Below are 121,896 nucleotides of genomic sequence, written 5' to 3' on the forward strand. Positions count from 1 at the left end.
GTGTCCTGAAAATGAGAAATAAAGGCAAAGCTGCAACTTTTCCAGGTAGGCCTACTGCTGGGAGTCTTAGCATGTTGTCTTCTTTCTTTTCTTTTTTTGCGGTATATCAGAGCCTGATACACTGTTGGAAAAACTCAGAGCACCTGGAGAAAACCCATTCATGAAGACAACATAAACTTGTTAAATTAAAGGTAGAGAGGATAAGGTGGAAGTATAGCGGGAATTAAGAGGAGTTAGTTGGGCAGTAGGGTAGAAGAATGCAGCATGATGTTCTCCTGATGCTGTAATTGTCCTGAAAATTTGAAATATAGGAAGAGCTGCAACTTTTCCAGCGGGAATGTCAAGGAGTGAGCTTTGGGATGTTGCAGTTTTGCGCTGTTACTGTCCTGAAAATGAGAAATGAAGTAAAACCAAAATAAAGACAGAGGGGTGAGAGGGAACTAGAGAGGGAGTGTAGAACAGGTGTTTTTTATTTGCAGTGTATCATAACCTGACAAAAACCACAACACCTGGAAAAAACCCATTCATGAAGACAATATGAGAATTGGGAATTTAGAGGCAATTATAACAAAGTGATGGTCTGCTGCATTCTCCTAATCTGTTTTGTTTGCGCAGTGGCTAATCTGGGCAATCGTTCGCCTGCCACTGAGGTATGGTCCCCCAACACCATCCGAGAGGAGGGGAATTTTACTGCAGGTGCGTTTTTTGTTGTGATTGGCGGGAGGGTTGGAGTTGGGGGCGAGCGTCGTCCTGCAGGTCCTACTCCCGATGTTTTGATTGTTGGGAAGTGGGTTGGCTGCAGATCAACAGTAGGCCTACTGCTCTCTTTGTTGGTGAGCTTGAACTTGTCCTTTTCTCGGTATTGTTTGATTTTCTCCTCCACGGCAGGGTTGCACCGCGCTCCAGCATTTACCTTCGTGGCCAACGGTTCACCTGCGTCTTTTGAACTATAGTTGGGATACTGAACGGCAAAACCAGTTCTGGGAAGTGGTGGTAGACAGAACGTCTTCACATCTACCATGGCTTGCTGCAGGCTGTCGCATTCCCGATACCGTTTCGTAAATCGGGTCGGTTCATTTGTAAGTTTGGGCAATGATTCATCAGTTTCTTGACAGAAGTAATCTGGCACCCCCTCCCCATTTAAAAGGATGCGATGCCGTGCTTTTTGAGCTGCTGAAAGATGCTTGCCCTTCCACTGCATGTATTGCTGGAATTGTTCCTCTTCCTCAGCAATTTCTTCCTCCATTTTTCTAGCAGCATATATTTCCTCTCTTTCCTGCTGTTTAGAAAGGGCTTGCTCTTCAGCAATTCTGGATAATAAACCCTCTGTATATTTGATGTTTTTCTGTCTTATTCTATTGACCTCTTGTTTCTTTTCCTCTAGAGACAACCTGTCAGACTGTTTCAACTTTTGTAACCAGTCCAGGCTTTCCTCTTTCTCCACTCTGTCCTTCTGTTTATTTTCATGTTTTTTTTCTGCTCTCTGAGTAGCAATGCTCTTCTCAGCAGCAGCCCTCTTCTCCTGGTTATCCTTCTGCCGTTTTGCCACTTTAGCATCTTCCTCAGCGACTTCCCTGGACAATTTTTCCTTCTCTCGCTGGACTTCCTTGGCAGCCTGCTGTTTTTTAACAGATGCCAGTTTTCCGTTAAGTATTTCCTTAGGGACCTGCTTCTTCATGAATTTCTCTGACTTCTCCTTTTCTCTCTGCTGCAGCACTCTCTCTCTGTCAATCTGAACACGTTTGGTTTCTGTTTCCTCTTTGTTCAGTTTTTCGATTTCCTTTTCTTTTAGGGAGTTTTTTTCAAGGATTTCCACTTTGCGAAATTTGAGTTGTTTGGCCTTTGCCTTAAGTTCTTTTTCTTTCTCATGTTTTAGCTCCTGTTGGTGCTGTACATCGAGGGCCCTTAGTTTGTCTCTTTCTTCCTTCTCCTGCTGTTTTTTTGTTTCTCCAAACAGTTTCCTCTCCCTGGTCTCCTTAACATGCTCGTTTCTCAGAGCCAACCTTTCGCGGCGGCGTTCCTGAATAGCCTCCTCCTCATCCCATCTCATTTCATCCTTTAATTTCTGACGCGTCTCCTTTTCCCTCTGTCTTCTCTGTTGGTCAGCCTTCCTTTCTTTCTCTCTCTTATCCGCAGCCAGGGCTTCATTATCTTTTCTTATTTTTTCTTTTAAGAGGTGACAATTGAAATTTCTGACACCTCCATTCTGGAGGAACCTCTTCTCCTTGGCTATTTCAAGCGCTTGCTCTCTCTTGAAATCGGACTGTGTTGCCTTCTCAGACCTATATTCCTGCTCTACCTGTTTCCGAATTTTGTTTAGTTCCCGATTCTTCATTATATCAGGCATTTCTGTTTGTTCTGTGTTGTTGTGTTGGAAAAATACTGTGTACTGCCACTTGTTTTGTGTTTTCAACAAAGTGCTGAATTCACAGTAAGACTCCGAACTAAGCAACTTTATCTCCGATTAGCCGAGATGTATTTTTCTACATCCAGTCACACAAGGATATGATCTGTATTGATTAATCTTTCTATATTTCTCAAAGCAAGTGATTTGGCTTTGAAGACTCACATCAAAGCCACTTCATCATTGATCATCATTGATGTCACAGAATGTGACATCAGAATGTGACATCAGAATGTGACATCAGAATGTGACATGTGAAGTCATGTTCAAATGCTCACTTGTTTGCATTCCAAGTGGCCTGGTTACTGTTGCTACCAAGTAAAGGCAACCAAGTTTAGTAAAGTATTTCAGTATTATGACATGTAATTATAATACTTTGAATTTGTGTTACCCTTTATTTTTTGTGAGGGGTAAATGAGGCAAACCTGCTGCTTTGAGGGGGCAGCCAACGAGAAAGCAATGCATTCAAATGAGATATTATTGAATACAGGCAGTTGTTTTACATAGATGTCTGCTCTATGGATGATTGCTCTGATATAATAATTCATATCGGTTTCATGGTTTATTTATTAGGGATCCACTTTTTGAATTTGATCTAAACTGGATTGTATGAATTTTCAGGTTTTTCCTGTGTCAATGTGGGTTTTTCTACCACTAATTGCACTAGTTGAGAATAAAAGGCAGCGTTAGTAGCAGGTCAAATACATGAAAACCACAAGAGAGTGACATATTACTTTATAAAACATTTTCAAATTACATGTATTTTGTATGCATCTTTGCATTTTTTACCCGTAATGTGCAGTTAATCAAATATAACAAACACATTTTCACACAATAAACATGAGGCCAATTTGCCGCGTTGGTAATTTAGCCTTTTTGTGTCAGTCTTTCCGACACAAAAGGAAATTGTAAATGGCTTTAATCTAAAAATCATGAAATTAATTTAGGTAGGGTAAAAACGTGCAGGAAGTCGGCCGTTTTGAATTTTCCCTCGTACTTTAGCAAACTCCTTCTAAGGATTTTATCTGATCGACTCCAAATTTGGAAAGTGATATCTCGAGACCTGGGAGATGAAAAGTTATATAATGTTGGAGTGCGGCATGCAGGAGCAGGACAGACGGGCTCTGCAGAGAAACACTGCTGTCCACTGCAAACAGCTGGTGGTGGACAAGCTGCTCATTCAGCTCTTACAGACAGACAGCATCCTGACTGAGAGCATGACAGAGGGCATCATGGTATGTCGACTCTGATATATGGTTATTATTCATGTAGGCAATAAGCAGTCTAACTGTCAACAGGTGTATTTATCTACCAAAATTTAATTTTTAGCCAAATTCATATGACTTCGAGCCTGATTTATTTACCCTTTGATAGCCCTGGGTATTTAAAATGTAATCTCGTATTTATTTATCTACAGATTGTGTTATTTTCAATTTTCTAACTGTGCTCACTTACATACAGTAAGAGGGCATTTTTGATAGCTTTAGTCTTTAGACAATACATGGTAGGTTAACAGTCATTTAAAAAAAGGAACGTTGCACTAATTACAGCAAATTTCACATCTCTGCTTGATTTTTGGTAAGGCCTTCCCCTGGGGTAAGATGCATCAGTCACCTTTGGTTTATATGTAACTTGATTTTAAGATACATGTAAAGGCCTGAGGTTCGTAACCTCATCTAAAAAAGAGAAATGCGTGTAGATTTGCAGAAAACTTTATTCTTAATTTAAGTTTTATAATAGGTTGTTGTCACATGGGTAAATGTACAAAAAGGTAAAAATAAAAGATTTCTGAACATGAAGCCTTCAGATTTGAAACAATTTAATGTAAATACATTGGTTTATACCTGGCTTGTTATAGTGGTTACCACCTTGATCCACCTACAACAATATGCTGAAGTTAAATGGTCTTCTGCAGAAGTCCTAAGGAGACAGAGAAGAGGAGAAAGAGGTGAGCAGCAGCTCATCAAGCCCAGTGCGAGCCTCAGATAGCTGCCTGCCCTAAAGAGTCCCCAGTCAGAGGATTGGTTCCAGTCAGGGAGGAAGACAGGAGCACAGAGAGACAGAGGACAAGGAAGAAAAGAGGAAGAGAGGAGCAGACAGATGTGAGACTCTATCAAACATAACAATATTCTTAAATACATCAATATAGCGAAGATATTGTACGTTTGACAATCAGTGCTTTCATAAAATGTTTACACAATGATATTTTACATAAATAATCATCATTAATGTGGATATAATGACTCAGTGGTGAAACAAATAACAGTTAGGAATCTTTTTTTTTAAATTCCTCTTTATTAGGAAATAATGGAGTATAATCTATGTATTCGGTGATAATAAATGTAATGTTAAGATGTGTACAGTGTCAGCCCAGGTGCTGCAGCAGATGTGTGTGTAAGAACTAGTTCACAGTGGGTTGAACAAGAAAGTGTGTGTGTGTGTGTGTGTGTGTGTGTGTGTGTGTGTGTGTGTGTGTGTGTGTGTGTGTGTGTGTGTGTGTGTGTGTGTGTGTGTGTGTGTGTGTAGGGACAGCAGTGTTTGCAGTGTTCATATTCCAGCCCAAACATGGATTTAAACCAGGAAAAGACACACATTAATCCCTATTATGATTCTAGAATATCCCAAATCTAAAATGATATCAAGTCTTATCTTATGAAAGGGATATAATAATAAAATATTGGACAGCCCTGCTTCATTGTCTTCTTGTGTTGGTGTTTATCACCTCATGTACTGTCCTGATTTGTTTAGTTTCAGAGGTCTTTGGCCTCCTCCCTTCCACTTCCCACCCAGGAAGAAATTAATGCCAGGAGAGCAAGGACACAGGGTGAGTGCGGCCTGCATTCAGGTTAAAATACTTCTCACTGTGTTCAATGTTGCTGTTAATATTTTTCTGTTGTCTTGGAGACCAGGGGTGGAGTCGGAAGAAACTGCTTTATCTGTTATGTTTTTAAGACAATATTATTTCCAATATGAGTAGGTGTGTTATTAATATTCAGCTGCTGTCTACACCTACAAGTGACACACCCTAAGAGTGACTCATTCACAGGAGAGTAGCACAGAGTTACTTCTTGTAATAACTGCTGGCGGGAGCACACAGTGATGTGAGAACCTGGCATCATTAGTTATCTTGTTACACACAGAGTTTCACTTTCTGACATATTTTATATCCTATCGTCCTGCTACATATTGGTATTGAGTATACGTGTGTGTGTGTGTGTGTGTGTGTGTGTGTGTGTGTGTGTGTGTGTGTGTGTGTGTGTGTGTGTGTGTGTGTGTGTGTGTGTGTGTGTGTGTGTGTGTGTGCGTGCGTGCGTGCGTGCGTGCGTGCGTGCGTGCGTGCGTGTGTGTGTTTGTGTTTGCAGAGTCCATGGAGTTCAGTCTGGATGCAAACTTACCCATCAACACTCCTGTGCTCCCGTGCACTCACACTTTTATTTCTCTCACTGCCAGCAGGTAAAACACTTCTCTGCACCTGGTCGGCAGAAACTTGCTCTGCTATTGTTCTGTTTATTACATTATATAAGAGAAGATACAATAAATTATATTGATCGCAAATTAGAAATGTGTTTTGTTACAGTAACCCTTAAACATAGCATTGCACATGATTTCAGTAAATGTGTATACGTACAGTGGGGCAAAAAAGTATTTAGTCAGCCACCAATTGTGCAAGTTCTCCCATTTAAAAAGATGAGAGAGGCCTGTAATTTTCATCATAGGTACACTTCAACTATGAGAGACAGAATGGGGGAAACAATCCAGGAAATCACATTGTAGGATTTTTAATGAATTAATTGGTAAATTCCTCTGTAAAATAAGTATTTGGTCACCTACAAACAAGCAAGATTTCTGGCTCTCACAGACCTGTAACTTCTTCTTTAAGAGACTCCTCTGTCCTCCACTCGTTACCTGTATTAATGGTACCTGGTATTAATGGACACCTGTCCACAACCTCAAACAGTCATACTCCAAACTCCACTATGGCCAAGCCCAAAGAGCTGTCAAAGGAGACCAGAGACTAAATTGTAGACCTGCACCAGGCTGGGAAAACTGAATCTGCAATAGGTAAGCAGCTTGGTGTGAAGAAATCAACTGTGGGAGCAATTATTAGAAAATGGAAGACATACAAGACCACTGCTAATCTCCCTCGATCTGGGGCTCCACGCAAGATCTCACCCCGTGGGGTCAAAATGATCACAAGAACGGTGAGCAAAAATCCCAGAACCACACGGGGGGACCTAGTGAATGACCTGCAGAGAGCTGGGACCAAAGTAACAGAGGCTACCATCAGTAACACACTACGCCGCCAGGGACTTAAATCCTGCAGTTCCAGACGTGTCCCCCTGCTTAAGCCAGTACATGTCCAGGCCCGTCTGAAGTTTGCTAGAGGGCATTTGGATGATCCAGAAGAGGATTGGGAGAATGTCATATGGTCAGATGAAACCAAAATAGAACTTTTTGGTAAAAACTCAACTCGTCGTGTTTGGAGGAGAAAGAATGCAGAGTTGCATCCAAAGAACACCATACCTACTGTGAAGCATGGGGGTGGAAACATCATGCTTTGGGGCTGTTTTTCTGCAAAGGGACCAGGACGACTGATCCGTGTAAAGGAAAGAATGAATGGGGCCATGTATCGTTAGATTTTGAGTGAAAACCTCCTTCCATCAGCAAGGGCACTGAAGATGAAGCGTGGCTGGGTCTTTCAGCATGACAATGATCCCAAACACACCGCCAGGGCAACGAAGGAGTGGCTTCGTAAGAAGCATTTCAAGGTCCTGGAGTGGCCTAGCCAGTCTCCAGATCTCAACCCCATAGAAAATCTTTGGAGGGAGTTGAAAGTCTGTGTTGCCCAGCGACAGCCCCAAAACATCACTGCTTTAGAGGAGATCTGCATGGAGGAATGGGCAAAAATACCAGCAACAGTGTGTGAAAACCTTGTGAAGACTTACAGAAAACGTTTGACCTCTGTCATTGCCAACAAAGGGTATATAACAAAGTATTGAGATGAACTTTTGTTATTGACCAAATACTTATTTTCCACAATCATTTGAAAATAAATTCTTTAAAAATCCTACAATGTGATTTTCTGGATTTTCTTTTCTCATTCTGTCTCTCATAGTTGAGGTATACCTATGATAAAAATCACAGGCCTCTCTCATCTTTTTAAATGGGAGAACTTGCACAATTGGTGGCTGACTAAATACTTTTTTGCCCCACTGTATATATATATCATTTCATCAAACTTTATTTATTGGCACAGTTCATTGAGCAAAGTGCTTGCACTAACAATAATAAAAACAATCCAACCCCCCTCCCAGTTTGTAGACAGAGTAACACGTAGCCTAACTTTGTTTAACAATTATCTTTACAATATCAAGTCAATAAACACCGGACTGAATAAAACGAGAAAAAATACGTCTCATTGACCATAATTTATTCCAATTTAAGGCTCGTTGGACACAGCTGTTTGTTTGAGTGAAATGGGGGCTGTGAATCCACACGAAAGCCCAAACAATCAAAGCCAGCCCCGCTAGTCCTCAAAACATAAAGTGAGAGCTTCGAAAAACAACAAAAACAACACCCCAAAAAAGATAATTTGTTGAAAATTCCTGTCGTTTTTTTATTTTAAATGTTTCATCCAATATCGTGCAGCCTTACATGACGCACAAATATATAAAAAGAATCAGGGTTTTGTCTTAACCGGCAACTCTCCGTGCGCCCTCAAACCAAAATGCAGATTTTCCCCGTCAAATGTTAAAGTGCTGCCAGAAAACAATATCTCTGTTGGTCAGAAAGGGTATAATGAATCCAGAAATATGAAGATTGTGTCAAATGTCTGGTCAGACAGCAGAGACAGCTTTGTTTTTACGGAGAATAAATAGGGGATGGATGTCTGGTGGGTCTGCCGGTGGGTCTGCCGGTGGACTAGTGGCAGGCAGCAGGCTTACACTGAAACTAAGATTTCTTAATTACATCCTTTCTTTAACTCTCCTTCTTTCTGGAGAGGAAGTAAAGAAACCAGAACTCTGGATTTATTTGTTGTTTGAGATACAATATATGACTCAGCAGCTTTAAGACATGAAGGACCTATTATTTTCAGTTCCCATTCTTTACAAAGGTTATGCGCGCTCTCGCAAAGCTCGTGCATATCTAGAAAGGCCGGAAGTGGGAAGTGACGTAACATACATTTAAAATAAATCCATTAGATTAATTTGTATTTGTTTTAGAAACAATTATATATTGATAACAGTATGTTTGATTACCGTTGAGTGATAGATATATAAAAAAAATATCGAAAAAAAAGTGTTTGTTGTCATTTTTACGCGGGAGTTCAAAGGTTACTAACAAAATGGCTGCATACGCTGCAGCCGCGAACCCAATTCTATCAGTGGCAGGATAATGAGGATTTATCTGGATGTTTTGATCTACGGCTACCGCAGGAAACATTTTATGGATTTATTCAATACTGACTGGTGGACATACCCGGCTTTTATTTATGAATACGTCCACTGAGGTTGCAATAAAAACACTACAGCAGTCTCAGGGCGACACAACACGAATATAAAGCATTCATTAAAGAGTCAGTGACATTACAGTGCTGCGTTCATCTGATTCAGAGCCTCGGTATATCGTTACATATAGCAAACGTTTTGTAAGTTTTCTTTTTACATCCAAAGGGGCATATTTTTCTTCTACTCTCTGCAGTCTGCATGCATGTGGAAGTAGCCCCTCACGGCTGGTGAAACGAAGCACCTAGGAGCAGAGTGCGGGCATGTGGAAACTTTAGTCAACACAACAGAGACAAGAGGATGAACAAGAAGAAGGACAAGGGCTTTGAGAGCCCGCGCCCCTTTAAATTATAAGTATTTTCCTTTATTACTATACATGCATGACATTATTTGCACTAATGTTCCATAAAGAATCAAATGTAACGGTAGCTTAACTTTTTCATAGGGTAACTCACAGGCAGTAGTGCTGCTTAAAGTACAAATACCGTTATCTGCTGACTGAATAAGTACCTAGTTTAGTTCACATTGAATACTGACATTGTTTTTTGTCATTGCCTTTACGACCCACCAGGTGGTGTGCATCAACAACATCAACTTCCAGAGAAAGTCTGTCATTGTGAGTACACAAGTTACAGTCCAACGTTCGTTCTTAAGCCATTCTGCTGTTGTTAGACTGAAAGCCTGTGGTGTAAAGTAACTCAACCCTTTATTACTGTCCCTCAGTACAATTTGGAGATGTTTGTACTTTACTTTAGTATTTCCATTTTATGCTACTTTGTATTTCTACTCCACTACCATTCAGCGGTAAATGGTGTACTTTTACTCCACTACATGTATCTAATCCCTTTAGTTACTTTACAGATTTGGATTAATGATGGTAAATATAATCAGCCCTTAAATCAGACTTTAGTTCACCTGGAGTAAATTCAGCAGCTACCCTGCAGTATACAAAGCCATTCAAACTAGCTGCACCTTTACCAGCTCTGAGAACACTTTAATGATCAATAATTATAAAACATATCAGAGATATTATTCTGAAATGGACCAATCAAACAATGACTACTTCATTGTGATGCTAATACTTTTCTAATTTTACTTTAGGAACATTTGGAATGCAGGACTTTTAATTGTAACAGAGTATTCCTACACTCTGGTGTCTTATCACAATACACTCAAAGACTTTGCTGCTGTGATAAACCCGCATAGATGATTGTGTTTGGAACATTTCTAGATGAACAAATGGTCCCATGCAGGTTGTCTGATACAGACAGTGAACAATACCTCAGTAAATGTGGACAATTGTTGTCCGTCATTACTGTAACTAACTACACCACTACTCTGTTTGCATTCCTCAGGGCTTTGTTGAGTTGACCATTTTCCCTACGGTGGTCAACCTGAACCGGATCAAGCTAAACAGCAAACAGTGCCGCATCTACAGGGTCCGAGTCAATGAACTGGAAGCACCATTCATTTACAATGACCCTACACTGGAGGTGTGCCACCATGAGTCCAAGCAGTGAGTATGGCTTTCCACATTTCATTGGAATACAGATTCTATAGTGAATAGTGAAATCAGAGCTTGTAATTTGTACCATTGGGTTCAAATTCCTACAAATAAAAAAAGATGTTTCACAACATTTTTTTTCCTAATTTATCAAATAAACATTGTGGACTTAGTTAATAAATAGACAATGTTAAAAACATCCATAATCCTTGATAAAAAGGTAGTTTAATTTGTCAGGAGCATTAACTTGAAAACACAAAAAAGGGTCCGGGAGCAGTAACGCCGTCCAGAAAATCCCCCAGTGCAGAGAGTGCGAAGCATTAGCAGTTTCACCTTTCTTACTGACAGACAGTCACACCAAACATCAGGCTGTTTCAGCAGAGATAAAACACACATGAGAGACCAACCTGGACCTAAGGAGGGGCGAAAAGCACCATCTATTTCAGAAACAGGTTTTCTTTGTTCATCTTTGACCTGAACTTCTGTAAGCCACTACTCCACCTTATTTCTGACAGAGCTGAGGCTGCTTGCTCTTAATCCAGTCTTCCATACTCAAACCGTTTCCTCACTACCCAATTAATGAGTGGCTTCTTCACAGAGAGATATGCTGGTCCATTTAAATGTTGCATCAATTCCAAATGTAGTCTCTCCACCTTACTTTCCAGTAAACACACTATGTGGCATATTTAAGAAATGTATAACCAAAACCTGTTTACTGTTTGATAGAGCAGCAATTGATGTATTAAAAAACCTGTACCACAGCCATGACAACATGCATCTGAATTTCTCTTTTAATAATGACTAATGTCTTTTACTGAATAACTTTGTACCACAGACCATTTGATGGTGTTGCAAAATCTTTTTGCTAACTCCATTATAAGAGACACATCTAGGGTTTCTAGAACTATAAATGAATATTTAATTTACAAAAGAATTGGGATAGCTATTTGGTTATTCTATCTGTAAACAATGTATTAATGGGATTGAGTATTTAAGATTTTGACTCCTGTAACTGTCATGTTACTGTCCGCCTACTTTAAAAGAACCTGTTTGGTGGTGATTTGATCATTTTCTGGAAATGTTTTGTGTGTCTGTTAGGAGGAACCTCAACTATTTCTCCAGTGCCTACACTGCTGCAGTGAGTGCTGTGGATCCTGATGCAGGACATGGGGAGCTCGTCATCAAAGTCCCCTCTGAGCTCTGGAAACAAGGCGACGGTAAGACCATAGCATAAAGGCCACTGAAAATCACAAATAGGTATATATAGGTGTATATGTATCATAATCGTCGGTTCTTTTTAAAATCCATCATCTTCATCTGATTGATTTCTTGCCTGACTTGAGGTGTATTACGAATTTCCCTGCAATACAAAAGATGTTGTTACTGGCCTTCCACACCAGATAATGGACAGAAATGTTACTATGAATTAGTGACTCATACAGCATCAAACAGAAACAGGTTTATTGCCATGTAGGTTTACACATACAAGGTATTCCCTCTGCATACATAAACACAGTTAAAGAACATAAATAGTAAGAAAAGGACCAAATCTAAAAATGTAATAGAACAAATTAAGTAACATACGTGCAGTTTGGTAAGTGGAAAGCCGTGCAGATATAAGATGTAGCTTGTGTTTGGAAGGTTGTGCAGGACTGACAGAATTTGTGTCATGTTTCTCCAGACTTGAAAGTTTTGAAGGTGTACATAGAGTTTTCTCTGGATCAGCCAAAAGGAGGTCTTCACTTCGTAGTTCCGGATGTGGAAGGCAGCATGGCGGAGAGAGGAGCTCACGTGTTCTCCTTCGGATACCAGAACTCCACCAGGTCTGCAAACAAGGCGAACCATTATTTACCCTGCAGGGCTGGGCCATATGGAGACAATCAAATGTTACCATATAGAGCGGTGCAGGGATGACGTATTTTTGTAGGCCGAACCGGAAGTAAGCTGTTGCATGGGTTCCATCGACAAAAAAAGGAATATGATTTCTCCATAGGATTTTGGAATATTGTAAAAAATAAGATCTGTGGAAAACAAACCTGTTTGATAAATGCACGTTTTGTTCAGCCGGATAATCTCCACGTCTAACCTACTTTTATCATTTTCAAATCATAAATCTAATCGCCAGAAGCAAAATGATAACGTTATGCTATAAACAAACTACAGAAGAGTACAGCAGGGTTGCACTACTTCAGCGTCACGCCAAATTAAGATCCTTTCAACTGACTTTTGAGCGCTTGCATATTTTAACAAAGCTTTTCCTTTTAGCCACACTGAGTTTAACTGAAGTCAGAACAGGGGAAAACAAATTTACGTCCTCAACAACGTCTGTAGTCCTATTCAGCCACTTGTTAACAACCATCGTTTTTCAGACACGTAAAATTAATGTCGTAGAACCAAATGTGATCCGTCTCTTAAATTTGTGTTAACCACAGACCTTATTTCGAGCTATTTTCCAAAATCCTACGGAGAAGTCCCACTGACTCTGAGACGAGGGAACCAGAAGTGGTCAAATGCTAACTTACTTCCGGGTTGTAGGACTCATTCCTGCCCCACTCTATTGTATGGTTGACTTTGTAATTACAAATATATAGATTATGTTGATATAAAGGCTAAGTGGGGAAAGACATATGATAGAAGACCTAGAACCGTGTGGCATCACTTGTTGGCAATTATTATAATTTTTTTGATAAATGACAAACAGTGATTCAATTGTCAACATTATTGTAGGGCTAGGCAATATAGAGAAGATTGAAGATCACAATCATTTTGACCAAATACCTGGATACCAAAATAGTGACAATATTGTAGTGTCGATCTTTGATGCTTTCACAATATATTTTCACCAAGAGAGTTTTGATAAATGATCATAAATAGTGTAGCTGATGACTAAGCTAAGTCTTTTAAATGTAGAAAATGACATCACTTTACTTTAAGGCAGCCTTAAAAGACACTTGTGTGATATTACTTTATCTGAGACGATATCTAGTTTTATATCCAGATACAGATATAACATTGATATGTTGCCCAAACCTAGTTCAGTCAGAAAGCAAGATTAGATTAGAGATTAGACCATGTTTGGAGCTTTCACATGCATTTGTCCATCTACTAAATGCACTGCCATTCAAGCTACAAGTGACATTTCCTCAATTTCCCTCGGGATAAATAAAGCTTCTTGAATCTTGAATCTTGAATCTTGAATCTTGAATCTTGAATCTTGAATCTTGAAACCATAATTCAACCACTACATGCTCAAAATATGTCCTGGATGTAATAATGCCAGCAGGAAGAGCCTCTCCGTCCAAATGTCTGTCATGTGTCTTGGTGTAAATGAGGGGAGAAGGTCAGGTGTTTTCTGCCTCTAACAACTATTACATCTTTTTAGAATTTCTCTTCCAATTCCCATGCTCTAATGCAAAACCCACACTTGGCTCCATGGTGGTCTTTGCATTAACTCATCATATTGTCCCCACCACCTCCCAGATTCTGGTTCCCCTGTGTAGATTCATACTCAGAGCTGTGCACATGGAAGCTGGAGTTCACCGTGGACGCTTCCATGGTGGCGGTGTCCTGTGGAGATCTGGTGGAGACCATCTACACCAATGACATGAGGAAGAAGACTTACCATTACATCCTCCCCATCCCCACTGCGGCCCCCAACATCTCCCTGGCTGTGGGGCCCTTTGAGATCCTTGTAGATCCCTACATGCATGAGGTGGGTTTGCAGAGACCAGTTACAAATGATTATGTTTCTGCATGCAGTTTGCCCTAAATCACTGCCTTTTTTTCTTTGAAGTTTTTTTTTTAACTTATATTTTTACTTTAACTTCAGCTAAAAAACATATTTACACTTTGTGTTACTGTTTTTTTGTTTACATTTCACTTCAGCTGATTCCACGTAGTTTATACAAAATATGGAAGAAGTTAATAGTGAATAATTAAATAAATGTATGTAGGTTTGGAAGATATAGATCTTCAGTTTAATTCAGGAGGTGTGGGAAAATGGGAATTGCTTCATTGTATTCATTCAGTTATGGCAGGACTCCACTTTGATGTCTACATTAATTATTTTTGAATTAATGAGAGGTACATTGTGGTTATTTTCCAAAACATCAGCTTTTATTTAACCTTTTAAAATCTAGAATGAAGTTACAAGTATTATATGGAACTAGAAAATAACCTAAAGAATTAAGTGGTTCACGTCATGTCAGGAACAAGGCTCAGTAAGGCTCCAAAGTCAGAATACATTTTGGGTAACCAGAAGTCTCCCTTCCACAGACATGCCCACTGTATGATAATAACATCCAGTTTTGTGCATAAATCATTCACTGTTTGGCATGCAGTTACTTTCCCTTATTGCCTAGGGTTAGAAGGGAAGTTACAAAATATAAAATAACTGGAGAACATTTTGAAAGAGGAAACTGAAAAGATATTGTTTAATGACTCAAAAGACAAAAACACTGTACTAGCTGCACTGGCACCCACTGCCATCCATGCAGCTCACAGGAGAAGGGGAGGGCGGGGTGCTACATCCTTCCTCAGGCCTTTATGCAGGCCCTGATTGGGGATTGGAAGCACCTGAGGGAGAGGCTGCATCTTGAGGGAGACAATAACACATGCCGGATAAAAAAACTGTGTGTGTGAAGACAAGCATACTGGACTTTAAAGCTAAGACTCTCGTGGACTCAATAAGCCTACTTGTCTTCTTGCGTGATGATGTTGCTCTGCATAGTCACCATTTTTATCAAGTTTTATGTGTCAAGTACACAGTGAAAAAGACTGCAGAGCATTTCATTATTTTCTGTAATGTGACCCATTTCTGAGAGAAGCAGAAAGGTAGATAGGGTTAAGTTACGATCACCAGCAGGGAGAGATGATGGTGCTCTTCTGGTCCTGTAACGCAACACACACCACTCACTAAGATTTTGCTTGGCTATCTACCAATGAGCTGCTTGTCAAGTGTGGTGTCTGTAGAAGGTGGGTTCCAGGTATCGGTCGACCCAGATCACATAAGATTGCACTAATCTTTGTAACCGCTATATCTTTTTTACAGGAAGAGGAAAGATTTCATGTTAAGCGTGTAAAGAGATGAAAAACAATTAACATAGAGACACAGGATAAGATCTTTAAAATGTTTGTTTATATATATATTTCATTTCATTGCATCTGTGTAATGCAGTAATATGTTATCCGTCTTTGTGTGTTCTACTGAAGACCACTAGATGTCCCTAAACACGTCGTAGCTGTAGTGAAGATGTGAAGTGATCAGAGGTAGAAGAATTACTCAGATTTTATACATAAAAGTAATACAACCGTAGTGCAGAAATACTGCGTTTAAATTACTTAAGTACAGAAGTATTGACAGAAAAGTGTACTTAAATACTAAATCTCAAAGTACTCCTTATCAAAGTGGCCATTCTTAGAACACTGTATATTATATTATTGGATTATAATTAGTGATCCATTAACGTGTTTAACATTTAGATTTTGCAGCTGGTGAAGTTGGAGAGAAGCTTAATTATTTTTTTAGACTAACACAAAAAAGAATGAAAAAAAAACATGAACCTGCAAAAGTAACTAGTAGCTAATGCTGTGATGTAAATGTGGTGAGTGAAAAGTAGACTATTTGCTTTCAGAATATAGTGGAGTAGAAGTACAAAGTAGCATAAAAAGGAAATACTCAATTAAAGTACATGTATCTTAAAAGTCTACTTAAGTACGGTACAGGAGTAAATGTACTTAGTAACTTTCCACCTCTGGTAGTGATGCAGTAAAGGAAAACCACACAGAATATAACAGATTTTAGAAACGTAAATCAATGTCCTTGGGTTTGAACATTGAGTCTTTTTCATTGGACGTTTTTCACAATTTGTTGTGCAATATTCCGAAGAAATAACTATAACATTATCCTGCCCTCCCCCAGGTGACCCACTTCTGCCTGCCACAGCTGCTGCCGCTGCTCAAACACTCCATGTCTTACCTGCATGAGATTTTCGAGTTCTATGAGGAGATTCTGACATGCCGCTACCCGTACGCCTGCTTCAAGACTGTGTTTGTGGATGAGGCCTACGTACAAGTGTCCTCCTATGCGTCCATGAGTATCTTCAGGTAGGCTTGAGACTCTCTGTGATCTCAGGTAGGATCTGTATATGTGTAAACATGTCCCTGCTGAGAAGTGGCAGTATTTTGTTTAAATACGGAGGTCCACTGACAGATTATAGTCATAGGCAAGGCAAGTTTATTTATATAGCCCCTTTCTACACAAGGCAGTTCGAAGTGCTTTACAAAATTGAAAGACTTTAAGAGCATTAAGAAACACATCATAAACGGCATTTTAAAACAGTCATTAAACAGCAAATAAAATAAAATAAACATAACACAAGCTCATATAACATTTACATGAATAAAAGTTACAGTGAAGTGTAAGATATTAATAGATTTAAACGTAGTAAGAGTTGCAGCGGACCTGCAGGATTCTGGGAGTTTGTTCCAGATATTTGGAGCATAATAACTGAACGCTGCTTCTCCATGTTTAGTTCTGACTCAGAAAACAGACCCGTCCCTGAAGACCTAAGAGTTCTGAGTGGTTCATAGTTTAGCAGGAGATCAGATATGTATTTTGGCCCTAAACCATTCAGTGCTTTATAAACTAGCAGCGGTATTTTTGTCATACTATATTAATTTACTCTATCTGATTCTGTCTCACCCGGAGTTGTTGGTTTGGTTTTCAGCACCAACCTGCTCCACAGCTCTATGATCATAGACCAGACCCCGCTGACACGTCGCTGTCTGGCCCAGGCCCTGGCTCAGCAGTTCTTCGGCTGTTTTATCTCCAGGATGTCATGGTGAGTCTGCACAGTTAGCCCGTCAGCCAGGAGACAGGAAGTCTGAGCCACACAGGCAGATGTGCCCTGCTGAGACCTCAGATACCGAAGACTCATTTCTCACCGGCTAATCGCTGCGTCAATCAACAGACTATCGAAGCCCTATGTGGGGGCTTTCTTCTGGTTCTACCACAGAACAAACTTAAAGATACGATTAATGGAAAAAGATGACAGCATTAACCCTTAGAAAACACATTTTTGTCTTATATTGCTAAATAGTTTCTTAAAAATACTTCTTTTTACAACCTTTATATTTTTGACCTACTTTTAACTCCTTCATTTATTGACTTCGCACCACCAGACACCAAATCAAATTCCTTATGAAATAAAATTGATTCTGATTCTGATAATGATAATGGGGGCGGGACAGGGGATCTCTAAGGGGAGATTGCATGTCAAAAGGACGTGCCAAATATAAGTGGTATATATCATCTAAAAGTTGATACCCTGAAGATGGAAGGTTTTATAGTCATACATCTGTAATAAAAATGTTGATGTGATTTAGTCTTTCAAATCTAAAAGACTTACTGAAACATGTCAAAAACCCTTGAGTAACACCAGAGAAAAATCCATGCAGCGATTTGTTTCAGAAACTTTGGACATTGGGAGATTTGCAAGAATTCCTTGGGGGTCACTGCTGATGTATTTAATTTCGTAGAACAAAACGTGATCCGCCTCTTAAATTTGTGTCAACCACACACCTTATTTCAAGCTTTTTTCCCAAAATCCTACGGAGAAATCCCACTGACGAGGGAACTGGGAGTGGTCAAATGCTAACTTCCGGGTTTTAGGAGTCATTCCTGCACAACTCTATAAGGAAAGCTTCTAAGAGCCCTCAGTCTCTAGTTTTTTTTGTAAAGGTTCATGAGGCTCTGATTATCCTAGAGCTCAAAACAGCTTATTTTATTAAGTGAGGTTATGTCTTAAAAAAAATAGTCACACCACAATGAAGTGGCTCGACTAACATTTAGACATGTGTCTACAGCTGAACTCATTTCATCCTCCAGAGTCTCAGCTTTCCATATAAAATGTATGAAATTCCATGACTGTAGGGACCCCATTATGAAGAAATATATTTAAAAAAACACACATGCAGTGCACATGCACTGCATCATTTTGCCCAAAATGCAGTAGGCTTGTGTTAAGATAAGAGGCCCATCGATAGGACTTGAATCCTGCTAGTATTGTGTAGAGAAATGCTTATCCCCCCCCCCCCCCTCTCTGACCTTTAAACACACATCAGATGTGTGTCCTTGGTTTGCTTATGTTGTTGAGCTGGCGGGTGCTGTAAGAAAAGATCTCGGGAGACTCGGATCTCTTTGATTCTAGCAAAGCACGGTGCTGCCTGCTAGCAATTAATCAGAGTGGGGGTTAACTAGGGCAGTAATTGAAAGCAGCCGTGCTCGGTAGCCTGTCAGACATAAAAGAAAAGGCACGCGGAAAAAAGAAAAACTGCTCTTTTTACAAATCTATGACACCGTGATAACAAATACTGAAGTTCGTTAGGAGCTTTAGTAAAAAACACATGGATTTGTGTTTTATCTCTGCCTTGTGTAATAATCTTAATGAGAGTCTGCTGATGTAAAGATGGAATTGACCAATCACATCTGAAGGTGTTAATTTTAGAAAGTGTTTTTTTCAGTGTTACAAGACTTAATTGGGGCTTTTAAGAAGGGTTTCTCAAAAAAAGGAAGGATCTCTCAAAGCTTCAGAGTTTGACCCTTTTTTTAAAATAATAAATCATAACATTCTCGATAGACAATATTAGGATGAAAAATGTCAGGGAAATACTTCCATAGTGTCCATAATGCTGATTATAGCTAATGCACAGATCAAATTATCTTTTCTATGCGCCAGAATGGATTCAGTTCAGCATGACGCTGTGAAACCACCCAGGTTGAATCGTAGTATTGTGTTCCTTTCTTTTACAAGCTAATAATACAGGCTGATACATTTACAGAACTGTGTCTGCCATGCCAAGTTTATCCCTAGGAATACCACAAGGGCAACTTACACAATAACATAGTAGAGCAACACAAGATTGGCCTTTTTCTTTAAAAGTCACTCTTTTTGAGCTTGAAAAAGGGAAGTAAACAGGGTTAGCTCTCAGTTTCCAGGTTTTAATATGTATATCCTGTTTATTCTGGATCCCAGGAAGAGGTGAAAGTGTGAAGCATTGAAGGTCTGGAGTTAATCTTCTTGATATGGAGTTAACCTGCACTTCATCTGTTACAATTCCTTGAATAATGTCTGAACATTAGCGGATACCTCAAACCATGAGGGGAACTAACTGTGATATTTTCTGATTATTGGTATTCTGTGAACTTGCAGTGACTTGATATGTTGTTCCTCCTGCAGGGCTGATGAGTGGGTGCTGAAGGGGATCTCAGGCTACATCTATGGGCTCTACCTAAAGAAGACCTTTGGAGTGAATGAGTACCGGCACTGGATCAAAGAGGTAACAGACCTTCTAGAAAACTCTTTATCCTGTCTGAACTCTGGGGAGGTTTCTCCAGGACATTTGTGATAATTGTAGCCCAACACCTGCAGTGTAGCTCAAACCGGTCATGTTTCATGACATTGTGATGAATAATTACCCTGAAGGTATCCTCATTCAATGTGATAGGTAAAGGTAGTGATCATGTTGGTTGAGACATTTTCCCCACTCAAACCTTGTCACTTTTGCTGTGCCATGTAGTGGGGAGGCTGTGGCGCAGTGGACTAGTTTGTTGGTGTGCCCTCCATTGGACTCCTTTGTTTACTTCTGTAACTTAGTGACGTCACTATGTAACACGTGCGCTTCAAATGGCTAGCACATTGCACGCTAAGTCACGGGACATCTCTAAGCGGTTGACCAATCACAACAGAGCCAGCCAGCTAACCAATCAGAGCCGACTTGACTCTGGTTTCAGACAGAGGGTGGAAAGAGGTGCTGCAGCACAGGCAGTCTGAGAAACATAAAGAGCTTTTTGAACTTTTTTTTTTTTTTTGAGCCTTTCACTTTTCTCTGAAATGTAAAAGACAATCTGAGAAAATAATCAGTAGATTTATCTTTAACAAATATAACCACGCAGCCCTTTACTCAGAGACTTAACTACTCATCAATTGATTTGAGTTTATTTACAACTGAATTTAAAAACTTGATTATTTTATGAATGTTATTCTTTTCTGTTTAGGAGTTGGACAAGATTGTGGAGTATGAACTGAAGAACGGGGGGGTTCTGCTGCACCCGACCTTCAGTGGAGGAAAAGAGAAAGACAAGTAGGCTTCCAACCAATCACAGTCATCTGGTCCTGGCTCAGCACTGCATGACACACTGACCTATCTGTTTCTCTCTTCAGTCCAACCCCCCACCTCCACTTCTCCATCAAGCACCCCCACACTTTATCCTGGGAGTACTACAAGATGTTCCAGTGTAAGGCCCACCTGGTGATGAGGCTGATAGAGAACCGGATCAGCATGGAGTTCATGTTGCAGGTGAGACACTGCCAGCCTTTCCTTCTTCTCTGCCTCTCTAAACGTCTAAGTCAGTCAATGGTTTTGTCTTCATTTGATTTCTTTGTTTTCTGCTCCCTTACTAAAGGTTTTCAACAAGCTTCTGAGCCTGGCGAGTACGGCCTCATCCCAGAAGTACCAGAGTCACATGTGGAGCCAGATGCTTCTGTCCACTCACGCCTTCCTAAAGTCCATCTCCAACGTCTCAGGCAAAGACATCGGCCCCCTCATCAAACAGTGGGTGTATCCTTCAGTCTGATATGGATGGTTTGCAAACACACACAGTGATGATTGATTAACTGACCTTACACAGAGGGGGAATATAGAGGTCAAATGTTTGATCATGTCAGACTTTAAATCGTTTTTGTTCATTAATGGTTTACCGTTTTCTCTGCAGGCTCAGTCCACTGCCTGGACTCACGTTAATTCAAAACATTTCACCGGTTCCTCGTTTGCTCTTGAATTGAAAAGAAGAAAAACCCGTTATAACCTTAATTTTTGTTACTCAGAGACCAAAGTGCTGTGGTGAAATTCTTTGGCAGTTTTGCTTTCAATAGGAAAAGGAACGTGCTGGAGCTGGAGATCCGTCAGGACTACACATCCTCTGGAACCCAGAAATATGTGGTGAGCGTCTACATACAGTTAGGTCCATAAATATTTGGACAGAGACAAAGTTTTTCTAATTTTGGCTCTGTACATTACCACAATGAATTTTAGATGAAACAATTCAGATGGAGTTGAAGTGCAGACTTTCAGCTTTAATTCAGTGGGTGGAACAAAAAGATTGCATAAAGATGTGAGGAACTAAAGCATTTTTTATCCCTTAATTTTGAGGGGCTCAAAAGTAATTGGACAAATTACATAACTGAAAATAAAATGTTCATTTCTAATACTTGGTTGACAAGCCTTTGCTGGCAATAACTGCCTGAGGTCTTGAACTCATGGACATCACCAGACGCTGGGTTTCCTCCTTTTTAATGCTCTGCCAGGCCTTTACTGCAGCGGGTTTCAGTTGCTGTTTGTTTGTGGGCCTTTCTGTCTGAAGTTTAGTCCTTAACAAGTGAAATGCATGCTCAATTGGGTTGAGATCAGGTGACTGACTTGACCGTTCAACAATATTCCACTTCTTTGCTTTAATAAACTCCTGGGTTGCTTTGGCTGTATGTTTTGGGTCATTGTCCATCTGTATTATGAAACGCTGCCCAATCAATTGGGCTGGATTTGGCTGGATTTGAGCAGACATTATGTCTCTGAACACCTCAGAACTCATCCGACTGCTTCTGTCCTGTGTCACATCAATAAACACTAGTGACCCGGTGCCACTGGCAGCCATGCATGCCCAAGCCATCACACTGCCTCCGCGGTGTTTCACAGATGAAATGGTATGCTTTGGATCATGAGCTGTACCACGCCTGCTCCATACTTTTTCCTTGCCATCATTCTGGTAGAGGTTGATCTTGGTTTCATCTGTCCAAACAATGTTCTTCCAGAACTGTGCTGGCTTTTTGAGATGTTTTTTAGCAAAGCCCAATCTAACCTTTCTATTCTTGAGGCTTATGAGTGGCTTGCACCGTACAGTGAAGCCTCTGTATTTACTTTCATGCAGCCTTCTCTTTATGGTAGACTTGGACATTGATACGCCTACCTCCTGGAGAGTGTTGTTCACTTGGTTGTGAAGGGGTTTCTCTTCACCATGGAAACGATTCTGCGATCATTCACCACTGTTGTCTTCCGTGGACGTCCAGGTCTTTTTGCGTTGCTGAGTTCACCAGTGGTTTCTTACTTTCTAAAGATGTACCAAACTGTACATTTTGCCACTCCTAACATTGTAGCAATTTCTCGGATGGGTTTGTCCTGTTTTCGCAGCTTACGGATGGCTTGTTTCACCTGCATGGAGAGCTCCTCTGACCGCATGTTGTCTTCACAGCAAAATCTCCCAAATGCAAGCACCACACCTCAAATCAACTCCAGGACTTTTATCTGCTTAATTGATAATGACATAAGGAAGCAATTGCCCACACCTGCCTATGAAACAGCTTTTGAGTCAATCGTCCAATTACTTTTGGTCCCATTAAAAAGAGGGTGTCACATGTTAGGGAGCTGAAACTACTAAACCCTTCATCCAATTTGAATGTGGATACCCTCAAATGAAAGCTGAGAGTCTGCACTTTATGTCCATTTCTATTATATAACTATAATTGGAATATGTTTCAGTTCCAGTGTACAAATATATATGGACCTAACTGTACACTGTTTGGAATAAATGAATTGTCATTGTCCATAGCGATCCATTCGTAGGAGCACATTGTTTTTTCTCTTTTATAGCAGCTGTGATTTTCTAAAAAACTCAAAAGTGTAGTGTAGTAGGCAACGATCCTAGGGTACGGTCGAATTGTCCAAAAATCAGCTCCTATCGTCTTCTCCTATGCTCTATTCCCTGACCTCTGTGTGAAACATCACGGGGTTAAGGAATAGTGGATAGGAGAATTCAAAAGGAATTAGGAAAAGACAACCGGGGTTCAAGAGAATCCGACTGCACTTCTACTATCTCACGTAATCTTGATGCACCAGCGGACATTATAAATGTGCGTCTGCTGTGGGGGAACTACAGTTTTCTCTACAGGACTACTGAAAGCATATCTACTCTGCACCGTGCTCTCTTAGGGTGTTGTTTATGCTTTATGAATGAGGACAACAGACATATATTCTTCATTAGGTTGGAATTGTACGAAAATAAAAAAGGAAATTGAAAGTTATGCTTTTCCCCCTGTGACAAACACTGAAATGTGGACTTTATTTGATCATTTCAATAAAAAAGTAACGTTCATATTTCTCCTTTTGATTAATATAGAGCTGAACATTCAAACAAAGCACTTTAGCAGGTTACTGCATACGTTTTAAACTGCTTAATAAGCACCATAACTTTTATGAAACGCATTTCTACGTCACGGTCGGCTGTTTCCGTGAATGGCCGAATGTTGTGTCATGTCAAATGTTGCGGCTGCAAGGCATTGTGGGACAGCATTTTCTCCTTTCCTTTGGTAAAGGAAGGTCCAGTGTTTCCTAAGATAAAGTAAGCTGTAAAGGAAGTTTCAGAGCTCCTTTCCTATCATTAGAGAATTCAAACAGCTCTTATCATGGCTGCCACTGAGGGACTTCCGGGTCATTTCACTCCGCTAGGAACCTTCCTAAGATATACTGACTATTCGACCGCAACCACTGTCTACATGCCAACATTTACTGATATTAAAAGAGAGGATTAGTTATTCTTTTACAGTGAAAAACACCAGGTACCAAGTATGGCACAAACATGACTGTCCTTCTGAGACAGTCCTAGCAGTTTTGCACAGTGGATCTTTCCCTTCTAAGAAGACCTGTTCTAAAACCAAATTCCATGACTTAAAAGTGATAAACCAACCTAGTAACGTTACAGGCTTAGCATTTCATTAAGTGATCCCATGTTTATTTCCCGGCAGGGCCCTATCAAAGTGACCGTGCAGGAGCTGGACGGATCCTTCAACCACACGCTGCAGATTGAGGAGAACAGCCTGAAACACGACATCCCCTGTCACTCCAAGAGCCGCCGGTACACACACTGCACTACACACACTCTCAGGATAAGTCAACACATTAATGCTGAGAGCTGGTTATATTTGTTATGTTTCATATACAGCCGTGGAAAAAAATAAGAGACCACTTCAAAATGGTCATTTTCTCTTGTTTTATTATTTATAGGTATGTCTTTGAGTTGAATTATTATTATTATTATTATTATTAATTGTTTTTCTATAAACTACTGACCAGTTGAAATTCAACAGACACTGGAATGGCTGCCATACATGTAGAGATAAAGCTTTAAGAAACATTTGGAGTGGTCTCTTCTTTTTTTCTGGAGCTGTATGACTCTTTTCTATTGTAAGCTGTTAAAGGACTTTAAATCATATGAATGCTAATGCATCATTCATCATGTATTTAATATAAAAGGTGTGACACTCATCATGCTTTGTTTCTTGTTGGCTCCTGATAGGTTGATTGTGTTGTTCTAATCTTTGTTTCTCTCCTTTGTCCTCTCGTATCTGTTTCTAGTCAGGCAGAAATGTGAACAACAAAGATCATTTATAAAGGAAATTATTGGCCTTGTTGTGTTTACTGTCTGTTCGTTGTTTATTTCCCAGAAACAAGAAAAAGAAGATCCCTCTGATGAATGGAGAGGAAGTTGACATGGATTTATCGGCCATGGAGTAAGACATCACTGCTGTCGCCATTTGTTTATTATTTTTGGATATTGTATCATTTTATTTATATATAAATTCTATGTATTTATTTGAACAAGGACCGTGCAAATATTACATTAATCTCAGAAAAGAGAAGAGATGATTTATGCCAGATTTGAGCTTATACAGTAGCTCTTTTCATCTGAGTCTTTTTCTGTTGTTTAAGGCAAGCTTCTTTGCATTTAAGAAAAACATTTTTCATAACATGCTTGACTCTTCTAGCTGGAACTAACAGTGCGTCTACTTCTAAGCCGTCACATCGATATGACTGCTTTGGAAAGCTCTTTAGGATGAAATGTTTCGTTAAAGATGGATCTGTGATGAGCAGCTCATTTTAGCTCCCTGTGTGAGTTGACGTTCCTTACTTTTGCCTTGAACTCCCCCTCAATGTGTCTGTCTCTTGTAACGTCTGCAGTGCTGACTCTCCTCTCCTGTGGATCCGGATCGACCCGGACATGTCCATCCTGAGGAAGGTGGAGTTTGAGCAGGCTGACTTTATGTGGCAGTATCAGCTGCGCTACGAGAGGGATGTCGTTGCACAGGTGGGTTTCATACGGGTTCACCCTGTCACCCTGCACTTAGATCTTTGTCTTCTTTTATTTATTTCTTTTGTTATAGTTTAAAAGTTAGATTAGCTTAACCAGGCATATTGATTTTAAATATATGATTTATTTGTGAAATTTTCAAACACAGCATACATACGTAGACCCTCACATGCACGACTAATTAAAAGGGGGTGAAAGAGACCATTCTACCAGAGTCAACAATTCCAAAAAGCAATTGGCAATTCCTCAAGGCTGCTTCCGTTAGTGATAGCTTCTGAAAGTAGGTTCCATTTTGGATCAGCACTCATCAGTCCCTTTCATCTCTCGTCACTGTTTTATTAGCCTTAGAAACCAACAGCATGTTGGTTGCAGCTTCTCACGTTCAGCCCACTGTGACTGACGGAGCATGTTCCTTTTCTCTTTCTTAGGAGGAGGCCATCTCAGCTCTTGAGAAGTTCCCAACTCCCGCCTCCAGACTGGCTCTGACGGACATCCTGGAGCAAGACCAGTGCTTCTACAAAGTCCGCATGCAGGCCTGCTTCTGTTTGGCTAAGGTATGTGTCTGCCAGTGTGTGCGTGAAGTATAGTTTGAGCAGTGATTTTGACAAAACACAGCATCTGGGCATCGCCTAGGTAGAAAACTCTTGAATGAAAGCTTGACCCTTCCACAATAACTACCTTTACCTAACAATTAAGATCCAGATTGTATCGTGCATACCAGGCTTGGAATTTCATCATTTTATGGGTAAAGCCATTTGGCCTTTTGTGTCACACATTTTTTTAGGGCACAAAGGCCACATGCCAGGGCACAAAGGCCATTTAGGGAAAAATTAGGATTTGGAGCTTACAAATAAACAACTTAACTTTCTGATCATAAAAACACATGAATGACAAGGAAAACAAATTACTTTTTTACTACACTGCGCATTGAATAGAGTAGTTTTTCATTCAATGTGTGCGGCAAAAAATAAATCACCAGTGGAGCAAAACGCTTGCAGCCCCACTGAAACATCATCTCATAAGTCAGAGCTGATGACTGTAAGTGTGTGTGCGAAAAGTGTAGTTATGCAGAGGAGACGTCACGGTTGTTGTTATTGTTAAGTTTTGCTTTGTGATAGCGCTCTTTACTCCATGTATTAAGGTACAAAAAGCCTTTATAGATCTAAGTTGTTCGTGCCCCACCAGTTTTATACATATAAAAACGCCACTGGGTGAGGAGAAGGGAGGTTCCTAGAGAGAGAGATACGGGGAATGCTACGGGAGAGCTAACGGTATATATGTGTGCGAATGATGATTAACGTTCTTCTTTGTTGTTTTGGCGTGGTTCCGGACGACAGTAACCTGTCTCAGAAGTGAATAAACTCACGGACAAAAGGAGACACGAGGCCTCCTCGTATTCTTATAGCGAGACGCTACAATGATGATTGAATAATGCGATGATGACATGTGAGGTGCACGCAACCAATCCAAACTACAAGCACTAATGCAGTTCAGAGCCCAGACCACCGCTCTGACACTTTAAAAAAAAAAAAAATGTAAGATTTTTTTTGGGGGCTTTTTGCCTTTAATTGGATAGGACAGTGGAGAGAGAGTCGGGATGGGATCCGGAAAGGACCACGGGTTGGGAATCGAACCTGGGTCGCAGGCGTACGGTGCAGGTGCCCCAGCCAGTTGCGCCACGGCCGGGGCCGCTCGGACACTTTTAAAGCAACTTCGAGATTTTAACAGTATCAGGGCACAACGGCCATTGTGGCCGTAGTGACGTACAATTATTTTCGGGGCATCATGGCCAGACCGAGGGGCAATGAAGGCCATGGCTGTCATGGCTGCTGTGAATTCCCACCGTGGTGCATACACATTTATTAGGAGTAATTATTTATTAGCAGTCAGCTGTCACTCGGACCTGCAAATTAGTTACTCCCATATGATGTAAAGAGTAAAGTGTTCAGGCAGATCCATCAAGGGACATGCTTCAACCATTCTGAAGGGTGTAAAGCACGACTGACAGGGTTTAGGATTTTTCACTGACTTGCTGTGTGTTGAGTTTGTGGTTCATTGACAACTCGGAGAAACAGCATAAGAGGGGGCCCATCTGATGAACCTGTAGACTACAGCCTGATACATAGCTTGCCCCTGCATGCTCTCTGTCCCCACTCCCACTCTGTTTCATGTTTGTTTGGAGGGTCCAACACATTAGGTGCTGTTTCTAGCAAACTAGTGGGGAGAGGATGTTATCAAACCCTTCAACAGGAAGTCTGTCCTGAGTGCCCTACCTGACAGTGTTTGTGCCCCTCATGAAACACACTGTGTACAAACATTTACTCCTAAGCGTCACAAAATAACAGAGGTACTGGGAACTTGATGACCCATAATAGGTCACAAGGTAATTTAACACAGATACTGGGCTTTCATAATAATGCTCACCCATCTGAACATTTTACTGTGTAAACTGAGCAAAAGATAGAAGCTGTAACTTTGAAAGTATGGAGTGAGAGGGGATGAGGAGATATAGACAGAAGGGAGACTCAAAGTTCAGTTTATAGCTCCAGAAAGACTCTGAAACATCAAGCTCTGTTAGTTTGCTTTTCTTTTCACCAACTTTTCCAATAAAGGGGACACTGATTTAACCACATCCACCCACCTCATCAGTCCCTCACTTGTTATTTGGATGAAAATATTTTAGCAGCACCCACTAGTTTAACCCTCCCTGCTCTGTTGGCTCTATAATCCTGTTCTGAGACCGCAGGAAATTCTCTATTCTCTGGATTTAGTCTTTTCCAACTTTAACCCCACTGGACATCCGCCTCTCAGGTTCCACCTGAACCAATATTTTTGCAACTTGATAAACTGCGTGGAGGTTGAAATGGCGCTTCACTACCTTCATTAATGTGCTGTGATTGACCACAGAACCCCCAACAGACTCCATCGTAATGGCCTCTGGTATATACTTCACACACTGACTGACATACAAGCTCAGACACACACATTCACATACCCACACTGACCACAGCGTGAAATGTGACTGACCTCAGATGGACTTTGCTGCGCTATGATTGGTGGGATGGTGTACTTGCTTGTTATTGATATAATTTGTGGGGAGAAAAAAGGAACAGCCTGGGGGTGAACATTTTGGGGGACATAAAACAAAGAATGCATGCACGTGTTAAATATTCACACAAACAGTGTGTTCGTGAATGCATGCACACACACATACAACAACACGCCGGTGAGCACGCCCGCCTTTATTTACTTTACCAAATGACAACATCCTGTGTCAGTGACCCTTGGTCCTATATTACCACATTAACATAAATTCCCCAATATCCTGTTGGAACCTAAAGACCACTGGAGCCGCTGGTCTTCATGCCTGTGGAAACCCTCACTGTGGGGTACTGTTCCCACCACAGCAATCATAACGGACAGAAAGGACATTGTTAGAAGAGTAAAACATTCCTAAATGAGTTATTTGTCTGCCCACAGCGCCTGAGAGTTAAGAATATACATGTGTGTACATTTGATGATCCACATGCTTTGCAGAACTCCGGTATGTTTAAGTTGGCGGTTATTTCAACGTGGTGACAGCAGACAAATGCTTTGAACTAGAACTGTCTTCTCTTCCTCTTGTGTGTGCGTGTAAACCTTGCAGATAGCCAATGCCATGGTGAGCACGTGGCAGGGCCCCCCAGCTATGAAGTCCCTGTTTACCAGAATGTTCTGCTGTAAGAGCTGCCCCAACATCGTCAAGACCAATAACTTCATCAACTTTCAGACGTACTTCCTGCAAAAGGTAAAACACACAATGCATGTTGCTTATAGCTCCAGCAACTGTGTAGCCACTCTACTATTCCAGGCATAGCTCCAGCTGATTTCAACTCATCAAAGATATATCATAATTGGAGAACGTGGCAGTTCATAACAAATCATTTCAATACAGAAATGCCATAAATGTTATAAAATTAGAAACTCAGTTTTTTGTGTCTAATTTGTTGTTGTATTGTCCACCAGAGCCCTGACACATTGATGTTTCAGCAGCACTGAAAGAAAGTTTAACTAAAAAATATTAGGTTCAACTTAATATTATTTCTTTCAACTAACCTAATGACAGTTCTTAAAGTCGACTTTTGAGTTTTTTCAGTGCACTTATTTTGGTGCAATTACAAAACATTGAACAAAATTCCAGTATTAGGCTCTGCTTACAATGCCATGTGCTATTTTAAAGCACAGCTAAGTTTTACAGCAGTAAAATATAGCTATAAAAAACTGTTTCTCCATCTTTTTTGTGGCAAAAATTATCATGATTGTACTGTTGCTTTTTTTCCCGATCACAGACGATGCCTGTTGCCATGGCGTTACTCAGAGATGTCCAGAACCTCTGTCCCAAAGATGTGCTCAACTTCATCCTGGACCTGATCAAGTACAACGACAACAGAAAGAACAAAGTAAAGATGCACACACTCACTGTTTCATTTGTAGTTTCCCCCCCAAAACCCTGGACTCCCATTGACTGACTCTTTGGAAATGAGTCATATTTACTTATTTTATTTGAACAACTGTCCTTACTGGTTACAGCTTCTATAGTGTATTCATAGCCTTTGTTCAAAGTGTCTCTACTGGTCCAAAGTGTATACATATTCATTCTACTGTCTATAGTGTCTTTATTATGCTGTCTATATTTCATATATTCATAGTGTTTATAATTATTAATACTCTTCATACTACATATACTTTGAATATCTGTGGTATTGATATAGTTAACCTCTACATTTACATTACACTGCACTGCTTCTCTTGTGGTTAGATGCTGAATATATTTGGTGGTCCCAGTACTATGCAATGACAGTAAAGTCGAATATAATCCAGTGTTTCCCCCCCCGCTCTTGCGTGTCTTCAGTTCTCAGATAACTACTACCGCGCTGAGCTGATTGAAGCGCTGACCAACTCCCTGACCCCGGCCATCAGCATCAGCAACGAGGTGCGCACCGTGGACAATCTGAATGGTGACGTGCGTCTCATCTTGGAGGAGATCACACGCTTCCTGAACATGGAGAAGCTGCTGCCAAGCTTCAGGAACACCATCACTGTCAGGTCAGCAGCGACGATTTGTATCTGTATGTTTCACTGATGATTTCCTGAAGCCTGCAGGACGTGTGCCCATTAACGTCACTGCACAGGGACTTTTTCTCCAGCCACAAGCCAATAACTTTTCTTTAAGAAATCAGGCTCAAGTGTAGTTGACAAGGATTCTGCCACAATAACTGGTCACTCAGAGATTCTAAAATCAACGTTAATATAATGCTGCATGCAGTAATGTGTGGAAGACCCATGTTGTTGACCAGAAAACAGAATATCACAACCATAATTAGAGAAAATGCTTGTTTTTTTCATCTTTGTTAAGATTGTATATATGGTAAAAAACATTGATTTGTCTAAAGTTGACAGTGATAGTCAACAAGTTTACATGCCTTTGAAGTAGGGCTGTCAGTGTAACCGCTAAATGTGTTCACACTCACGATTAGTCTGGAAACTTTAAAACATGTAAAAAAAAAAAAAAAAATGCTAAAGTGCTAACTAATCACTAAGTCACCAAGATTGACCTAATGATGCTGTTTTTACCATGTGCAGTGAGGCCAAGCTATATATTCATCACACATTATTACTGGGATTAACACACTTATAGTTGAGGCCAAAATGTTTAGCCCTCCTTATGAAATTAGACAAAACTCTGGATTTCTCCATGGAAATGACCATTAACAACAAGTGTTTATAGTGTATTGTTTCCAAAATAACAAAGACAAATGTCCACTAAGTTTGATTTAAGATATTTTATTCATACACTGAGTTGAAACAAGAAAGGGCAAAAATGAGACATCCAAAATGATTAGCCCCCTGGCCATTAGTAGTCAATAGTGTACCCTTTCTGAGCCACAACTGACTACAACTTCTAAGAATAGTTCTTTACTAGGTTGGCACAGGTCTCCTGAGGGATTTTGGCCCATTCTTCCATTGCAAATTATTCCAGCAGATCCAAATTGCGTAGTTTCCGAGCATGGACAATCACTTTGAGCACCCGCCACAGATTCTCAATAGGATTGAGGTCTGGGCTCTGAGCGGGCCACTCCAGGACCTTGGTTTTGGTATCCTTTAGGAACTGTTGGACCAATTTCGGTGTATGCTTTGGGTCATTGTCTTGTTGGAAGACTCAGCGACGATGTTAGGGTTGAAGGCCTTTCCCTTTCTTCGCCAAACATAAGCAACATCCATGTGCCCAAACAGTTCCAGTTTAGTCTCATCAGACCAAAGCACAGACTTCCAAAACTCATCTTTACTTTAGTCTGGCTTTGTTGTGCCGCTCTTTGAGTAAAGGGGTTCTTCTGGGACGATGGCCCTGAAGCCCACCACGATGGAGAGCCCTCACAACTGTGTCCCTTGAAACATCAACTCCAGAAGAGGCCAGGTCAGCAACAATCATCTTGGCAGATGTCCGGGGCTTCTTGCTGACATCTCTGACTATTTTCCTCTCTAGAGTTCTTGAAATCTTGCGCTTACGACCATGCCCAGGTTTGTTTCTTCCAGAATTTGTCTCCTTGTACTTGGCAATGACACAACGTACAGCGGTACTAGACACTGTGAAGCACTTGGAAATGGCAGTATAGCCTTCCCCCTTATCATGAGCCTCCACTGTGTTCTTTCTGAGCTTAAGACTGATTTCCTTTGTCTTTGGCATGGTGAGTGAAAGTAGTGCCTCTCAATAATGTGTTCAAGTGCCCTGTTCTTGGAGTCCTTTTATGCTGATTGAATGTTCAGGTGTTGTTAGGAAGTCCCTTGACTGCACAGGTGTGGTTTGAAAGCTGATTGGTTAATTAGGTGTGTTTTGAAAGCAAAAATTCACATGGGGGGGTAATATTAATGACCACCCCATCATGGGGGCTAATATTTTTGAACACCCCATTTTTTACTTTATTTGATATAAAGCAAGCCTAAAAAATTATTTTATATTCCAAAATGTACCAAAAGCTACTAAATAGCACTGGTGAATGTTTGGTTATATCAAGTTTTATCAATGCTGCAAACATTGGGAAGAATTTTAGGAAAATATTCCATACTTCCTGGGGGGCTAATCATTTTGGCCTCAACTGTGCATTCTTTAATCATTTGACAGCACTCCACAAACACTACCGGGATTCAAAATAATAATTTACATATCTCACATATTTAGAGCCTTACTCGTATTACAGTGGTATGCAAAAGTTTGGGCACCCCTCTGAGATTTCATGACAATTTGCTTTTCCTTTATAATAGAAGATCACAGCAACAACATTTGTTTTCCTACAAAGATGTAGACGTTTTAGTGTTTTCCAGACCAAAATTCTTAGGGTAGCATTACATAGTTTTATTATAATAAAATAAAATGCAAAAAATGGGATGTGCAAAAGTTTGGGCACCCTTATAAATAGCATTCATTTCAACACCTGTACGGATTTATAGCTGACAGGTTGCTGCACAAAATTGCTTTGATTAGCTCATTAGACCTTCAATTACAAAGACAGGTGGAACCAATCATGAAAAAGGCTATTTAACATAGGTAATAGCTGGCTGTGCCTGGCCTAGGTTCTTTCTTAGGGAGTGGCAAGATGGGGACCTCAAAACAACTCTCCACTGACCTGAAAGCTAAGATAATCCAACATTATAAATTAGGAGAAGGGTACAAAAAATTATCTGACAGGTTTAAACTGTCTGTCTCCACAGTCAGAAGCGTAGTTGTGAAATGGAAGGCCACAGGAACAGTCCGTGTGAAGGAAAGATGTGGTAGGCCGACAAAAATAGGGGAAAGGCACAGGCGAAGGATGGTGAAAATGGTCACAGAGAAGCCACAGACCACCTCCAGAGAACTACAACAACATCTGGCTGCTGATGGTGTAGTTGTTCACCGTTCCACAATCCAGCGTACTTTGCACCAGGAAGAGCTCATTGGAAGGGTGATGTGCAAAAAGCCTTTCCTGAGTGTTAATCACAAGAAGAGTCGCATGAGGTATGCAAAAGCACATCTGGACAAGCCAGAAGCATTTTGGAACAAAATACTGTGGTCAGATGAGACCAAGATTGAGTTATTTGGTCATAACATGAACAGGTATGCATGGCGAAAAAAACACACTGCATTCAATGAAAAGAACTTGTTGCCCACTGTAAAATTTGGTGGAGGATCTATCATGTTATGGGGCTGTGTGGCTAGCACAGGTACTGGAAAACTTGTTAAAGTTGAGGGCCACATGAATTCCTTACAGTACCAGGAGATTCTTGACAAGAATGTTCTAGAGTCAGTCACAAAGTTGAAGCTACGCCGGGGTTGGATTTTTCAGCAGGACAATGATCCTAAGCACCGATCAAAATCCACCAAGGAATTCATGCAGAAGCACAGGTACAATGTTCTGGAATGGCCATCCCAGTCCCCAGACCTTAACATCATTGAAAATGTATGGATTTATTTGAAGAAGGCTGTCCATGCACGGAGGCCAAGAAACCTGACTGAACTGGAGACGTTTTGTGTGGAAGAATGGGCCAAAATACCACCTGCCAGGCTTAAGGGACTTGTCTGTGGCTACAGGAGGCGTCTACAGGCCGTTATTGCAGCAAAAGGAGGCAATACTAAATATTAATGGAATTATTTCTTAGGGGTGCCCAAATTTATGCACATGCCTATTTTTGTTTGAATGCACATAAACATGTTTCTGTTTGACCAATAAAAGTTATTTCACTACTGAGATGTTTCTGTTACCATAAGGTATAACATATGTTAAAATGAAGTTGCTGCTTCAAAAGCTCAGCAAGTGACAAACTGATGCAGTGGTTTTCCTAAGGGGTGCCCAAACTTTTGCATACCACTGTATATGACCAGTCAGTTCAGCTTGAGTTATTTTGACAGGCACCTGAAGGCAGCAAGAGTGCATTGCTGCATTCTTGTTTATTTGTGGAAAAAAACAAAAAAGGAGAGACTCACTTCTACATTACATTTCATTTAGCTGACGTTTTTATCCAAAGCGACTCACAATAAGTGCAATAAACATAGAGAATCGAACTCTGAACAACAAGGAAAGTGCAGATATATTCACTTAAAGCAAATAATACCATCGTTAGTGCTTCTCTGTTCTCTGAATCTGTTACAAGGCCTAAGCTAAGTGCTTTTATTTTTATTTTTTATTTTCTTAGCAAGAACTTTCCACATAAGCATATCAAAGTTTAACATTTAACATTAACAAGATTCGATAGGTGTATATTTTCATCATAAAAATACCATCCATCCATCCATCTTCTCCCGCTTTTCCGTCAGGGTAGCGCAGGTAACAGCTCCAGCAGAGAGCCCCAAACTTCTCTTTCCCTGGTCACATCAACCAGCTCTGACTGGGGGATTCCAAGGCGCTCCCAGGCCAGTGAAGAGATATAATCCCTCCACCTGGTCCTAGGTCTACCCCTCGGTCTCTTCCCAGCTGGACGTGCCTGGAACACCTCCCTAGGGAGGCGCCCAGGTGGCATCCTCACTAGGTGCCCGAACCACCTCAACTGGCTCCTTTCAACGCGAAGGAGCAGCGGTTCTACTCCGAGTCCCTCCCGGATGACTGAACTTCTCACCTTATCCCTAAGGGAGATGCCAGCCACCCTGCGGAGAAATCCCATTTCGGCTGCTTTTATCCGCAATCTCGTTCTTTTGGTCATGACCCATCCTTCATGACCATAGGAACGAAGATGGCCCGGTAGACAGAGAGGTTCTCCTTCTGGCTCAGCTCTCTTTTCGTCACAACGATGCGGTAAAGCCACTGCAGTTCCGCTCCCGCTGCTCCGATTCTCCGACCAATCTCACGCTCCATTGTTCCTTCACTCGATCACAAGACCCCGAGATACTTGAACTCCTTCACTTGGGGTAAGGCCTCATTCCCTACCTGGAGTGGACAGTCCATCGGTTTCCTGCTGAGAACCATGGCCTCAGATTTGGAGGTGCTGATCCTCATCCAAGCTGCTTCACACTCGGCCGCGAACCGATCCAGTGAGTGCTGAAGGTCACAGACCGATGAAGCCATTAGGACCACATCATCTGCAAAAAGCAGTGGTGCAATCCTTAGCCCACTGAACTGCAGACCCCCTTCCCCACGACTACGCATCGAAATCCTGTCCATGAATATTACAAACAGGATTAGTAACAAAGCGCAGCCCTGGCGGAGGCCAACCCTCACCGGAAATCGGTCCGACGTGCTACCGAGGACCCGGACAGAGCTCTCGGTTTGGGAGTACAGAGATTGGATGGCCCTGAGTCACCCCATACTCCCGCAGCACCTCCCACAGTATCTCCCTGGGAACCCGGTCATACGCCTTCTCCAAATCCACAAAGCACATGTAGACCGGATGAGCGTACTCCCAGGCCCCCTCCAGGATCCTTGCTAGAGTAAAAAGCTGGTCCGTCGTTCCACGACCAGGACGAAAACCGCATTGTTCCTCTTCAATCTGAGGTTCGACAATCGGCCGGACCCTCCTTTCCAGCACCTTAGAGTAAACTTTCCCGGGGAGGCTGAGTAATGTGAAATGCATAAAATAAAATAAAATATATAAAAATACCATAATATAATAGTATGTTTTTAATATGTAATATTAAATATAATATAAAAAAGCAACAACAAACTGTGTAATGTTTTGGAGAAAAAAAGGCGTATTTCCTTCTATTAGTTATCTTTTAGCAGTAATTTCTCACACAACTGGAATACCCCTCATGTTTCATCTCACCCCCCCCCCTATTCAGCTGTCTGAATGCGATCCGAGAGCTTCAGAAGAATGGACACATTCCAAGTGACGCGTCGCTCTTCAAGTCCTACGCCGAGTATGGACACTTTGTGGACGTTCGCGTCGCAGCTCTGGAGGCTCTGGTGGACTACACTAGAGGTTGGACTTTATTATACGTACTTCTTTTGCTTTGTTGTTGGTCTAGTTCACAGGTCTCTGGAGATCAGCGTTTATATATATATAGATCTGTCTGTCTGTTTATTTATAGGATCTGTATGACACAAATACTACCTGATTTTACTGTGAATCATCCAGATTCTGTTCAATACACGATTAATCCGATTTTAGCTGAGAAATAGGATTGACACACGTGTTATACTTAGAAAAACTAAATTGTGTTCTAATGTATGCAGCACTGATGGATGGATGTTTGTTTGTTGACACGAATCCCCAACTTAGATGCCATCAAGCATATAATATGTCAAATATCATGTCTTCAAACATCATGTCTTGTATATAATGAGGCATGATGTTTGAATGTCTTTGTCAAATATTTTATCTGACACATTTTCAGGATCTTATGAGTTATTTTATTGCAACATGTCCATGGGTTCAGCCTCAGTTTGTTTTTCTGTCCTGCAGTGGAGAGGAGCTCAGCAGAGCTGCAGTGGCTGCTCAACATGGTGCAGAGTGAGCCGGCTCATTACGTCAGGTACATTTTTACACACACAATTTGCGCTTTGAGAACATTATCCTTGCCTCAATGTTTTTTTGTCATTATTAAATACAATAAACATTTTTATAGAATAAAAACAGTCACCTTCAGAGGCCCTTGATGATAGGTTCACATTTTGCCAAACCCATACCATACAATATTTTCATACCCAAATGAACATTGAAACAGTGTTTGCTTCTGTAATAACTCCTCCTGTCCATATTAGACAAGATCTCTTCCTGAAGTGATTTATTGTAAATATCAGCTGACATGATATGAGGCTTATGCAGTCTGAGTAAGACAAAGCAAGTGTGGACACAGAGAGGGAAATTCCACTTTGTGTTACGCCCCTTCTGTTGCGGCCCAGCGTTGATGGAAGCACAGAGAGACAACCTTATACTCATAATCTTTAAAGATTACCTGTAGATTTCTCTCAAACCTCTGAAGCTTCATGTCAGAACATAGAGCAGGGCTGAAATCGCTTTAGGAAGGAATGTCTTCACAACCAAAAACCCTTCCAATGTCCATATGGGTGTCAGGAATGTTTAAAGATTGGCATGGAAACATGCAAACCTATCCTTTAATAAAGGGAAAAGGAAAGGCTCTGCTGCTGTCGTTACAAAGATATGCAACCACTTTCTGAAGCAGACACATGTCTCACATTTACCCGCCTGTAGTTTATTCTACCAACCGCATAAGTAACCATGCATGACCAGCCTCCCGTACTGTTAAAGAAAGGATGTATCTCCTGCTAAATGACTGGAGAGCCTGCAGAACAACTACATGAAAGTTTATCTTCCTGTTTTGTGTATGTCCAATCAGACATAAGATCCTGGGGATGCTCTGCAAGAATCCACCGTTCACCAAGTCAACGGACTCTGCTCTGTGTAACGAAGCGCTGGTCGACCAGCTCTGGAAACTTATGAACTCAGGTGTGACACACACAGACACACACAGACACAGACACACACACACACACACAGACACACAGACACACACACAGACACACACACACACACACACACACACACACACACACACACACACACACACACAGACACACACACACACACACACACACACACACACACACACACACACACACACACACACACACACACACACACACACACACACACACTTACACTCAATACCAATATGTAGCAGGACGATAGGATATAAAATCTGTATCACATCTTGTCATTGAGTCTGTTAAAACACAAGTTTTGTGACCCTAGCACGACATGGCAGTTTATGTGTTTTTCCTGCCAGAAGAGTCTTTCCGATGTGACATACTCAAATGATTTAAGTAAAGAGGTGATTAGGTATGAGGATATTGTTTTACTTGCAACAATGCTCAATAGATTTGAGTCACTGCACTGTTGAGAGTTGAATTCATGCATGTTCCCTTTTACTTGTAAGAGCTGCTCTCGCATTACTAAAAGCACCATGCAACAGCACCAAGTATAACATTTTATTCGCCACATATGTTCATTGGTTTCTTCTGTCACATATTTCCAGTAATTGCATTTGAGCTAGAACACTTCCTCCCTGTAGAGGAGGCCGTGTTTAGGTGACCTTAAAATACACTATTTCTTTGTGTTCCTTACTGTTTCTCACTTTACCAGTTTACTAATGATTTCACTTCATACAACTCCGGAGATATTTCAGAACCTACTGCTGCTGTCTGAACCAATGAAAAATCACCCCTTCCTGATTAAGTTGTCATGTAAAGCACATTCTCTTAAACATTGCTAGGAAGCACAGTCTACTTTATTACTGAAATATACGTTGGGCTCTAGAAGATATGGTCAGTAGCTCTCTGAGAATAGGTCATAGGAATAAATCCTCCCTAGAAAAGGCAGACCCCCCTTTGGACATACACAGCCAATGGGATATTTCCATTGAACTCTGAATTTTGCAGAAAATAAGGTTTTTGGCAACCACGTTTATGATACTTACAAGTCTTTCAATTAAATAAATGTATCTCAACACCCTATAAGAAAGGAACTGACATTGAGTATTTAATGTTGGAGAATAAAAATCTCTTCAGCTTGGATAACCTTGTTTCAGGCATCCAACCAAAACACGAAAACAGTTAACTTTGTGACAAGGGAACCGGATGTGGTCACATTCTGACTCATTTCAGGGTGCTAAGACTCATGCTCCACTCTATAAATACGAGAAATTAGTTGTGTTATTTATTTTGTTATTATCTTGTGTATCTGCCAATATACTGCTCCACCCTACAGTCCAAAAGGTGGCAGTACCGCAGCGAACTGTTGTTTACCTACATCTTAAAAAAGCAGGCAGGTTGAACTTTTGAATCCTTCAAAATGGAGTATAAAACCTCGAGCAGGTTTTGCACTCGATGCATGGATGTAGCTTCTCTACAGTAAACTCATTCAGACTCCAAAACCCGACAAACAGCAGCACTAGCAACTACTGAGGGGTGTGTGTTTCATATGAAATGTTTCCCTTCCTGTCTTTGTTCCATTAATATCGAGTAGTTTCCAGCACTGAAGTGAACAATGTTAGGGTCTGCTTGTTGCGGTGCCCCCACCATGTACGCACACGGCTCTGCCCCCTATTGTGTCCTCAGGTTTCATTATTTCTCTTCCAGGGGGTCCTAGTGTGTTTCAGTCAGGCCATAACGCTTCTGTCTGCCAATCCAAATACACACCGTTTCAAAACCCAAATACAGTTATCTGTTAGCAATCCCATATTTATGAAACCCATTGAGCTCGTGTTGCAGCGTGTTATTTGCCTTACAAGCGTGAGGGATGAATGAAAACACCGTGGTAATTATTTCCAGTGAACTCTTGTTTGCCGGTCAGTCGGTGTGTGGCTGTTGGAGAGCCTGAGTGGTCACTATGTGTTTACCCTGGCAGCACACAGAGTGGTTACCTTAAATACTATGTTATGTTGGTTGTTTTATTCCTCGCTCCCGCAAAACCCACAGCCCCCCACATGTTAAACACACACACACACACAGGATAATGTTTCAGCAGCTGAAGGTCAGTGCTGTAAGAACACAAACTCCTTTTAACCTCTTCTGAAGCCACAGTGCCGCCCCCCCCCCATCTCCCATTATAGGAGCCTGGCTTTAGGATTGTCAGATTCAGCAATATTTTGTGTTAGATCCATCCATCCATCCATCCATCTTTTCCCGCTTATCCGTCAGGGTCGCGGAGGTAACAGCTCCAGCAGAGAGCCCCAAACTTCTCTTTCCCTGGCCACATCAAGTATTTACTGCATGTTTCTATCTTTATTTGATATAATAATAGAAATAACTTTATTTATACAGCACTTTTCAAAACAGGCCGTTCAGGCGGCAACCCAACCCCAACCCGTCCAATAAAATATAGAGCGTTTCAACAATAGCAGCAGTAATACAAAAATCGCTAGTAAGAAAAACATGGATGTCAAGTGAAAACAGAGTGGTGTCATCATAAGTTGAAAGCTTTAATAAGAATGTGAGTTTAAAAGATGTCAAAAGATAAAACCTTTGTGTTTTGTTGTCTGTCTCTCCCCCCCTCCTCAGGTACGTCCCATGACTGGCGGCTGCGGTGTGATGCAGTGAACCTCTACTACACGCTGTTTGGTCTGACCCGCCCCTCCTGCCTGCCCCTGCCCGAGCTAGGCCTCGTGCTCAACCTGAAGGAGAAAAAAGCCGTACTGAACCCCAACATCAAGCCTGAGCTCGGGGGGGGCCCCTGTGATGGACACCGCGGCCAGTATAGGCATCCATGGTGTTGGCATGAGCTACACAGCTGTGAGTGGGCTCATCTAGTTCGGTGTTATGGAAAATGCACTTTATGAAATACTGACTGAACTCAATTTTACATTTCTTGACAGGACAAATTTATATTACTAGTTAAAGACATCATGCAGCTAATGGTGATGTAATCTGCAACTGCATGGTGGTCTTTACCTCCCTCCAGTTTGATTTACTAATGCAGCATAAAGCATTTTAGGTGGCACTCAGATAGTTAGCAAAGCCCTTAATAAATCTGTTCACTTAGGTTGAATCTATGTAATTATGGTTACTATAGTGCTGCCAACAGTATTTGGCTGTACAGCATTCCCATTGCGTCACCGTTGTAGGGCCTACCCAGAATCCCAGTGAAGAGCACTTCTGACGGCGAGAGAGTTAGCACCACAAATCTGACATGGAGGCATTATCCGTTCATTATTCTGCTTAGTGGTTTCATATAAATGGATTGTATTGTGTTGTCAAAAGTTAGATTTCGATATATGTTGACAAAAAGCAATGGGATTATTCCATTGCTTTTTGGTATATTGCAGAAAACAGGATCTTAGGCATGGGTGTTTTTTTTACAATTTTATTCAGATTCACATACTAACACCACTCTATTATTTCTGATGCAGGTGAATGAAGTTAAAAACTTAGGATATAAAGGAACTCCATCATCCTCACATGGCTGTGCATCAGCACCACTAAGCTAAAGGCGGCTAATGTTCAGCCACCGCTAAGCTAAAGGGGGCTAATGTTCAACCACAACTAAGCTAAAAGCGGCTAATGTTCAGCCACCGCTAAGCTAAAGGGGGCTAATGTTCAGCCACCGCTAAGCTAAAGGGGGCTAATGTTCAGCCACCGCTAAGCTAAAGGCGACTAATGTTCAGCCACCGCTAAGCTAAAGGCGACTAATGTTCAGCCACCGCTAAGCTAAAGGGGGCTAATGTTCAGCCACCGCTAAGCTAAAGGCGACTAATGTTCAGCCACCGCTAAGCTAAAGGGGGCTAATGTTCAGCCACCGCTAAGCTAAAGGCGACTAATGTTCAGCCACCGCTAAGCTAAAGGGGGCTAATGTTCAGCCACCGCTAAGCTAAAGGTGGCTAATGTTCAGCCACTGCTAAGCTAAAGGTGGCTAATGTTCAGCTCGATGACATTAAGGAGTGCCATTTAGTCACTTCAGCCATGGGGTATTTACTGACACATTTAATGTTGCAGAACAAGATCTCGTAAAGTTGTTTTACCACAGATTTTATTTTAGGCACCAATTAAAAAAAACACTTGACTTCAAGAAGAGGGAACCATGAGTGGTAAAATGCTGACTAATGTTAGGTCTCTTTGCTGCTCCACTCTATTGAAGTCTGTTTGTGTCTGCCAGGTGGATGAAGAGCCTGACCCCATTTCATTAGGGGTGTGTGGGGTGGGCCAGCCCCCCCAGGGCCTGAAGAGGAAGGCTGAGACCCCGTTGGGCTCGCCTCCAGAGCCAGGACAGATCCTGCAGCAGCAGGAGGATGACGCGAGGGGGGGACGCTTCAAGATCAGGGTAACATCGCTCTGCCATGATGCCTGAGTCTATACTTTGTAAACTCTTGTCAAGTATTTCTTCTCTCTCTGCTTTATTCAGGTCATTAGTTCAGAAGTTCTGTTGCTAACATTCAGTCTGCTTGTTGTAGTTCAACACCATGGAAGATGAGGATATTGATATGGAGACGGTTCATGACAGTCAGGCCTTCATTCACCATCATCTCAACCTGTTAGAGAGACCCTCTACACCAGGTGAGTGTGCGCGCACACACACACACACACACACACACACACACACACACACACACACACACACACACACACACACACACACACACACACACACACATACTATATCTCAGAACTGTTACAGGATGTGTATTTTGGGTATTTTGTAAAATGTGTAATATTTTCCTTTTTTTTATGTATGCTGCTTAGGTAATTTTTATTTTATTTTATTTAATTTAACCAGGAGAAGATCTCATTGAGATTAAAAAGTCCGGCAAAGATATGTAACAGCACAGTTACAATTTAAATGTTTAGGAATATTAACAAATGCAAATTTCCCCTCTGTGGGATGAATAAAGGTATTCTGATTCTGACACACACACACACACACACACACACACACACACACACACACACACACACACACACACACACACACACACATACACACATACACACACATTCTCAAAAGCAAATGAATTTCCCATCCACCGTTGACACACACCTCTCCTCCTGTCTTTAGGGAAAGAGCCTCCGTCAGTGGAGCAGTCCATGCTCTCCATGCCTGCCACGCCCGTGCCCTCCTTCTCCAAGGAGACCATCTCTTTGTCCTCCAAACACGGCGGGGAGCACGGCCACCACCATCACCACCACCACCATGAGCACAAGAAGAAGAAAAAGAAGCACAAACACAAACACAAGCACAAGCACAAACACGACAGCAAGGACAAGGAGAAGGACAGGGAGAGGGACGGGGGCCACGCCTACAGCAACAGCCCGGCCAGCGGCAGGTCGCTGCGCTCGCCCTCGCTCTCCGACTGAGGGCAACTGCACACATCTGAGACAACATGCGCAGTTTGTTAGAATTTGTTCAATACTCCGTGGTGTTACTGCACAGGAAGACTCTTTAGGACAATGCATAGAAGGAGAGGATGATGTAGTCCTCAAATCAGTGGCACCACAGAATCTCTCAGCAGTCTGTTTGAGAGAGGAAAAACCTCCAAAGCCACACACACACACACACACACACACACACACACACACACACACACACACACACACACACACACACACACACACACACACACACACACACACACACACACACACACACACACACACACCCTGCAGGGGTTTGTGGACTTTTGACACCGCTTCCAATCGGTCTGAGGCATGCAACCACATACACCTCTCTCCACAAACAGGCAACAACCCCCCTCCCATCCCACAGAGAGACCACTCTGGTGTGCCTCATCCCACAGCTCGGCCCCGGCGTTCAGCGAGGCTCTTGAGGGGAGGATCATTTCGAGGGTGTGGAGTACAGCGTCTGAGTGACACCTGTTTGCCCTGAACGTCTCCTGTCCTTTTTTTTTTACTGAAACTCGAGTTTCATAGTGTGTTTTTTCAAATATGTTTGGTTTCCCAGCTGTCATCATTGATAATGAAAGACACTTTTGTAATCAGGAATGTTTGAACTTGATTCCATGTATGAGTACATTTACTCTAGCTCTGTTTCTTAGCTTTGATTTAGTGGAACACTGAGAAGATTTCAATGTTTAGAACATTTGGATTGTTATTGAATCAGACTTGCCTAAAAAAACAATAAAAGAAAGAGACTTAACATGGTCTAAAGACTCCTGAGATTTGTTAAAAGTCACTTTCAGAAGTCATTGTAAACACAATAATCTACTGAAGGCTGTGAGACTTGGTTTCACACACAAACAGACATGAAAACAAACTAGAGATTACAAGTCAAATCAGAATGTAAAGCTTTACTAAAAATGGATGATGTGTAAGCTTAGTTGATTTTATTATTTTAAAATTAATTAAAGGATTTAAAAAAATATTTTTGACCAAGGCAAAATGCATTTAGTCAAAGCACATTTACAAGTCAGCATTCACACACATTCATACAGAGGCAGGGCTGCCATCATGAGACTCACACACTCTCACTCATCGCTGGCCATCAGGAGCAATTAGGAGTCTGTTAGTATCTTGCCCAAAGACATACCAACATGCTGACCACTGGAGCTGGGGATCATCATTTAACAGACCAATAATGCTGCTGCCAAATAATGTGAATTGTAACAAGCGTTCAACTCCCTGTTGGGGCGCCGCTTGCCAACAGGCAAGGCAGGCAACTGCTTGCCCCAGACCAGAAGGGGGCCCTCTGAGGGCCGACAGCAGTGTCAATGAGCAACATTTTTGTTTTTTGAATTGATGCAAAGTTCAGAACACCAAATGATACAAAAAATACATTTAAACAGACATCATACATTGCCTTTATCCTAAATCAAATTCAGTTCATCTACAATAGTGGGGCCATGCACAATGTTTGCAATGACAGTAAGAGACCTCCCTGAGGGGGTCCCCCCTGATCGGAGTGAGACGATCAGGTGGGCTCTCACTGTAATAGAGCCACACATCAAAGGTGTCCAATGATCCACCCCAGTGAATTTCTGCCTAGGGCCCCGACAGACTCTAGAATCGCCACTGTGTGTTGCTAGTCGTCCCTTAACCTCTTCAAACCCTTTTCTTTGTTTATTTAAAAGCAACAGCAGGATCAGTTTAACCTTAATCAACCAGAACACACAGAAAGGTGGCTAACTAATACACACCACAGTAGAATATTTGCCCCCCCCCCCCCCCTGGGACTCTCTATAAACAGTAATTCAGCCGGGGACGGGGCTTTAGGTCCTGAATCAAACAGTGTGTGTGATCTAAAATGCTGTTTATGAACTATTAGTTGCAGACAGCCAGATTAAACCCACAGATCTCACTCAGTAACTTCCAGCAGAGAGGATTTCTTATTTTGGTGATCACTCATTTACAAAACACACCTTAGATGTTTGATATTCTGCAGATAAATAGACTTCCCTGTAGACTTAATTTATTACTTTTATTGTTTTTCAAATATTTTTATTGAATTTACGTTGTGTTAATGGCAGAAAACTCAAACCAAAAATAGGACAGAAATTGTTGCCAGACCTTATAATGCTTCTGGATATAACCCCTGGCAGTGTGCTTTAGCTGCTCAGGTTTAAGATGAGACATTACTTCCTCTACCCAGCGCTTTTGGGGCGGTGGTGCAGCCTTCTTCCAACTAAGGAGTATCAGACGTCTAACAGGTAGAGAATGCCACTGCCTCAGCCTGATCCTTTGTTATTCGTGTCTCCTGTGGGACCACGGGTTAGCATCTACAGCCGTATTAAACATGATTGAAAAGCTTTTTGACCTGCCAAAAAGAGTTACATGTTGGACAGAGCCATAATGTACCTGAGGCTGGCTGCATCCCGACTGCCCCTGATGCAGGTTTGTTCTAAGTCTGGGTAAAACAAATTCATTTATCACTTCTAACTAAATTTTGATTCATTTTTTATTTGACCATTGTACTGTTATCCTGGAATATTCAAGGTATATACAATTATAGAGCTGAAATGTATCGACATGGATAAAATGGTGTCCATCAACAATCATTTCCTAAAATGATAATCTGTTGAGTTTAAAATATATTACCAAACTGTCATCATTAATAATGAAAGAAAGACACATTTATTCATCAAGGTTTAAACTAGATTGATTCCATGAATTTAAACTGATAGATCAGAATCAGAATCCCTTTATTGGTCCCACAGAGGGGAAATTAAAATTTGCTACAGGAGCAAAAGAGCCAAAGACAGCTTTACAAAAGAAAATATGCATTTAAAAAATATATATATTAAGATAAAGAAAAACACACAATTTACAAAATACACATCCTGAAGGAGATAGAGCAGCCAGGTAAATGTTGCACAATTATTAATAATGGCATATTTATGTTTATATATTGCACATAAATTGTTATTTTGATACTAGTCAGTATCTTTTTTTGTTGTTGTATGTATGGGGGGTCTACCGGGGGCCATGATGGTTATAGAGTCTTACCGCAGCAGGAAGGAAGGACATGCGGTATCTCTCCGTGAGACAACGCGGGTGCAGCAGCCTGTCACTGATGGAGCTGCACAGAGCGGACAGTGTGTCCTGGAGGGGGTCGGACACATTGTCCAGCAGGGGGGACAGCTTGGCTGCCATTCTCCTATCTCCCAGCACTTCCACAGTGTCCGGAGGACTCCCCAGGACAGAGCTGGCCTTCCTTATCAGTCTGTTCAGTCGTTTCCTGTCAGCAGCCGAGATGCTGCAGCCCCAGCAGGCCACACCATAAAAGTGCCCCCTGCACCCCAAAAGACCTCAGTCTCCTCAGCAGAAAGAGTCTGCTCTGTCCCTTCTTGTAGATAGCAGCAGAGTTGTCAGACCAGTCTAGTTTATTGTTCAGATGAACACCCAGGTACTTGTAAGATTTCACAATCTCTATGTCCACTCCCTGGATGTTCACTGGTGTGTTCTTCCCTGCGTTGAGCTGGAGGTGGTTCCTCTGGCACCAGAGTATGAAGTCCTGCGTCAGCTCCCTGTACTCCCTGTCGTCCTGACCCTTCTTCCAAGACCTTAACCTGTTACGCTCAGGACTCTGCTTTTCCATGTCCGCCCTCGTTAAATGAGGAAAGTCTTGCATTGATTGATGGACTCTGCTCCACTAACACCAAAGTTTTGATTCGTCAGCCTCTCTATCTCCAGCAGCACAAACCCCTCTCCACCCCCCAGTGGTGCTTCTTGTCCCGCAGCTGTCTGATCTCATTGTACAGCTCCATGCTGAGATCTTGAGAAACTTGTTATGTGCTGTGGGATCCTTTCTGTGCTGTTGAATGGCTTGTGGTCCTTTTCTTAAAATTCATCTCTAACTGTGTGTCTGTACGCACCATACACACCAAAGCAAACCCCTGTCTGTGTAAAGCTGCTCAGTAACAAACCTGGCTCTGGTTTTTGATAACCTCCAGTCCCCTCTTGGGGCCCCTTGTCAACTCAAAGACACTTCACAGGGTAACAGTCCATAAAAACAGTACATTTAATATACATTAATTTCAGATCAAATATGAATATAATAAAATTGTAGAGCAATTACTGAATTGGTCAAAACAAATATATGCTTGTACATATTAGTGACTATTGAAACCGGTTCAATAGTCACTAATATGTACAAGCATTCATTTTTTTTTAAGGTCTCAATACTTTAATATGCTATTTATGTAACTTTTGTTTTGTTACTGTACCCTTTATTAATAATTTTTAAAAAACACCATTAGTTAAAAACAAATAGCAGGTAAGTACACCATGGTAAAAAAACAAAACTAAGTAGCAGTTTGTTTTTCAATAAAGTAACCAAATAAATGAAAGAGCCGGTGCTGTTGGCAGATTGTGTGAATTGCACACAGGTTGGTACCGTTTATTTCTCTTGCCTATCCTGGGTTGACCTGCAATCCTTTGGTGTGGCACACAAACAAGCGCACACAGACGGGGGCCCCCCACACACGAGATGAAATTGTGTCTGCAGACTGCCGCCCCCCATTTAATATGTTTTCCCCTGGATCTCTGAATCCCTCCTCCAGGCCAACACCAATAAGAAGTGGGTCCGCTGCCTCCCCTCACCTCCCCCCTATTCTCACTTCCTCCTCCCTCTGCTCGCGCCTCGGTGGTCCTGCGGTGCCGGAGTCAGCATCACAGCCTGGACCCGCTCAGCAGACACAGGAACATGTTGCTTCACAAACTGGTACGGTAGGAGTTCATAACCTTCCCTTTTTACTGCAGGTCACTCCTGGACGGAGACATTTCTGTGCGTAAATCCGTGCGCTTTTACGCATTTCCCCGTGTGTTCTGGTACTTGTGTTTTTCATTGTGAGCAAAGGGCATGTTCCTGGTTTTCTTAGCTCTTTCAGAATACACACTCTATCATTCCTGCTTAGCATTTACAGATCGATTCTAGATCCGTCAACCGACCAGAGGTGATTGTTATTCAGCCGCAGGAGGTCCCTATTCACTTTGAACTACACACGGCAGCAGTGTTGACATGTCATCGTGAAACGCAGCCAGCAGGAGCTGTGTTAGACCACATCCAATAAAAGAAGAGCTGTATAATTCAGTGTTTTCGCTGTGTTCATTTTTAGCCATAATGCTTCACAAACTTTCACATTTTTATGAAGTTTATTGTGGAGCCGACTGTGTTCTCTGTGACTCATATTTCCTTCAGTAGGCACAGCATTATGAAATAAACACACCAAAAGAAAGCCAAACAAGAGAAACAATTCTAACCTTACATATGAACATTTCAGAAAGAGCTCACAGGCTTTGGATACGAATTAAAAATGTTTTTATTCTAATTAAAACCTTCCCTACAGAGATATTTGTTGTTGAGGTACATAACTACCAGTGATAGTCCTACTGGTGGTTTATTTTATAAGATGTGATGGAAGCACCCATCAGAAGATATATGGAGAACACTACTGGTGGCTCTCATTAAAAATAGTCTTACTAAAAAATAAAAGTCGTATTATGAAACCTGTTTACCTATGAGCAGCACAGGACTTCACTGAAGATGCTCACACATAATGCTCAGAATCAGACTTCCTTTATTTGTCCCACAGAGGGGAAATGTACATCATTACAGCTAAGTAGCTAGATAGAGACAGAAAATAGACCACTATTAGATAAAGGGCATGCACATAATATTTGAAATACAAATGAAAAGTTATTACAATTTACCAAGTACACATTCGGGTAGAAAGTAGCAGCAGCAGCAGTATTTATATAATAAATGTGTAACATGTAAGATGTGATGCAAGCTCGATAGCAGAGGTAAAGAGTTATTTACAGATCCCTGTCTGTGTATACATTTGTCAAACTGAGAAGGCAGCAGTAGTAATAAGAATTTTAAACTAGGAACATATTGCACATCAGTGTTATTGCACAATGGTTTAAGCATATTTTGTAAAGTAAGAGGTATCACATGTTATATCCCTTCATCACACACATCCACAAACGTGTATGATGAAAAACATCTGACCTGAGTGAGATCTTGTGTTGGTCATCTGCCTTTGCAGCTGCTCTAATTTGTGTGTGTGTGTGTGTGTGTGTGTGTGTGTGTGTGTGTGTGTGTGTGTGTGTGTGTGTGTGTGTGTGTGTGTGTGTGTGTCTCTGTGTCTCAGTGTGTTTGGATCCTGTCCGTCCTCGGTGGCTCCCCCCTGGGTTCTGGATTTGTGTACGACCGGCCCAAACGTTCAGGAGAGGATGGGACCTCAGCCAGGACCGAGTGTGAGTACGCTGCTATGCAGTGGTGTAAAGTAACTAAGTACATTTACTCAAGTACAATTTTGAGGTACTTTATGCTTCTACTCCACTGCAATTCAGAGGTAAATGGTGTTCTTTTACTCCTCTACATGTATTTAATCCCTTTAGTTTCTTTACAGATCTGGATTAATGATGGTAAATATAATCAGCCCTTAAATCAGACTTTAGTTCACCTGCAGTAAATCCAGCAGCTACCCTGCAGTATACAAAGCCATTCAAACTAGCTGCACCTTTACCAGCTCTGAGAACACTTTAATGATCAATAATTATAAAACATATCAGAGATATTATTCTGAAATGGACCAATCAAACAATGACTACTTTTACTGTCGCTACTTTAAGTACATTTAGATGAGAGTACTTTCTACTTTCACTGGAGGAACATTTAGAATGCAGGACTTTTACTGTGACAGAGTATTCACATTGTACTTACTTACTAAGACGACCTAGTACTTCTACTGTTACTCAAGTACAAGACCTGAGTGCTTCTACTTTTACTCAAATACAAGATCTGAATACTTCTACTTTTACTCAAGTACAAGATCTGAGTACTTCTACCTTTACTCAAGTACAAGATCTGAGTACTTCTCCCACCTCTGCTGCTGATTTAGAGAACATGTTTGAACTGCCTGAGTCCCTCCCACCTTCAGGGGGGGTTTCTGTATCTTTCCTGTACTGCTGACCTCCTGGTGGATAGTAAGAAACAGAAACATTTCCTGAAGAATCAGCAAACTATCAAATCCAGTGGGACCCTGGGAATCAGAGTTTTTAGTTGGTTTGATATCAGTACAGTACATTATCAGTGTGGAGCTGTGGGGGGGGTGACCTAAACACTGACTTATACATTGTTAACATCTCAGAGGTCTGGAGAGGTTCAAGAAAAAGCAGTCTGAATAATAAACAGAATTTTGTGCAACCCTGTTTATTATCTCCTGCCTCTGAGGGTCCTTTAAGGGCTGCACCTACAGATTACTTTCATCATATATTGATCTTCAATTCATTTTCTTGATTTATCAATCAATCATTGCTCTAGTTTCCAAAAATCTAACATCAAAATACTTGTTGAATGTGGCAGGCAGTGAGACACTCCGGCTGTCATGTCTTTAGGTTCTGACTGTTGTTTGGACAGAATGAGCACTTTTAGGCCGACCTCCATAGATGATGATGGACATGTTCTACAATTGTCTGACAATTTATGTGTCAAAGAATGAATTGAAACAAACACTGAATTGAACCATCAATGATGACAGTAACTGTTAGTCTCAGCCCGACGTCCCCACCGTGTTCTCTGCTGCAGAGCTGCCTTCAGCTAATGTTAAAGCTTCTCAGAACTCTACAGTAAAGCTGAGGAAAAGTCACACACTTTAATTTATTTGCCAGAGTGGCTCAGCACAGAGATGTGAAGTGTGTTTTGGACCAGCTCTAATGTAACAAATGTAACCTTGTTCCCTGTGTGAGCTTCAAGTGCAATCAGTCACCCCAACGTCAGCTGCAGAGACACATGTCCACCTGGCTGTCTCTGAACTTGTATTAGATGAGAGCTCCATAGGAATGTCTCCTACTCTGTTTATTTGCTAGATTTTTTTTTTATATGGAGTGTCTCCCAGTGTAGGGGGGGGGGGGTTGTTACAACGGATCACTGTGACCCTGCGAGGCTGTGATTGGGCAGCCGATGTGTTTTTTTGAGGAGAGACAGAGTGTTTGTGTTGCTCTACCTTGGGTCAACAGTGAGAGAGCGGTGAGGCTCATTTCTACCTCAGCCTCTCAGAGACCAGAGACGTCTGCTCCACTGTGCCATGGATTGTCATGCCGACCGCTGCAGGCTTCAGTCAAAGTCAATTGGAAAAAGTCTTTTGAGCCAAATGATGTCACGTGACTGACAAAGTAAATGTAGTACCACCGTTAGGTCACAAAAAAATGCCTGGTGTACTTCATGGAGGCTTGGTCCAGTAGGCTGAGACAGAATACAGTGTTGACCTTTGACCTGCAATCCCCACTCTCACAGCTGAGAGGGAGCTGATGCTGCTTCCCTCTGACTGCTATGCCAACTCGCTGGGCAGGATAAATCCTTCACAGTGTAACACCTCAGTCCCTTCACATTGAGTCCATATGCACATTCACGTGTCTTTGCAAAAACACACACACACGCACACCCCAAAACATAAGTATGTCCACACAGGAACTCACAAACTCCCTTTGGCATCCTCAGGTTTTCTCTGCGTCTGAGGCTGTTTTTTCAAAAGTGAGTGAACAAGGAGCATGTTGTTAGAAATGTAGCCATACGCTGAGTGTGTCTCACGCTCAGATCTCCAGGATGTCTTCAGTTTAGCCCGGGGGTTCACACTGTGGGTCGGGTTCCGCCGTCCTGTGGGACCTTTTTGGAAAGAGAGCATTATTGTGCGATAGAATTACACAGATTGGTCCCCGGAGAGCATTTCAAGTTCAGTAACTGTTGAGTTTGGCACATTGCTAACAGTCTTTTGTGACTGCAATGTGAATTGTTAGTTTGATATTGTTGTTTTTGACATGGTAGTATGTTGAAATGATTTGACTGCAGGTCAGTACAGGTTAATATATTTAGTTGACTTTAATGACATTTGAACAGTGCAGCTATTTATACATGTCTTGGACAGTATACAGTGTTATGTTATTGGTACCATAATGTCCTCCCAGTTCCTGCTCATGTTTCTGAAATGTGAAAGGAGTTGAGTTGAATGATGTTGAAGTTTGTTGGCACCACTGGTGGCCAAACCAACATCTGTCATTCAAAATCAAGTCTTTCAGAGTCATACAACACACTGATGAATAAAACAGGATATGAGGGGGTACATTCTTGCCAGTTGATATTCAAACACAAAGTTTGTGACAAGTGAATTAATAATAAAAACAATACAATTACAGTATAAAGAGAACCTGTTCACTGGAATCTATGCAGCTTCTCCTTTTAAGAGCAGCGCTAGGAAGAAATTAATTTAGTAATGACATCATAATCCTTTTATTACATCGTATACACCACTGTCTATAATTGAATATAAATGTTATGTATTCCAGTGTGATGTGCACATTTGAACTAAAACATCTTAGGTTTGTATTACAAAACATATTCTATTTTATTTAGTTTGATCTTTTATTAGACATTTTACTTTAACTTCTTGTGTTTTTAAACATTTTTGTTCTATCTTTTATTATATTTCATTCTAAAATGGATCAACTGCTCTAAGAAACTAACTTTCATACACTCTCACACACCGATGGCCATGCCATTGGGAGCAAATCGGGGTTAAGTATTTTGCCCAAGGATACATCGACATGTTGATTGGGATCAAACCCACAGCCTTCTGGTTGAAAGACGGCCGCACTTCCTCGCAGCCACAGTTGCCCGCTTTAAACTAAAGTATTCTGAGAGTTATTTTATGATAATCACATTCAATTGTATCATCATATCCTCATATAAGTAATAGGTAAATGAACATGACACTTGTTCAATAGAGTATCAATTCACCTTGAATCAGCTGCATTACACTGTTTCAGGAAGCCTTGTATGACCATGACAAGTCAAAACCATTTAGAATTATTCATCACACATCATACAAATAGCAGAATTATCCTCAGATTTAATCATTGGTTGGTTGGTTGCCTCAAAAAGCATTTTACTGTCAAAATCTATTAACTGTATACTCTGCTGAGTTACCAGGTATTTATTAACATTGCACATGAACAACAAATCTGAGGGATTTAAATTGTTTTAATATTTTAAGCATCTGTTTTTGGATGATGCTAAGAATCGTTTCTTCATATTGATGTTAAAAGAGTTCCAGCAGTGTTTGGAGATAACGCTGACTGTGTTTCTCTGCAGCTCGCTCGGCACCTCAGTACGTGGCGTCCTCCGGCTCCTGCAGGAACAGGTGCTTCGAGCTGCTGGAGCTGGACCCCCCCAGCTGCCGCTGTGACAACCTGTGCAAGACCTACAACAGCTGCTGCTGGGACTTTGACCAGCTGTGCCTCCGGACAGGTACTCATTCTGCTCTCTCCTTCTGTGTAGCTTTGACTTAAGTATTATGACTGAAACTTACCTGCATCTTTTAGGTCTAATACATCTTCAGTCATAACCCACTCTGCAGTTTGCTGGCTGCTTTTGAGACATTTAGCCCTGAGCTGGGAGCTTTCTTGAATGAGCGCTGCAACTGGATTACAGTTTAATTTCATATAAAGTGCATTTTATATAATATAATGGCATTTAATGTTTACAAAAGACTGATTTTATCAAGTTTTCAGTAAAGGAATTTTTGTTTTAATAAGTTTCAATTTGAAATCTCCAGGCAACTCCTAAATTATTTTGCAAAGCCTTTAAATAAGACCTTTGCTCTAAGATCAGAGCCAAGAAATCACATCTGAGGTATGATTTTAAGCCTGGTGTTCCATATGTACAATTCAGTTTGAACAGCTTTCTTACCTGTGATGTAAGCTGTAGTTTGTTTCTAATTCTCACTGTTAATGTGTAGCTTTCTCTCTGTCACCCTCCCTCTACTTCAGTGTTGGTGGTTTGACTTTAAATTCTCTCCTGCAGCCTGGTGGTCTTAAGCTTACCACGGCCTTGCTACTGTAATCCTCCCTGGGTCTAAACCTGATGATATATCGGGTTCACTACCCAGAGCCTTTGAGCTACCACTCTCATCTGCTATTCTCATCTTGAGACTTTGGCCAGAATATATGCGATATTGTCAATGTTCATCCCAAACTGCTGAGTGTTCATCTGAATGAACGCAGCCAAACCACTGCTTCATTAATATATCATCTTTCATTTCTCTGTGGTTTCAACTGTAATGTATCAGATTCATTGTGTATATCAACGTTTTTGGAGCTACTGTTGAAATTCCCTGCTAGTTTTTCTGTGAACATCTATGCTCCTGTACACAGAGGGGGGTTATGAGTGCAGTAAGGATCGATGTGGGGAGACTCGGAATGAGCAACACGCCTGCCACTGCTCTGAGGACTGTCTGGCCCGAGGAGACTGTTGTACCAACTACAGGAAGCTCTGTAAAGGTCTGCCACTTTACCTGTCCTAAACACTAATTAAAGTACATTTAATTTGGGGCAAATAAAGGCAATCTGAATTTGTACAGAAGGGTGACTGTATGTCTTGCACCCAGTGGTTGAAAAAGAACTCCTCCTCTTAGTTAAAATACTAATACCACAGTCTAAACATAGTCCATTACAAGTAAGTCCTGAGTTCCCCATGGTACTTAGGTAAAAGTACAGAAGTATTATCATGAAAATAAAGTGTTTTATTATTAAAGAATATTATATTATTCTGTATTTATCATTAGAAAGTACAAACAGGACTTGTTTAATGTTGTTCTTCAATATCAATATGGAGCAAGTTTTGGATAGTATATTTGTAGTAAATATGTACAGTATCATATCAACACGTGTGTTTTAGTAAAATGTAACTATAAGTGTCAAATAAGTGTAGTGCAGTAAAAGTAATGGAATGGAATAGAATTAAAAAGTAGCAGAAAATGGAGAAAAAAAGAGAGTACCCCAAAATTATACTTAAGTACATTCCTTGAGTATGTACTTGGTTACTTTCCAGAGCTGCTTGCACCTCACTGAGCAAACTGTTGATGGGGAAGTTCAACAAGACAAAGGGCTCTGATAATTCCAGTCTGCAGTCATATGTTAGATACTGTATGTTTACCTGTTGCTAACCTTTATCTAGCTGGGTAGACTTTAGAGGAACTTGCCTGTTAGATTTCTCCTGGAGAATGTGTAACCTGTTTTACAACAGCGCATGGACATTATTATTAAAAAGGTCAGCTACTTTCAAAAAGACATTTGACTAAGAATTTCAGTAGAATTCAGACACATTGCATTGTGCTGTGAGGAAGAGTACTCTCTGTGTCTCTTCTGTCAGGCTGTTCAGACACAGCTTTGTGTTCTACACTACAGTTAAAGTAAGTTTAGGGTATAAGTGAATCATAGTAGATATTCTGCCTTAGGTTTGGAGGCTTTTCTGATAAAGTCTTATTCAAATAACCTTTCTATAATACAGAAACACTGTTTAGCCAGTCATTCCGTCACTTGTGTTGTTGTCGCATCACTTTCTCTCTGTGTTCTTCCTGTTCTTCCAGGAGACTCTTCGTGGCTGCAGGACGAGTGTGAGGAGATCAAGACACCTGAATGTCCAGCTGGGTATGCTCACATCTTCAGGGGGGTTAAAGGGTTCAATCATAGTTCATATAAACACTGTTTCATATTTCGTTTGCTGGGAATGGAAGTACACTAACCATGTTTGTCTTTACAAAACATCATTTTTGTTCTTCTTCTGATATGTGTGTGCAGGTTCGGGCGGCCGCCGCTCATCATGCTGTCTGTGGACGGATTTAGAGCTTCTTTTGTGAAGAGAGGAAACACTGTCATACCCAACATCGAGAAACTGAGTAAGACCTGCAGGGGGACTATGAGAAGATTTCTAGGTTTTGTCATTGGCGGGGGGGATTCTGTTGATGTGGTGATTTATGAAGCCAAGAACATTCACAGATAACTGATTTGGTGATATCCATAGGTGTATATATGGTAATGTAAGGCTTTCCTTTTCAGGAACATGTGGAACCCATGCTCCATACATGAGGCCTGTTTACCCGTCAAAGACCTTCCCCAACCTCTACTCTCTTGCTACCGTAAGTGCTGTCATCAATAGTTAAGTAGTCCAATTTTTTTCCCAGATGTTAACCTCAGCTGTAGGCTATCATCAAATGTTCTGCTAACATTAGCATCTAGCTCAAAGTACAGCTGAGGCTAACTAATTGTGGCTTTAGCCGAATTAGCTAGCATGTTTTACTGAGTATGCTGTAAGTATGATGTAATGTTGACATTTAAGTAGTGCTTTTTTATGGCAAGCATTTGATAGTAGCTGTAACAATCTGTACAGTTACATCATTAACTGTAATCTTATGCTATATAATAAGCAGGTGCGACGTGCTAACATTCACATAAGGTTCAAAGTAACTGAAGCTAAACATATGCTAATGGATTCTGTATTTAACGACTCGTCCACACGGTTCTGTTGCGTTGACGCTTGACGCTGCATTGTGGTTCCGTTGCTCCGCTCGCGGTGAAAGTTGAGAAAAGTTCAACTTTTCAAGCATCGACGGAAGCGCCAGCCAATCAAATCCCGTGTATGCAAAAATGCCAGTACAAGCGCTAGACAATCAAACCGCGTGTGTCCGGGGCGGGAGATTAATGTGATTGTTTTTTTGGTTGCGTTTGTCAGTGCCCGATCCGTCCCCCCCCCCCCTCCGGCTGCAAATGCGCGAAAATAACAAACTGTTTCCGATCGCCAATATCAAGAAATAAACTCTATATACAGACAGTTTCTGTGAACTACCAGCTGTTTCCGGTTAGGTAAACTAACTGGCTGCCGTCAAGTACCGTAAAATGTAGACATGCGTGGTACAAATCGGGCAGGAAAACGTTGAGTTTCCGCCTACGTCATTATGCGCATGTGCAGCCGGGGGGGAACGGATCAGGTACTGACAGCGTTAACCCTAAACGCCAGACACGCCCACTGGCAAGCGTCAACGCAACGGAACCGTGTGTTCGCTGTCACTGGAAAGGTCCATTACTACACTGAAAAAACTGAAACGTTGACTTTAATTAAATGTATTGTGACAACTAATAACAACAAGTTTCACATAACTGTATTAGGTTAGTTGAAAGCAATACTATCAAGTAAAAAAATATATATTAAAAGTATTGCTTTCGACTAACCTAAGACAGTCATATGAAATTTGAGTCCATTTTTTTTCAGTGTAGCATTGGGACAGCAACAGTGAAAAGAAGACCAGTGACGTATAGTATATTGGCGTAATCCTAATGTCAGTTTTCTTGGTTTTCAGGGTCTCTACCCAGAGTCTCATGGTATCATTGGTAACTCCATGCATGACCCTGTTTTTGATGCCACCTTCACCCTGAGGAGCCGAGAGAAACTCAACCATCGCTGGTGGGGAGGACAGCCAGTGAGTACTGCCTCTCCTCCTCTCTCTTCCTCTCTTATCCTCTCCTTGTATTCTTACTTATTTTCTTTTACCTTCATCTCCTCTCCCCTCTCTCTGTTTTCAGTGAGCTTGAGAGGTGGTGGTGAAGGTGGAGTTTGAAGGATTTTGTGTTCGTGCTAATCGGGTTCACCTGTACATTCCTTGACCCCTATGTGCATGGACAGTTACGATTTTTTGACTGTTTGCTGAGTAATTTTGCCATCTCAGTCTATGTCGCAGCAGTTGAGGAAATAGAAGCCAGAATTTAATACTTGGAACAGGGTTTACAGAGAGAATCCCTCTGCTGGTCAACAGCTGCAGATGAAGAAGACAGAGTTAAAATCTTTCCTGCAAAATAATATGACATAGATCTTGAAAAACAGATGCCAGAAGCTCTTTCTTATTTAACCTGGAGAGATGGTACAGTCACCCCAGTCTGGGCGATATGAGTACCCATGCAATGCATTTCAGTGTTGAAATGCACCTCTTAGGAGCAAAACAGCGCAGTCCTCAGCTCAGCTCAGGAGAGAAAGCTGCTCTGACAATGGAGAAGCTGACAGGCGCAGAAAACCAGTTGGCATTTGGACGGGCATGGAAGCAGGTTGGAAATATCTATAGTGCTGCTGAGGAGAGCTGGGACATTGGCTCACCACACACTGCTTTCCCTTTAGCACCAGAGGATGTGGATCTTACTGCCTGACACTATTTTATACTTCAGGACTGCTGGCATGGCAGATTTTTTGGATCTCCTGTGCCACCAACAACATCCAGGATGTGTGGTTATTTAAGGAACCCTCGTTTGCAATTCCCAAACAAGGACTAGAACATTATCGTGTGCAAGCTGCAGGCATGTCCCAGAGAGGGGAAAAAGCAGTCTGCCAAATCTGCCTGAAGGTACTGAACCTAAGCTCCTAAGACCTAAAGGGGACAGCATAGCTCCTGTGGAGGGTTGTACACTGGGCGATAGTTGCACAGGTACAGAGCACATCTTGATCTGAAGCTGGTGGAGGGGTGTGTCTGTTCAAAAGATGGGACTGTGGACAATTTTTTGTTGACTGCCCTCACTTTCAACTCTATTTCAGCTTTTAAAAAGTGGTTTCTGGGTCTTCAATTTAGTCTAGTACAAACAATAAGATGTGCACACATGATTTCACTTTTATCTGGGACTGAGAAATTGGCCATCTGGCTGACTGAGGTTTGGAATTGGTCCACCAGCGTTGACATTAAGTCATCTGGAACTAGCATGATTTCATTTGATGTTTGACAAATTGGACCAAGAGAATAGAATATAGAGCCAGTCTTTGCAAGTGCCTTTCCAAATGTTTGAGGAACACCAAGTTCATGGATGGATGGAAACTAGCTTTGAGCTACAATCTGGCATACCGCATCGCTTCCCTTTTTGAGACTAATTTATTTTTATGCAAGGTCATTACTCCCACTCACAGAGAGATATCCTTCTTGGTGTTCTATAGCTACTCTACATGACCTTGGTTTTCCAGCAGTCTCCTTCTAACAGAGCGATACAACAATGATACTGCCCTGTTTCTCTCACAGATCTGGATCACCGCGCTCAAACAGGGAGTAAAGGCTGCCACCTTCTTCTGGCCTGTGTGAGTATAAATTTCAGTCACACATCTTCTTTCTGAATAAACTTCCCATACTTGGATGTCCAAAAAGATGTAAATAAATGTCTTCCTTTCTTTCCATTAGTTTTGTAGTGCAATTTAATCTTTTTAATACTTCATTCAGTATCACTGCGGAGTGGATACTCTGCAGTGACAGCCTGTTTTTGCTTTACTTGAAAAGTTGTCTTTGGCATTTTTATATTTGTTCAAATGAGTCAGGGATTGTAAACAGCACTTACAGGGAGTCTAATGTGGGTGGTTTTTAAAACTGACTGCACTGTTTGTTGATATTTAATTATTTCAATTAAAATGTTTTAATATTAGGTATTAGGCACATCTCAGCAGAGGCCTGTTTTTACAGTAATTTGTGCAAATGGGTCTGTTTACACCGTGAACGACTCCTCTGTGAACCAGGGTCATAGACTTGCCACTCTATGGAAGCATGGGGGCCACAGTGTGGTTTACTGCTTTCCTTACACTTGGCACTGACAGAGGTGGGGTGGAGAAGAAAGGGAGGAGAGGAGAAGGAGAAGGGACGGTGCAGAGTACCGAGAGGCAGAGACAGGAAGCCTTTGAACAGCACAGTACATTGCCACAGGGGGACTGGCATGGTGATAGGGAGCAGGGAATTTTTGCTGACTGGTTGAAGGTCTGTGCTGGGTTCAGCTTTCTGGGAGGTCCCCCTTATCACAGGAAGAGCAGAGATAGAAGCATTAAAGTAACTAAGTACATGTACTCAAGTAGTGCACTTGAATACAATTTTGAGGTACTAGTACTTTACTTGAGTATTTCTTTTTTTTACCCCTTTAAAAACGGGGGTACAAACGAACTGATCCAGATTTGCTGCCGATATGAGATCATAACCGAAATGTGGGCTGGCTTTAAATTGAACTCCTGGCAACATCCCCCCATGTGACACGTCCCAACATATCGTCCCCCATATACAGTCAGTGAGCTGAATCCCCTCTGCAGCACCTCTGTGTGTGTGTCTGTGTGTTCAGCAGGATGTCTGCAGGAGGGACTTAGAGTTGTTGTTTATATAATACATATAATGTCTCTGTTCTAGTGGTAAACTCTGAGAAGTGTTTCAGAGATAATGCTGGATGTGGTTTGGAACATAATATGGCGTTTAATCACGGCAGCGTTTAGCTGAGTTTCTCCCGGTAGAAAACTCTCTTCAGAGGAGAGATCATGACGCTCCAAAGAGGCGTGGCCAGCAGCAGCTCCAAAAGGGCGTGGCCAGCAGCAGCTCCAAAGGGGCGTGGCCAGCAGCAGCTAGTTCATTTAAAGCTACAGTCACAGAATCAGCACTTCAGGAACAGGGCTGAGATAGAGGGGGGTGAGGCATGCTACAATGGGGGATCTGTTTGGTATTTTGAGCAAAACACTTCAGAGACATGTTTGGATAGATATGGCTCTACAATATATTGTTCAATTATAGCATAATAGGAGACCTATAAGATAAGATAAGATAAGATAATATGGACCTATATTTATCCCTGTAGGGAAATAGCAGCAACAGATTAAGGCAGAAACACAGATAGTACAGATGGGATAATAAGAAATTAAAATCAAATAATTAAAATGTAAGATAATATAAGAATGTAGTAATAGTATGAATCAAAAATAACAAAAAAGACACAAGTTAAAGTCTGAATTTTAACAGGTGAAAACTACAAATATGTATGAAGATTAAATATATATAAATGTAAATGTGATTGTAGCAGAGCAGCAAAAGTCTTGTGCACATACAGTGCAAATATTATTGATATTAATCATGTACTTTGACTCCACCATAGTTATGTAATACCTGTAGTTACTTTACAGATCTGGATTAATGATGGTAAATATAATCTCCCTTAAATCAGACTTTAGTTCACCTGCAGTAAATCCAGCAGCTACCCTGCAGTATACAAAGCCATTCAAACTAGCTGCACCTTTACCAGCTCTGAGAACACTTTAATGATCAATCATTATAAAACATATCAGAGATATTATTCTGAAATGGTCCAATCAAACAATGACTACTTTTACTGTCGCTACTTTGAGTACATTTTGGTGCTTACACTTTTGTACATTTACTTGAGTAACATTTTGAATGCGTGACTTTTTGTTACGAAGAGCAAAGGAACTCTCTTCCTGGATAACACATCCAAAATCAACCGAGGATCTAACAACAAGTGAGGGGCAAACAGAACTTAAATACAACAACAGTGATCACAAAGACAAGACACAGGTGGGGAGGGAGGAAAAGCAGAGGAGCACTAGGTCAAGACAATCAGGTAATCAAACAAGAGGGGAACACAGAGACAGGAAGTAGAACCGGAATTAAGTAGGGGAGTGCACACTCTTCAAAATTAAACCCAGACAAACAGACAAATCGTGACACTTTTACTGTAACAGAATATTCCTACACTCTGGTACTTCTACTTTTACTCAAGTACAAGATCGAGGAGAGCTTCTGTCAGTGTAACCCAACCTCTTATTTCTCCATGCTGCCCCCCACTGATTCATACAAAAAGTCCTCCATCCTGGGCTTGATGTCTGACAGCGGTGGCCTGTGTGACAGCCACTGGGCTGGTGGCCTTTTCACAACACAGCCAGCCTTTGACTTTGAGACACTTTAAACAGTGAGAGGGCTCTACTCTACAACCCTCAGCCTTTATGCTCTTGAGCTCTTTTTGAGGAGCAGGAACAGTTCGGATGTTAAAGATCTGTGGCAGTTTTGTCCCTTGCTGCTATGGATTTCTTCAAATGACCCTGCCCTGTGTTTCAGGTCCATCCCGTTGGAGAGGCGGATTCTGACCATGCTGCAGTGGCTCCACCTCCCTGAAGGCGAGAGGTGAAGTCCCTTTCTCACTGTTTATCTGCCTCACACCCTAGTTTCCCTTGTAGCCACAGTGAAGGAAGAGTATGAGAACAACAAGTTCACCATATCCCAGCAGCTGTTTGAAATCATGTTATGAAATCAAGTACAACAGCGGGATGTTCAGAATGGATGAGTGTGTCGTCCCCTCTCGCTCCCTGTTTCAATATAATACAATATCAAGTATAGCAGCAAGGCATTTAAAGTATGAACCTAAACTTGTACCTGTTCTGTAGTAAAATGTGACATTATAAGATAGTTAGTGTATGAGTTATAGTTTGTGCATATCATTCATAGTTGTATCAGATTTAGATTGCTGTTTTAACATCTTTATACAGTCAGCAACTTCTTCCTGTGGTTCCTAACCTGTGCCCCTCCTCAGGATCACCACATCAATCTGATAAATCATAATATGATAACTTGGGGGATAACAATTCTTATATTACTTATAATCAAATGTGTATCATATGTTTTTCTGTTTTTTTTAAATATTGGATACGTTCCTCTTGAAGCTTTACACAGTGATTTAAATGGGGAAAGGTCTTACAACTCAAAGTCTGAAGTGGATCATGGAGCTCCAACCTCTCATCGTTTAATGTTTATTTCAATATATAACTAAATAGATAAGTAGTAACCATACCTGCCAAGTTTATGTATTAAGTGGTATAAAATTAAAATGATCAGGTATGGTTAATACCTCCAAGCAAATAGCTAAAAATAATTCTCTGTAAGAGTAAACTTAGTTTCCACCACACTGAAAACACTTAATGTTTTATTAAGTCTAAATAACAACAAATATTAGGTTCAAATTATTGCTTTCACCTAACCTAAAACAGTTATGTGAAATCTATTGACATAACACATTGAATTAAAGTCAACATTTCAGTGTTTTCAGTGCACTGCAGCTGAAACTGTAAAGCAGCTGTTTCAGAAGAGCATTTCATATCGATAAGTGTAGCACAAACTCTTCTCCATGTGTGCATGTTGTTCCAGGCCCTACGTGTACGCCATGCACTCTGAGCAGCCGGACACATACGGACACAAAGTGGGGCCCATGAGCGCAGAGGTGAGTTTGCACCTGTGTGTGTGTGTATGTGTGTGGACTGGGATGTGGGTTTTAGCATTGAAAGCACACACATATAGTTTCTCTGTGTGTGTATCGTGTAGCATCTCATCACACACTTACTTCCTGTGTTTCAGCTGAACAGCCCCCTGAGGCTGATTGACAGGATCGTTGGCCAACTGATGGACGGACTGAAACAGATGAAACTGCACCGCTGTGTCAACATCATCCTGGTGGGGGACCATGGTGAGACACACACACGCACTCGCACACACACACACACACACACACACACACACACACACACACACACACACACACACACACACACACACACACACACACACACACACACACACACACACACACACACACACACAAATGCACATGCTAATAATCCCTATTCTACACTTCTATATTTAATAATCAAATATCGTACTTTTTACTCTAACACATTTATTTCACAATCAAAGCTACTAGCTAATTTTGACATATACAAACACATGATTTCTATATATGATATGATGCCATACAGTACTACTAACAAAACCAGTATTTAGTAGCTAAAATTGCAAACATTGACAAACTACAAGAATGAATTGCACTCACATGTATCTAAGCAAAAAAAACAAAACCATAATAATATAAAATTCAAAAATATCCTAACAGTCTGAAAAGAGGCATTGTGCATACTGAGTATTTTTGATACCTTAAGTACATTTATTTCTATACCTCTACCGCAACATTTTGACTTCAGGACTTCTTGTACTGGAGTATTTTAATACCAAAGTATCAAACACCTAGGTTATGTTGTTATTCAAGGAAGATGACATGCACGCTCCACAGTGGTTTGCTAAAAAGTGTGTGTGTGTGTGTGTGTGTGTGTGTGTGTGTGTGTGTGTGTGTGTGTGTGTGTGTGTGTGTGTGTGTGTGTGTGTGTGTGTGTGTTCCCAGGTATGGAAGAGGCCCACTGTGATCGCACCGAGTTCCTCAGTAACTACCTGAGCAATGCTGATGACATCATCCTTATCCCGGGGTCTCTTGGCAGAATACGCTCGAGATTCCCCAACAACCCTAAATGTAAGAGAGAGAAGTGACAGCTCATAATATTTGAGATATTCCTTTTTTCTCTTCTTTCTCTTTCTATTGTTTCTTCAGTTTTTTGTTTATTCTGTCTTATTCAGTCAACATGTACTACATCAACTCATGATTGATTGTGCTGAGCTCGTTGTTTCAGAGCTTCTTGTCTGTTAGATCTCCATCATCATAAATAACCTGATGTGTAGGCGGGACATGATGCTGTGATGGGATTATTGGCAGCATGCACAGAACCCACCGCAGCTACCAGTTGAAACATTGGTTGCATCATTAGTTTCTTCTTGCAAAATAGACATTTAGTAAGGTGTCTTTTTGTATTTATTGAGTATTTATTTTCATTTCATTTTTTTTCTGTTCATTGTTTTATTTTCAGATGATGCCAAGGCTGTTGTTGCAAATCTAACAGTAAGTATAAGGATTGCATGAAAAATACAACAATGAGAGTGTAGAGTCAACTGTGTGATGAGTACTGATGAAGAAAAGTGTTGAAAAATGATACTAAAGATATATCAGGTGATATCGGCTGGTCAGAATCAGAACCAGACTTCTTTTATTTGTCCCACAGAGAGGACATTTACATTGTTACAGCAAAAGTAAGACAGAGAAAAAAAAAAAAACATTCTTAAATTAAGTGTAACATGTAGATGTCTTGCGGTAGAAGCTACAGAGGTAAAATTATATACTGCACAGAGTTACTTGCAGATCCCTGTTACAGTATTAAAATGGTCAAATAATTGTTATTTTAAACATATAGCACATACAGTAAGTGTTATTGCACAACAGTGGTGTCTTAGTCTTTGTTTGTTTATTTTTTTCCATTATTGCGTTTGGTGATCTGTGTGATGCTTGGTTCCAGTGTAAGAGAGCAGATCAGCACTTTAAGGCGTACTTGAAGCAGCACCTGCCCAAGAGACTGCACTACGCCAACAACCGACGCATAGAGGACATCCACCTGCTGGTGGAGAGGAAGTGGCACGTTGCCAGGTACACTAACCACTGCAGCAGGAAGAACAAATAACGTCCGACAAAATGACCCACTTATTCAATATACCAACAGAGTGGAGCAGGAATGAGTCCGAAAAGCTGGAAATAAGTCTGCATTTTTAAATTTCCCTTTCATCTGTCTCAAAGTCAATTTTTTTTTTTTTTTTTTTTTGCCTGAAATAGTACCTGTGTTAAGTTTAAAAGATGTTCACGTTTGTTCTACAACATAAAATACATCAGTAAAAACCCCACTGGTGAATGTTTTAGCTGCTATGTGTCAAAACAGGGGTTTCTAACAAGTTACTAAATGACAGGACTAAACGTCACTCAACATTAGCTGCCTTTAGCTTAGCGGTGGTATGCAGCCATGAAAGTGTGATGTAGCGGTAGTTTGTTTTAGGCCTAGCATTAGCATTTTACTTCTGCCAACTGCTTATACACTTTTACAAGTTTCAATGTGTGGAGATTATCCTGCTGAGCAAAACCTGGAAGTCTCATAAATATATTTTTTTTTTAGAGGATCAGGGTTCTCCTGTATTCATGACTCTAATGTGTGGCTGTGTCTACTAGCAGGAAGTGATGTGGCAGCCCACCCATCACTGAGTTTATTACTGCACACCTTGCTTTACTTAAGAGACACATTTTATGATAACAGGGGCTGCTAATAACACACCATATGAAGTGCTAATATTTTTTGACATGTTCTGTTACGGTCGCAGTGCAGCTGCTGGGGGAGGGGGCCTCTGGCAGGCGTTTGATGTGCAGAGGTGAAAAGTGTTAGCACAGTGATTCAGTGACAAAGTAAACCATGAGGTCATCTGCACTGAAAAGTGAAAACAAACTGTGGCTTACAACACTGTGTGTGTGTGTGTGTGTGTGTGTGTGTGTGTGTGTGTGTGTGTGTGTGTGTGTGTGTGTGTGTGTGTGTGTGTGTGTGTATGTGTGTGTGTGTGTGTGTGTGTGTATGTGTGTGTGTGTGTGTGTGTACGTATGTGAGTTACAGCGTCGTTGTACGAAGCTGTCATGCTGTTTTGGTTGGTGAACGATGCAATAACCAATATCTACATTTTGACACACACACACACACACACACACACACACACACACACACACACACACACACACACACACACACACACACACACACACGTAAATCCCTAACCCACTATCTGTTCACACGAAATGAAACACCAAGTTTGTCTTATTTTCCTGTCAGCTAGTCATTTACATTTTTCACATGTGGCTTCATACCCCTAGACATGGCCCCCCCACCACACACACTCACACATTAAGTAATAAGTCGTGTTTTAAAAGACACTTAGCAAGGAGAGGCCATTTTTCATTTAGAGGAGTGAGGCTGGGGGTGTTAAGGAGTATTTTTCCTGGGCTGAGGGCGGATATTAAAACATACTGAAGTTAAACTGGGTTTGCCAACAAGGTTTAACCCTTTAGAAGCTGAGTGGACCTGGATCAGGTCTTTCTAAAACGTCTGGTAATTGAAAATCTTTGAGGTGAAACCCTTGACGATTCATTTGACTTTTATGCAATGTGACGTCACCAGCATGTCGTAGAAAAATATTCCCATGTTTTTTTGCACTGTTTCTCTAACCACAGATTTCTACTGTGCTCAGACACATTTGAAACGTACTGCGCTGAAACACTGTACAAGATTAAACAAGCAGTGTTTCTGAAGGGAGCAGTAGCTAATCCTGAACAGGCTTTCATAGATTCTCAAATCTGACTTGAAACATCTCTTTACAGTTCTGAGGAAGTTGTTACATTCCTGATCCATTCCCCTTATTTGAACACAGTTCGGCATTGATTGGTGTGTGGGCATTTTCAGAATTGCGGGTTGGTTTAAAGACGTAGAAAACTAAATTGGTTGATGTGGTATTTCATATTTGAGCTTGTAACCTGTAGTAGGATTTTTGCTGTTAAACCTTCTATGTCATCTGATACAATATTCAGAATATTACATTTTCCAATATTATCAATGTAAGACTCAATAGCATTTATATTAAAGATTTCCATAGAAATCCGATATGGCTGTGGTACACGAGTTAGGATAGTAATTCACCAGCCAGGAAGTTGGTGGTTCAGTCACGGCTCTCGTGGTCAACACGTTGAAGTGCAGAATATTGATCCCCAATGGAGTGTTGATCCATTGGGGATCAATTGTTTTCTAGAAAGCGCTTTCAATGGTTGCAAAACTAGAAAAGTGTCTCGATGCTGGTAGTGTGGATTTTTTGTAAGTTACATATCTGATGCATTTTAAATCCTAGGTCACTACTTTGATAACATATTGTACTTAATATTCCATATTTGTTAAATCCTACAACAATGTGCACCAACAAAATTTGATTAATCTTCAATACAGGAAGGCCCCTGAGGGGAAGAGGCACTGCGGCTTCGCTGGTGACCATGGATACGACAATAAGATCAACAGCATGCAGGTACTCTCATGATTTACAGGGGGGCAGAGTGTCCAGCAACACTGATTATACCTCCACTGCCCGCACTATTCCACTGAATGAACAGGCAAAAATAATGAGGCCTTAATTCTGAAACATTAACATTGTTGTAACAGATCACTTTTCATTTCCAGACTATTTTCTTGGGGTATGGACCTACATTTAAATTCAAGACTAAAGTCCCAGCCTTTGAAAACATAGAGCTTTATAACGTCATGTGTGGTAAGACATATTTTGGATTCCCTTTGTGCTTCGTTCTGAGTGATTCTAGATATCTTGGACCAGTCTGTTGTTCTGGTTCTGGAAGCTGGTACAGATAATACACACTGCTGCAATTTTGTGCAATGAACCTGCAATATGCAATGGACACTTTTTATTGCAATACTTAATACACCTTAATCTGTTACTTAGGTCACTTAGTTGTTTTGGTGCTACTCATGTTTAGCCATTGATGGTATTGTATTGTATTTTATTACTATTGTGTGCTTTTCTTCTTTATAATTAATAAGATAGCTTACTCCTTATTATTGCATGCCTTTGTTTACCTGCTATTTTACTTTTACTGTAACACTGTACATTTCCCCCGCTGCGGGACTGATAAAGGAATTCTGATCCTGATGTGAAACTGACTCACTCACCCTCAGATCTTCTGGGTCTGAAACCAGCTCCCAATAATGGAACCCATGGCAGTATGAACCACCTGCTGAGGAGCCCCCCCCACAGAGCCACCATGCCGGAGGAGGTTTCCAGACCAGTGGCCTCGGCTCTGGCTCCGACAGGAACCGACGACCTGGGCTGCAACTGCGATGACAAGGTCAGCACGATGACTCAGCATTACAGTAATACCAGCCTTTAGAGCACTGATGAGAACATGAAGCCAAAATGATCCTGTTGACTTGCCGTAGTACTCCATGCTTACATGTTGCTGTACATGAGTTTGGGGGAAAACATGCTTATCATTTGCATAGTGTCAATAATTCAGTTAGTAAATTAGTAAGATAGGATTTCGCAAACTTGTAATCGCAATGCACTGCGAAGATAATTCCAGTTTATCACAACTTGGATCTAATATTAAATGATGTCTAACTGCTCAGTTTTACGATTGAGTTGACATTGTTAAAATGAAGTCTGATAGTAAAAGAATCACTCAAGCAAATACTCAAGCCTGACGTTAACGGGTAAAGGTAGTTTTTGAAGACAGAGTGTTGAGGACCGAAGTTGTTTAACCCTCAGCACTAGTTCTTATATTTCTGGTCTTATAACTGCCAGGGACGGCTGTCCGTGTTTCCACAGGAGATGCGGGTGTAGGTTAAATATTAAAAAGTGCAGGACATAAGCAGCAGTGAGGGAAAAAGTATTTTACTTGAGTTAAAGTACTAATACCACTTAAGTAAAAGGGAATATATTAGGGAGTAAAAGCTCTCATTGTGGAAAAACCTAAAAAAAACTATGTTAAAGCAAAGCAGCAAATTTAGGAAAATTTCGCCAATTCATTTCCTGTGAACCCACCCATGGTTTTAGTGACTTAAACAAAGGTTGGATTATTTAATCTACACCAAATAGTCATATTTAAAAAAAAAAAAATGTCAGAATCTGAATTTATAAAGTAACTAGAGTAAATACATCTGTAAAATAAATGCAGTGGAGTAAAAAGTACAACATTTGCTTCCAAAATGTAATTAAGTAGAAGTATAGTGTGGTATAAAATGAAAATACTCAGGTAAAGTACCTCAAATGTCTACTTAAAGGTACTTTCCACCACTTGCAGTATCCCCCTACAGTGTATATGATGAAGGACAGTTTCTCTGATTAAAAGCCAGTCCTCTCAGGACCATGTGAGGAAGGCTCAGCTGTGTATACACTGTCTGCATGGAACTCTGGAGCTGATACACAGATCATTTTGGTATTTCTGTATGTTTGCATCCATTTCTGGTACATTGGCCTACAAACTAATTTCCAAAAATGATACTGTATTACTTGAATGTGATCATAATGATGATGCATCATTTGGATCCATGTAACGAGGTAGTTGTCATAAGGTTTGGTTGGAAGCTCAAAATGATAACAGTATATTTCTTTACAACAAATGTCACCTAGCTTTCAGTAATAAGCCTACAGTGTGTAATAATGATAAAATACTGTTGACATAAATGTTGGTGAAACTGCCAGTCAGCATGTTCTCAGTGTTTCCTGTAGATCAGCAGCTACAGGAGGCTCCCTCCTCAGTGATCACAGTCACAGAACAATGGTATAGCTCTTAGACCCTAACAAAGTTCTACATAGTGTGACTGACCTGACTGGTGCTGGCCAGAGGTCAAACACTCATGTTCTGCTGACTGGTTCACCACACTGCTCAACAGCTGCTGTCCTACAGAATTATCAGTCACATTGTTTGAGATGAGATATACTTTATTGATTCCAATTTTCCCAAAACATAATTCACAATACAATTGTACCATATGTGAAGTTCCTGGATTAGAAAGATTTCTATTGATATTGCAGTCCGGATGGAAACATGAGGGTCCTTATTTTATCTGACTGTGATATGTTGAATATTTTGGTGCCTAAAAACCATCTAGTATCTTAAACGTATAACATACTTTTCTCAGAAGTATAGTGGCTTTACACTGTGGGGCAGTGGTGCGACAAATGACAGCTAGCCCAGACACACATTGGTGACTGGTGAGGGGGCCAAGAGGAAGCAGTAGAGGATAGATGATTCATGAGTTCATGCTTAATCTAACTCTGAAGCTAAACCATGGGTCGATTGAGGATATTAACTGATTCAAAAATTCCTTATGTAGACAAGATGAGTGTGTGTCTGTGGTACTTCAGGAGGGAAGAAGCTCTTATTCTCACTTTGAACTCAGATTGTGTACAATAAATGCATTGTGAGGAAAGGAATACTATCACAATTACAATACAAATATTTACAAGGAATCTGAATCATGCCAACCAAACCTTTATTACTGATGCTCTCTGTTTTCAGTGTTTAAACTAACTTTCCTTTTTTGCTTTTTAAGTTTAAGTTGTCTTTTTACACAGCAGACCTGTAAAAAGAATCATCAGCATGGGCCTGCCACCCATGCTGATTTATTAGAAGTATTAATGCATGAGGACAAAGAACCCTGAGAGGACTGCAGACAAGCAAGATAACTGTGTGTGTGTGTGTGTGTGTGTGTGTGTGTGTGTGTGTGTGTGTGTGTGTGTGTGTGTGTGTGTGTGTGTGTGTGTGTGTGTTATTAGGCTATTAATCTTTTTTTATAAACTTGAATAACCTTGTTGCACCTTTGCTTCCTGCTGCAGAGCTCAAATCACCTTCAGTTCAAGTCACTCACAGAAAGACAGCTTTCTTTTCATCAAAGTTTACCTTTCATATGAAACCCCCTCACTTTGATCAGTGTGTTTTATGTCTCCTTGCTGATTGTCTTGGATTGGAAGTGATTTGTCTGTCTCCTGCAGAGTGGCGCTGTTTTTCTGCTGTGTTTGTGATTCCCATGTAGATCTCTGGCAAGAGATTGTTTCAATCTCCGATCTTTTTGCAGTTGCGTGTAAAAAGTAGGGGCCAGAGAGGTTTGAAAGTGACCCTTGTACGAGGCTATAACCTGGAGCATCTGTGGCTCTGTCTCTTACAGAACAAAGTGGAGGAGCTAAACCAGCGACTGAGGCAAGCTATCGATGGTCAGTCCTCATGATGTTACTGAGAACACTATATTACAGGAACTGTCCTTTATACCAAGTTATTTAACTAAGTATGCTAAGTTAAATAACTCTAATCATCACAGTTATTGAAGATTGAAACTCGCAGCCATATGAAATCTAGCAACACACATTCATGGGAAACTGTTTAACGTAAATGTAATGACTTTACTAAATCTAATGGTCATTTTACGTTAACTTATTGAAATGCTAAAATACTGCAAATGATTCACGATCATTATCCAATGCATTCAGTGATGTGTCCCTGTCATGGACATTATTTATCACCTGTATTCTTCAGTGTTGTGTTACACCCTGTGTCTCCTGCTGTGTCTCTGCTCCCCCCCTCCCCAGACAGCAGGAACCTGCCATACGGTCGCCCTGCTGTCCTCTTCAGAACCAAATACTTCATCCTGCACCACAGCGACTACATCAGCGGCTACAGCGAGGCCCTGTCCATGCCTCTGTGGACGTCATACAGCGTCAGCAGACAGGTACTGACGGAGGGGACAGAAGTACTCAGACCTTGTACTTGAGTAAAAGTAGAAGTACTCAGACCTTGTACTTGAGTAAAAGTAGAAGTACTCAGATCTTGTACTTGAGTAAAAGTAGAAGTACTCAGATCTTGTACTTGAGTAAAGTAGAAGTACTCAGGTCTTGTACTTGAGTAAAAGTAGAAGTACTCAGGTCTTGTACTTGAGTAAAAGTAGAAGTACTCAGATCTTGTACTGGAGTAAAGGTAGAAGTACTCAGATCTTGTACTTGAGTAAAAGTAGAAGTACTCAGACCTTGTACTTGAGTAAAGTAGAAGTACCAGAGTGTAGGAATACTCTGTCACAGTAAAAGTCCTGCATTCTAAATGTTCCTCCAGTGAAAGTAGAAAGTACTCTTATCTAAATGTACTTAAAGTACCGAAGTAAAAGTAGTCATTGTTTGATTTACATCTGAATTGTAGTGGAGTAGAAGTAAAACTTAGTAAAAAATTAAAATACTCAATTAAAGTACAAGTCCCTCAACATTGTACTTAAGTACAGTGGGTACTGAATACTGATCATCTTGAGCGCTGGCTCAGCAATAAAAGGAACTTCCCTCAGAGACAGCATGCCGTTCAGAAAACAACCCTAAAACTCATTTAACCTTCTGAACATGAATCACTTGTTCATGGCTCCAACATGTTTAACAGAGGTACAAGATGACTCAAAACTGTCTGATTACAGATCTATTCATTACACTGTTAATCTTTATAACCGAAATTTGTCAAATTTTCTAAGATACTACAGTAGCCACACTCATTATTTGTTTTTATTTAGCACACCAACTGCTACTGACGTGTTGGTCTCAAGTAGTAATTGACATCACATACTGTTACAGAATGTGAAACCAACCTTACATGGTAAAATGCCTAAAATGATTGCATTCAGCAATATTTCAAATGTAAAGTTTACCAGGTAAATTTCAAGACATGAAAATTACCCGATAGTCATGGATGTAGTTTCAAGCTACAACAAGTGCCTTCAAATGTTATTTTTAACATCTAACATGCGGCTAATTTGTTAAATTTGTACGTTTCACACAGTATATGAAACAATGTCTTCCTAACTTCACATATTGACATCATCAATTGCTCTGCGAGTCTTGATCAACTGTGTGTGTGTGTGTGTGTGTGTGTGTGTGTGTGTGTGTGTGTGTGTGTGTTGCAGGTAGATGTGTCCCCTCTGCCTGAAGCTCTGTCTAACTGTGTGCGCGCTGACAGCAGAGTCCCCCCCACCTACAGTCAGTCATGCACCAACTACAGAGCCGACAGACAGATCACCTACGCCTTCCTGTACCCCCCTCGTGAGTCCCCCCCCCGCTCCAACTCTGAAAAGGCTCAATATTTGGTGTTTGTTATGTAGTAATATGTTTCACTTTTTCATTGACAGAATTGTCTTCAAGCATAGAGAAAAAATATGAAGCTGTCCTCATCACCAACACTGTGCCCATGTACCCTGCATTCAAGAGTAAGTCACTCAGTGATTAGAAGTCCCCTACATGTCTTTAGTATCCTTATTGTACTCTTGTTGTTGTTTTGGACAGTTTCTCCTGCACAGACTCAAGCTGAATCGTTCAGATGGATTCACTGACACATTGCTACGTCCTCCTGCCCTCACAGTGTCCCTACTCTCTCTGTTTATCTCTTTGTCCCCCCTCTGTCCCACACTGACAGGAACATGGGGTTACTTCCAGAGAGCGCTGGTGAAGAAATATGCCACTGAGAGAAACGGAGTGAATGTGCTCATTGGACCCATTTTTGACTACGACTATGATGGCATCAGGGACTCTACGGAGAAGATAAAAGAGTGAGAACATTCAATCAATCACATTTTATTTATGTAGCCCAATATCAAAACAAATGACATATTTGTCCCCCCTCTGTCCTTACACCTAGCAACGCACAGGGGAAAACTCCCAAAGAAACCCCAAATTCACACATATGTATGCATATGCAATGTAAGATGTGTTATACAATCCTCTGTTTTGTTGATTTAATACATGCAATAGGTGAAAAATGATCAGACATTAAAAAAATCGACAGTCCAAAAGATAATGTGTATATACACCGATCAGCTAAAACATTATGACCACTGACAGGTAAAGTGAAGAACAGTGATTATCTTGTTAGAATGGCACCTGTCAGTGGGGGGGATATGTTAGGTAGCAAGTGAACACTTTGTCCTCAAAGTTGATGTGTTGGAAGCAGGAAATATGGACAAGCGTAAGGATGTGAGTGACTTTGACAAGGGCCAAATTGTGATGCTAGACGACTGGGTCAGAGCACCTCCAAAACTGCAGCTCTTATGGGGGGTTCCTGGTCTGCTGTGGTCAGTACCTACCAAATGGGCAGGTCTAGTGGAGTCCATGCCTCGACGGGTCAGGGCTGTTTTGGCCGCAAAAGGGGGACCTACACAATATTAGGCAGGTGGTCATTATGTTATGGCTGACTGGTGTGTATGTAAAAAGAAGATGGATCCATTCATTATAATGTAAATAATATAAATATATATAATATAATATAAAGAGCATTGCACAACATAGAGGAACACCTACCAACAGAGTGTAAGAAAATAATTAACATATGAGGACCCTTCCTGATGACGTTTACATCTCTGGTATTTGTAAGTGTATAAAAAGGATTTTTATAGAAAGAATAAAAATGACCAAAGTGAACCCAAGCTGAGGGAAACAACTCGTCCACATGTTACAAATGAAGTTTGATCTCACCTCTTCCCTGCAGGTTTGTCAGTGGGATGATCCCCGTCCCCACTCACTACTTCGTGGTGCTGAGCAGCTGCTTGGACTTCACTCAACCTGCAGACGCCTGCAGCGGGCCACTCAGCAGCACCGCCTTCATCCTGCCGCACAGAGCCAGCAACGACGAGACCTGCAACGTGAGGAGCATCACACACCACATGTTAAACACACATCATACACACACATCATAGAGAGCATGTCTATGACTAAGATTTCTTCTGATAGTAGGATGAGAAGACTGATTCTATCCCAACGTTGATATCCTCACAAACTGATGGGAGGTCATTAACATATAGGGTTAACCCCATGCTAATGTCTGTGTGTTCCTCCCTGCCTCCCCCAGAGCTCAGAGGAGGAGTCCCGGTGGGTGGAGGAGCTGATGAAGATGCACACAGCGAGGGTCAGAGATGTGGAGATCCTGACCGGTTTGGACCTGTACCGCAGAACCACCCGCAGCTACGCCGAAATCCTGTCGCTCAAGACCTACATGCACACCTATGAGAGCGAGATCTGAAAACAACTGCTCCGCTCAATGTCCTGTGATGTTTCTAACCGTGGTGGATGTTTGTGGTACCAGGAAGAGGTGTGATCCTCTCTATGACACTGACCTACACAGCTGGAGCTGGAGCTGATGCTTTCACTGTACAGCAGCATCCACGTGTGACCCTCTCACTTCCTCCATAGTGTTCTCCAAATATCAAAAAGTTCATCTTCTAGCATGTGATACATGATAGCAGCACACATGGGCCTTCCCCTTTAGTCATTTACTGACGATACACCCAGGTTTTGAGTTTTTTTGTATAAACATTTGAATTGTTTTTTGCAAACATCATTCCCTATTTGCAAAAGTGATTATTTTATAGTAAAAGACCTTGAATTGCACTACAAAGCCATCATCACCAAAGCCTCCTCTCAGTTTTCAGGATGTGACAGCTCCACTCTGATTCACACAGTGTTTAATTTTGGTTGTGAATGAAATGAAAATGTTGTTGTTTGTGTGTGTACAGTGTATATGTTGAGGTCGAAATGTATTCTGTTTGTGTCTGACTGTTGATTGTGGGTTTGTGTGTGTGTGTGTGTGTGTGTGTTGACTTTTTGTTCCGTGCACAATAACAATAATGTCAATACTCATGATTTATTAATGTGTGTCCTAAAACATTTACCACCTGTGAGACCTATTTATGCTTTATGCACATTTCATCACAATAAACATTTTTTTTACTAATAGTCTGCAGTGTTATTGTTACAGTGTGACGTCAACGGGCCATATACATACAGTATTATTCCACAGGTGTCTGACGTCCTTCATCCATCACTGCCACCAGGGGGACACTAGTGGTGGTGCAAGAAGTTAACTTCCAACCTGAGAGCTGCATGAGAATGGTATTCATTCATTACATATTAAAAAATAATAAAAATAGTAACCAAATCTTAGTTACAACATCATTAAAGTAACCTGATTACTTTCTGTTACTTTTAAATTTCCTCAAAATGCAAATACAGACTCGACAAAATAAATATCAATAAGATGGATTTAAGTGTGTTCGGTAATAAACTTTGTAGCAGCATGTAAAACAAGAATTGCACATAAGTAGAAAATATCATATATCGGTTGTATCATATAAAAAATCTCAAAATAGAAGATAAAACAGAATTAAATTAGTGAAAATATAAAAGTTGATTGTGAAGAAAAATTATGTAAGCTTTCTGACAAACAAAACACTTGTGAAGGGCTAACTTACAGCTAAAACAATATGAAATTGGGATATTATTTACATTTACTGCCTGTTTGTATCTTGATTACGTAATCAGGTGTAGTGGTTACTCGTTACATAGTATTCCTACACTCTGGTACTTCTACTTTTACTGAATTACAAGGTCTGAGTACTTGCTCGAGCTCCACCAGGCTGAGGAACAGCTTCTTCCACCAGGCGGTCAGGATGCTGAACTCTCTCCCTCTCTCGCTCTCTCTCTATCCTCTCTCCCTCCCTCAATCCTCTGTCTCTCTCTCCGTCCCTCCCTCTCTGTCCCCCTCTCTCATCTCCCTACCCCCGCTCCCATCTCTCCCCTGACCTCTCCGCCCTCCGTCCCACCCACCTTTCCCCACAGCCTCAATGGAAATGTACCAGGACATTAATCCCCCTCCCTCACACACCCGTCCCTCATCCAGCACCAGTCACTTCTATTCTCCGCTGCTACTGAAAATGTAGTTGCACTACCGTCAAACCGTGTTGATTGTGTCTAACATATGTATATATTACTTAGTGTTTTTTTTTTTGTATACCCCCTTTTTACCCCCCCCCCCCTTTCTTTTTTTCCTAGGCTCTTATCTTTTTAAGTTATATGTTCTTTTATATTCGCACTGTGGGACTGCCAGAAACGGTATTTCAATTTTTGTGTATGTATAACACATGTGGAAACTTTGACAATAAAGTCGACTTTGACTTTGACCTGACTCCTCCCACCTCTTAACTCTTTTACTTTGGTGGAATTTTGAATACAGGACTTTATACTTGTAACAGCGAACTGCTTCTACACCATTACTACTTCTAATGTAGTGAAATATGTGAGTTGGCCTATTTCTAACAGTGATATTTTGCATGATCTTGGTGTTCATTAAATTAAGCAAATACCTGATATGATTTAAATCCCACATTTCCGTGGGTACCTGAACGCGGCACCCACACACCCATATGTTGTGACAGTTAGTGAAGGAATGTCCCGTTCAACTGCATTCTTTCACTTCCTCCAACACAAAGCTGTCTATCAGAAACGACAGATGTAGTTTGTCATATCTGGGCACTTAACATAACGTGACATTAAGAAGAGTCAGTTCATCTCAACAAATGTTTTTCACTTTATAATTGAGTGTTTACAGCGCTTTGGTGTGGACACAACACAATGGTAGGAGGAATGTTTCAGTACGTAGCGCGAGGACAGTGAGCTTTCAGATGTTATATACTAAACAAACATAGTCAATGTAGCCCGGTGCTAATGACGATAACCAGAAACCGTTATTTTAAAATGTTTTACCTTGAGTTCACCTGTCATTTGTTTTCTTAACACACTGTCAGTGCTAAACAAACTGAGAGGAGGGTGTTGACAGAGGAACAGAGGGTGCTGGCTGTTCACACCGAAGCTAACCTCCTGTTTGAGCACAGGATTACAGGATTTAGGAGACAGCCGTGGCACTGGTTAAGGGTTAACAGATACCGGTCAGACCTTGAAAATTCATTAAGTTTAGGATATTATAGCATTCATTTGTAAAAAAACAAAAACTTTTGAGCAGCTGTCTAACCCCTGTTATATGGTTAAAACTGCTAATACGCTAAATTCGCTAAAGTGAAAGTAGCGATTCAAAATTGTAAAAGTATTGTATTGCTAGTACAAGTCCCGCATTCCAAATCTTACTTAAGTTAAAGCACAAAAGTGTTGACATCAAAGCACCAAAAGTAAAAGGTATTTACATTTATTTGACAGCTTTTAAATTAGCTCCACATTTACTAGGTGTGATGAACACATTTAGTTGAAATATATGATGAAATGGGCCATTACATTCAAGTACTTTTAGTTTTGACACTTTAATTACATTTAGATGCCCGTTATTTTGTACTCTTACTTTTCACAGAGTATTTTTACAATTGAGCACTGATATATTTAATTTGGTAAAATATCTACTACCTTCACCAGTGATGTCCGAATTCAAATAGTCAATGTCTGAAATGGGATTATATAGATTTAGGAACAGATTTTTTGAATGGCCTTCACCTGTTCCCCACACAGGTGACTGGGCCGCAGTAAACATGGGTCAGATAGAAGAAGTAAGGCCAGCGTGCCTCAACCTGCTCACCTACCACAGAGAGCTGCTGGTGTCCGGGCTCCGGAGTGTCCCCTGCATCCTGGACAACCTGCTAGCCTCTGGCTTCATCTGTGAGGAGGATGTCGAGATCGTTCAGCGAACTGCCACCAAGAAGGATCAGGCAGGAGAATAAAAGACATCTGTTAAAAAAGACCATTAGTTTCATTTCCATTCATTAAAAAAACATCAATAATACAGACACTCATAATTCATAACTCTCATAATTAACTCATTCATGTCCTGGTCAAACATTTGGGGTCAAATAGTATTTAGTATTTTGCAATAAATGAGTAAAAGAAGAAAAGATAAAATAATAAAACAACATTTTTTTTTTTTTCATTGATTCTTTTTCAGGTGCGTAAAATCTTGGAGCTGGTCCAATGCAAAGGGGAGGAGGCCTGTGAATACTTCATTTACATCATTTACAAAGTATGTGATGCATACATAGACCTCCAGCCATGGCTGAAAGACATCAAATTCAACCCGAGCAGTGATGTAGCGCTGTTGGTCGTGGTGAACACAGATCCCAGTAAGTATTCCAATCACTCACACTGTTCCTTTATGTTAGAAGTGTAAAACAACCACATTTCAAAAATAAATCCTACATTCAACATACAGCCCCGGAAAAAATTAAGAGACCATTTCAGCATTATCAGATTCCCTTGTTTTATTGTTTATAGGTATGTCTGAGTTAAATGTTTTTAAATTTTTTTTATTGTATTCTATAAACTACTGACAATTGTTCTCTGTGTTGGAATTCAACAGACACTGGAATGACTGCCATACATGTAGAGATAAAGGTTTAAGATAAAACTGGAGTGGTCTCTTATTTTTTTCCGCGGCTGTACAATATGTCCTTACACGTTCTTAATCATTGCAGTTGGGAAGGATAAAGATGCATGCTTCATTAAATGTGTTTGTGTGTGTTTGTGTGTGTGTGTGTGTGTGTGTGTGTGTGTGTGTGTGTGTGTGTGTGTGTGTGTACGGGCTGAGCTGAATATATAAAATGTTATGTTATTTACTTATTTATTTATATACTTATATATTCCATTATGGATATAGTATTAAGTATTAAGAGTATTAAGTATTCTGTAAATGAGCTGGTCCTAACATACAGTTTATTAAAAAGAATAATCCTCTAGTCTTCACTGATTTAAACATTTTAAAAGATAGGAATATTACATATTTTATAAGAATGGATAAAATGTCATCACTTAATCGTATAATAAAGCTTATTATTGCACTGATTCCCTATTCCCCCCCAAGCAACATCAGTGCCAAAAGTCTCAAAGTGAAAGAATACGATTGGAAAGTGAAAATAATCAGTTTGAATCTGAAAATGTAAAATCTGCATTTGGAAAAAAAAGGATTCAAATATCAAAATATGTATTAAGGTGAAATATGTGTTATTTTAAATAATTGCTGAACAGTCAGCAGGTACAGTGAGAAGCTGAGGCGTGGGATGAGCCAGGACACCAGCTTCATCATGTCCTACGGCCAGCGAGAGGAGACCCGTCTGGAGGAGCTGTACACCGACACGCTGATGGAGCAGCTCAGCGACTGCAACGAGAGTCTGGGCTTCCTGGAGAGTCTGCACAAGCTGCTGGGGGACAACGCAGTCTTCAACCCCCAGGGGGAGACCATTTTTGTGATGGGGGATGCCGGAGTGGGGAAATCCATCCTGCTGCAGAAGCTCCAGAACCTCTGGTCCAAGAAAGAGCTGCAGACGGACGCCATCTTCTTCTTTAAGTTCCGCTGCCGGACGTTCAGCCTCTTCAAGGACTCGGAGCAGATGTCCCTCAGAGAGCTTTTGTTCAAACACAACTGCTCCCCCGATCACGACCCGGACGACGAGGTGTTTGAGTTCATCCTGCGCTTCCCTGACAAGGTTCTCTTCACGTTTGACGGCTATGATGAGATCAAGATGAATGACCTGATGAATGTTGCTGAGGTAAGCTCCCCGGAGGTAAAGGCCCACCCCCTCCAGCTGCTCATCAGCCTGCTCTGTGGGAAACTGCTCAAGGGTTCCCAGAAGGTTCTGACGGCCCGCACAGGCACAGAGTTCCAGAGCAGGGTGATCAGGAAGAAGGTGGCTCTGCACGGCTTCTCCCCGGCTCACCTGAACAACTACATCCAGCTGCACTTCAAGGAGCAGGAGCACCGAGAGCTGGTGTCCGTCCAGCTGGATGCCAGCCCCCACCTCGGTGGCCTTTGCTCCACCCCGCTGTTCTGCTGGATTGTATTCAAGAGCTTCAGGCACCTGCACACCATGCATGACAGTTTCCACCTGCCTGACACCTGCATCACGCTCACAGACATCTTCCTCCTGCTGTCCGAGGTCTTCCTCAGCCGCTCAGCCGCTCCTGCTCCGTCTCTGCTGAAGAAGAGCACTCGGTGTGCCGCTGAGACATTCAGAGCCGGGCTCAGGTCTCTCACAGCGTTCGCCAAACTGGCTCTTCAGGGTATGGAGAGAGAATGCTTCATCTGGAGCCAGGAGGAGATGAGTGTGTGTGGACTAATGGAAGAAGATCTGTCGCTGGGCTTCTTGCGCCCCGTCAGTGAGTATGATGCCAGCGGAGGTGCCGCTACATTTGAAGTCCTCCACATCACCCTGCAGTCTTTCCTGGCAGCGTTTGCTCTGGTGTTGGATGAGCAGGCTCCTGCCGACTCCATCCTCAAGTTCTTCACAGAGTGCAGCAGGAAGAAGAATACGGTTTGGTTGCCTTTTCAAGTCTGTATCAGTGGTTCCTCAAAGTGCAGGGAAAATAATCCTTTTGCGACTAATGAACACCTTCAGTTCACCAACCTGTTCCTGTGTGGCCTGCTGTCCAAGGCTCACATCGGCCTGATGGAGCATCTGGTTTCTCCTGTGCTATTAAAGAAAAAACGGGCCTTGCTCAAATCCTACCTTTCTACCAGTGTTAAGTCCCACCTCCATGGATTACCCCACTACAACGGTGAGGAGGGCAAGAAGGTCCATGTGCTGCCCAACTTCCTGTGGATGCTGCGCTGCATCTTTGAGACAGGGAGCAGAGACATCGCTCAGATGACGGCCAGAGGCATCACGGCTGACTTCATCAAGATGGGCTACTGTAACGTGTTCTCCGGGGACTGCACCGTCATCAACTTCGTGCTGCAGTACCGTCGCAAGCTCCTGGGCCTCGACATGGACAACAACAACATCAGTGACTACGGGGTGAAGCAGCTGAAGCCCTCCTTCAGTAAGATGACAGTAGTGAGGTAAGAACGGTTTTCAATTTTAGTGTATTCCAACATACTGTATATTCCTCTAAGCAAAAACTAATTGGACTCCTTCTCCCCAGACTGAGTGTGAATCAGCTGTCTGACAGCAGCATGGAGGTTCTTGCAGAGGAGCTGTGTAAGCACAAAATTGTGAAAATCTTGGGGTGAGTACAAATACTAAAATTTACTCAAGACAGTGTACTAATACAACAAGAATATTTATGCTTTCAAAATTAATGACAGGCTAGAGCCGCACATTTAATACATTTTGTACTGAAATAACAATCTGGACCAGGCCAACATCCAAATCACAGTAGGCACAATATGTGAGAATATCGTTCTAAATAAAGTGTTGTAGTGCTGCAGAGATTACTGGATTCCAAACAGTATTCTATACGCTTAATAAAACAAAAGGGGGTAAATGAAGCCATCTGACGGTAAACTGACCAATTGACTTTCAAGTTTAAACCTGAGTTGTTTAGTACAGGAATGTTGTTTCTGCCTGGTGATTCAGAGCCAGCTCACAGCATTTCTCTGGAGCAAGGCCATGGAAGCTGGAAACAGAAATGCTCAAGTGAAGTATAAAAATGTACACCCATACAGTACTTGGTTGGTGGTAGGACAGAAATCTAGTTTTCTAATTCATTGAATTTTGGACCAAATGTTCCTTTTTTTTGAGCGCTTGAAGAACACTTTGTCCATGTTGACCTATGTTGTATTGAATGCTCATTCCTGACTTGATACATTGTGTCCCGAGGAGGGACAATGTTTCCTTTAAGGGACAGGGTGTTGGATTTTGGCGCTGTTGTACAACATGTGTTTGAGAGAGACAGTGGCCTTCAGGTTTTGTGATATTGTGAAAGTTCCTCTCTGGAGCCAGAGTGTGTTCATTCTGTAAAACATGGTCGTGCGACATGGAATAACACCTGCTCCATATGTAGATCTAGTCTTAGTTTAAGGTGATTTTACATAGTTAATATATATTTAATATCATATACCATTTCTGCCAATCCCCTGAATACAACACCTTGGACTTTTACATTTTCTATCAGAGTCATAGTTCTAAACATCGTTCAAGTTCTACTCGATGTGAAAAGTTGAATTAATATCTGTAGCTAGGTGTTTAGCCAAACAAAGCTTTCCGTTGCTGTGGAGAGTTTGATGTTACCATGGAGTTTTGGTAAATGTTTTATAGTATTTTAGATTTCTATTTACAACATACACAAAGCTTCCCATTCTGTCTAAATGGCACTGCCTGGCCAACAAAAAGGTCACACTCTAATATTCGTTGGACCGCCTTTAGCTTTGATCGCAGCACACATTCTCTGTGGCATCGTTTCCACAAGCTTCTGCAATGTCACAACATTTATTTCTGTCTTGCATTAGCTTTTTTTTAATCTCGTATTGATGACGGGAGATTCGGACCACTGCTCAAAGTCTTCTCCAGCACATCCCAAAGATTCTCAATCAGGTTCAGGTCTGGGCTCTGTGGGGGCCAATCCATGTGTGAAAATGATGTCTCATGCTCCCTGAACCACTCTTTCACAATCTGAGCCCGATGGATCCTGGCATTGTCATCTTAGAACATGCCCGTGCCATCAGGGAAGAGAAAATCCATTGATGGAATAACCTGGTCCTTCAGTATATTCAGGTAGTCAGCTGACCTCATTCTTTGGGCACGTTGCTGAACCTAGACCAGACCAACTGCAGCAACCTCAGATCATAGCACTGCCCCCACAGGCTGGTGACCTTTTTTTTGGCCGGGCAGTGTATGTTCCTCTATCGATGAGAGTAACACACTTCCTGGTGAAATGACGGCCCTGTCCACTTCCTGGTGAAATGACGGCCCTGTCCACTTCCTGGTGAAAATCTTGCATCAGAGCGAAGCACAAAATAATAGTTCCTTCATGTCTTAAAGCTACTGAGTCATATACGGTATTGCACCTCAAACAACAAATACATCCAGAGTTCCTGTTTCTTTACTTCCTCTATAGAAAAAAGGAGAGTAAAAGAAAGAATTTAATTCAGAAATCTCAGTTTGAGTTTCAGCCTGCTGCCTGCCACTCTTCCTCCAGCAGACCCACCAGACATAATTTCCCTACTGATTTAAATTAAACTATAAATCGACGTAGATCATTAATCTCCATTGACATTTTGTAATAGTTTGCCTGTCTGACCATCATAAATGGGCTTCTTGTAGATATATATATAAAAAAAGCGCGGTTACCTTAATTTTCCGATGTGATTGCTGAAAACCTCAGAATTGCTATTTACCACCATTCAAATGACAGCAAATGTTTTCCCCCCCAAAAGTGGGCGGGGCTGTTATTTCTATAAAGTGTAAATCTGCGTGAAACCGAATCTTTAACCCTCATTTGTATCTCTGTCCTCAGGCTTTACAGCAATCACATCACAGATGTTGGAGCCAAGTTGGTAGCTCGGATCATCGACGAATGCCCAAAGCTGAGAATCGTCAAGTATGCTCTAATTGTTCCCAGTATGACAATATTATAATAATTATATCAATAACATTGACATAAGTAATGACATCTGTTGTTATCTTTGCATTTGTTGGTAACTTTAAAGTGTCTACCTGTGTATGCACATTGGTGAGTAATGTCCTTAAAGCTGATGTTTGTATCACTTTGCTTAGGGTTGGCAAAAACAGGATCACTGGAGTTGGGGGGAGATATCTGGCCAGCGCCATCCAGAGGAGCTCTTCTATATTTGATGTGGGGTGAGACCTCCCTGCTGTCAATCATCTCTGCCGCTCTTTTCTTGTCTCGCTGAGCTCATCCAAGCAAGGGGGTGCAAACATGTTTCAGATGAGGACTCTAAATGTTCAATACGTTTGTATTCACTTTTTTCTTTTTCATTTGAACTCCAATTTGGCAAACCGTTAGAATACATCCATCACCATTTAAATCATTCCCCAAGTTGGGATCATTAAGTATCAATCTATCATCTATCAACATTTGGCAGGTCACACAGTTTAAGGTTTAAAAAGACGTGATTGACTTGGTGATCGTGTGCATATTAGAAATGTGAAATCTGCGCTCCATTTACATTGGAAGTCGGAGGTTGGAACTGGGAGTGACGTCACGCCCGAGTTGACTGCGTTCCAGTAGCACAAGTCGGAAAGATGGACGCCCGCAGGAAAGTTGTTGGCCTTGTTTACAGCTTTAGTTTCACCTCTAGGGTGACAAGGTGCCAACCACTTACATGTGGGACAAAGAGTGTGTATAAGTGTGAGAATGAGGGACATGTTACTGTGATGCAAAGCAGTTAAGATTTCAATGTCCATCCAACCCTAAAAAGGAATAGATTTTTTTCCCAACAATCGTCCATATAATCTAATCTCTGAGTCACGAAAATCACCGGAGGCTCCTGCCACAGCCTGCTGACCTGTATGATCACGAGTGCTGCACAGTGTGGTGAACTCTATTCCAGCTGCTGTTACCTTCTCTGTTTGGTAATCCTCTTTTTTAAATTTTTTATGAGCCTGGCATTTATTTATTTATGCACAATTGAATAAAACCCTTTAGCAAACATCACAAAAAAACTCTGTGGGAACCACACTCCACTGGCCACACCCATTAGTAAAAACATCTTTTGTTGATTAATTGACATCTGACTCAGCTAATGGTGATAGGCCTCTCTTGCTTCCTAACAGCCATTGGATAAAAGCCAAGTTTTAACTTTCTAAACAACTGTCAATCAAATGCGGGACATCGCCTCAATTTGATGGACACGGGAGAATGATAAAAATGCTGTGCAGTCTCACACAAAGGGACACCTGGTTAGCAATTCCGGTTGATAACTACACTTTATTCAGTATTTTCTGAATAAAAAGATAGTAGCAACATATCCACATCCAAAAGATGAGCAGCATCATGTGTACAGAGGATTTCATGTGACCCAAAGAGCTAAAAAGGTTATACTATCAAAGTGCTCTGTACCAGAGAGTCCATTTTGAATGGTCATCTCGGGTATGGTGAGGTATCTCTGAGTTTCCAAAAGAGGAAGTCAAGCCTCAGGGTGTGTTCCAGTTAAAATTGTCTAACCCTGGTACTCCCACTTCCCAGTATTACTGGAACTCACCATCAGAACCTGTCTAGTTTTCGTTCTCTTGTACTGCTGGCTTGATAAAAAGGCCATTTGTGTTGGCATGCCTCCTGATGCAGAGGTGTGGTCTCTGTGCTCTCAGGATGTGGGGGAACAGCATCGGCGATGAGGGAGCAGAAGCATTCGCAGAAGCCTTGAGGAACCACCCAAGTCTCACCAACCTCAGGTGAGAGGGCACCTGCCTACAAGTACAATCCAACCTTCAGATTTAAACTCTTTGATTTAATGAAGGTGATTCCTGTGTCCTAGTCTCTCAGCCAATGGCATCACGTCTAAAGGTGGGAGGAGCCTGTCGGAGGCTCTGAAAGAGAACAGCGTGCTCAGGATATTCTGGTAGGCAGCTCTCACTCTGAGTTCAGTGGTTTAAGCCGTCAAATTGTCGAAGTAGTCAGGTCCCTGTGTGTTTTGATAACCAGTTTGACCTTAGCGTGAAATGTCACAGGGTTAGGGAGAGATGTGAAGGAGGATTTAGGAAAAATGAATGCACTGACACCCGAGGTTACTAGGGTGACCAGGTGATGAATTCATGGTGCGTCAGCGGGTGTTATTGATGTATGAAAACTAAATTAGATGGACTACTAAAAGCACACACATCTCATTCAGGCAGTGTGTTCTTATCATGTTCATATGAAAGTGAAAGGAAATGCGCTCACCCTGCTATCCACTCATACTAATTCAAATTAAGCCTTATTAGTATTTATTTATCAACGTCAAAGTCGACTTTATTGTCAAAGTTTCCACATGTGTTATACATACAGACAATTGAAATACCGTTTCTGACAGTCCCACAGTGCAAATATAAACAAGAACATATAACATAAAAAGAAAAGAGCCTAGTAGAAAGATAAGAGCGTATATATTTGATCATGATCAAATATATAAATAAATACACTTTATTGCAGTTTATAGATAGCTAGTTAGTTCTACACATCTACTACTGTGCATATCATCAAAAGAGAGGGAGGAACCCTTACTGGTCCCACAGAGGGGAAATGTACATCCTGCATTTGACCCATCCTAGTGTTAGGAGCAGTGGGCTGCCATATGTACCGCCCCCGGGGAGCAGTGTAGGGAACGGTGCCTTGCTCAGGGACACTTCAGCAGTGTTGGGCAAGTTACTTCCAAAATGTAACACAGTACATATTACTTATTACTGTCTTTTTAAAGTAATAAGGTACATTACATTATCACTGTCTCTGAACTGTAATGCGTTACACTACTGCTGAGTTACTCTGAGTTACTTTCACCAAAATACTAACAGTAGGGCTTTAAATGCTGAAATGTAGTTTATTGCAGCTCAATAATTAAAGCTATCTCTGGCAGTATGCTGAAATTAAACGTATGCTCCGTTTAAGTGTGCTGAATAATATGTGATACCGGTAACATGACGTCTCTGTGTGTTATTAGTAACATGTTAGTGGAGCCTCTGTACGGCCCTGTGACCTGCTGTATATGAACGAGTCTCTATTCAACGTTAGCTCACCTTGTCATTGGTGTGTTAACGGGGATTTGGCTGACAAGCTGTCTAAAAGCCGGCATTTCCACAGAGGACAGAGGCTGCAGATCTTCAACACTCTGCCACGAGTCTCTGAACTTCTCGGGGTTCAAGCAGCAGACCAGAGAAAGTTACCTTCTGTTGCTTTGGGCTGCGAGCGCTCCTGTCTTTCTCTTTTCTTTTCTCCGAGCCTGCAGCTCTGCATTGTGAGCCTGCAGCTCTGCATTGTGAGCCTGCAGCTCTGCATTGTGAGCCCACAGCCGTGCACTGTGAGCCCACAGCCGTGCATTGTGAGCAAGCAGCTCTGCATTGCAAATCTGTTTCTGCAGCCCTCTGAACCAAAAGTAAACAGGCTTAATGGGTTACTATTCTACCTGCACAGTTATTTCTCTGGTGTCGGAATGTGTCGCAATGTTTGGGAATTCTTAGAAACAAAACACCACATCATTTCGGGTTAAAATGTGTTGTAACTGCGTTACTGAGAAGGGTAACGGTATTACCCAAATTTCAGAAGTAATGCGTTAGCGGCACTTCGGGTACTTCTCGCTTCTCTTGCATCTCTGCTTCCCTCACTTGCGTCTTTTCCTTGCGCATTAGTCCCTCCCACCAGAGATGCACTGAGAGACGCAATGAAACCACGAGAAGAGAGAGGACGCAAGGAAATACGTTGTAAGAGCAATGGGACGTCCTGTCCTCGGAGCGTCACGCGAAGCGACGTCCGTTTGTGATGACACCGGTACAGCTGGAACTTCTGACAGCAGCCAGCCCGGTCCCCGTTTCATTCAAACACACAAACACACCCCCACCTGACGCCTCTATTAGTACACATTCGTATCATTTGTTGTAGACCCAAATACATTTAATGTAGTAAGAACTAATTTTCAAAAAAAGATAAAAGCCATTCTTAAAAATGTAAAACGGAAAAGCTGTTCCTGCGGACAGATATTAAATCCGTCTCTTTTAATTTGAATTAGTTCATAATAATAATGACTTGGAGATCATGAAAAAGGTTTCCCATAAATTAATAAACAGGTTTCCACTTCGTTGTTCAGATATGACACATTAATTGAAACAAATCACTGTATAAACTGAGGAGTGATTCCATTAGTTTAATGTCTTCACTCCGCTGTTAAACTGCTCTCAGGTTAAGAAGCATCACATCAGTGCACGCGCTGCAGCGTCCAATCAGTGACGGATATACAGTAAGGGGGCGGGGCAAGTGGATGAGGATTTCACCGGAGGATGATCTGGTGGTTCCTCGGTTATCGCTCCTCGGTTATCCCTCATCGCTCCTCGATCCTCGGTCCTCCTGCACAAATAAGCGCTATGGGACACTCCTTAAGATAGCGCACACAAATCAACTTCCGGTGAGACCGAGGAGCGAGGAAATGATAAATAAGAGAAAAAAGTACCGGTGACCTTCCGGTTCCCAAGCCAAGTCCCTAGACACTTCGCCACCACCTCTTAAATCGTTAAAACATGTTGAATAAAAAAAGAAGCTTAAAAACACTCAGTTAGCACAGTGATACTTCATTCATCACCTTACAGTAATTAACATAGCATTCATAATTCCCCTTTGGATCTAAAGTAGTGTTGAATATTTAAATCATATAAGAAATGTAGCAAGTTACAGCACAAGTTGTAAAATGCTACTGTAACTGACATGATCTGAGCTTTTCATCTCAATTAGTTGTTTCTGTGAAAGAATGGTACGTCACTTTCATTTTGTTGCCGCAAGGAATTGTGGGACAGCATTATCCTCTTTTTCTTTCCTCAAAGATGGTCGGTGTTTCCTAAATTAAAGGAGATTACAAAGGAAACATTAAAGCTCCGTTCCTGTCATCTTAAGAATTTGAAAAGCCTTTATCATGGCCAACACTTTAGTACTTTCTGGTCACGTCTATCATTATTCCAACCCAGTTTATCTTTAACCACGCCCACTTCACATTACCATGAAACTGCATGATGGTGTCATGGATTTATAAAGAGAACGTCCCCACATTAACAAGGCTCAAGTTATATCAGGTCTACATTAGCTTGGAATAAAAACGTTATGTGCTGTTTATCAGTGCAAGTGTAAGCCATGCTGAAACGTTACAGCGGTTTCAGGCAAACAGAATACTTTTAATCCTCTGATAGTGTTGGAAGGTTACAAACAACTTATACTCAAATACTGGCTTCAAATTGTTTGCTAATGTATTCTTCTAGGATCCAAGGTGAGTCATTATTAAGAGGTTCATTAACATTCACTCAGCTTTGCATAACTGTGATCTTGTTTCCTATCAAAAGAGCTATTTTAAAAAACAGCATTTGACAATGACAACGTCATTTACCTCTGTTAAGAACCTTCTTAGGAGAAGAAGTCTCTCAGATCTGTCATATAGAAGTATGTAACGTGTGCTGATGCAGGTTGGTGCAGAACGAGCTGACTGATGAAGCAGCTCCACACTTCGCTGACCTGGTCCAGGCCAACACGGGTCTCAGCAACCTCTGGTAAAGATGACACACACCATGAGTCCTGCTCGATACTCTGCTCAGCCAGTCACGCACTCACCTCTGTGTGTGTGTGTGTGTGTGTGTGTGTGTTTGTGTGTGTGTGTGTGTGTGTGTGTGTGTGTGTGTGTGTGTGTGTGTGTGTGTGTGTGTGTGTGTGTCCGCAGGTTAATCAGCAACCAGTTCTCAGTGGATGGGATCCAGCAGCTGGCCGAGGCCCTCACTCAGAACACAGCGCTCAAAGAGATCTGGTGAGGACCATTCACAGGACCTCTCTTCTGAGGGTCAAAACACAATCTCTCTCTCAAACCAGTATGTCTTTTTCAGGTTGGATTTAGATTTTATCGGGAGTTTCAGCTCATTGTTCAGCTGTCAGGAAGAAAAATGTTCTCAACCTGCTCAGCACACACTGACAGAAACCAGATTGTGGAAATAATGGAGCAGTCAGCAGATAAACTGAGTTAGTAAAATAAAAAAACTGATATATAAGAGCGAATTTTGGACTTACATGTGAACACAGATATATCAATAAGCTTTCTGCTTATTAATAACTGCTTTCTTAAAAGTTTTCTATATTAATACAAATAATGATGATAAGTGTTTCCAAAATAAATATACAGTAGCAGGGATTTAGGTTTGATAATAACCCTTCAAATGAATGGTGTCAATACCATTTAGAATATCCTTAGATTTGTTCTTTTTGATGATGTCACTTTATAGAAGGATAGGGAGATGAAGCAGCTGGTGTTTCACCGTAGTTAGCTTTAGTTTCTCTCTCGTTGGAGAAGCCTCTCACAGCATCATAGCCACTTCCACGTGTTTTCTCTCTGAATGCATGCATGTGTTTTGAATGTGAGAAAGTGTGTGATAGTGTGTGTTTGTGTGTCCGCAGCGTGAAAGGAAACCAGCTCTCCGAGGAGGAAGAGAGACGTTTTGTGTCAGAGAAGAGGCTGCGCTTCCACTAAGCGGGCACCAACCTGAGACGTGCTGAGTCATGTCTGTAAGCTTGTGTTAGCGATTAAAAAGTCCCACTGCCAGTGAAGGGGAAATACACTCATCTGTACACTTCACATCCTGTATTTTAATACTTCATGTATAAGATGAAAATATTTGAAATTTGAGATGGAAAAAAGGGGGAGCACTGATGAACAAATGTATTTTTCTGCATTTAAATGTTTATTGTATTTGTTATTTGACTGTTATTCAAGGTGCTGTGACATGTGTTGCAGTTACCTGTAGTGTTAATGGAGGGACTAATGTGTGCGGGTCAGTAGGAGTGTGTTGCATCAGTGTGGCGTCTCCTGATGGTCCTTCGACAATGCTGCTGGATATAAGGATCAGTCACTGAGGACAAATCATGGAGCTTAGTTCAGTTTCCCCACATAAACCACATCTCATGTCTGCTGTTTGATGTGAAGGCCCTACTCTGGGTCAAGCTCCATAACGACTGGATACTACATTTCCCATAATGCACCTCTGCATAGCAAGCGCCCATCTTTTTAACTACATGCCATTAGCAGTGGATCACCACCACAATCATAATGAGATGTCCCCCCCCCCCCCCCTGAGTCACATACCCAAATTAGGAGTAGGCAATAAATACAAGTGAATGTTTTTTTATCCAAAGATATCACTCTTAAGTGCTTTTTAAAATAAATATTTGAACATAGTTTATGTTTGTTTCTGTCTTGTTACATATTGCACAGCACACACGCTCAGGGAATGCTTGTCGGGGATCCTAATGAGAAATAAAGAATGTTCCATTTATAAAACCAAAATAGACAGATGATTGAAAGTCATAATCATGTAAGGCCTGTTGTACTAAATATTCCTAGTCATAAAAAGACATCAAAGTGAGGGTCAAACTTTTTACATCTTGAAATGAATAACAAATAATATTTTATTTTAGCTCTCAGATCAAGGCCTTATCAGTCTGAACAGTGTTGAGACTATTGCTTCAAACAGTGAACACTGACTGCCCCCCAACCCCCCAGCAGAACTAAATGACTGCATAACCTGACTCAGCTCTCTGTGGTTCTACAGTGTGACGATCATGAGGGATACTCCGGTGTTTTAGAAAAGTTTCACAATCTATATTTCCCTGCTGCAAAGAAAAAACAAACATCTGAATATCACGTTCAATTATAACTCTTTTTTATTTCGATCTTTGGAATTGAAAGTGGAATTGAAAGTCGAAGCAGCTCTTAAAGTCAGGGTGGGGGTGGGGGGAAGGAAATAAGAATGGAGGGCGTTGTTTTTTTTAATAAAAAGGAAATAGAAAACTGGCTCCGCTCCTCTCCTGCCAGTCTCATACATGCTCCCATCAGGTGATAGGAGGGGGGGCTGTTTAATGCTCAGGCAGTCACATGACCCACAGTGTGCTGACAGTGGTTGTGTGAGGGTTCAGTGGCTCTGCTTGGCACTGCAGGCCTGAACTGTGATTTAAATAATAAAACAGAACATTTTGACTGATGTGGGTTTATGATTTTGTTTAATCAGGCACTTGAAAATGATTAAGTGCTAGATTAGATGTTCTGGAGCTTCCTAAAGTACGTTGTGGATGCTGGTTGTGTTTGAGAAATGAATAACTACACACATGCTTTAAGATTGTAGTTTCCAGTCAAACAATGTCACTTGAGTCATATTGTCAGATTATCCAATGATCCGAAGTTAATGTATTTTTGAGGATGGAGGAGCAAACTAATATATATCTATCTATATATATAGATATAGAGATCTGTGATTCTATAAATATATAAATATAGCTCATGAGAAGATTAAGAGCCCATTGCAGCATTATCAGTTTCTCTGGTTTTATTATTTATAGGTATGTCTTTGGGTTCAATTATTATTTTATTGTATTCTATAACCTATTGACAACATTTGTGTGTGTTTTTCAACACACACTGGACTGGCTGCCTTAAATGTAAAGATTGAGATTTAGGAAATATGTGGAGTGGCCCTGTTTCCGGAGCTGTTTGTATATTTAAATATGTAAATCACAGCACTGCCACCTGACCGGAGATCTTTGTGTCTCATTTACCATCCCTCTCTCCTCTCTACGCCCCCAAAAATCTAACCCCCCACTAAATGGTGTTTGAAGTTCACATTAACGTTATCAGTATGGTTCATAATGCACCCCCCACAGCCCCTCAGTGTGCTGTCTCTCTAACAGGCTCAGGTTGTAGAAATAGAGCACACAGAGCAGATAGATAGAATCGGAGGATGAAATCACAGCCCTGTGGACTCTTCTTGGATACAAACAGGAGTCATGTTTACATTCACGTTGTGTGTGTCCGAGTTTACATTCACGTTCCTGTCGCTGCTGATGTCTCTGCCACCTGAACATCAGGAATAACTCCACAGGGAACATTAGGGGGTAAAACACAATAAATACAACTAACATGTGTATTAAATATGATGAGGTTTGCTGCACAGAAAATACTCCTATTATTAGATATATATGAACTATTATTTGGTGTCATTCCATAAAAAAAAAAGGTATATATCTTTAAAAGAAAGCGTTATTAATCTGTTTTACCCATATTATCCATTTGTAAAGGTGTTTGCTTTGTTGTCAATTTGTCCCTGAACCTGCACACTGAGGGAAGATCTTTTAAGGATACAAATATGGCAAATGTGAACTTCAAATCATTGGGAACCAGTTTCAGTGTATTTGTCGCACCTGAAGTATGATCAAATGCTTTAAATAATACACGGCCTACGTCAGAGACTACACAGACTTCATGAAAACACATTTCCCATGGAGAAGCACAAAACAAGAGACAGAGCAACTGGATAAAAAAGGAAAGACAAACAGATGAAAACGTGTTACGAGATCCTATCCAAGTTATAAAATGATATTCTCACATTATATGTTTTTTGATATCACTACAGCTTATTTTGTCTTAACTTTTTCTTGTTATAACAACATTTCTCTTCATTTGGTGTATCACAAATCCTTCTCGTTATTACACAAAATCAAAAGAATATCTTTACAACAGAAACAGTTTCTCTTCATAACACTAGAAACGTTCTTCATCTCGTCAGAAACACTCCGCTGGCTTGTGAGTGTGTGAGTCTTTCCAGGATTGGATTTTTCTCCATGGCATATGATCAAAAAGCACTAATGATTGACTGGTGTGTGTGTGTGTGTGTGTGTGTGTGTGTGTGTGTGTGTGTGTGTGTGTTGGTGTATGTTCACAGTTGATTGGCACCATTGTGGCAGCAGCTTCAGTTCTGAAGGTGTCCGAGCTGTCTCTAGCTGTTTTTCCTGGACCAATAGAATGGCAGTGATGGTGAGATGGTCCCGCCCTCCCACCTTGACCCAACATCCAGGACCGTGTCCATCTCCCACTTCCATCTCCTGCAGTCCAGTGGGAGTGGGCTCAGGGGGGGTAGGCCTGTGTGTGTGTGTGTGTGTGGGGGCGGGAGAGAGTCTGAGACTGAGCGTGGATGTGCAACTCAAACATAAACACAAAGTCTGGATCCCTGAGGATACTTCAATGAGATTTGGCACACAGCGGTACTACATTATTGGGTGGGTTGAACTGATCACAGTGTCCAGCAGTCTCTCTGGATCCACGCTGCACCTCGCAGATCCCTCACATTGTACCTGTCATCAAAAGAGAAACAGAGCATAAAAAAACAAAACAATAAAATGTTTAAAGATCCATTTAAAAATAAAACTGAGGCCATAATGTGAGGGGTTAGGAAACACTATACCTGTGCAAAAAAAGCTTTAATCTGATGGATGCTCCGGACATGATCTGTTCACCTCAAACCACTCATCGATACAGCTGGAGGAGAGAGGAGAAACATTCAGTGTAATTACAGTCTCATATGGGGTAATAACAGCGTAATAACAGTGACAGGGGGGGTAATAAGGGTGTAATACTGGTCAAATAATGCTGTATCAGGGGCGTAACTGGAGTGTTTGTGTGGTTAATAACAACGTAAAATCAGACAAATTCACGTTGAATGCACAAAACAATATGGCTTTCAGATAATAAACTGCCTAGGTGTATACACAAAGGGAGACAAAATCAAACAGACAAGACGTTGAAACATAAAATAAATATTTTAAATTAAGGAAAATACATCAACGAGCTAGAGGGTTTTATGTAAATCATATTTTTTTGTTATGCAGAGAAATGTTCTTATTTTCCATTATCTAATAAAGAAAATAAACTAATTTTATAATACAACAAAATTGAGGGTTAACTTCGACATACTTTTTTCAACAACTGTTGTTGAAGTGCTCATCTCGTCCTAAAAGCCTCTGCTGACACCTAGTGGTGAAGGAGCGTCACCTCCAATGTGATTTATATGTTTGTGTAATTTGGGAGACTTTAAGAGAAGCTCAGACTGATTGGGTAGATGTGGGAGAGTGTGTTTAGCTCTTTATTGGTTGCCTGGACGATGTCTCTGTCAGAGGGGGAGACAAAGTGCTGATGAAGCGTCCTACCCTTTGTGGTAGATGCAGAGGCAGGGCAGGCGGGCGATGGTGTCCCCCTGCTGCAGCTCCTCCAGGCAGATCGCACACTCTCCTGCATCCTTCGTCAGGACGTCCTCTGCAACAACACACACCAGGCGTCGTTTACAGAAAGTCTAAAGATTCACAGCTGCCATTACTTCCTCTTCTTGAAGTATGGAAGGATACCACAGAAAGAGACTGTTTTATACGTTTGACCTTCAGTTGTTTTAATTAAACTCCAACAACCTGTTTCTATTATAATTCATAGTATTTTTCTAAAGTCATAAGTAATAAGTGCTATTGTCTTCTCCTCCTAAATGATAACATTGTCCTTGAGAGTGCGAGGAGAGCCCACAGGCTCCTTCAATTCAAACAGCTGATTGTGTGCAGGAATGTCTGCAATATTCCCACTGCATGATGATGTATTGTGTGCAGAGTGTGGTCGTGGGGGTGCAGTTGCTCTGGCGACAATGAGTCTACATTCACAGCAGTGCCGTGGAGGTTCAGCACGTTCCACGGGACGCTGACTGTTGCTCTGCAGTGTGAGAGACAGAGCAACACATAGCAATCCCTGTTTTCAGATATTTACAGGCCAAAACTATGCAAGCCAGGCCAGGTGAAGGTCAAAGTGAGCTACATGTGTCTATTCATTTATTTAATTCCTCTAACTACAAAGACAATCAATCACCTTTGGACATTCATTTAGTTTGGGGTGTCCAAACTACGGCCGGCTTAATTCATGTGTAAATAAGCTGACTGTTCAAATAAATTCAGTCATTTAAAGTTTAAACATTTTCTAACAAATCTTAGTTAAGAAAAAAAGGCAAATAACTTATTTGCGTAACAGGCTTATAATAGACCCTTCATATTTCCCCTTATTATAATCAATCTGAAGCTGTGATTTCTTTAAGCATATTCAAGTATCAAGCATCATTTACCTACATTTGATTCATTTTGCTAACTTATAACTTAACCTCCTGTATAAGGCAATTTACCTCACCTCAGTGAGGGGTCCAGCCCCTCATATGGTTTTCTGTATGTGGCCCTCAGTGAAAATAATTGGACAACCCAATTTAAGTTGATCCTTATTTTCTTTAAAGGTCCCCTATTATACAAAATGCACATTCTGATGTCTTTTATACATAAATATGTGTCCCCAGTGTTTAAGGAGACTCACAATGAGTCAGAAAATACAACCCTCTCTCTTTTCCTCCTTACCCACATCTTTAAAAACGGGGGTGCAAACGAACTGATCCAGATTTGCTGCCGATATGAGATCATAACCGAAATGTGGGCTGGCTTTAAATTGAACTCCTGGCAACGTCCCACCATGTGACACGTCCCAACATATCGTCCCCCATATACAGTCAGTGAGCTGAATCCCCTCTGCAGCTCCTCTGTGTGTGTGTGTGTGTGTGTCTGTGTGTTCAGCAGGATGTCTACAGGAGGGACTTAAGAGTTGTTGTTTATATGATACATATAATGTGTCTGTTCTAGTGGTAAACACTGAGAAGTGTTTCAGAGATAATGCTGGATGTGGTTTGGAACATAATATGGCGTTTAATCACGGCAGCGTTTAGCTGAGTTTCTCCTGGTAGAAAACTCTCTTCAGAGGAGAGATCATGACGCTCCAAAGGAGCGTGGCCAGCAGCAGCTCCAAAGGGGCGTGGCCAGCAGCACCTCAAAGGGGCGTGGTCAGCAGCAGCTAGTTGATTGAAAGCTACAGTCACAGAATCAGCACTTCAGGAACAGGGCTGAGATAGAGGGGGATGAGGTATGCTGCAATGGGGGATCTGTTTGGTATTTTGAGCAAAACACTTCACAGACAAGTTTTGTAGAGATATGGCCCTACAATATATTGGTCAAATATAACATAGTAGGAGACCTTTAAGTGCACTGCAGACAGACTACGCAAACAGACTTTCAGATTTGTAACAGTTTTTAATAAATGTTATCTTAACGTGTGTCTTATTCATTATTATTGTATTGTTGCATTTTATCAGATGCAAAACAAACGTCTGCATTCTAAATATCAGCATTGGACAGAGACAGATTTTCATTACTCCAGCACTAAATAATACGCTCCTATCGAATATATGAAAGATCACGTCAAGATATACGAGTAAATAAACGTTTGCTCGTGACAGCAGAGCAATGACAGCCTAACATTCATATTAAGAATCTAACACAGGATATTAATATTATTATATATTATAATAATATATTTGTCGTAGAGAAACCAGAAAGATCTCTCCAGTGTGTGTTCACTACAGATCTTACCCCAGGCTTCTAAAAAAAGATTAAAAAACAGTTGACCTCGAGACGAGGTAACCAGAATAATATGCTAATTCAGTTCCTCTTCTTTAGCTCTCATTCCCGCACGCCTCAATGCATACATAATACATACAATTAATGGACTATTTAAGGGTCAGTATAAAGTCAGTAGGCCTCTAGTGAACTCATATTTTTTATATGATCCATTTCGATAGCGTCTGTGTGTGAACAGTGTGCACACACGCATTATTTTCTATACACTGCTGTGCTGCAGTCTAAAGAGGAAGTGAGCGTGCCCACCATTGAAGCAGTCACCTGCAGCACAACACAGTCATTAGAGCGGCCTTATGTAACAGTGGATTAACCCACATAGGCCTGGAAAAGCCAGTTATTATGGGCTGCAGCACATGGCATCCAGCTCAGCTGAGGGGAAAACCTTTTAATGCACCGACAGTGCCGCTCAGTGCGTCATTAGTTCACACAGACGGGGGGGACAACAACAGCTATTAGCTTTGTTAGGGAATGTTGTTCAGTATTGTTCTCTGCAGCCGTCACACAGACAGATGAAGATACAGTAATATCATTAATACAGGCGCTGTGCACACTGACACATAACACACCGTTTCTAATTCACAGTTAGTGTCAAACACACAGGTTTTATCAGAATAGCAACCCTTTGCTCTGATAACCCCTGAAAGTCTAGGAGTCGTGTTATTTTGTCAGCAGGTGGATGATGCAAACACGTCGGTGTCTGTGGCCAGGGAGGAACTTCCATGAGAATGAAAGTCTTTGTTGTTAGCATGTTTTACCCATCAGAATATTTCCCTGCAGCCCTGTGAAACTGTTCTGGTGCTTTAGATTACGGGTGTAAATAGTCTAGTTTAGCAAAAACGACCAGAACGATGGAGGGTGATGGTGTGTCTTTGAACTCGGGACAGAGTCGTGTTTCCAGCATTTATGCTAAGCTAAACTTAGCGCAATATGTTACACTTCTGTGTTGCTCTCGGAGCGTGTAATAGACAAGTATTATACTCACTTACTTATCATTGTGTGATTCTTATTTTCTAATGTTTCTCTCTTTTTACTGGCTTTCACTTCTTTGTTAAGCTTGGGTAAAGTCCTTATTAAAAGATGTGTTTCAATGTGCACCAACAGTGTGACCTTCAGCTTCTGTTGACCAGAGAACCTGATACAGCTTTCATAAACTTCCAGAATGCTCCTTTCATCATCACGAGCTTGCAGCGGTGGAGGTGTCACCCTGAGGTGTCACCTATATCATCCTGTTCCAGGAACACGATTCTGATCATTATCAAAGGATGTCGGGCAGATGGTCTCTGTTTGAAAAATGATATAAATACATGTTTATGTTGTGTATCCACTCTGACATGGTACAGTTAATACGTGATATATAAAAAACATAAGAAAGAAGTGAATCGTTACTCAATGCGATGATGCTTGCAAAAAAATAATGTTGACATGTTGCACAACACTTTGTCGTTTGCTGTTGTCTCTGATAATGTGTGTTTCCGGTCTCACACCACGCCTCCATATTAAACAGTGTGACTGTTATTAGAGGACATGTTAACAGCAACAGCACGAGAAATGCAGGACTCATAAATCCCACACAGCCCTCTAAAGCAAAGCTAGCAGCTCTGTGAATGCTGCTCGCACATCTTAGCTTAGCATGCTAACCCCGCCCTAAGCTTGACCTACAGCTGACGTATGCTTTGTATTTTGCATATATTTTGAGAATCATAACATTTCTACTGCAAACTAAGGGAACCATCAGTGCCAAGATTGTGGAGAAAATGCATCTCTCCCCAGCTGAGTTGACCACCCCCCAGCTGTGGCTACCCTGAGGCCTGTTAAAAGCACATAGCTACAGTATTCCTCCAACAGCAAAGCAACATACGATATACTATCATAAATCCTTATCATAAACCTAAAAGATATGAATTAGTGCAGTAAATACCGTAGATAAAACTGTTCAGTTGCAGGAATAAGAAAAATATGTATGTGTAGATCAAAATAAAAAGATACAGAATGTAAAATGAAATACCATAGAGTTGAAATAAATAAAGTTAATTGAAAATATGAACAGAGCAAAGTATCCTCTCGTTTCCAGCAGCATTAATAATGCAAACCTGATAATTACAAAGATGAAATTAAATGTCAAGTAGCCCTGATCCGCAGGTTAACCCATATCCAATGACCTTACATGTTAATCTTACTCGTGAGGCAAATTTCACTTTAATTCCAAGTCAAGCGTTTGACTCGATGATGCTTCTGGAGGTCATTGGGTCACCAAATAAATATTTACATCCAGTAGAAACTTGTGGTACAGCATGTATAAGGACACAGACATTGCTATGTGATCGATGATGGTATGGTATTGAGATCAGATCTCAGCTCGGCTCAAAGTCATTCCACTGATTTCCAGTGGCAGATAGTAACAAAGTACATCTACTCAAATACTGTACTTTTTGTGGTACTTGTACTTTTCCTCAAATTATTCTCAATGTATGGTAATTTATATTATATTTTAGAAGCCAATACCGCCCAATAAGCCATGTAGTCTTTACTGCATTTATGGGACAGCTTTAAGTTACAGTAGTTACTCTTTAGATTGAGATTATTAGCTAATACAAATGAATAATTGAAAGAACTATGATATACTGTATAGCTATCGGTAAGATATCCAGCAGCAGTATATCAAATAATTGAAATTATAAGCACAATTAGCGTATTGTGATAAACACATTAACATCAGTAATCATAATCCAGTGATATACAATTCTGAAAAGTAGTACTTTAAGTACATTTTAATGCTGCTTTTGCCTTAAGTAAGATTTTGAATGCAAGACTTTTACTTTAACAAAGTATTTTTACAAATTACTATTGCTACTTTTACTCACTTATATCTCATGCTTCTGGTCAAAACCCACAGACGGCTGCTTCCTGGGCAGAGTACAATAAGTACAGGCGCTACAGCAGCATCCCATCCACTGACCTGACTCACACAGTCAGAGTCAGGTCCAGCTGCTCGGTCTACCTGCTTTGCACACTGGGATCCCAAAATATTGTGGGAAGAATCCAGATAATGAGAATGTTAATTAATAATAAATGCAGATCTGTGGTTAACTTCCAGAGGAGGTATTCCTACGCAGACCACATGTCAGTACCAGGAGGAAACGGTGCTGGATTAACCTCTCAAGACAATGACTCTCAACAGCTTCTTTCCTGGGAAATGATTATACCAGTAAGGTGGGGAGGGTCTAACCTTCAGGGAGAGTATGCACATCCTGTCATGGATCACAGTGTAGGGTCACCAGAGAACAGGGATTACGTTTTTGGCCATGATCCCAATCTGAGTCCGTTAATATCTGCTCATACAACGTCTGATCCCATGCAGGTTCAATTACAGACAGGATCTGAACTCAACTTTAACAGGGATACTGTGACTCCTGTTGGACATGTTGGATCTCAGTTCCTGCCTGGCCACTTCAGTGAGGAATAAGAACCTCTGAGATGCAGATATGACATGAACACACCAGAGATGCAGCTGTATTGTGTTGATGTTCTTTGAAAGTTTCCAGTGAGGAGAGTTCCCCTGCTGTCACCTTTCTCTTACTCTGGGGTGTAAAAGTAGGTCAGGCTGAGGGGAAGGCAGTTCTGAGGTGATTCGTAATGAAGGATCCTGAAATAGAAAGAATCCCCAGAAGTCCCATTGATTCATACATCAGAGACTATTTCCTTGCCCCACCCCTTTGTACTTTATGCCAATGGCCCGATGTTGCGCTACCTTGTCACATACATCTTTATTTTCTTATCTGCATCTTGAACAGTGCTAATTTCAACAAAACCTTTCTCTGAGGTTAATTACGGAGGGAAGTGACCCCAAAGTAGCTCAGTAGCAGCCGTGCTAAGAGATGTTAACATCTTTTAGAAAAGGTCATTCAAAATACTGTCCGACAATTCCTTGCAACCGCAACATTTAAAGTGATGAACCGTTTGCTGTGCACGTTAACAACTAATTGTGCGGACAAACGCAGATTATGTCAGATACTAGGGTTTGGGAATCATCAGGGTCCCCACAGATACGATACCATCGCGATACTTAAGCCACGATACGAAAGTAATGCGATTCTACGATATGCTTAGTAGTGCGATATGGAGAATTTCTGACTCCCATCTTTGTTTGAACTTCCTGCCAATCCCACTGACTTTACCCACGGCCATGACCGCACAAGAAAAAGCTCAACACCATCTAGTGGATTGAAAAAGCAATTGTTACCAAAAACTTTAATTTGGATTTGCAAATTGAAAAGTTTACCTAATAAAAGATCAATACTTGGCTTCCGTGTATCGATACAATATCGCCACGCAAAGTATCACGATACTATGCTGAAGTGATTATTTCCCCAACCCCTTTAAAGATACTGCGCTTACTAAGTATTTCCCGTCTTATGCCATAACTTGTTAGTGGATATGAATTTACAACAAAGCAATAAACCAAAAGGTGAACTATGAACGGTACGATAATCACTGTGAAATCAAATAAAGTCAACATTTCACAGTGTTACTGAGTTATGTGCTGTTTTATTTAACATGTTTGAATGGTGATATGCACAGTAGTAGACGTTAGTAGACTAACAGGTTACGCATTAACTGCATAAACAATTATTCGTTCAAATACTTTCATACAATCATGCTGACTGGAACTCATAAGCGTGGACAGCAGGGTGAGCGCCAGCAACCATCTTTACTTTCACTTTAAATTCAAGCCTTGGTAATGCAGTCATATTTCCCACTGTTGTCCACGTTCATAAACCCTGCATTTAACAACATGGTTACGGGGGACGGGCTCACTGTAGTGCATCTATGGAAAATTCTAGTTTTTTATCAAAATATTCACTGGGCGTCAGAATCACGTCGCCCAGTGAAGTGCAGTCCTGAGGAATTCTCCTTCACATCTCCTTGAACCCAGGAGCTTTTAAGATAAGATAAGAATTACTTTTTTTTATCCCAAACTGGGAATTTTGTGTGTTGCAGCAATACAGTCTATGGTAGCAACTAATTAGAAATAAAAAGAAGAAATAAATAATTCTAAAGTATAAACATCTCAAAGAAGAAATAGAAATAAAAATACACTTTTTTTCCGCTGAAGTTAAGGAGTGGTTGGGAAAAGACAGGGAACCTGATAGTTTTGACAGGTAGACCTTAGTCTCGGTCTTCTTCCATGTCAAAACCTGGAACCTTCTTGCCCAAAATGCAACCCATTTCCCGATTGGGTTTATGACTTGGGTTATGGTAATAGTGACTGATGTAGCCTGGTTACAGAGGTCAGGTAAGCTCACTTCTTTTTCACTGTCTTCAGCCCCTAGAGACACTGCCTCAAGGGACATCACTAGAGTCATATGAGACCGCTCCCTCTGGAGACATTTTAAGGCTACTATTTCATATAGGCAGAAAACCCCCCAGCACTGGATGCATGAAACCAGCAGAGCTCCCCTTTATAAGAACCCAAGTATTGTGAACAAGGCTTTAATCAATCCTCAGATTTGAGTTTATTAACAATATTTCTTTATTTGTTGGTCAGTAAATGAGGTTTTCAGTAAGCGGATGCCAAAGTTTTTCCTGTATCAGACTGAATTCCCATTGCTGTTTCAGTTCATTATTCCTGTTCCTGTTAGCAGTTTCTAGTTTAATAACACCCTGACCAATCAGCAGCAAGCAACTCCTCTGACCCGCCATGTTATTCCCCGTTAACAAAGAAGCCGTGGCTGTTGTTTTTCAAAGCAGCTTACTGACAAACTAACAATGAATTCAGCTAACAACTATGCCTGAAGGGTGCTAAGCATTGTAGTGAATTTACAAAAATGTTGCAAATAAAGTAAAAAGAAAACATCTAATGATCAAATCAACAGAAAAGGTTATTATACCTCTAATTGTGCTATTTCCATGTGTTCAAATGAGGTCATATGCAGACATTTGGAGCAAAACCTGCCCCTTTTAATGCAAAAAAACATCATAGCACTGATATCCTCACAAGGTACAGTAAAGTGAGTTATGTCTCCAGAGTTGGTGGTAACTGCAGAGCATTGTTAAGGGGTATATCCACTTTATTTTGGGAAGCGTTCCCTTTGGACACAGTGATAGGATTATGATTCATCTCATGTCCCACTAAGTATAGTTACATTTCTTCACTAACCACATTTTAAAGGATCCAGCTCAACATTGTGGTCAGATGTGTCCTACGCATGCTGCTGTATAAAAGCAGAGTCAGACCAAGAGGCTGTTTCCCTTTATTATTCTATATGTGCACACCTGAGGGCTGAAATCTGTCCCTCTGTAATAAACCCAGACTGAATCCTGCTGCATGTAACTGACAGCCCATAGCCAGTTCTGCTCTCAGGAGCAAAGCAGCCCCGGGCATGAACCCGATTGGTATGTTATTAAAATACAAAATATAACAAAAATTCAAACGTCAATAAGAAGTGAAATACAATAGAGGGATTACACAAGATCTCAGGGAAGCAGAGTTGCATAACATGAAAGCTGATGTCTATTACTTTTTATTTGTTTCCTTACAGTGGTGTAGCACATTATGCAGTAAAGTCTTGTTTCTGTTTTGGTTTGACATATTTTTATTTATATCATAGTAAGTCCTGCAGCTTTACACTTTTCTTACCATCCTTGCATGTCTAAGCCTTCTTTGTATTTCATTTGCGACGTTAAAAAGGAACACAGTCCTACCGTTATACGTCACTCTGGGTTTGGTTAAGCACAGAACCAGGTGCAGATCCATCTCCTCTGAGGACACAAACTTGGAGCACACGGGGCACTTGAAGCCTGGAAGAAAAGAATCACACACAATGGATAAGAGAATACACTCCGGGGACGGATATAAAGATGCAACAGAGTTCTGGAGGTGTTCTCTCCTCTCTGCAGCAGCTATCAGACTCCACTGGTCATTGTCAGTTTGTAAAGGAGCCATTCTTCGTGTCTTTCCAGGCTCAGTAGCTACTGATGCCAGTTACCTGGTTCTTGTACTGCAAAGAAAAAGGCCTCATAACATGACAACATCAATAGATAGACATTGGAGTTGTTTTGTGGTATCAGCCATTCACCAACAGCCATATTTATCTAGCTTAGAATGATTCAGATTGTAATGTTGAATTTATATTACATAAGATTTCCATTAGGCAAGGCAAGTTTATTTATATAGCACCTTTCAACACAAGGCAATTCAAAGTGCTTTACAAACATGAAAGACATTACGAGCGTTAAAATAGTGCAGCAGAAACACGTTAAAAACAGTCATTTAAAAACAGTCATTTAAAAACAGTCATTTAAAAACAGTCATTTAAGAGCAAAGATAATGAGATAAACACAACAGGTATAAAACACATGAATAAAAGTCACAGTGCAATGTTAGATCAGAACAGTTCCATTAAAAGCAGCGGCAAAAAGAGATGTTTTCAGCCTGGATTTAAAAGTAGTAAGAGTTGCAGCGGACCTGCAGGGTTCTGGGAGTTGGTTCCAGATATTTGGAGCATAATAACTGAACGCTGCTTCTGCTTTTTAAGTTCTAACTCTGGGGACAGAAAGCTGACCCCTCCCAGAAGACCTGAGAGTTCTGGGTGGTTCATAATGTAGCAGGAGATCAGAAATGTATGTCAGGCCTAACCCATTCAATGGTTTATAAACCAGCAGCAGAACTTTGAAATCAGTTCTCTGACAGACAGGAAGCCGGTGTAAAGACCTCAGAACTGGACTGATGTGATCCACTCTCTTAGTGTTACGTTGTACCTGTATTTATATTTCTGGTCTGCAGGATTCAAATTGTGTCAACTTAAATTCATATCGATGAGTCCTTCATCCTGTCCCATACTATGTTGCGACAACATCATGAACGGGCTCTGGGAAGGCTCTGGGGGATGCGGGGTTGGGGGGTATGTGGCAATAAACATTCTGACGAGCTGAGGAACTCTGAACTGTAACGCTAGTAGATAATTCTCTACCGCGAGTTATTACACAGTACCTGAATTATTGGATCTTTCATAAAGGAACTTTATTTGAGCAGATTGGGAATTCCCTTCATTTGTTGAAGTATTTAGTGCTGCAGTGATGACCTGTTTTCTGTAGTCAGCATTGCAAGGCTCCCTAAACAAAAAGCAGTGGGATATTTCCCTTGATTTTGGGAATATTGCAGAAAATAAGATCTTAAACACACGTAAGACATACACTATATTCACATATCAACACCACTATTATAATAGTTCAAGCAAAAATACAACAGCCAGCTAATAAAGCTAATGTAATGCAACAAGAAAAACACATCATAGTAACTTCAGGTCACCACCGCGAAGATAAAGACGGCTAATGTTGGGCATGATGTTAGAGACTGCTGTTTCTAAGTAAAAGCGTCAGACTTTCAACAGAGGGATAATAACTGACCTATTTTATGAACGTAAATACATCCTAAGTGTTGGAGCTGTAAATTGCCTTACATCATTTAATAGTTAATCATTTATTTACTTGCTGTTTTTGTTTATAATGAATATATTATTATTATTATTAATAATATTAATAAGCCTTATTATTTAAGTGAGTTAAATTTGTTTCTGTTTGGGCACTGGGGGATTAGCACACCTGGTGTAATTGTATATATTGGAGACAGGTGGTGGTGGGAGCAGAGCACCCGAAGGCACTAGTTTTTTTACTAGCTAGCAGCAGAGTCATAGGAACGGCTCAAGAAAAGGAAACTGTGTTCTTAGGTAATGATACTGGATCATGCAAATAAACGCACAAACGGTGACTTGTCTGGACTTGGATCATTTTACTTCCATAAGATTCGCTATATGGTTCCTCAGCGGCAGTTTACGTTTAAGTTCATTTTCTGTTATAGATTCTAGGATTTGGGCCGCTACAGTAAGCTTTAACCACAGAAAGGAGTATTTCAGCAACCTCATCAAAAACTCATTTTTTCAAACCGTTGACTTCCCGATGAGATGAGAAGTGCTATTTCTTATTTCTGGGTTAAGCACTCATTCCTGCACCACTCTATTTGTAAAAGGTATTTAAAACAATTGAAGTGCAATACACCAGATAAGCCCTTGTGTGTTCATATCAACGAAGAGAGGATCCACATTAACTCGGAAGGACGCCAGCGCACACAGATGTTGCTTCCTGGCTATAGCTTCTTTCACTATTACATAATGACAAACTGAAAAGGCCACATATATCATTTAAATGATAATCTAAACATTATCCGCCTAAATGTTTCCAGTCACAGTGCTGGATGTAATTATCCCTCTTACAGTCATAATTGTGTTGTCTCAATCCAAAGCACATTCTGCAGTTTCCACTGACATCACTGTGCCCTCATCCATCAGCTGTCAGCATACAGCCAGCCGCATGGGCACACTGTCACAGATCACACACAGGTGACTGACATGAGTACTGTATGACGTATGCGGAGTATTCCACAACATAGAAATAATGATGCTGATGCCATTAATAGGTTAATGTAGCTAATCCCATGATGGTCTGACCTCTTTAAATCAATCACACATCCTGCTCTCACAGCAGGCCATCCATCATGATCGGCTGGCCATCTGCTGACAGGCAATGTGTGGTCTAGGTGTGTTTATTTGAAAGGGGGATGAGGATGAGTTCCAGCTCTGCTCCACTCCAAGTCATTCTGAAAAGACAGATCTGAGTCCTTCCTGTGAGGCCGAGGTGACTCATGCAGGAAACTGTATTGGATGTTCTTTCCAGGATATTAAATGACTGTGTGTCCTCATGCATGTCTTTGAGGCCACACCTGCCTTGGTAGAATTACAACTCTGGCCCCTTCATATATAATTTCCCTCACTGGAAGATGTAAACATGGCTGAGTGTTATTCATAACCCGTAGCCATGTATATTTTCCCTTTTTTTGCCCAACAGCAAACTTTGCTAGTGTAATGGGAGTCCTATCCAAATTAAGCATCATTACTTAACAAAATGATCTGAAACATCTGTTGCCTTGAGGTGGAAATGTGGGATGATGAGGTATTGGGAAACAACAAGATGTAAATTGTGTAACAACTTAAAGACGTGCTGCAGGGGTGAATGCATTGTCTGCTTGTCTGTTGTATAAGAATCTGTGGGTCTCCATAGTGATCGGTTGTAGGAATAAACAGTAATCCCTTCATTGATTTTTGTTAGGCAACTAAAAACATTTAGGGAGATATGTCTGGTTTCCATAAACCTCCAATTGGTTGAAATCCTACAAATATATTAATACAATCTGAACCTCTATCACCTATAGGAACATCCTGACAGCTAGGAAAAACAGTGGCCCTTTTTCAACATGTTGCATGTGCATGGCAGTGCAGACTGCTCAAGATTCTGCAGCTCATTTCCGGGTAAATGATGGTTATAGAGTGGTGCAGGAATAAGTCATAAACACGAGAATGAGTTAGCATTTTGGCCCTTTCGGCTCCCTGGTGTCAAAGACAACATGATTTTAAATCTGTTTTAGGTGAGATCCCCCAAATAAAGCTCTGTGCTTAACACAAGTTTTGTAGAGTTTTCCATTTGTTCCATGATATAAAATGGGTCAGTAAACACGCCACTGGTGAATGTTTGAAGCTTTTACTTAAAAATGGCGATTGCTAACAAGTGGCTAAAGGAGAATACTAACCGCCGTCACTCCGACCATTAGCATCGTCGTGTACTTGGTTTGTAGTCTAAAGTTAGCTTTTTACTTTAGGTGATTGCATTTACTCTTCAACTATCATAAGGAGGTGTTGATATGTGGAGATAATCCTGCCAAACCAAATGTGTTAATCTCATAAACATGTGTTTTGTAGTGGGAGCCCTTGGGATGCTGATTTCTGTGTTGACCTACAAAAATACATTATTCTGTTCACTCTCTTCTCACATCCAAGTACAGTGTGTCATAAACTGGCAGGGAACAATCAGTTGAGTGAAATAACACAGAATTAACAACCATTTAGATTCTGGATAATAATTAATGAGCTATGGTTTGGCAGCTGTAGCTCTCCTGCTGCTGCTGTATAAAATGTCCTTTAAGAGGGCAATAGAAACCTCACCACAAATAGTGCAGTCGCGGTAGTGCTAGTCAAATAAAGTGTTTTATCCTGCATCGCTGTGTAAGACCAACACACAGTTGAGGTTTTCCTGAAAGAGCCACTGGAAGCAAACCTGGCCGCAGCTTAAATATTTCACACTAGGACTTTTCACAGTTTTATCTATAAGCCACATATCGCTGCTCCACATCTAATCTGCCGGGTGCAGTGTTCATTATCTACTCCCCCCTGAGTCAGCACATCCTGAAGTCCATACTATTAATGGGATTTATGATTCATCATTTTATCGATCAGTACCCTGCTCACTGACAAGCCTGGCTGCACCCCCTCCACACAACACAGGCTTTTAAAGTCTCTTTACTTCCCCCTTCATTTTTTACAAAGACAGGCAAATTCTAAAGTTTATAATTGCTTTGGACAGGAAGTAGGTCTTTCAGGGAGCAGATATCAATCAGGATTGGCCAAATCACCTCCTCTCTTTCTCTGTGTACAGACGCTTGGAATCCAACAGTGAATAATCATGCAGGTAGCAGGACTCTCATTTCTGGCTCAAAAGATGAGAGGTTCATTCAAATCAGTGGGTTGTTGCAATGTTGGTGAAATTAATGTCTGTCACAAAGCCAATGAGCTGCCTCTAGCTTCACTATCTAAAGCAAACATAATACTGACAAATGCCTAATAATGAAAGGATGATGCTTAGCATCTTGGACCTTTTAATAACCGGTAGATTTATTTAAACTGTATTTTAGCAGAGCTCAATGCAGCAGAGAGCTGGCCCCTGCACACTAAGTCACATGGAGAGGGTAAAGGTAGGAAGTATGAAGTACGTAGGAGGACTGGAGAGGCAGCAACAAGAGGAGTATAAATAAATGTGCTATCAATTGCTGGGAAAATGGGTTAATGGTGACAGGCCGGTCTCATGTCGTGCTAATGTAACACTGTGTTCTACCTACGTCAGTCAGTGTGTCTCTCCATCTCTCCCACTGTAAATATTAGCATCACACACAAACTCAGCACCAGGAGGCCGCGGTAAAAGGACCAACATATCCTACTCAGATCTAAGTAAGGTGACCTAGAAAATAACAAGCTTCACTATTGAAAAATATGGCCTGAAGCAAACATAAATATAGGGAGTCCACTTAATTACAACTCACATATTTTATAGCTACAATGTGAAACACTTAATAATGTCAGCTGCGCCCCCACGATTTTTGCACCGAAATGTCCACAGCCACAATTGTGGTTAGTAAAAGTGAGTAAAGGTTCCACCAAGTGGAGTGTGTGCTGTTTATCATCTGCCATCTGAGACTCTGCAGATGGACAAAGGAAAAACTGCAAGAGGTGGTTAGAAAAGTCAGCCGGCCGGCAAACAAACCAGAGGCTTAAAGTGCCCGCTGTATGGCTCTTCAAGAGGTACATGTGGTGGGGGCATGGCTGTGTGAGTGTTGCCACAACAGGCACCGATTACACTCACACACAGTTCAGCAGCACAGTGCCCTCAGTGTTTTGACATTGACTGTGTTTGTACGGCAGGTCTGCTGTTATCAGAGGGCCAATGAAACAGTCCAGAGCAGCTTACTGTTTGATCATCAAAAACTATAGAAGGGGGGGGGGGGTCGTAAATCATACTTTTTATGCTTATAGTCATGTACATGAAGATGACACACAAAAGGTGAGTTGTAGAAAGAGTTGGCGACTAAGGTAAGTTACTATGACGATGCAGCTGGCTTGTTTGTTGGTAGCTTGTACTGTGGCTTCATACTTTAAACTAAGAATAACATTTGCTCAAAGTTGCAGCAGTATTTTCTGTTTTGACAATGGATAAAAACTAAAAGTGTATGCGTTATAGGCGTCACTAGTAGTGATTTAACATACAGATGGTACCGTACACAACACTATAACCTTATAATAAAATACAATCAACTTTCAGTTTAACTTTTTTTGTCATTGTGGAGTTTCTCTTTATCTCTGTCAGTCAGATACGACGTTTAAACAATGAGCACGATGTGGCTCAAAGAAGTGCACTGCTCTTTTGTGGGAGGTAAATAGTATGAATGAATAATCCAAATTGTGGCAGGCCTAATAATAATTTACATTTTTGGGAACAGCTTAACCTTTTGTTTTTTAGCTGGGATGGATTCCTGTAAAATAACAACACATCATATGCATATAGAGCAATTTTTAAGTGGCTGGTCCCATTTGCATTCCCTAATATACTGTTGGTTGTCTAACATTAACAAGTGGTTTAATTGCTAAGTGGAGATAATGGATCCCCCTGACCAGTGGACCTTCTAAACAGGAGTTCTGACTACCACATTGTACTGACAGTGCCTCTATGTGAACGGTATATCAACCTAACCACATGAAGGAAGACCAGGCCCTATTATCCTTCTAGCCTTCCCAACAATTTCTTGAGAGAATATTCAACAATTCTTTTAATTAATAAGGCAATATGAACCCCAGGCATCTGGGGGTTTACATCACTTTTGTGAAGGTAATTTTAGTTAGAGGGACTTTTTAGAAGACTTCTGGCTGTATTGTTGGCCCAGGTCTTTCCCACTCTGAAAAGAGGTGTTTGCCTCTGTGGCCTCTTCATTGTTAACGAGACTCCCAAGAGCTCTCTGGTCTGTTCCAGAAAGAGATTGGAGGTTAGGGTTTTCCAGAAAACAGTCCCAGCTTGAAGTAGACTCAGAGGTATATGGCGTTTTAGAGAATTTTCTCATTGTCTCAGTAAGAGCTTCAGTTTCATAAAAGGTATCCCTTTTTTCAAATTTCTATATTTGGCCTCAGCTTTTTGCATTAAACATTTGGATTAGAGCTGATCTTGTGACCTCTGTTTAACTGAGCAAAGCATTTGATGCATTATCCTTCTACTTCTCTTGTTGACTCCGAATAACTGAAGGCCTCTTTTTTCTTGGATGTACAATCCAGTCTGATTCTTTGAAATAACAAAGAGCTTAGAAAATACCATGCTACTGGAAACTTTGGAAATAGCTTCACAACCCAAAACACTTCTCGGAAATGTGGTTAAACTATGTATGCGCTACATGAAAGTAAAGTGTCCAAACTGCAGTAAGCACCTGTCACATGTTCCTCTTCCTCTAATAAGCTCTCAGTGGTTGCTCCTTTTGTTAAACTGGCAGGATTTAAACTGATCCACTCACGTAGTTCTAAAGTACAGATTAGAAGGATGTCCATTTTATTATGTAGTCCTACAGCTTCACACACTGAGTAGTCTGTATTGTTTACGTCAGGGACTGAGGGCCCGCTCACAACAGCATTATTAACAACAAAATCACAGGACCACTCTGGGGTTTATCTTTTCAGTTTCCACTGGTGTCTATCCGCGAGTATCAGCTAACAAGACTTTTATTTCCTATGCGGTTTGGCAACAGATTGTACCAGTTCTATCATAACCCATCCCATAAGACATCACACAAAGGGCTTGTTCATCTGTGTATAAAAACATTACCCCCACGCAACAGGTCTGGCCATTTCTGTAACTTTCCAAAACAGACACTTAAGCCAATTAAATTTTACTCAGCGATTGGCCAGGTGTCCTAAAGTGAGAACGTACTGTGTATGCTCCATTTTACGCAGGAAACAAGCAACAAAACCACGTTTCAAAACCTGTGGGTGAGTCACAGCTGCTATGTCCATACATACAGACATCAGCACACATCTGCTGCAGTATTTAGATGGAGGGACTGAGCAGCAGAGATTAGGAGAGCAGGTTAAGTAGCCACTGGATTATCCCATCAAGGTAGATTGGAGCTAACCAGGACTGACTCAGCCACTAACACCACCATGGCTCAGCTCTGTTGTCTCCTAACCCCTCACTCACACGGTGAATGGAAACTGGATTGCATTTATATAGTGCTTATCTAGTCTCGTTCTTTGCAGAAAACAGATGAGTAGCACATCGACCCTTGCTGTGCAGAAACAGCCTCTTGCTGATTTTCATCAAAAGGAAGGAAAAAGAGCAGCCAAACCCAGAGAAAAACTAAAATAACAGTTGTTTTTACCAGGCTTGATCTCATAGGAAATTCAAATGTATTTTTATGAAAAGAAAGGCAATCATTTTGTTTCTGTATTATGAAATGTTTAACTTCTACTGTACCAGGATACCTTCTCTGAGCTCAAAACTCTCTTATAATTTTTAACTGTATCCCAGTTTTGAACTTGAACGTATTGCAGCGATACAAGTGTGTATGAGGGACTTTATGGAAAGGATAATAGTTTTTGCAAATGGAATGAAAACTGCAGAAGACTCTTACAGTGGGTGTTGCTATAGTTATGGAGACATGTACACAATACACTCAAGATAATCTATAGCTCTGTACAATGTTCAGCCCTGGTTTATCAAACCTTTGACCCCACTTTAAATACTTTGTGCAGAAAAGAAAAACAGAAACTGAAGAGATGACGAAGCAGAGGGAACTTCTTTTTACAAACACAAAGTCAATTGATGTCCTTAAATCCAATTCCTCAATCGATTCGTAGAAGAACTCGCTATTAAAACGAAGGATCAACAACTGGACTAAAACAGATTTGTGAGCTGTTATCACACTCTGATAACGGTGTGTCTCTAACAGAGCATACTCCACCATACGGTTACGTCTTATTGTCTAGCATGATTTAAAACTCTACCACAACTCAAACTTAGGGTTAGATCCTCTCCCTGAAACGAAGTCCAGCTCAACTCAAACTTTCCAAAGGTTTTTAAACTCTATGATTGGGTTTGATTCAAAGATTTGAAGTCATGCAGATTTGTACCCACACCCTTTTCTGGCAGCCTGAGGGCATAGCGTCTATCCCCAGAGATAGTTTAGTTGCCTACATGTTTGGCTGGAAGGCATAGCTCTCTCCTATAGTGCTGCAATATCTGAATCTTATCAATTGTCTCGCTGCCATTTCCTTAGTGAACGGGAGTGCCAAAATGCTGCTGCACAACAGACCGATGCATTTATAGCTTTTCTTCAGCTTCAGTGCGAGTATGAAGCATGAGGGTGTATAAGATGTGGGTCTGTGGGCAGATGGAATGTTTCAATCTTTCAATGTTCCCTACAATTCATTCCAATGCTATTGTATTTCTGAACAACATGTATTATCAGCTAATATATTTGAAGTATAAGTACGTTTAAAAGCAGTCTTTTAGTTTGTTATACACCTTTAGTGTCAAATAATTACAAAATGTCCATCCGGATCACTGTTGATGCTTCACACACTACTGTGAAGTGTGTTGAGTTGAAACACAAGCATCACGATGGATGGACATTGTGCTGATTGGCTGTAAAACAAATCTGTTTTACTATTAAAGCTTGAGGAAGCACAACTTTTCTATTAATCAGTTAAAATATAAATGGCAAACTTGTGCAGATCTAGCAATACAAGCACCATTCATTTTGAGTTGTGTTTTTGTTTAGCTATTGATCTGAAAATTATTTGTGTACTTTGTAATTGTGTCATTTTTGCATACATTTTGTATCTTGGGTGTGATATTAAGCCTTCTTTGGCTCTTTCTGCTGTAACTGATGAAAATGTCCCCTCTGTGGGACGAATAAAGGTATTCTGAAAACCTGGGCACATAAACCACAATGATGTTGATCTTGTGACAAAACACATTGAATCAAGTGGATAACACACACAGTGCAATTCAACTAATTTGTTTATTCCTGAGGCTTCATTTATCATCACTTCTTAGTTAACAAACGTAGTTGTTCTCTTGAATGTCTCAAACTATTGTGTGGTAACTTTGATCAGACTTTGAGGCTGTTGAATGTGGGAGTGGAAAGAGTCTTAACGAGTCGAGTTAATTATTAGGCGCATGTCTGCTGACTCACACTCACATTAACAACATGTGCACACACACAACCTGATGTGTGTACTGTCCATGCTTATGTACTTGCTTTACTAAATACATGAAGAACCTACTGCAGTATTTTAAGTGTGCAATAAAACAAAACGTCTTCTAATTGTCTTTTTTTAAATAAAATTAGCTCTACAAATGAACAGCTAGTGTCTCTAGGCATGGCCCGGCAGCGCAGGTTAAAGACAGGGTGGCGCGTAAACACTCATATCAATGTTAAGAGTTAGTTACGTTCTGTTATCTGTGGTGTGTGCGTATCTCACTGACATTGTTAGGAAACCCTCACAATCGTAGGTGAGTATTTTAGGGGTATGTAAACAGCTGCCACTGTTAGGAGTGAATGTTTCGAGACCATGATGGTGATAAATGCGTTCATAATAAAAACAAGATGGTAGGAAGATGGAAAAGAAGTATGCATTACTTGTTAGATTTATTAAACTAGCTGGAAATTGAATTCCAAATACATTATACTGAATAGGTTTTATTTTTGGTTGTGAAAGAGTCTGTAAAAAAGGGAATTTGTACATAAAACTATTTATGAATATGAAGGCTGAACCACAAATGTTGTCAGGAGTAGTTCAGCTATCAGGCATTTCTATTGACACATAACACAGAATATCATTTAAGCAACAATTGTTGATAACTGAGTGCTGAATAGTATCCAGTTATATTTATTCACAGGTATCTGATGAATTTTTATGACTTTCTGTGTATTCTTTATTCCACTGGATACGCTCCAAGCTGCCTGCAGCTTTTTGTCAATTTCCCGGCTGCTGCCACCTGCTCTCATCCGGGCCAGGCTAAATTCATCTCAAACAAACAAAACAAGTCTTTACCAAAGACTTTTCACCACTTCAGTTTGACAAAATACTAGGACTCATAGAACAACCTAAAATAACTTGAGATCCTTGAGTTTTGGACACGGCCTAGTAATGTGTTGTCACATGATCAATGGGAGGCTCAGACTCTTTAACTTTACAATGTTGAGTTAAACATTGTAAAGTTAAAGAGTCTGAATCATCATCCCCACACATGAAAGCCATTAGCAGAGGCTTCTCACTGAGGGCCATGAGTTTAGGTTGTTTCAGCTAAACTTTGCTTCCTAGGGGGTCTGGTTTTGAAAACCCCTGCTTCACATGGAACTCCTGTGCTCAGGGTAACGACGTTGCGAGAACACCGCTGTGCACAGCATGTCAAGCCACCGGGGAAGCCACCGACTTAGCCAACAATTTAGCAAGCTAGCGAGCAGGTAAGGGAATGCAGGAAAGACATTATATTCCTCAACATTCCCTATAAATAAATTATACAAATTCAACTTCACTGGCCTTTATGGAAGTAAAACAATGTTTAAACAACCACATTTTCTTATTTTCTTGTTGTTTTATGAGTTGTAGATTATTCTCAAACAGACGTGGAGGAAAGTCAATGTGAAAGTGTGTTTGCTTTGTTTGAGGCCTTCATATGACCAGGTGGCAACAGCCGCTGACATCATACGAGCTTTAAAGGTTTCAAATACAGGATTATTTGACTATGAATATAGTTGAAAAAGCAGCTGTATCATACAATGCTTTGTCAGATTTATGGTATGTTAATATTTATAGAATCAGACATTCCTGCATTCAATAACTACAACTGTTTAAATAGCTTGGCTGTATTATATAAAAAGGCAAAGTTCCCCAAAACACTCATGCAAAAGAGAAGCTTGTAATAACTTGTTTCGAAACTGAGAAAAAGAGGATCCCTGACCCCAGCTATCAGAGCTGTGTGTGGTGTCTTAAATTGCTTGTTTTGTCAAACAAGAGGCAAAGTACAATGTCGTTTTTTTATATAAAAAGACTAGAAGAAAATGTAATACTTAAGTGTTGACTTTTTGTACCTGGATGTACTGCTTTTCTTTCTTTCTGTGTGAACCACCCAATGAGAGGGTACTTGGTGTAAAGGTGTTGGGGGGGGGGGGGGGGGAGTAAAACCGCAACTTTCATCTATTTGATCCAGTTTTAGTGACCTGGGGGAGTTTTACAATTTACACAAAGATTAAACTGCAGTATACAAAGCCAGGACTTTTACTTTTGACAGAGTATTCCTACACTCTGCTACTTTTACTCAAGTACAAGCTCCGAGTACTTCTTCCACCTCTGTGTCAGAGTTTCTGATGTTCAGTGACCCGCTGTCTGCCTCTTACCTCCGAATAGATGAGGCGAGAGGTGTGCTGGAAGAGATCCTATCAACAGCCGGGGACCCTCCTGACCTCCAGCCCGCTGCCGGTCCGCCTCCTCCGGGCTGCTCCCCCCGGACTCCTGGGAGCTGTAGGCTCCGCTGCTGTTGGGAATGTTTATCCCGGAATAAGGTCGGGTCCCAGAGCCTCCGGACCCCCCTGCAGAACGAGCCCTGGCTCCATGGTGCTGGCTGGTGCTGGACGAGGCTCCGGACGCACTGTACCCATGGTACCTCACCCCCCCGGCGGTGCTCCTGTTACCGTTGCTGCTGGAAGTGCTGGAGGGCAGGTCCGAGCCGGAGTAGGCTCTGGTCCGTCCGTTAGCAGCTGGGTTAGCAGTGGGGCTGCTCTGCTTTGCCCCCATGTCAACCCCCACAGACTTCGATATATTAGAGAGGCGCTCTGTGAGCCACTGCGGGACAGTACGCCAGATTTACGCCGGGGTACAGAGGGCTTAACCGGACAGACGGAACAGTTCAGTCTGGTTGGAAAAAGAAGCAGAACAAACTCTGCGCTATGAACCAGGAGACATTATTAAACACCAGTGAGTCGAGAGTTGAAGCAGCTGTTATAAAGCTGAATATGTGTGTGTGAAACTTCAGCAGCCGTCAGCAGTGTGTTCCGTCTCTAGCAGCGGTGGCTGTGCGGCAGGTATAACGTTAACATGGATCCCTCCTCCTCAGAGCCGCTGCCGTGGACCCGCTGCTTCCTCCTCAGTGTCCGCCCCGCCATGGCTCCCGAGCAGCCTGAAGGAGTGAAGAGCCGGGCTCCTCTCACCTCCCTGCTTGACAACGCATTGCTCAAAGGAAGGAAGGGATGAAGGAGAAAGCCCAGCACAATACCGTTTTTTCAGCGGCTGCAAAGAGACTTTCGGTGAGCAGGTTAGCGGTCAAGCTAGCTGAGCTAACCAACGTTTCCGCTAAGGAGTTTCAAAGTAAAGGCGTTGCAGTGTTTTATAGGGAGCATGACAGCTTTCCAGTTAATTACGTCCCCAAAGACAGTTAAACACAGTCTCGATAAATGTAACCTTTTGTAGTGGTCTGTTTAAAAAAAGTTATGTTTATATTTGACCTATAATTATGTACGTCATGCTATGCTTACTGGTAAACATTTTAAGGTCAAGGTCTAACCTTGAAGGAATAACATGCAGCATTATCGTTAGAAAACAAGGCAGCCTGGGCTTTAGGCTCATACAAATGAATGCCCTCTATTGTGACTTGTGCCCCCAGATTGGAGCCATCCTCATTGCCATGTTTTCCAAAAAACACTACATTGTCACACCCCTGGGTGTCAAATACAGAGGCAAAGCCATGTGCCTTTAATATGATTACTAAGTGCTTTTTTTTGTTTAAATACGCCTACCAATGGCGATCACTTTGTTGGAAATATTGGTGGGGACACTTTTTTCAGATTAAAAAAACATCACTGCATTACGTGCCCCCCAAACAATACATAATTACATACATATACATACATACATACATACATACATACATACATACATACATACATACATACATACAGGGTGCGATTTGTAGGGGGGGATGGTGAGGATTTCCCCCCCTCTGGTTTTCCTATCCCTACCTCTGCTAAATTATTTTTATCTCCGGTGGGGACAAGGATTTCCCCCCCTTGATAGCGATGAATGCAACTTAACTGCTAGCCTACTTAAACTCTTGAAATCTAACGATCTTCAGTGTCTTTACATCAGAGTAGGCTATTCAGCAGCCTTCTGGCAGACGGTGCATATTTCTGAACGTCATCGAACACAAACTGTAACATTTTTGTGCGGGAACTTCGCAGGAAAAACAGCGCTGAACCAAACATGAAACGCGTTCAGAGCAGCATATCATCTTACTTTACAGGACCCATTTGCAGAATTGTGGATAGAAGAGGGCCGAAATGCTGCAGACAATGCCCCGATAGGAAAAACGAAAAAGCCACCAGAAATTTGTCACCAGAGCCGACTGTTTACTTTGTCTAGTTTTCCAGACCTGTCCCTGAGTGTTGACAGCACGTTGTGCTATTTAGTGAATTATTTTGAGTGTTTGATTTAAGTTAATTGGAGGGTCTTTTCATGGAGAGCATTGATGCTGTTCTATGGTGCTTTCTGCCTGTTAGTGCGTACGCATGTTTTTGTGACGTTGAATAGAAATCCATGTATGGGTTGTTAAACGTTTTGCCATGTTGTGATGGGGACTAATCCACGGACCCGAAAAAAGGGCCTGTCTACTTTTTGCGTTTTTTTCTCCCTAGTTATGCAAGTTAAAAGTCCAATGTTCTTGTCTATGAATAAATTAAAAAAAACATCCCCCCCTCTGTTTTTTTGTCAAATCGCACCCTGCATACATACATACATACATACATACATACATACATACATACATACATACATACATACATACATACATACATACATACATACATACATACATACATACATATACTTACAATAACTATGCTACGCTGCTGCAAAGGGGGAGCAACCATTGCTTAACTTTTCCCTATTCAATTATTACTAATATTAAACGTATTGCATGTCCAAAATGCACCACTTGGGTTACCAGAAATACACCCAAAACATGTGAACAGTCCTCCAGTTTGAACATGTTCTCTTAGTGTACAGTTTTTTGTGCATACCATTTTTATATATTTTTTTCAAATTATCCTAATCCAAAACTGATGGGGACATGTCTCCAGCATCCCCAGTATAAATGACACCTATGAAGAAGAAGGAAGAAGGAACCCTTACTGGTCCCACAGAGGGGAAATGTACATTCTGCAATAGACCCATCCTAGTGTTAGGAGCAGTGGGCTGCCATATGTACGGCGCTCGGTAGCACTTGGTCTGTGAGGGACTTGAACTGGTGACCTTCCAGTCACTTTGCAACCACCGCCACAAACCCTTAAACACTTCAGGGTGTATTTATTACCTTTCAGTAAATCGTGAAATAAAGTTTGTTTTGCGAAATGATATAATGCAATTTGTACCACAAGTGATTGCTCTTAATATTATGTAACAATTTAACTTAATGGGAAACTTGTTTTTATAAAATGTTTATTTAGTGCAACCCAATCTTTTTCCTGAAGGGATTTTCTGCTCTTATTGTGAAATTGCAAAGGGATTATTTTGGTCTGATGATGTAAACCTGTGTGACTTGATACACTTGGACCATAGCGTCAGCTGACGTCAGCAGCAGCGTCAATAACATCAGAGTGTCACGCTACAGTCATGGTCCTCAAACTGCTCATTCTGATGCTTTCAAGAAACAAACAACATGCAGCATTCACCTCGTTGTGTAGTTCCGGAGATCCTTTATTTGTTGCTTTTTATACCATCTTGTTCGTGCAATGACATCCACCAGATAATGTCAACAGATATTGTGTGCCTTGGTTAGTAAGTTTGCAGATACATTAATAACATGATAACTCACTAATAGATTCAATAAGCTTTATACAAATAACAAATAACAATAACATACTTTATTGTATAGCCCTTTTCATAGATTTCAATTCAATTTCAAAATAATGCCTTTTTAACGACCATGAGAGACATTCTCTGCACAGCACTCTGCTGTGGGAGGTGGAGGTGTCTCACCCTCACTGTGTTAATCCATCTAATCTCCTCTGTCTGGAAATAGGCAGGTTATCTGTCCATTGATTGCCACAACACCCATCACCCATCTCTGTCTGAATGAGCTGCAGGCTGCTAGCATTCATTAGGTTTCAATGATGGGACTCCTTTTGGACCTTAAGCTTCTAAAACTGCATTTAGATCATTGGACACAGAACACATTTTATTTTTCAAATCACACAATTATAATAATGCAATTTAACATATTTATTTGTAAAAGATATGATTTACCCTATCAATCATCAGATCTAAACATTGTTCCTTTATTTCTTTCATTGTATAACACTATATGGGATTTTCCATTAAAAAAAATCATCAAACTAACAGCATAGTGTCACTGAGCTGGCCCCTCTTGGTGAGTTGCTTCCCCTAGTGGTCCGAGGTAGCCAATGACATTTACATTTTTAGTAAAATAAATAATAAGATCAGAGGTATTACACTTCCATTCTAGACTGGACATTTGAAATATATGTATGTGCATTTAGTTCCATTTATATGACAGTATGCTGCGATAGTTTCATTTGTTGATTGTCAGTTACTGTCAGCTTGTGCTTAAAGCTCTGGTTGTTAACCTGCTGTTTGTACTCTTAAAAAGGCAAGGGCAGTTCCATACTAAAGTAGTCTAAGTGTTAACAATGATGTGGTACTCAAACAAAAATCATTAGTATATCATTAATATATTAATACAACTGTTTGAACACAGTAATACTAAAGTTTAGCTAGCCTAGTAACATGTTCCAGACTGAAATATCACAACAAGCACGACTGTTTGGTCAGATATTGTTGACAAGAGAGGATAAACCATCATCAGGTCAGATTTTAAATATGCAAAACGTTGGATTAGCACACAGCTTTATGATGCATACATCGTCTCTTGCTCTTATTTAATCCTCATTAAAGCAGAAAACTAATATTTAAAAAAAAGTGTGATTAAGGTGTGAGGAAGGAATGAACCAGTGATCAGAACTGAGTACTCAGTAAAAAATAACAACATGTTATGAGGATATCATATTTTATTTATCATAACATTATACAGTATATTTCATTTAGGAAGGATAATATGAAGTACCTGACAGAATTCCACAGGAACCCCCCCCTGCTGCTACCAGAGGGCGCTACAGTTTACGAGACAGAAATAAAGTCCCTGTGAAAAATACTTTATGAT

At 41.0% G+C, this 121,896-nt stretch overlaps 4 protein-coding genes and 1 long non-coding RNA gene across 11 annotated transcripts; 3 read left to right on the forward strand and 2 right to left on the reverse strand.

Moving 5' to 3' along the window:
- Positions 1–8,757: 8,757 nt before the first annotated feature.
- taf2 (TAF2 RNA polymerase II, TATA box binding protein (TBP)-associated factor) lies at positions 8,758–44,223 on the forward strand. The gene is given in 28 exon segments (XM_063879897.1): positions 8,758–9,260; positions 9,472–9,526; positions 10,266–10,426; positions 11,513–11,631; positions 12,096–12,237; positions 13,895–14,126; positions 16,335–16,519; positions 17,143–17,256; positions 19,654–19,753; positions 20,472–20,557; positions 20,638–20,773; positions 20,880–21,034; positions 21,301–21,415; positions 24,268–24,377; positions 24,967–25,032; positions 25,481–25,607; positions 26,039–26,164; positions 29,257–29,397; positions 29,939–30,049; positions 30,502–30,695; positions 36,394–36,533; positions 37,017–37,086; positions 37,912–38,021; positions 40,634–40,794; positions 40,796–40,864; positions 42,225–42,389; positions 42,520–42,622; positions 43,122–44,223. Coding segments are annotated over 28 exon segments (3,642 nt in total). The 5' UTR covers positions 8,758–9,210; the 3' UTR covers positions 43,421–44,223.
- A 3,912-nt stretch (positions 44,224–48,135) lies between these two features.
- enpp2 (ectonucleotide pyrophosphatase/phosphodiesterase 2) lies at positions 48,136–76,143 on the forward strand. 2 transcript variants are annotated; one of them, XM_063878066.1, is made up of 25 exons: positions 48,136–48,239; positions 49,672–49,777; positions 53,670–53,825; positions 54,731–54,856; positions 55,945–56,005; positions 56,156–56,253; positions 56,414–56,493; positions 57,712–57,831; positions 59,404–59,459; positions 62,251–62,316; positions 63,334–63,406; positions 63,541–63,649; positions 64,358–64,483; positions 64,875–64,906; positions 65,358–65,485; positions 67,863–67,938; positions 68,091–68,178; positions 68,601–68,770; positions 71,502–71,637; positions 72,010–72,149; positions 73,356–73,491; positions 73,578–73,655; positions 73,862–73,994; positions 74,930–75,083; positions 75,290–76,143. In XM_063878066.1, the coding sequence occupies exons 1-25, from the start codon at positions 48,222–48,224 to the stop codon at positions 75,458–75,460; spliced, it is 2,637 nt and encodes an 878-aa protein (XP_063734136.1). In that variant the 5' UTR covers positions 48,136–48,221; the 3' UTR covers positions 75,461–76,143. The 2 variants fall into 2 exon arrangements, with proteins under 2 accessions (XP_063734136.1, XP_063734146.1); XM_063878076.1 differs by having other exon boundaries at positions 71,592–71,637.
- On the reverse strand, positions 74,068–76,316 carry LOC134861092 (uncharacterized). Its single transcript, XR_010165367.1, has 3 exons — positions 76,223–76,316; positions 74,917–75,076; positions 74,068–74,596 (listed from the first exon to the last, which is right to left on the reverse strand). It is a non-coding gene; the product is annotated as an uncharacterized LOC134861092 (long non-coding RNA).
- Positions 76,317–77,428: 1,112 nt separating this feature from the next.
- nod1 (nucleotide-binding oligomerization domain containing 1) lies at positions 77,429–91,830 on the forward strand. 4 transcript variants are annotated; one of them, XM_063878040.1, is made up of 12 exons: positions 77,429–77,512; positions 78,730–78,926; positions 79,160–79,334; positions 80,236–82,045; positions 82,129–82,212; positions 84,442–84,525; positions 84,702–84,785; positions 86,256–86,339; positions 86,423–86,506; positions 90,078–90,161; positions 90,329–90,412; positions 91,054–91,830. In XM_063878040.1, the coding sequence occupies exons 2-12, from the start codon at positions 78,750–78,752 to the stop codon at positions 91,124–91,126; spliced, it is 2,823 nt and encodes a 940-aa protein (XP_063734110.1). In that variant the 5' UTR covers positions 77,429–77,512; positions 78,730–78,749; the 3' UTR covers positions 91,127–91,830. The 4 variants fall into 4 exon arrangements, with proteins under 4 accessions (XP_063734110.1, XP_063734101.1, XP_063734118.1 ...); XM_063878031.1 differs by lacking the exon at positions 77,429–77,512 and adding an exon at positions 77,633–77,850; XM_063878048.1 differs by lacking the exon at positions 77,429–77,512 and adding an exon at positions 77,672–77,867.
- Positions 91,831–92,293: 463 nt separating this feature from the next.
- znrf2b (zinc and ring finger 2b) lies at positions 92,294–118,058 on the reverse strand. 3 transcript variants are annotated; one of them, XR_010165366.1, is made up of 6 exons: positions 117,065–118,058; positions 104,668–104,763; positions 100,827–100,975; positions 95,629–99,245; positions 94,887–94,960; positions 92,294–94,776 (listed from the first exon to the last, which is right to left on the reverse strand). XR_010165366.1 is itself a non-coding variant. In XM_063878087.1 (5 exons), exons 1-4 carry the CDS (start codon positions 117,459–117,461, stop codon positions 94,903–94,905), a joined length of 657 nt encoding a protein of 218 aa, XP_063734157.1. In that variant the 5' UTR covers positions 117,462–118,048; the 3' UTR covers positions 92,294–94,776; positions 94,887–94,902. The 3 variants fall into 3 exon arrangements, 1 of the variants encoding a protein (XP_063734157.1); XR_010165363.1 differs by lacking the exon at positions 100,827–100,975 and having other exon boundaries at positions 117,065–118,057; XM_063878087.1 differs by lacking the exon at positions 100,827–100,975 and having other exon boundaries at positions 95,629–95,734; positions 117,065–118,048.
- Between the last annotated feature and the right edge of the window lie 3,838 nt (positions 118,059–121,896).

The sequence above is a fragment of the Eleginops maclovinus genome, chromosome 3 (assembly GCF_036324505.1).
Source record: "Eleginops maclovinus isolate JMC-PN-2008 ecotype Puerto Natales chromosome 3, JC_Emac_rtc_rv5, whole genome shotgun sequence".
NCBI lineage: Eukaryota > Metazoa > Chordata > Actinopteri > Perciformes > Eleginopidae > Eleginops > Eleginops maclovinus.

Excerpts from the sequence above, each read along its gene's own strand:
- nod1 (XM_063878040.1), top strand. The coding sequence starts at position 78,750 with ATGGGTCAGATAGAAGAAGTAAGGCCAGCGTGCCTCAACCTGCTCACC. Across the intron at positions 78,927-79,159 it reads CTGCCACCAAGAAGGATCAG|GTGCGTAAAATCTTGGAGCT; the intron begins GCAGGAGAATAA and ends ATTCTTTTTCAG. Across the intron at positions 82,213-84,441 it reads AAAATTGTGAAAATCTTGGG|GCTTTACAGCAATCACATCA; the intron begins GTGAGTACAAAT and ends CTCTGTCCTCAG.
- znrf2b (XM_063878087.1), bottom strand. The coding sequence starts at position 117,461 with ATGGGGGCAAAGCAGAGCAGCCCCACTGCTAACCCAGCTGCTAACGGA. Across the intron at positions 95,735-104,667 it reads ACCCAGAGTGACGTATAACG|AGGACGTCCTGACGAAGGAT; the intron begins GTAGGACTGTGT and ends GTGTTGTTGCAG. Across the intron at positions 94,961-95,628 it reads CTCTGCATCTACCACAAAGG|CTGTATCGATGAGTGGTTTG; the intron begins GTAGGACGCTTC and ends TCTCTCCTCCAG.
- enpp2 (XM_063878066.1), top strand. Across the intron at positions 56,006-56,155 it reads ACACCTGAATGTCCAGCTGG|GTTCGGGCGGCCGCCGCTCA; the intron begins GTATGCTCACAT and ends ATGTGTGTGCAG. Across the intron at positions 71,638-72,009 it reads ACTGAGGCAAGCTATCGATG|ACAGCAGGAACCTGCCATAC; the intron begins GTCAGTCCTCAT and ends CCCCCTCCCCAG.